The sequence below is a fragment of the Mytilus trossulus genome, chromosome 4 (genome assembly GCF_036588685.1).
Source record: "Mytilus trossulus isolate FHL-02 chromosome 4, PNRI_Mtr1.1.1.hap1, whole genome shotgun sequence".
NCBI classification, from domain to species: Eukaryota; Metazoa; Mollusca; class Bivalvia; order Mytilida; family Mytilidae; genus Mytilus; species Mytilus trossulus.
Window position 1 is genome coordinate 73,978,576 of NC_086376.1, and position 144,179 is coordinate 74,122,754.

Consider the following 144,179-nt stretch of genomic DNA (forward strand, 5'->3'; position numbering starts at 1 on the left):
TTGACTTATGGTGTTCTATAAAAGAAAAGAAAAATTTACATAGATAGACAGTAAGATTGAAAAAAATGGGACAGACATTTGAAAATCGTCCAACTCACTCAATGTATATAAAAAGTAAAAACACAAAAATACTGAACTCCGAGGAAACTTCAAAAAAGAAAAGGCAAAATCAAAAGGCAAAATCAAAAGTCAAAACACATCAAACGAATGGATAACAACTGTCATATTCCTGGCTTGGTCCAGGCATTTTCTAAGGTAGAAAATGGTGGATTGAACCTGGTTTTATAGCTAGCTAAACCTCTCACTTGTATGACAGTCGCATCAAATTCCATTAAATTGTCAACGATGTATGAACAAAACAAACATACTCAAAGAGTAAAACTGTCATAAATAGGGGTACAGCAGTCAACATTGTGTTATCATCTTAATATCACTATAAAACAATAAATGTAACGAACAAGCACAAAAAAGGCATACATCAAATTTAACATTCTCATTTTGCTTTTCTTATACTACTAGATTTATCTATGTAAAGTCTACCCGTAAAGGATAGAAGGTTTTCATTACTGGTGTAAAATTGCGCGTTTGAAATTCGCACAGGTAGAAATAAAAATAATTTTGTGGTATGACGGCAGACATAAATGCAGAGTCACGTAAAGAAGTTATAACAAAAAACAGACTTAACAGTAAAAGTAATAATAATAAATAAAATAACAAGATCCATAAGTAAAAGTTATATCAATAAATGAAATAATTTTGCCGTTCAAAGTATGATGTTTTACATAACCACAGAGTCAATTCAAAAGAATATCTAAAAAAAAATGACTTAACAGTACAAGTAATATTAATAAAGACAAATAAAAGAATACTATAACTCGTTATTAAGATGATAACCAACGTCAATACGCAAAATCTATACTTCAAGACCATCTTGTAGTATTTGTGAAGTTGATACGGAATATTTATCAATAGTTCTGGGTATATCTTCCGATGAACTTTTTTTAGAAAAAGGACGAGACGTTCTTTGACATACCCCTGGTTCATCAACTTTCTGCTTAGACACTGGTGACGTTTTACAAAGTCTGAATAGGATCTGCAAGCTCTTGAATATCGAAAAAGTTGTGAAATATATATTCCATAGGTGAAGTTGGTATATTGCTACTAAGGTGGGGAGAATTTATAACCTCAAAATTAAAATCGTCTCGTTTGTCATATATTCTGGTACAAAGATGACTTTGTAAGTCAAATTCGTCGAGATAAAAGTCTAAAAATGAGGCGGAGGGAGCCGCGTATGTTGTTTCTTTAATTTCTTGTTTTGGGGGGATATATTCATGGAACCAAATCAGAAAAGTTCGGATTGTTTATTAAAAAACATCATCAATAGATCTGAAAGTGACATTACTTAAATAATCTGGTTTCTTTGATCCGAAGCCATGGCTAAAAAAAAGGAAAAGGACCAACAGTTAACGAAACACTAGATAGAACATTAAAGAATAAGCCAGACTCAAAAAAACGTTTCAGAAAATCAAGGATTATTAAAATTAAAAATATGAAAAATCGGATAGCAATTTTCTTTACTTTGATAATTCGAATTTTATTATGTGATCACTAATTTAATTTGTGATATCGAATTCAAATTCCAAACAACGAATTGAAGTTCGCAAACACATATTTCATCCCATGATAAATCTTATTTCTTCTGCAATTTGGAAATTAAATGAACGAGTTATGCGTAAAGGTGTATACATGTGGCAGCCAGCAACGCGTTATTAATATACTAATATTTTTGTATTGATTGTCTAATTTCATTTTATTCTTAGGGTGTTGCAATAGTTTTATCTACCACCCTTCTTGAAATGTTTCCAAAGCAATCCCGTGGTACAATATGATCACTTTTGTCTGTTTTTAACGGTATATGTGATAATCGTTACAGCATTCGGAAACGGATTGCGTAATTACTCATGGAGATACATACAACTAGCAGCTGGTTAATTTCTGTCCAAAGTTTGTTTGGTTGCGGGTAAGGAAATACATACGGCATTGTAAAAAAACGAAAGGATACCAACAAGGAGGTGTGTGTTATGAAAATAAACAGCTGCGCGTTGAGCGCATGATACGCCCATCGGTTTTTCAAAGTAAAATGTTCGATAATTTCTCAATTTTATATAAAGAGACGATAGTACAATTCAAAAATTTTCAATTTCTAAAGTCGATATCTTAATCAATTCATCAATGCAACAGTAGAGATACCTTCCAAAAGTTTACGTGAATTTTAACGTGTACCAAATTCTGGTGATTTATTCATGAACTATTATCATAAGATTCACGTGGAACCAACCAGTTCAAGCAAGTTTCAAGTATATGCTCGTTTGGTGTGAAAATCAGACGAAATTAATGTTAATTTATGTGAGTGAAATGTCCATGTGCAGGACGAAATAAATTATATCAGTAGAAATTCATTTTGCATTACTAGGAAATTTACAAACACGACATGGGAATGAAAATAAAATAATCACTATTCAGATCCCGACAAATATTTTGTTTTCCATATCTCTGAGTAGGAATAACGTTACATTCTGTAATCAATAACGTCACACGTTTTCGGTCCAATTCTAATGGTATCAATCAACTTTGAAGCCATTTATCTCAAAAACAAGGATGGTGACATATGATTTTCTACACGTGTATGGATTCAGCTTTTAATCCTGGATATTATGTTAGTTTTCTGTTGTTCTCCGTATATAAGAACATAGCCATTCATTGGAAAATCTATAAGGGTAAACCGAAAAATAGGCATTTCCCCTATATACCTATGTAAATTTGTGGCCAAAATTGACGTTTTCCTATGAAAATACCAAGAAAACAAGAATGGTAACCCCCATTTTTATTACATATTCTGATGTAACTCGATTCAAAGAACACGTGTGCCAAAAAGTTTGGAAATCGGGAGATGTGCCAATCGGTATCATGTTACCTTAAAACGTTTGTCACTTAAAAAGTTTTAATGAAAGGTTATAAGAGTATATTACATTGACCAATCGCATGCAACGTTCTAGTGATCTACTTCAACTTTGATTTTGATGAGTATGAATTGAAGAGATCCCCACCTATTCACGTAGTCTCTGTTTTAAGAAGATAAGACGGTTGTTGTAACCTGTAATATACTGGCAGTGGTTTTTTTTATGTTGCTTCGAAAATATCGTCGAGGCTGAAAGAAGGTGTTTCGACTGTAAATGGATATCATAGTATGTTTGGTGTGTGTAGATTAGCTTTTGGATATGATTTTTTGTTGACTGAGACATTAAGTTACCCAGCAGTACCCCCAATTTATTGTTGCATTATATCTAAGGAATGGCTGAATTTTTTTTTTCTGTCTATGAAGAATTAGCATAAAAAATGTGGAAAACACTGAATTACCCGTGTAACGTTTTATTTTAAAGTGTGCATCTCATTTTTTATGCAATTTCGAAAGGACAGAGAAAAATATTACAGTACTTTCTTCATAATAATCTAATTCTAAGTTCGAGATTAAGCCGGTGTAAATCATAATTTTTTTTCATGTGTTGACGTCGATCGTTCATAAACTTATACACGTTAGCTGATAGACAAAACACTGTGAGTCAATCAGAAGGTTCGTTACATCAAAAAATAAATTATTCTGAAATAAAATCTGGATTTCTGAGTTTTTATGAATGAAAAGTATTTTAAGGTATTCAAAAAATGCCTCTATAACAGACCTGGTTATTCTCTTCCATGCATTAGATGGTGTTTCACTAATCATTTCTGTAGCAAAGTCAACTTTTACAATAAATAGGAATATTTTAACATTTAATGTAAGAGAAAATATTGTAAAATTGAAAACAATCCGACCAAAGAGCAAAAAACAACCGAAGGCCATCAAAGGAACTACAATATCGAAAAGACCAACAACATCATTCCTGTCCTGCAGGGTAAAAAATACGAACAACCACGAACAACACATGTTCCAGATATCCAGAGTTGGTTCATGTACAAAATTCATTGTGTTAACGCGATTTTCCCTGCTATGGTAAAACTCAATATTATTGCTTGAATATATGCTTTCAACTCAGTTTTGCTGTAAACTCCTGAACATTATCCTACCAATTAGAGGTAATATAATAAAATTTGACATTGAAATAAGTTTTGTGTGTTCACCTTGAAATATAATTTTGTGACTTTGATCAAACTTTTATATTTTCAAAACTTCCTTCTGATCTTATTTATATTGTCACACAGTGATGACTAATGTACCTCATATTGTGACTATTTTACTTATTAAGACTTTTCTTTTCACACATCGTTGTAAATATAAAGGAATTTGATGCGACTGTCATACAAGTAAAAGGTTTAGCGCTATAAAACCAAGTTTTATCAACCATTTTCTACATTTGAAAATTTCTGCAGCAAGTCATGAATATGACAAATGTTTTCCATTCGTTTGATGTGTTGTATCATTTTATTTTGCCATTTGATTAGGGACTTTCCTTTTCGAATTTTCCTCAGAGTTCAGAATTTTCGTGATTTTACTTGTTATATCTTGTAGATCGGCATGCTTTGGTGTTGCATCAACCATGGTAAGAGTTGTTGCGATGCGTGTAATGTAAAATAGGATAATTACAATGGCATACAAATATTCATAGAATGTTGTCAAGTTTTTTTTTATTTCTATCTATAAATGTGTTATCCTTTATTTCTGATCGTTTGCAACAATTTCAACAGTCAAAGGACGATTTGCATTTACACAGTCGAATGTAAGAACTTATATTTTTTATTATCATCACAGTTCATGATGACATGCCTTCGAGTCACGAATAAGATCTTACAATACTTGAAACCATAAACCAGTATGAAGAACCTTGTATAACTTTGCCCCTTTGTTTGATCTGTGTTGTGACACTGGCAATCGTCAAATTTTATAATAACGTATCAAGTGTGCTTTACATGGATCGCTTTGGCGTCATATGAGCAAACAGGTCACCTGGATGGCCTTCTTATAAACTAATTGAGAATATAATCGAACTAGGTGTTTTATTAGTTCCCATTCGTAGCAAGAGTTCTTCGAATGAATTCAACGAATTGCAATGGAGAATGTCATTTTCTCTGACTGAAAATGTACTTATTCATTCTGTCAATCACGTGTACCTCATTTGTTATGCCTTGTTGAAGATTTTTTTAAAAGAATAAATTTTTGTGTTCATACTATATGAAAACGTTGCTATTCTGGATACTTAAGGAAACAGATGGACATCAGAAAATTCAATTCATTGCTTTCTGGTTTGTGTAAAACGTTTACTGTACTGGATATCAATTAACTATATACCAAACTATTTTATACCAGCACACAGTATGATTGACGGTAAATTGTCAAACGAAGCACGCAACGAGTTGATTCGCATGCTTTACGGAGTGCTGTCTGATAGAGGAAGGGTTATTATTTTTTATTCGAATTCTTTAAAAGGATTTTGCGATAAGGTATCGTTTAACCAGGCGAATGGTTATCATGTCTTCGATAAAGCTATTTTCCCTCTTTATACTACTTTACTCCAGCCATACTCTGAACGTATGTTAATCCATATTATTCACAAAATAGGATCGTGCAGTGTTTCTAAAAATGTAAAACGTAAATGCGCCATGCAATTGTTGTGTTGCAATTAGTTGTCGTTGTCTACTGTTAAGTTCTGTGATGGTGATCCACAACGTCGACGAAGTTACAATAAGTGTACATACAAACAACATAAAATAATTTTGTCAAAATTGTTACTCAATACGTACAGTGACGCTGCATGGTGGTTATTGCTTGAAGTATATTTCTATTACAACCGAGAATACTTCAAAATGTTTCCACTCTTATACCTTGTAACAGCTGTATTATCTATTGACAGATTTTGTTTGTCCATATATGAGAAAGCTAATTTTGTACACACACTCAATAGAAAACGACTGTCTGCAAATTGTTCGTTTCTGAAACGATTACGGCAATGGGTAATAAAAGATGTACCATTCATTGATGATAAAAAAAAATTTTTTTAGTAGTACGATGGGCGTATTTCCTCCGTGCTTCTCATCTATCATGTTATATTACTTTTTCTTTTTGGCTCACCACGAACTTGGCAATAATCAACCTGCGGAATTTCAGTTACGAAAGCTTCAACATACTGTGTATCAAACTGATTATGGAAGCCTAGACTTATGCAAATGGGCCTACTATTATCTTCTTAAAGCATTGACTGTGTTCAAAGATGAAGGTGGACTTTACATGACTTGCAAAATTTTCCACAAACTATTGATGGAACAATCACAAGAGTAATATTTCTGGAAGATGTTTGAATAAATAAATGATGCAATAGATCACCATTAGCCTGGGCTGACAACGTATATATGTTCTCTCTAACAGAAGTTCTACTGGAAACTTTGTTATAAACAATGTCAAAATATAGGGTTACTGCATGAACATTGGGGAATATTGTCCCGAGTAGAATTTTAAATTGCACGAATTTGTAAGTGCAATATATGTTTTACGAGGGGCAATATTCCTCAATATTCATGCAATAAATCTTTTATTGTATAGCAATATAATATTTGAAAGTAAAAATTGGTTAAAACTAAGATTTTGTCGTTGATGACGTCATGAATTTTGAAGATTTATTGCACTAGTGCTATATTGGAATTTATTGCACGCTAACTTTTGGTTACGTATTGTCGGAAATATTATATAAGGGGGTAGGACCTTTATCGGAACCCAAAGATCGGGGTGTTTTAAGCTAGGGATTACGGGATTGACCCTTTCGTGATCCGGGAATTCTTTTTTCTACTTGGGGATGTCGGTATTTTGAAGACCGGGATTTTGAGATCCAGACCACTCAAACCCCTTACCCCCCTTATATTGCTATGCAATAATATCTGTGCCTTTTGAAGAAATATTCTATAACGTTTATTCCGTTTGGAACATTTTCTGAAATATTTATTCTAGTGGAAATAGTATTCCAGACCAATGTTTCCATTTGTAACTTATATTATCAAGAAACTTTTATTCCGTGACAGGGCAAAACTGAAAATCTATGGTTAAGATACTAGTTAAGCAATAACGCACAGTTATGGATGACGGAACATCATACACGTCCCTCTTTAATTTTCACCAAACAAGTCAAGTCAGATGGAAACAACACATCCTCACAAAAGAGGGACGAAAGATACCAAAGGGACAGTCAAACTCATAAATCTAAAACAAACTGACAACGTATGTGTTCCAACGATTGAATTTAATAAAGTATATAAAAAAAAAATTGAAAATATTTTTTTAGCACGATATTTGTTATTTATGCTTTATAACTAGTATCTTAAATACAGGAAATTGCAGCCACTTCATCATGTGAGTCGATTTTCCTCGGCATGATGGATGTTACGTTGACTTTGGATTCAATTATTGAATATATTCTCATAATAGTTTTCAAAGGTACCAGGATTTTAGTTCCTTACGCCAAACGCTCGTTTTGTTTACACAAGACTCAACAGTGATGCTCAGATAAAAAAAAAAGATGGACGTCAAACAAAGTCGAAGAGCACTGAGGACCAGAAATTCCAAAAAGTTGTGCCAAATACGAATAAGGTAATCTATTCCTGGGATAAGAACTTCCTTATTTTTGTAAAAATGACCATTTAATTGATATCCATGTCAACATCGAAGTGCTGACTTATCATAAGATTTAAGACTAGATTCTTCCTCTGTTAGTCTGTTAGAGGGCAATGTAATCATTTTTTAGAAACATTTCGTAGATAATATAAAATAAGGAGATGTGATATGATTGTAAATGAGAAAACTATCACACAAAATCTGAAAAATGTTGATTTCAGAAATCCTAGTTGCCGTATGGCCTGCGGCAATGTGCATAACCCATACTGTTTAGTTATTGTGTAACAGTACAACATAACAAAAAACTGTACAGTATATGAGATCTAGTCATCACGAATATAACCACCAACTGTGGCTCGGCTATCATGATCTTTTAAGTGGTCTAAAGCATTTCGTTCAAATTTCAATCAATTTCAAAAAGGGGTTATAGATAAAAAGATGTAATATGAGCATGAGTGTCATTGAGACAATTCTCCTTTCAAGTCACTATGTATAAACAGTAAACAATTCAGGGTCAAAATATGGCTGAGCCTTGGCTTATACTGAACATAAAGCATTAGTCTAGTGTAAAATAATTCAAACAGGAAAACCAAGGATTTAATCTATATAAAATCGAGAAACGAGAAACACTTAAGGACGACTTCAAAAGATCAATGTAGGATTAAAAAAAAGAATGAATTAGTTTGGGGTGTGGGGGTTAATATTGCTGCAGTTTTTGTTTATCCGAAATCGATATAACACGTATCCATATTGGTCATTTATTTTTTCTTAAACTCAGTTTAGAGGAGGGCGGTAAAAAAAACTATGTGAATTGTGTTCATGATCCGTTGTTGAACTTTTGATGTCATCCCATTTGAACCGCACCAGCAAACGTCAACCACCTAACAACAGACTCCTGCTATCTCTGATCCGGAAACCATATTATTTAGAATTTTGTAACAATCAGGTACAATACATATGTTACGGTCATATTGACAACAATGAAAATCGAACATAACATGTCTGAACTATTCGATGAAATCCCATTTTATTTTTGAAAGTGACGAATGGATATAAGTTTCATAAAATTCTGGAGAATTGAACATATGATAGTGCTAACAATGCAATTTTCAACAAAACTATTGTTTCCAAGGGGCATACATCTTTTTTTGAAATAATTGATTGGCACTGATTGGTAAACTTGAAAACGACGAAATCAATTCAGAGGAAATAATGTCAACATTGAAAAGCGAAACAAGGGAGCTGATAGGAAGAATAGTTTTGATGTTCGACTCAATTCCATACCTGGTTCCTTTTACACGAGCAACAGATTATTTACATATATACACATGGAAAAAAGTATTGCAACACCTTGATTTTTGAAAACTTGAAAAATCAGTCTCTTATTTTGAATGGAATATGATAAAATATTTGTAAAACAATATTGAAACGTAGTTAATGATAACATTGGCTTTAAAACGAACAAAACAATTATGAAAAAAAAGGTTTTATCGAACCAAAATTTTTATAACAAAATGAAGTGTTTTTTGTACAAAAAAATGCATTTTACAAGTTTTACTGTAGTCGAACTTTACAATGTCAGACATTTCAAAATTAATCTTTAGATGATTGTTCACATCATGGTTGATCGTTATACGCCAAAGAATTAATACTTTGTGCGCAGCTTTCATTCAAACGGATAACCACATCTTAACGTCTTCTGATTCCTGTCATAAGTCGACTCATTTGTTGCTAAGCTAGCAGCAACCATTATTGACGAAGGGTATTGTTTATTTCATGACCTGTTTGAACTGGGGTGTCCTTTCGTGCACTTTACGCCCAATAGTGACCCATAACTGCTCGATATGGTTCAAATTCGGACTAAGAAAGGGTCAAGGAAAATAAACCGAATTCCATTGGAACAATGGATCTTCCTCCACGACGTTAATTTCCAACTTTGGCGAGCTCTGCACTATATTGGATACGGGCATCTGTGTGTCTGTTGGTAGACAAAGGTCCCCGAAATGATATTATCGCTCGATAAACAGTAGCGATGAGCCGATCTTGAACAGTTCTTGTTTAAGTCTCATGTATGGTCATTATTCTCTTTTTAGGATTGTATTGTTTGCAATGGGTTTCCTTCTGACCAACCTTCATTATGCTTAATTTTCCCTAGCAGATGTTATAGGGGGTCTTCTTGACCTCGCAAGGTCTTTAACATCGTTTCTTGCCAGATTTTTGTTCTCAAAACGACTTATAGTGGAATCGAAATGACCAACAATACGTGCAATTATTACAGCGACATACCTGCTTCCCTCATGCTGGATATCTGCCATCTTGCTGCAGTTATGCGTTGTGGATGACCAATTACAAGGTGTCAATAACATAAATTTATAAACTTGGTTATTTTAAGTGTTGAAAACAATGAGGATTAAAACACCTGTTTTAGTGTTTACGAGTACAGTAGCTGCATGTGCAGATAAGAACTGATAGAGTCGATATTTATTGATTAAACTCAGGTGATATTTAGATAATGTTTAACTTGTTCTATTTCAACAAATTATTTAACAAAAAAATAAAAAGTATTTTTTTTAATTTGAATTTTAATTTGGTGTTGCAATACTTTTTTCCAGGTGTAGATATGTTTAGAAAAATAATCATCTTATATTGTGTGACTCGGACTTCTCATGAACTGAATTTTAATGTGCGTATTGTTATGCGTTTACTTTTCTACATTGGTTAGAGGTATAGGGGGGTGGTTGAGATCTCACAAACATGTTTAACCCCGCCGCATTTTTTGCGCCTGTTCCAAGTCAGGAGCCTCTGGCCTTTCTAGTCTTGTATTATTTTAATTTTAGTTTCTTGTGTACAATTTGGAAATAAGTATGGCGTTCATTATCACTGAACTAGTATATATTTGTTGAGGGGCCAGCTGAAGGACGCCTCCGGGTGCGGGAATTTCTCGCTACATTGAAGACCTGTTGGTGACCTTCTGCTGTTGTTTTTTTATTTGGTCGGGTTGTTGTCTCTTTGACACATTCCCCATTTCCATTCTCAATTTTATTGTATCGGATGAGAGACCTTCGGCGTTCGCCGCAGTTTATTTCGGAAGTCAATTAGACAGAATTCACAATAAATGTAAAAAAAAAAAACAACAACCCAGCTATGTAACCAAAAAAGGGCCTAAATAATAGCCTAATTCATCTTTGTCTCCGGAGGTTGAAATCTTAGTTTCTCTTAATTTCAAAATTTATTTACGGACAATTTTGGAAAAAGAAAACGACAATCAGAGAAACAACAGTTTACAAAACACAGCATAGAAAACTTAAGAATAAGCAACACGAACCCCATCAAAAACTTGGGATGATCTCCGGTACTCCGAAAGGGTAATCAAATATTGCTCCACATTTTGGAACCTTTGTTTTGCTCATGTAGTACAAACCCGGAAACAAGTCTAATTAAGTAGGCCACATTCGTGAAAAGGGAACAGGATTGTAGTTACGAATTACCTTAGCCGTATTTGGCACAAAACACGCGTCTGGCGTACTTTATTATAATTCTGGTAACTTTGATAACTATTCATAACACTGGATCGATGCCACTGCTGGTGGACGTGTCGTCCCCCAGTGTATCACCAGCCAAGTAGTCAACACTTCGGTGTTGACATGAATATCAGTAATGTGGTCATTTTTAGAAAATTCCTGTTTACAAAACTATGAATTTTTGAAAAACTAAGGATTTTCTTATCACAGGCATAGATTACCCCATCTATCCCATCGAACAAGAGATAAAGGATACTACAGATACAGTGAAGTCAGCTTCATATCTTGACTTCCACCTAAAAAATGAAAATGAGCACATGCATACGGGGTATATATCTCCCAATTGATACGATATTCCCGTGCTTGCATTTCCCTTCATGATTTTCTTGTTAGAGGGTTGCTGCTCATAAGGAAGCTATTAAACCATGGTTCCAAATGGTGCAGTTGAAATCATCCCTTCGTAAATTGTACGGACGCCATCACGAGTTGGTTGACCGTTATGGAATAACCGTTCCACAAATGATATCGGATGTGTTCTTTATTGTAAATTTCTAGATGTAAGTCAATTAATGAGGCAGATTTAACTGTATCTGTAGTAATCATGAATTATAAATCATGTCCGTACCGAAGTACTGACTACAGGGCTGATGACAATTGGTTCACCAGCAGAGGTATCGATCATGTTCTGTATCTATAAAAACAACACGAAGCGCCTTCCTGAATAAACTCTTTATCAGAAATGTTCAAAGCCAAATATGATATGTGTAATCAAAGGATGTATAAGAGAAAAGGTTGAAAAGCAATATACATTTTATCAAAAAGGACCTAAAAATATAGAAACATATACAAGGTCAACATTGCCTGATGGAGTGTAGTTCGCATAAAACATCAAAGGTAGACTACGACTTAACAAAAATACGATGACTTGCTATGAGAAACTACCAAAATTTAAGTTCGGATATGGAATGATATCAAAGGTTCAAAATTTCATCAAATGATTTAAGTCAAATGATACTGATTTAAAAAAAATGAATATTGTTTATAAGAGATAGTTTAAATGTCTCCGGATTGATATACTCGAGTTCTCTTAGAATAATTCTTAATAATATTTTTTATGTTTTGAACTTTGTACAGATCTTATGAGCCAAAACTTACCGAATTGGTTGTTACAGTTTGTTCTTATGTTGTAAGAATTTGAATACGCAAATCTAATTGAAGAGATGATAAAACAATAAAGGACAAAAGGTTAGGCAAAGCTTTACGTGTGGAAGATAATTCCTTGATATGAAATGAATTCAAAAATTTGTACACCGCAAATTCAATTCGACTTAACAGACGAAACGGATTTGAACACAAAGAGCCATATATTTGTGATGTTTGTCGTCACGGGCTCATATCTGAAATATGGTAACAGATTTGAGTCTGGACAAAGGCCATAGATTTGGGTGTCATGGCGTCACAAAACTAGATCCGAAGAGGTAGATTTAATTCTTATAATTAAAAATCTAGAATTATTGAAATCGTCGCTCATTTAATTTTTCATGTGCTCCATCACTTTATGTTTATTGTTATCACAGTCAAGGCAAGTATACTTCGGCATTAAACACAAAATATTGATTATTAGTTAACGATTTCTATTAAAAATCACTGAGTTGAATATATTTTTATCGATTATATATTTTGAGTCTGTAAATAATGTTAAAAAAACATTCACAAATGACAAATTTTAGTGTAAAGGCCCCCCCTAAAAACAATAAAAAGATGCTTAGGAATGCAGTCAAAATTTCTCGAAACTTCACTGCAATTCATGTGTGTGCGCTCGTATGAGCAGCGATGGATTTTGGACATTTTTGTTTTACCCTGTTCGTTCACATTGCTCTCCAAATGTTTCGGGTTTTTTTACATCATGGCTTTCCAAATTCGGTTTTGAGCATTCATGATGAAGGTGTATGTGTCACAACAGACCGCATCGAACGCCTGCATTTTATAAAAGTTCATTTCCTTGTATTAGCAATTGCCTACAAGTATTTGTTTATAATAATATATTTAAAGTGTTGTGAGTGTTGCATTTTAGTTTTGTGCTCCTGTTGTGTCGTTGTTCTTCTCTTTTATTTGATGTGTTTCCGTCAGTTTTGGTTTATAACCCGGATTTGTTTGTTTTTTCTAAGTCAATTTGTGAGGTTCGAACAGCGGTATACTAATGTTGCATTATTAAATACGAGGATCATCTTAGAAGGGATTGTTCGTATTTTGTAAAAATCTGATTCAAATGAATTTTTTTTAAACTAACAATTTTAAGATGATTGATGTCTTAATTGACAACATATTTGGTACGTTAGGAGGACGTGTTTTTCAACAACTAATCGATTTTCTAATTGGAACCAACTGTGCTCCTCTTTTTGTCGGCAAAATTTCTTTTTCACATGAGGTAAACTTGAAACAGAACCTTCTAAAAAAAGGGAAAAAAGTTAAAAGTCCTATAACTTAACTTTCTGCTATGTGTATGATGCTTTATAATTCGGTGACTATGTTGAACGCATCTTTCCCATTATACCTTACATAAAGGATACAACAGAGACATAGATTACCTTAGCCGTATTTGGCACAACTTATCTGAAATTTTAGGTCCTCAGGCTCTTCTGTACTTGTACTTTGTTCTGGTTTGGCTTAATAACATTTTTGATTTGAGCGTCACTGATGAGTCTTATGTAGACGAAACGTGCGACTGGCGTATGAAATTATAATCCTGGTAGTTTTGATAATTAAGTCTATCTGATATCTTGACTAAATCTAGAAATTGACATTCAGGACAAACAAGTGCTAAAGTGATTGTCATATTTCAAAAATAGTCAATAAATGATTACAAAAAAATAGCTGTGGGCAATACTGAAACAAGGAAATTTTTCTAATCGGATCTGAGTCATAAGGAGTTATTTTTCGAAGAAGATTATAAGTACTCCCTTTTCTGAGGAGTTGTCATCTATTTGTATTCACTGTCTCATTCTCTGAACTCAGTTAAGTAGTGATCGAAGTTCATGTATACACTTCTATATCAACATTTATTCTGATTGGTGTATGAATTTACAAAGTCCTTATGGTTGAATTATCAACCTAACTACTGAAAAGTTGGACTCTTTTATCACCTAAACGATTTGGATGTAACCAACAGCGTCTTGGTGTATTTTTGAAACATAGTTATACTTTACTACTATGGAAACTAGAAATGAAGAATTAGAAACTGCTTCTTTAGAATTATACCAATATATGTGTAATGCACTGGTCGGATCGGAGAAAATAGTAAGATATAGACGATTGTTTTTTAAATTATTTGACGAAACATGGAATACACAAGATGGCTTTGAATTAATCAGTAGTGGAAGTAAATCGGAAGGTTTAGACCTTCGTGATAGTGATTTTGACTTGATGACTTTACACAAGTTATTCAAGGTCTATGAGAATATAGACAGTTCAGGTTGTTTTGTTATAAACATTGATACAAACAATGCTCAACCAGGATTTGCTCTATTAAAAGTTCCGGAAAACATAAGCAAATGTTGCCCAGATCTGTTTCCTAAGACCGACAATGGGTACCTACTATCAAGTAGAAAAATGAGAGATTTACTCATGGTCAAACCCCGTTTATATAATGGGGCTTTCAGTATTCACGGTCCAAGTGTTTGTCATAATGAAGTAGATTTGGATAGGGTTTACTGTTTACAGTGCAACGCATGGCCGTTTGTAGCCAAAGATTGGCTGCTTAGAAACAAATCAACTGAATGGCCTCCTCAAAAAGTAATGGACAGCATTACCGAACAAGGTGTGTTATTAGTTCCAGTTGGTAGCAAAAGTTCCTCAGATGAAGTGAACGATTTGGAATGGAGAATGTCATTTTCTCTGTCAGAAAAGGTACTTATTCATTCTTTCAATTACGTGCAGCTGATTTGTTATGCCTTATTGAAGATTTATCTAAAAGAAATCATCAATAATAAAAAGACTTTGTCTAAACTTTTGTGTTCATACTATATGAAAACTTTACTATTCTGGATACTGGAGGAAACAGAAGGATCTAAATGGACACCAGAAAATTTAATTCATTGCTTTCTGGCTTGTGTTAAACGTTTATGTTACTGGATAACAATTAACTATATACCAAACTATTTCATACCTTCACACAATATGATTGACGGTAAACTGTCAAACGAAGAACTCAACGAGATGATTCGCATGCTAAACGGAGTGCTGTCTGACAATGGATGGGAAAATATCTTCTATGCAAATTCTTTGGACGGATTTCGCGCTAGATTATCATTTAATCAAGTTAACCGCTATAATTCTTTTGATAAAGCCATATTTCCTCTTTATATGACTTTAGAAATGAAATATTTTGACTTTGAACATAAGTATAAGCATGTTATTCACAGAATAGTATCCAATCTTCCAAAAACTGTGAAAAATATATGCGCGTTGCAATTTTTGTGCTTTAATTACTTTTCGTTGTCTAATATTAAGTTCTGTAATGGTGATCTTAAATGTCGACGATCTAAACATGGTCATAATAAGTGTACGTATATAACATATAGACTAATACTGGCAAAATTGATTATAAATACGTATAGTGACGCTGTATCGGGATGGTTATTGCTTGCAGCATTTTTCTATAACCATCGAGAACACTTCAAAATGTTTCCACTGTTAGACCTTGTGACGGCTCAATTATCCGTTGACAGACTTTATTTATCCCTGTATTTGAAAACTAATTTTATACACACACTTAGCAGGAAACGTCTGTCCGCGAAATGTTCGTTCCTTAAACGATTACGGCAGGAAGTAATGAAGGATGTTCCATACAATATAGATACAACAAACTCATTTCTGGCTCATGAAAATTTAGGAGTTAGTGAAGTTAATGAATTTCTTTCGTGCTACCCATCGGTTATTTTACATTATTTTTCGTTTTTATCTCATTACGAACTGGGAAATAATCATCAAGCGGATCGTCATATGCGGATGCTTCAAAGTACGGTTCAGAACACTGAGTATGGGAACCCGCATTTATCTGTAAATGCTAACACTTATCTTATGAGAGCATTATCTTTCTCTAATGATTTAGCAGGATTTCAGTTGACTTGCAAACGAGTCTTACAAATGATGAAAAAATCAGACGAGTATAAAACATTTCTGGAAGATGTGTTGGCCAATAATGAAAATATAGCACCATTAGCTAGTATAATACATAACCTTGACCGTTAATTTACAGCAATAACCTATCAATTCAAGGTCATATGCGGTTGAACACTTGTTAAAATTTCCTCATCCTACTTTTATCTTCCCCTTTACTTTTCTCATAAAACATCTTCAAAAGTTAGATGGAGAAACGATGAACCATTTCTAAAGGAGTATTTCAACATGTGATATTTTTTTGAGAAGGTCAAACCAAACTTAGCGTCTTACACTTTATTAAATTTTCATATTTTTATCTTATACTTTATTGCCATTGCTGTTAAAACAAGAAATTGTGGATCGACTTTCCCCGTCATGCATGTTTTTTGTTTTACTTTGACTCGAGTATTGAGTAAATAAGCATGAGACGTCAAACTAAATACTATTGCTAGTAGCCTTCTTAGTACTTCAAACGCAAATAGATTTGGAGGAACAATTCGTAGATGATAAAGAAGGGAAATGTGGAACGCGTGTCTGGCGTACTAAATTATAATCCTTGTACCTTTGATAACTATTTGTTCATGAAACAACAAAGTTCAAAATGAGCAAAACTCATATCGCATAGTTCTATATAGGAGCCGTGACAAACGTAAATTGATTCAAACGAGTATACTATTGGCCTGATTCATGTAGTAAACAGTAAACGAAAAACAATTATGAGATTCATCTACAAACGGCAACTTTTGAATTATGTATTTCCGACTAAGCAGTCATATATTACAGAATGTTCATTTTATTCAAAATAAAAAACAAGAAAAGCGACGGCCTAATCTTAATACAAAATCGAAAAAGAAGAAACACTAATAAACTACATATAAAAAGACGACAACAACTAGACATCAGATTCCTACATGATTGATAATTCTGTAAAAAGATATATGCATAGTTTTCATGGGATCAGAAGTATTTCCTTATTTCTTATATCAAATGAGAAAAGATTTCATTGTTAAGTTGTTGCCAACTTCACTTGTTTATCATGATCATTTATTGACAAATTTTAAATTACGAAAAACCACCTTAGCGCTGCATTTAAACATTCTCTGAATCTGGAAATTTGCAATAATTGGTAGCCAAACAAAAATTATCAAATCAAACTACTTATAAAATATAGAAACCGGCTTTTATACGTGGAAGTGCATACTTGACTGCACTTCATCAGGAAACAAAAACGTCTGTACTTTCCCGTAAAAAATTTCCTTGTGTATATCATATGATCTTTTTTTGTCAAACATATTTTTTTTCAAGTGAGATAATTAAGAAATCTACCTTAAACAATTATGTGGTAAAATATCATTACTCATTGTTAAGTCTTAATGAAACTGAAATTAATTATTTGTTATCTATCTAAAACGTTAATAAAAAATAAAAAAACACAAAAAAATGAACTCAAAGGAAAATTCAAAAAGGAAAGTCCAATGGCAATAACAACTATCATATTCCTGACTTGTTGCAGGCATTTTCTCATAAAGAAAATGGTGGATTAAACCTGGTTTTATAGATAGCTTCACTTCTCACTTGTATGGCAGTTGTAACAAATTCAATTACACTGACAACGATGTGTGAACAAAACAAACAGACACAACGGGTAAAGATGTCAAAAATATGGGTACAGCAGTCAACATTGTATAATTGTCTTAATCACTATAAAAAGAAAATAATATGGAACAAAGAAGCACAAAATAGGCATATAGACAAATAAAATTGAGAAAGGAAATGGGGAATGTGCCAAAGCGACAACAACCCAACCATAGAGCAGACAAAAGCCGAATGCCACCAATGGGTCTTCAATGTATACGTAGCGAGAATTACCGCATCCGTAGGTGTCCTTCAGCTGGCCCCTAAAGATATGTACAGTCCCCTAGGGTATCACCAGCCCAATAGCCAGTACTTCGGTACTGGCATGAAAATACGGATTTTGTTACAAAATATTAGACATTATTATAAATTAAGGAATGTATCTCCCTCATGCAAAGCTCTGGTTCCTTTCACGGATTTGGCTATACTATTGGACCTTTTGGATTATAGCTCTTCATCTTTTATATAAGCTTTGGATTTCAAATATTTTGGTCACGAGCATCACTGAAGAGACATGTATTGCGCATCTAGTGCAAGAAATTTGGAACCGTTAATTTTATTACTAGTACATGAACCTCTGCCATAGTCTTATATTTTTTTTCAATATCACATCATTTGCATGGAATAAATGAAAATATTTACAAAACTATAAAGTAACAAAATAAACTTTTAATCTAAATAGTGTTTTATCGCGTAACGTAACGTGACGGTATCCAAATTGCACCTATTTTGACAGTTTTTTTCAACTCCATTTTTTTTATGATAAGGACAAAAAAATCCGTTTTGTGTTTATTTTGTAGGCGTATCCTTTTTCTTATATAGGTACACAACTTTGATTTTAATCCGTATGAATTCATAGAAAAATGGCTCTAATTCGACCTTCAAACTATCCATGATTCCGTAATGAGGAGTATCCAAATTGCATCCAAACTAAGTCTTAGATTCACATCATTAAAAAGTCAAATAATTTTGTTTTATTTTTCAAATATTTAAAACAATTTAAAATTAGTACATGCTCACTATTATTTTTTTTTAAATGAATGCTTATAACTTTTTTTTTCATTTTTAAAAGATGACATTTTGTGATCGTTGCATGGCGGCGTTTTCGTACATTTTTCTTTTCCAGTGAAAGCTCCATCTGTTGATATATGCTGACCTGTGAACGTTTAGTGTATATTTGAATATATATTCACCTATGTTGTGAGACGTGTATAATGTAAAATAATTAAAATACAAATTGTTTAGTCTCAAGAAAACTTTTAAGAATTTCTCAGCTGTTTATGTTGAATAGGTGTAATTTGGGTACCGTGACGTTGTGTGATAGTTTAACTTTCACGAATCCAAGATTTGACAATAAAATATAAAGCATATATACTCTAGCCGTGACGATAAGTGTCGATTAGACACAATTATCTGCTTTCTTTTTGCGTAATTTTGACTGTTTCCATTCGCAGAACATTCAAAGAAAAACAATCCACACAATACTGATTATCATGGATAGTACAAAATGTGTGTTTTGAAAAGTCTCAATGAAACTGTATTCCATTACTTGTTATCTATCTTACTATCTTACTTACTAACTGTCCGGTATGCCATTGGCATGTAGGGCAGCAACAAAGGTTCTCCATTTCTGTCAGTCTTTGGCCATTTTTTCTACTGTTCCCCATGTGTTATTCGTTGTTTTCAGTTCTCCTTCTACATAGCGTCACCATGTGGTTTGGTCTTCCTCGCTTGTGCCTTCCTTCTGGAATCCAATATACTTCAATGCCGTTCTAGCGTAGGATTCTTCTTAAATTTGGTTTGAAAAACTGGTTTTGTGTTTAATAACTTTGTAATCAAGTTTTGGCAAGTAGTATTCTTAAAAGTATAATTGATTTCATTGTCTCAAAACAAATCGAGACAGCATTTTTTATGTGTTGAATAAATCTTAATCATGTTTTTGAGAGTGTATTGTTAAAGAAAATAAATTACTCCTTTCTAATTAAAGTGGGATTCTGTCAACGTTTTATTTTGTGTTGAATAACACTTAATCATGTTTTGTTTAGTGTATTACCTATAACTTTCAAAATGGAGTAAGATTCTGACTACGTTTTTTTTTGTGCGTTGAATGAATTTTATCATGTTTTGGTTTATATTATAGTGTATTGCCAGAGACATATATGTGTATATATGTCTCTGGTATTGCTATATTTTATTATTTAATTGTTTCAGATCAAAGGGACCAAGCTGTTAAAAACAATTATCTTTTGTGTTTTTCATTTAAAATATTTAATATTTTCTCATACCAAGCTATAAATACATTCAGTATTTACATCAAAGCAATTAAAACAAAAATCATGATTTTTCAATTATTCAACTGGAATTTGAATTAAAATTGGGCGCGAACGTGTAGAGTGCGAACGGACCTTGGGTGCGAACGTGCGAGGTGCGAACGTGTAGGGTGCGAAAGTATATTGGGCGCGAACGGACCTGATACCTTCCTAGGTATGTAAATGTTTCTGTGACGGAAAGATCTTTTCCATCTACCAGGATAGAAGTTAGGTTATTTTTTTTTCGTTTGGCTGATTCCAACTTGACTGGCATAAAAATATTCGTCTTCACTTGTAAATGGTGGTGAAAATGGGATAAAAGAGCTTTATGATCAGCAAAATCAAGATCTAATGTTGATGAAATGTTCCATCTTAATCCTATTGGAGTATCTTCTGATGTTTTTTTCTCATTACCCAGTCAATGACCAAATCATCTATCTTTCATTTCATCGGTGACCTATAGTTGTTAGTGTTTGTTTCATTTTGGTGTTTTGTGGATAGTTGTCTCATTGGCAATCATGCCACATCTTCTTTTTTTTATACTATAAAACAAATGTCATTGCCCCGAAAAAAGACAGTCTACCACCAGAAGTATATTAACATGTTGACACTGCTCTCAAAGAGTCAACCAGGAGTAATATATACTTATTATTTATTCAAATACTGCTACTATCCTCAGGGACCTACTTCCAATTAGTAGTAGTATGCATTACAGTAGTCCAAAAAATTATGACGTTTGCCAGAACAGTTTAATGGTATTATTAAAAACAGTAGTAATCACGAAAAAAGTAAATTCACAATTCAGGGAAAAGACTAAATATCAAAATTTATTTTGACAAAATCCAATGTCTATGCTGGAATTCGAACACATGAACTTTAGCATTTAGACCTAGGAATCATATTCCTGGATACAAACATTTGCTGCATATTTAATCACTGTGTCTAGGGCTCATAAAGGGTATATACTATTATATAGAGTATATTATAATGGTTGTGTGGCGTTCTAAGCTAGAATTTATAAAGTGTAATTTTTTATATCTATCTACAACCTCTGGCCATCAGGGTGATCTAACACTAACACCACGTCCATATTCGTAACTACTACGTTCCAGTTTAAACATCTTTTATATGCAAGACTTAAAAATCGATCATGTGTACAAAGTTTCAAGTTGATGTAACTTTAACTTCATCAAAAACTACCTTGACCAAAAACTTTAACCTGAACTTCGCACTATCATTTTCTTTGTTCAATGGACCATGAAATTGGGGTCAAAACTATAATTTTGCATTAAAATTAGAAAGATCATATCATTGGGAACATGTGTACTAAGTTTCAAGTTGATTGGACTTCAACTTCTTCAAAAACTACCTTGACCAAAAACTTTAACCAGAACGGACGCACAGACAGACAAACGGAGCCACAGACCTGAAAACATAATGCCCCTCTACTATTGTAGGTGGGGCATAAAAATAACAAAAATAAAATCTAGCTTAGAACGCCACAGAACCAGCATAATATATTCTATGTAAACAATGCAATTATTGAACCAATTTGTTGACAAAGTAAATTATGATATATATATGATTTATATAGATTAGACCGTTGGTTTTCCCGTTTGAATGGTTTTACACTAGTAATTTTGGGGCCCTTTATAGCTTGTTGATCGGTGTGAGCCAAGGCTCCGTGTTGAAGGCCATACTTTAACCTATAATGGTTTACTTTTTAAATTGTTATTTGGATGGAGAGTTGTCTCATTGGCACTCACACCACATCTTCCTATATCTATGATAAACAATTAAGATTTCTGCCAGAAAAACATTAATTTTCTGTTTAATAAGACTCAGCCTTCAACACAAAGTAGGAGATCTCCAGAAAATTTATAACATTTGAATAAATTAAAAGGCAAGGTTACTACTAACTGGTTTTTTTTTTTCAATCAAGATAGTATGGATAGAATTTAAAAAAAAACATTTGCACGGGGTACATGGGCTAATAAAAATCGTCAAAATCAAAACTATGACAAGACAAATTACAAGTCAGTCCCTAGATTATTACACATAATACTAGAGGGTTGAGGCACATGAAACCCAACAATTGCGGTGTAATTGAATACTGAAGTGTAAAGATTGCTTTCATTTTGCAATAAGAACAAATGATTAGTTGTAATAGAATATTTTGAATTAGAGTAATCTGAGTAATCTTCTTTTATCCATGATTTCATAATTGTAGTTGAACATATAAATTCATACATCATGTCCCAATTGTGAAATTTATCATATTAAAAAGTAAAATCACAAAAATACTGAACTTGAAGAAACAAAAATGTGTCCAAAGTACAAAGATGCCCCAACCGCAATATCATTTTCCATGTTCAATGGACCGTGAAATTGGGTAAATATTCTAATTTGGCATTAAAATTAGAAAGATCATGTCATAAGCAACATATGTACTAAGTTTCAATTTTGATTGGACTTCAGCTTCATCAAAAACTACCTTGACCAAAAACTTTAACCTGAAAATTGCACTTTCATTTTCTATGTTTAGTTGACCTTGAAATTGGGGTCAAAAGTCTAATTTGGTCTTAAAATTAGAAAGATCATATCATAAGCAACAAGTGTACTCAGTTTCAAGTTGATTGGACTTCAGCTTCTTCAAAAACAACATTGACCAAAAACTTTAACCTTGAGCGGGACAGACGGACGAACAAACAAACAAACAGACAGACGAACAGACCAGAAAACATAATGCCCCTCTACTATTGTAGAAAGTGCATAAAAATCAATCATAAAGTCCCTAATCAATTGACAAAACACATCAAACGAATGGACAACAACTGTCATATTCCTCATCAAAGGAATGGACAACTGTCATATTCCTGACTTGGTAAAGGCATTTTCAAATGTAGAAAATGATGGATTGAACCTGGTTTTATAAAAGTTTTCTTCACACCTATTGTTAAATACATAGAAAACAATTTGTAATTTAAATTATCTCACTAAAATTATGAATAAGATACATGACATGCGCCTGGGTATGATCTAATCAATGTTAACATAATAATGCACTATGTTGTTTATGCTCTCAAAGGTAGAGATAAGGCCTGGACATTTAACTATCAAGGCAGTGACAATTCAGGTTAGATAGCATGAAAAATGTAAAAAAAACACATTCACTCGTTTAGGATAAATAGTTTGAGTAACCATGAATAGTAAATTTCTAGTTTTGCTCTGTTAGGTACATGTAGCTAAAAAAATAGTAACTATCATAGGAAAAAGAACATTGTTGTTCATCTCAATTTTATATACATATATATATAAACATACGATCAACATTAATATATCACAAATTAAACAAAATAATATTGCACTTTTTTAAAAACGATGAAAATCTTATTCATCAATTCCATTCATAGATAGTAATCATGATTATATATGTCTGCTGTATAAATACTGCAACTGCAAAGTGGTATTTTGTCGTTCTTTATTTTTGTAGTTGAACATGATCAATGTTCAAAAAGAATGTACTTAAAATGCTTGCCAATTCTCGAATCGATTTCACAAAGAAACTTAGGACTAAGATTGGTCGTAAGTAATGAACAATTCAGTATACTTAAGATTAATCTTAGTCGTAAGTTTTTTTGTGAAATGGACTCCTGTAGACTGATTTAGTCTATAAGTTAACATTTTTTGGAAACATGGAATAGTTACAGTAATATGCAACATTGTAAATAATACAAACATAAGCATGGATCATAACTCCATGATGACTTTGATATCATAAAAAAACAATACATGCTCGTAGTTATCCAATTCTAAAAAGGTATAATTATTATGCAGATGAACCATTTTGTGTTTTGTTCATGACTTCCTCAAGTTTATGTAACAATGTGTCTAGATTAGCTGGTTTAATATGTGGATGGCTTTTTTGGTATAACTGGAACAGCGAGACGTATTCTGTATAGGAATAATCTGGTCCTTTTTCAACAATCAATGACAGCACATCCTATAAAAAGATAAATATAAAAGACTATCATTAAAATTCCAAATATCCTAACTAATTTGGTAATTTTTTTTGTCAACCGTACAAATAGTTTCTGTCAAAATTATGTCAATTTATTTTATTTCAAAGTACTTAGATACTTAGGAAATTTTATGCAGTATTGAGAAAAATCCTGTTCAATTCTTATAAAAAATCTCAAAATCAAGTTAAATTATTGCAATTATAATTATCCCTGTGGCATTTAGCACAGTAATAAAAACATTGCAATAATTTCTGAATTTAGAGAATTATGAAATTAGATAACAACAAGGGAGCCATGATAGCCATCACAGAGGGCCATGCAAAAATGTTGATAAGTAAATTGTAAAAGATTCAAGATTAAAGATTTTATGGACTCAATATGGACCTAAGGGGGTGGTTGACTCCAGTCATGCTCCAGTAATTACCTAAATAATCAACCAACTTTTCCCCAAGGCTCCACCCCTGGACCCGCCTATGCAGGCTTCTGTCCTGTTCTATCATCTACAAACTGTTATTTTTAATCAAATCATACAAAGGATACTCGAGGTACCATCTTGACAGAAAGATAGAAGGAAAGACCAATTCAATTACTTCCAGTATATATCTCTGAAGTTTTTTAAGCAGTATAAAAAGCACTTACATCAGGGTTCATATAAAGAAGCTCGTAATACTGCCTGGCATGATCTAGGTCTGTTTCTCTAGCCATTGTTATGTTGGTCAGGTTCTGTTGTATGGCAAATAAATTTCGACACCTAAAATAATACAATGAATAATAAAAGAAAAACATTTCTCTTGCATTTCAAACATGGAAATACAATTTTAATAATAATAATCACATTAAATTACAGATGCAGACCTTCTGTCTGTTGTTGTCTGTTCTATGGTCGGGTTGTTGTCTCTTTGAAACGTTCCCCATTTCCATTGTCAATTTTATTTTGTTAAGTATTTTTCTTTTTCTTTTTAATCCTGGGAAGGCATTAGCTATGAGTATCTTGACAATGACTTTGTAAAATCTTGGAAATAAAAGTAAAGCTATAGACTTGTTGATTTATTTATCATACTAGAAGCATACGAATAATACTGATACTACAATTGAATATTCCAGAAAAGAGGATCTCAACTAATGTGTGCACGAATAAGCTCTGTTCTGTTAGAGAAAGGAAACTGATGAATGATTAAACTAATTTGTTCTATATATTCACGTCTTTTTTCTTGTTTGTTTGTGATGTAGTATGTGTTAGTTTGTGATGTAGTCTGTGTTAGTTTGTGATGTAGTATGTGTTAGTTTGTGATGTAGTATGTGTTAGTTAGTTGCATGTATGCAATCAACCCCATTAGGGTTTGATATAAATTCATTATTTTCAATACCTTAGAGCAAAATTTGATAATGTTTGTCTGTCATTGGTTGACTGAACTGACTATCATTAAGATTAGTAGAGATGTCCTAATGCACATAGAATAGAAATAATTCCATAAAAATAGAAAAAATACAAGCACTACAAAAAAACGAACACTTCTAAATAAATTGCTTTGCTGAGGGCAGCAGGATACGACCACAGCTGGATATGACCAAAGCTGGATATGACCACAGCTGGATGGGACCAAAGCCGGATACAACAACAGCCGGATACGACCACAGCTGGATATGAACCACAGCTGGATACGGCCAAAGATGGATACGACCATAGCTGGATATGATCACAGCTGGATATGACCACAGCAGGATATGATTACAGCTGGATAGGACCACAGAGGTCCAACCCTGAACAGTGGGGGCAAAAATGGACACATTATTCATGTTTGATACAGGTCTGAATTTGGATTGTAATTAAATATTTGATACACATAATAGATATCTGACCTTGAATAACTGTAGTCAAAGAATATAGAACTGGTAATTATATGATTTGAATTTATATTCCATTTATGCTTTTGTGCAATACACCATGCTGTTGCGAATTGACCCCCCCCCCCTTTCCCCCCTTTTTGTTGCTTTTATGTATGTTATGTTTGAATTACCTCCCTGAACATGCTATTATGTATTGTACTTATTTGGGGCCCCATTATGGCCCTTAAAGGGAAAATTCACGATTTTTTACTTATGGTTTAAATATGTTCATTATGACATAATATATATATTCACAAAGTTTTATCGCTATATGTGCAGTAATAAAGGAGAAATTCAATATTTAATGAAAAAATATTAACTACTTCCTGTAGGTCGTGACGTTTTCTCCTGGTTTTTGCATGCCGGGATTTAAAAAACAATCATTAAAAGTCTTGGTTTTTAATCATATTTTAACGTAATCGTAAGCGCGCCGATGACTTATGCTTTATCTAATAACCATCCGATAATAAGAAGATAAAACGCACATACGTTCAATTGTACATATTCATGAGATAAATTTTCTATGTTAAACGTATACATTCGAATTATTTTTGTAGACAACACAAAAAGTTATTAATTGATTTTTAATTAATGTATTTTCGGACTGATAAGGTGAACAAAGTAAAGTACAATAATCTGTAAAGACAATATGTTGGTGTACTCTTATTGACCTTCTACTATCTCTGCTATGACTTGGTTGATACGATGTGTGTATTCACGGTTCTGAAGCAATACTCGTCGATGGCTTGTTGAAAGGTAAATTGTTATTTGCACTTCGGTATTTAACCACGCCTCTCGGGCACACCTTGCCAGGTGTGACTGTCTATTCGGATCAGTGAATTATAAGACAAGGGGAGCATCCAATACACATATTTAAAATATATATTCAAGTTGGTGACAAATAAACATTGATCGCCGTGGAATTATTTAATTATGTTTGGTGCTATTATTTATTTGAATTCAAATAAGTTAATTTACTAAGAAATACACAATTTTTGGTTAAAGACGGGAAACTTAATTCATATGTCCGATTGAAATGATTAACACCTTTTGTCCTTGATTGATGTCTAATAAAAAGGAGAACTTAGAAATTATAAATAGCTTTACCAAAGTATTTTTATTTGTCTTTATTAGGCAAATAAATGAATGAGAACACTTTGATTTAGACTTTTTAAAAGCCACGTACAAATTAATAACTGGAACTCACTGAAGATAACTCTACCGAAGCGGAATATAATATGAACGAATAAAGAAAAAATACTTTTGTACTTGAGAAGTCTTAAAACATTGACAGCAAATTTAAGGTCTTCTTGGAATAGAATCGAAAAATTACGAATAGATATTCTTTATCAAGTGTGAAAAACGTCAACCAAATTTAATCATAATCGGGGACGTCCTTATTAAAGTAGTCTTCGTCTCACAACGTATAATACTTAAAAACTATTTGACCAAAGATGTTTAAAAACAAAAGACAACGAATTTAATGTCATCTTTCCCTATTTTTGAATGTAATTATAAGTCTGTTCAACTGGCAAGAATACCCATAAAGCGGACAAATATCTGACAAGCAGTTTATTCTTTAAATTTGCTGTCATTGAATATCAAGAAAGAAAATAAATCCCGAAAATGATATGAAACTTTAATACTCAATAGCTTTCCTAGAAAATATTCACATCCCTCGGGGATTATTAGTGTACGTCCAGTTGCATACACAGGTGCTTGAGGACAGGATCCTGTATAAGCCCCATAAAGTCCCTCCCCCCCTTTTTTTTTTTTTTTTTTTTTAATCATTTATCTCAGATTTTTTTTATATATATATCACTTATTTGTACCATATATATACTAATATACCATATTTATACTCTAAATATGCATGTTTACTATCAACGTGAATCTCGACTATAGAGCGATAGTAAACATGCATATTTAGAGTATAAATATGGTATATTAGTATATATATGGTACAAATAAGTGATATATATCGAAAAATCGGAGATAAATGATTAAAAAAAAAAAAAAAAAAAAAAATGCATCTGTTTAGACTATATGGGGCTCATTCAGGATCCTGTCCTCAAGCACCTGTGGTTGCATATGTCGGAACAGTTGTGGTGATGACGAATTTCTTTCTTTATTCGAGAACAATCTAATTGATATATAAATCTGTGATTTTACTATGTTCATAACTTCGATGAACCAAAGCAAGTTATAGATCGACCTGTATTTAAATCAAATTGGTCCTCTTCTTCTTCTTCTTCTTTTGGTATACAATAGTCTATCGAATTGGATGATTACATACTGTTGGTATACGTGGACTAGTCTATTTACAAAACTTTTACCCCAATTTGCACAAAATGTATGTTTCTTTCTTATGTTCAATGTTTACATGTATATATTTTAAATTGCGCTGTAGTTCCGTAACTTTCTATCCGGGCGTATAAACGAATCGTCGACAAGTGCGCACATTTTTTTAATCAACATTTCTGGAATGATCCAACTTTGTCCTTTACTATTGACAACGAGTAAATATTACATTGTCCCAGAGACATATAATACAATTATATGTCTCTGATTTTCCCCAAATTAACCCTTGGAAAAAATACGTATATTTGTATATCTTCAATTTTTTTATTTTTTTTTTTTGGTATCATTTTTTTTTTTATAAATAATATTCTTTACACCAGAAATTTTATTTATAAACAAGCGTATGAGTTAAGTAATGACTAGTATATTATATCACTTTCGGACACGCAAGACAGAGATGTATATTATACATGCACCTGATAGTTCAAAATGGAAAGTTATAAGTTATCGGCCGTGTACACTGATCAATACCTACAGAAGTGAAACGATGCATGAACTTGCAGGCCCGACAGGAAATCGCTTGAATACCTGGTCGTGTCACCTTACACCCCTCACAATACCTTTGGGAGTAATACCTTAAGCCATGCGGGTGATCAGTGGAGCGAAGATCCTAATTTATTTGAATAAAGTATATTACTTTAAAGAATTATGAACGAATTAGATTTTCGAAAACAATTTTCACGGAACTCTTATTTATGATTTGAACTTTGACTTTTTAACTAATTCCAATATTAACAGTTTAAAAATAACCGACTATATGGTTATTAAAAATATAAGAACATTTTCCGAATCAAGTTAGTTAGTCAGATAAAACAACCGTCCGATTGACAAGATATCGACACGTAATTACGACTACATCGGTTACTGTAGTTTTGTTTCTTTATGGTTTATAGACATATCGTGATTTTTATTTGGACAAGATAACAAAATGGTGGAACGCAAAGAACTGATACTCAAAATTTAAAATCGATGGTGATCTCTTATCTAGCGGAATAAAACTTTAATATTTATAAATTTGAGCATTTTTATACAGAATGGACATAATATGAATTTTTGATTTTTTTGCGAAGTTTCCCTTTAATTCTTAAACTGTTGGGACCAGAACTCCCAAAATCAAGCCCAACCTTCCTTTTGTGGTTAATAACCTTGTGTTTAATTTTCATAGATTTCTATTTAATACTTATACTAAAGTTATTGTCCGGAAACCAAATGTCTTCGGACAACGCTGATGACGACAACGACAAAGTGATAAAAGTCATTTCACTATCAATGACAACTTACATTTTCTTTATACCATTCTCATTTATCTTTTTCAAGTACTGTATACTACTCATTAAAATGGAAGAAACTAGAAATCCAAGACTTTCAAATATATATCTGAAATAACAAATAATTTATTATTAGATGAGAATGTTAGTGTCGTTGGTTGCTTTCTGCCATATTTGTTGTTCATTTCTTGTTTACTTTCAATCAGGCTCTTGTTTTTGTTTGTTTGATTATTTCAAATTGTGTCATGCTCTGGCCTTTTATAGTTTCATGTGTATTATAAATATCGATAAAGTTGTGTATATTGTTGAAGCTATCAAGGGACCTCTAGTTGCTCAAATCTACATCATTTTGGTAATAACAAATAGTAAGAAAAAGATTACTTGCATTTTCTACTTTATCTAAACTTAGTCAATGTAAAAACTAATCCAAGAATTTATATATAAAAAGATTTTCAATTTGTGACTTAAATTATGTGATAAATAACCCATGTGTTGTGTTTATTCATGAACTACTGTGCTCTTCTCTCACATTTTGCATATTTATTGATATCTGCATGCTTGTATAAGTTTTCATTCAACCTCATATAATAAACCTGTTGTAAACTTACTTAAACTTTTGTGGTTGTAAGCTCTGAACTAACATTTCTTCCATTGCAGATAAATCTTTATTTAGTTTGAGTACATTTGAATCTGGATCAAGATCATCTATAGGACCAGCATAATTTGACTGAAATAAAAAGAATCAGTTGAATATACAATCTGTTCATTAATCAACGTTTCCTGATTCCCTCAATATTTTTTTTTTCACGCTCGTCCTGAAAACAGAAAAAATACATACATAAAGCGCACCTGAGTATAACACACAGGGACAAAGACAGAGGAAAAAATCTGCAGCTCATTTAACGATTTTAACGGTATTTTCTTTCAAGTTAAATATTTTAAACATTGAGAACTAACTTTGAATAAACCATGTCTGCAATCTAAAATTTTAAAACATTGGATTAGATGCAGTAATGTATGTTCAACCAAACCTGACTTGGCATTTGTCTAGCATTCAGGACATGCATGCAACAACATAGTAGATACATCATGATGTCCATTTTCACTGAACCAGTGCACATTTCTATTTAAGGGCCAGCTGAATCCCATCTCAGGTTATGAGATTTTGTTGCAGTGTTGAAGATCCATTGGTGACATTTGGCTGTTTTCTGCTCTTTGGATGGGTTGCTGTCTTTTTAAATTTGACATATTTCCTATTTCCATTGTGACATGAAATAATTCAGTTGTTTTACCTTTGATGCAAGGAAGTACAAATTAGCCTAAAAATTAACACCCAACGATGAATAAGCCTTTAATACACCAGTGAAAAAATTTGAGCCTCTTGTTTTGTGCATGAGTTATCTCTCATCTATGAATATCTATAATACTAAAATTACGAGGTCCAATTTGTCAGCCGTCATCGGGTAAAAACGACAAATCAAAGAATTCAACTCTATATATAAATTATATAGGACAATGGTGTAGATTAAAAATTGCACCACTCCAGACCCTTTTGTTTTCCACATAATTAATATTGCCGATAATTAACAAGTTCCGGGTCAAATCCGATACTGATACAAATATTATATTCACCTGTTACCTATGAACATATCTGTACTTTCCGCATTTGACAGGCACACCAACAAACAGTGTATTTAGGATTTTGATCTATACATGGGTCATAATCAAAGGGCTGACACTACTAAATTCAATCATTATCAAATTGTTCCCTATTGTAGTTTTATTCAGCAATACTTTCTAAGATAACTTAAACTTATATAGGACAATGCTGTTGATTAAAAAATACTCCATTCCTGGATAGCCAGGACCTTTTGTTTTCCAAATAATTAATATTACTAATAATTGATAAGTTCCAGGTCGACGGGTTCAAACAAAGATTTGAAGGCAGAGAAAACTGAGTATTTTATAATCGACATGACTTTATCAGAGTGTCAATATCAATTATTAAAATAAGGCTTAGGCATATGTATTTAAATTCAGTCACGAACCCGCGATATCACGGGTGTGTACTTGTGTAAACTAAAGTTATTACGTGACAAGAAAACAAAGCATGGAATTTCATCCTTCCCCATCTATGAATATCTTTTGTAAACAGCCCTTTGCAGAGCCATCAATATTTTACAGAAAGAGTCTACTTATGTTGCACATATAATAAATTCTACGACACAAAATAATTTTGTAATGTAAGTATTTTGACAATATGTTACTACAGTAAGGTAGATCCTTTTTCAATGGTATAACCACACAATTGCGAGCCTTTAAAAAATATTAGTATCGTAAATTCGGATATTCACTTCTTCTACAGGCCACAATTGTAAAATATAATTTAGATGCTTGGTATGCTGAGTAAAACATCTATGCAGTTCAAATCTAACGATATGTATTCTATATAGAGGTTTATAATTTCATACCTGTTTTGCCACTGGTAACAGGAAGTAGAAGCAATGAACTCTGACCTCCAAATGTAACAAGAGCAAACAAATTTCAGCTAAATCTTGGAAATCTTTAACCAACATTTTCAGTGACCTGAAATATTTTAAAGTTGCAAACATAAAATGAATTAATGACTAACATTTGAGATGTGAGCAGAACTTATCAGTGATGTCACAATGTCTGAAGAAAAGCCATTAGCTATGTTATAAAGTGTTAAGAGACATTATTAAACAAAATTGTCTAAGGGTGTTGGAAAAGCATGATGAACATTAAGACAATCATAATCAAAGCATACACAAAGTAATATTGAAAGCTACTAACTAAAGCAATTTTGTCATTTATTGAACATTACAAGGTATGCTATGGGTACACTCATTATCATATTGACTATTAGAGGAGAATAATAAAGGGAAGAAAGTAATAAAAATAGAACATTGACTCATCAAACAAAAAGAGTTCAAATCAAATGCTAACAGTACTTATTCAAAAGACTTATTGCCAATTTTTACAGTACTTACTCAAAAGACTTATTGCCAAAGTTTACAGTACTTACTCAAAAGACTTATTGCCAAAGTTTACAGTACTTACTCAAAAGACTTATTGCCAATGTTTACAGTACTTACTCAAAAGACTTATTGCCAAAGTTTACAGTACTTTATACTCAAAAGACTTATTGCCAAAGTTTACAGTACTGTAAATTCAGAAATTATTGCGAGGTTTTTATTATTGCGAATAATGCGACTTGGTTGTAAACGCAATAATTAAAACTCGCATTTTGTAATATTTTAACTGAATTTAACATGACTGTTCTCAAAATCGCAAAAATTAAAATCGCATTCAAGTGTTCAGTGACAAAATCGCAATAATAAATGCACGCAATAATTTCTGAATTTACAGTACTTACTCAAAAGACTAATTGACAATGTTTACAGTACTTAATCAAGTGATTTATAGGTAATGTTAACAGTACTTACTCCAGTGACTTGTCAGACACAGGTGGGTATTCCTGAAAACAGACAAAAAATGGGCTGCAATCTTATAGATGGTGTGTATTCAGATGTTTTTATGTGAACTCATTTTTGCAGATAAAGGGATTTTTTGCATTTACTATAATTAAGTGGATACCTTCTTTCTAGGTTTCAACAAATTCTTTATACTTGTCTAAAGGAAATTTGAACTACAAAAAATGTATTATATTGTTTAAAATCATTAAATGAGAATAATACTTTTTCATCATGAGACAGGAGTATATGATATCATACCATATCATAAAGTCGTGATAAACATATAATAGTAGCAGTTAATATTTTTCTATGTTACTTACCCGGGTGGATAATTCTATTGAATTCATGGAGTTAGGAGATCTGGCTGATAGTAACTCACAAAACTGTCTCAATCTACCAGCAAACCATTCCTGTTCAAAAGAAATTTACACAATAATATTTTTTGGCAGATGTTAATGTGCATCATTGCACTTTCTTCTTGCTCCTAATGTGCATCCTTTGCTGACTATATTGATACAGTTCATATCAGTATCAAATAAAATACTGTTGTTGCATATAATTGATAATTATCCTGTTATTTTCTAAAATAGTAGAAATAGAAGTACTTTTAATTCATTTTCATTTTCTGATCTAGGATGACTATCAATTATTGATTTCCATTGAGTGAACTTTGACATGGCGTTGTCAGTTTGTTTTAGATTTAGGAGTTTGACTGTCCCTTTGGTGTCTTTCGTCCCTCTTTGATTCAACAAAAAGGTTCTATTTTACAATTATGTCATTTTAGATTTTTTTGTATTATTCCATTTTTACTACAACATATTTTTGCAAATACTTTTTGTTTTGTTTTGGAATGTAAAAAGAGTAATATTTAATGCTTATTAAAATATACTGACTGTATTTTACCTTTTATTAATTAATAATTGTTATAACAACACCTATTGTATTTTGTTTGTAGGCATAGGTTGAATATATTTTTATCAAATGTTGGCATAGGTTGAAGACACCTTTTCAAGCAATTTACAAGCAAATGCCAAAGGGCTAAAACTTCTGCAAAAATTAGTTGACCAGATAAGATATAAAAATAGATTGGGCAGAACTCATACATGATTTTCTTTTAGTTTATAGGTCAACATATTGTTTAATCTCATTATAAAATAAGAATATGTGATTGACCAATTTACATGGAATCTTTGGACTCAAATTTCAAAATTTATTTTGTTGAACAAGTATTCTCCTGTTATATAAATATAATCAAAGCACTGTAAGCGCTGTAGGCAGTTAACCAAAAACCAAGGCATAATTATAAAAACTGTGGCAATGAGGCAAATTATTCATATTTTGTCAAAGTTTTTAAAAGCAACACATAAATCAAGTATATTTTTTTCATGGTCATGAGTCTGCAGTGGTACAAGTTTGCAATGATTGCAGTTCTTCCAGTTGATAGTTTATGTTAGTATTGGTAACAACTGTTTGTAGTTCTAATTGACTTTAGTACGAGCTTGTAAAAGAGGGGCGAAAGATACCAAAGGGACAGTCAAACTCATAAATCTAAAACAAACTGACAATGCCATGGCTAAAAATGAAAAAGACAAACAGAAAAACAATAGTACACATGACCCAACATAGAAAACTACAGAATAAACAACACGAACCCTACCAAAAACTAGGGGTGATCTCAGGTGCTCCGGAAGGGTAAGCAGATCCTGCTCCACATGTGGCGCCTCTCGTGTTGCTTATGTGATTACAAATCCGGTAAATATTATAATTCGATAGGTCACATTCATGAAAGGGAAGGGGATTGTAGTTAAGACGTAAGGAACATATCCGATATCATTTGTGAAACGGTTATTCCATAACGGTCAACCAACTCGTGATGGTGTCCGTAAAATTTACGAAGGGATGATTTCAACTTCATCATTTGGAACTCTTGGTTTAATAGCTTCCTTGTGAGCAGTAACTCTCTATCAAGAAAATCATGATAGGAAATGCAAGCACGGGAATATCGTATCAATTGGGAGATATATACACCGTATGCAGGTGCTGCTGGAATCAATGAATAAACTTGCTTCCCTGGAAAGAAATCTAAGTTTGTGTTCAACAGTACACTAAGTTATCAAACAGAGTGGGTAGGGTGACTGGACCCTAAGGACTCTCCCTATATTTTATTTGATCATCAGTTCTCATACATGGATAGATATGGTTAAATTTAAAGGTGGGGTTTCGACTGTTTCCAATTTCTCAATCAGGAGGGGTGGGTGACTGTAAGGACTCCCCCTATATTTCATTTTATTTAGAGGTGGGGATCCCAACTGTTTCCAAGTTCTTAAACAGGAGGGGTATGGTGACCACAGGGACTTCTCCTATATTTCATTTGATTTGTTATATAGTCCCATGCATGAGTATATATGGTTAAGGGGTGAGGATCTAGAATTTTTCCAAGTTCTCAAACAGGAGGGTGTACAGTGACCATAGGGACCCCCTTATAATTTATTTGATTTGTAATATTATCCCATTCATAAATATACATATGGTTTAAGATTGTGGATCTCGACCATTATAAATTCTCAAACAGGAAGGGGTACCGTAGAGTGGCCCCACAAACTCCATCTGTATTTCATTTGAATAGTTATATTGTCCCATACATGAATAAATATGGTTTAGGGTTGAGGATCTCGAATGTTTCCAAGTTCATGAACAGTGACCCTAGGGACCCCCACATTATTCCTTTGATTTGTAATATTGTCCCAAAAATGAATATATATGGTTTAAGATTGGTGATCTCAACTGTTTCCAAATTCTCTTACCGGAAGGGGAAGAATGGCCCCATGAACTCCACCTATATTTCATATGATTTGTTATATTGTCCCAAACATAGATATATATGATTTAGGGGTGGGGATCTCGACCGTTTCCAAGTTCTCAAATAGGAGGGGCAGGGTGATCCCCAGGAACTCCCCTATATTTCATTTGATTATTTATATATTGTCCCATACATGAATAAATATGGTTTAGGGGTGGGGATCTCGACTGTTTCCAAGTTCTAAAACTTGAGGGGATGGGGTGACCATGGGGACTTCCCCTATATTTCATTTGATTTGTTTATATTTAGTTTCATACATGAATGTATATGGTCGAGGAGTGGGGATCTCATCCGTTTCAAAGTTATCAAACAGTAGGAGGTAGAGTGGCCAAATGGACTTCACCTATATATAATAAGATTTGCTTACATTCATGTAATAGCCAGTCAAGGTCGTTAAAAAACTTCCATTTGTTGTATTCATGAATCATATATATATTTGCACTATTTGTGCCTGTTCCAAGTCAGGAGCCTGCAATTCAGTGGTTGTAGTTTGTTTATGTGTTACATATTTGTTTTTAGTTATTTTTTTTAAATAGATAAGGCTATTAGTTTTCTCGTTTGAATTGTTCCACATTGTCTTATCAGGGCCTTTTATAGCTGACTATGTGGTAATGGTATGGGCTTTGCTCATTGTTGAAGACCGATAGTTATTAATGTCTGTGTAATTTTGGTCTCTTGTGGACAGTTGTCTCATTGGCAATCGTACCACATCTTTTTTTATGTATAAGAAACTTCCAGCTATTTTAACTGACCCATCAAAATTGAGAAGAAAAAAATACCCCTTGAAATTGCAGTAATATGTTTAACTTTAAAAGCATCTAACATGCATTACCAACATTTATCACTGAAAAGAAAATTTATACTGTTTAATACCAGGAACATATATATTGTTAGATAAACTGTTCCCAGCTGTCATTAAAATTTGTGTACAAAATATTTTTCTGCTTTTTCTTTCTTTTACATATATATCTTTTGGTTTTCAATTCTAGTGTTCATATTTATTTGCCATGCATAGATGTATTTTGTCACCTGTCTGGATTTTTTTTAAATGATAGCCAAACCCGGGATTACCATTATCCGCTTCCGGAATCGGATCCAATATTGTACTTTTATCGCGGCAGCCATTTTATTTTCAATGTTGTTTCTGACAGATGGAGTGAGATACGATTTTACTCAGATTTACACATTAGTTTGTCGGCGATTTTCTGTATAAATCTAGCGGTTGAACAAATTAAACATCACTGTCATGGATAGTAATGATGAAAATAAGTTGAGATCGTTTATTAGAAAACTTTGGTAAAAATGTTTGGAAAGTTATTTTTTTTTTTTCATTCAAGGTCCGTCGGGCATGTCGGGCGTAGCTAGTAACCAAGTAGAAAGTCCGACTGCTAAAGTGGAAGGTTGCAGACCTCGGACCACCGCTAATTTGAACCCCTGGGGAAATTAAAGATACGAAAACTTCATCTTCTTATTCAAAATTGCTGCCAACAGGTCGAACTTATTTTAGTAGACTACTGACGTATTTGACTACGTATTGATAACAAACAATATTCCTACGACTTTTGCAATTTGGGAAATCTAAACTACTTGTCTTTAGAGATTTTCGGCGATTAAATATTTCATATATTTGTTCTTTAACATCTTAGCCAAAAGCTCAGGGGATAATAAAATACATAAGGATTCCTAATGTGCTCTACTTCCTATGTGCAACTTCAAAACTTTTGGGAAAATCAACGATCTTTTAAGGTTTTTCTGATCATATTTTTTGTAATCCAGAATGAAAAGTATGAAAAAAGTGTCCAAAAAGTTATAAATAACATAGTTTACAGCTAAATAATAACAATGGCACGTATTTCAGCATTTCTTGGGTAGAACACAAATCCAGGGTGCTCGCATAAGGCAGTTTAACTGCATAAAAATCAGCAAACAATAGCACTATTATTTTTTTCAGTTTTCTTTCTTTTTGTTTAACAAATTTTTTATTGCAACTAAAATTGGTAAGCAATGTCTCTAAGCACTACAAGAAGATGATATCGTTCCTTTGTTGTTTTTGTCTTTTCATTTTTTAACTTTCAGATGAGAATTTAAGATGTACTTTTCATAACCTTTGTAATACAAATACATACCAGACTTTCATGAACATTAGCTATGGTCCTCATCTGTGTAACATCAGTAATAATTTCTTGCTGTGGTATAATGGCCTCTGATGACAGATTACTGATCAATATCAAGGCTTCTTTAGAGTTCAGGGTCCTGATTTCCTCCTCGGAACAAAGTTTTTTACTCAAGTCCTGTCTCTCTGACATCTGTAAACTTCTCCAACTGGGTAAAGATCTGGAATTCAAATCCAAGTTAAGAATCAAAAACAATAATTATGTGGAAAATACTGCAATGTGAAGGCACACTATAGAAATGAAATAGATGAAAGAGGATCTCCCTGGGGCACAGTGGTAAGAAAAGCAAACATCAGATAGGGGTGGCGGAAACTTGCCCTTACCCTTTGTGCCATCAGGTAAAGCAAGGAGTAAGTAAGTAAGTAAGTCATACTTCTTGGCAAGCTTTCATTTTACATAATTCCAGTCATAATCTCAATATAAATTTATTGAAGAAAAAATATTTTTCAAGAGGTTAATTGTGCAAGACCTATACCTATCAATTAGTTCATATAAACTTTGACTGCTGTTTCCTTAACTTAGATTTCAACTTAATTAAAGAATAAATGTTGATGAGCACTGGATTAAACAGGCATCACAAGGTATAACATGCTTGCATGAACTCTTGATTTGAACATGTAGTACCTAGGAAAATTTTGATAAAAATTTCAGACATGGTTATTACAAATCCACGACAAATCGCCCCACACCTTATCGCCCCACTTTCTTAAAAATCGCCCCAATCTTGTTTATCAATTCGTCCAACTTATTGCAAATAGGTTGGACAACATGCCCAACTTATGAAAAGGGTTAAAATTTTGCTGAAATAAGGTCTGCCAACTCACCTCACTTATGAAAAAAGATGCAATCCTATTGAATCCCGTACAAAATACTGGCTTCATAAATTTCGTTTTTTTTTTAATTCTGTGTAGATTAGTTTTCATTTAAGTAGGGCTAGTTGGTAGAACTGAAAATTATATATTGAAGTAGATTACAAATAAGTTGAGCATTTGACAGGGAAAAAATTAACAGGATTTAACCCTTTTCACAAGTGAGGTGATTTTTTAAAAAGTGGGGCAATTGGTAAACCAGATTGGATGATTTTTTTAAAAGTGGGTCAAGTTGGTGAAAAAGTGGGGTGATTTGGTGTAGGGCATTGCCAGTGGGGGGATTTGTCCTGCTTCCACCATTACAAGTAAGATAATACACAGTTAACAGGAAGTTTGTTTCTGTAGCATAAGTTTCTTTTCGTGGCTGAGTAGCTAGCCCAGCGCACAACCCCCTTACAAAGAGGGCCAGGGATTTATTCATCAAGGATTCCTTCCTTTAGATGAGTAGCTAGCCAAAGCTTATGACTCCCATCTTGCCATTGGTTTTGTATCGAGTTTTCCTTCTCTTAGATGAATTGCTGTAACAGAGCTATGATCTTCATCTGACCAAGTTGATGCCTTATGTGTTCAAGAACATGAAGTGGATTAAAGAAAAAAAAACAGGAAGTTTATGAGTAAGCAAATGTGAAAATGCAACGTATTGTGTAATATGTTCATATGAAGTTTGATACCTCAGGAAATTCTTATGTGTAGCACTGGGAAAATGTTGACAGATATTCATGAGAGAAACAGACAGACAAGACAATACAAACAGATGTTAAACAGAATACAAGCTTTGAATTTGGGATAATATAATGTTCAATCAAATATCTGACTTAACAGAATACACATACCTTAGAAATCTACTGATATCTTCATCTTTGGCCCATGTAGCACTGATCACTCTCTTTTCATCAGATTCTATTTGTACTATCCCTATGGAGAAAAATAATAACTTACATTAATGCGACACTAATAGTCATAATTTTGTAGCAATTTATTTTTTTCATTTTTTCATATCAGAGAAGATCAAAGTCTTAAACTTCCAAGAAAATATCAGATTTTTTAGTAGTTTCAACATTGTTTTTTAAGTGGTGATGGCAAAATCAAAAGGGATCTTCCTCTTGTTATATGTGACCATATATAAAGTAAGGTTTTAATTCCATATATACCATAGAATTTAATTTTGAATTTTTAAGTAACTAGCAATTTTAATGCATAAATTTCTGTAAAAACAACTTTAGACTCTTAGTCAACCTCAAATTCCTTAGGGTTCTTCCTCTCTTTATGTGTGTTATATCAAAGTAAGGTTGCAACCCTGTATGACATATTTAATTAAGCATCCAGAAATTACAATTTTGCAAAACCTTCAGTCTATTTGAACTAGCTATGACCTTGATCTTTGATACAAGATCTCAAAACTAAAGGGATCTGACTCATCTTTTTATATGACCAAACATCCATGTTAGGTTGCTATCCAAAATAAAGTGGTATAGTTAGCATCCAGACACCATAATCACTAACAGACCAATGTGTAAAATACTTTATACCCCTGCTAATCTATAGTAAGGAGTATAATTAAATTAAAGCATATTGGCTTATACACAGTCAGCCTGGATCTGACAACACACTGAAGCTACACTTGTACAACATTATCTCATATTACTCCAGCAGTAATATGACAAATTAGAATTAAATAAAATAAAGCATTTACCCCTATATGCCGAGTTACAGGTATCTCTATATTCCTTCAGTATATTACATATCATGTTAAGAAACTGGTCCCCATATGTTGGTAAACTCTGCATCAGCTCCTGCAGTTTCCTGATGTTTCTGTCTACAGTAACAGTACTCTGAAATCAACATAACACATGATTTTAAACAACTTTTCATACAACTTTCACTATTTTGATGTACCGGTACATTTATAAATATAATCTTTACTTTTAAAAAAAAGTGCACACACTGAAATGAATTTTCTACATCACTAGTTAGACTAGTAAACAATGTAAGAGCAGAAAAAAAAATTATAAAACATCTGAAACGATTTCTGTAATAATTTTTTGAGGGTAGGCTACTAGGTGGGTTGGAAGTCAACACATTACAATTTAAATGTTATTCTTGGTCTCAGTGTATATTATGCAATTACCAGTACAAAATGTAGTAATCTTGAACAATATTAACAATATTAAAATACTAATACTTTGAATGTTTCAAAAGTCAAAATACTTACAGTTAAAAGTGGTCTTGTCACTCCTAAATCTTTCTGAGTTTTGTGATCAACGACATGTCTCAATGCATCAAAACCTGAGGAAAGTAGATAAATGAAATTAGCCTTCTCCTCCTTTAGCAGTCACATACTTACACACAAAAACACTTAATTTTATATCCTGAAAAATCTAATATCATACATATATATATCTTAATTTATTTTTTTTACAAATAAGGTAGATGGTCCAAGTACACAGTTATTGTTCTTTGATTTTCATTGTCCACAAATATCGTTCCTAGTGTGGACAGTAATGCTAATCTCTGAATACAAAGCCTATATATAATTTGAATTTTGTTGAACATTTGAATTCATGGTTCACACATGTTCCCATGAAAACCACGGAAATGGAACGTGAAATTGAGGTAAAAACTCTTATTTGGCATTTAAATTAGAAAGATCATACCATAGGGAACATGTGTACTAAGTTTTAAGTTGATTGGAATTCAACTTCATCAAAAACCATAAATGAGGCATAAAAAATATAAACAGAAAACAAGGTAGAGTTTGCCCTTTAATTGCTGTGCAAATATTTTTTCTTTCTTGGCTCTATCCAAAATATGTTTAAGATGCCAATATTGTTTGACCTTCTTCTGTTTTTATAATAAAAACATTTTGTTTTTTCAAAAAAACCTACACATCAACAAACAGAACATAAACCATATGTCAACAGTTCATGCAAACAATAAAAATAAATGATAACCACAGGGCCTGATGAGCTACAAGGGTAAAATTAATAGGTCAATAAAACGTAAATTCTACCCAGAATTGTCTTCTATTTGTTTGAGGCTACTTAATTTCCCATTCCCTTAACTTACATCAAGTTATTTAATTGTAGGTTACTTATTTTGTGATGAGATCTGAACTAGGACATAACATCCATTTAAAGGAATTGAAACATACACTGAGTGGAAATGTTTTAAAGGACTAAAATTTCTGTCTCCCCATCCTCTCTAGAACTTACTCAAGAGAGGGAAATTCCCAACAAATACTGTGGATTCATTTATTTTCGTGGGTACCAATTTTCGTGGATTGCGGAAAACTTGCATGTTCGTGGATATTTAAATTCGTTGTTTGAGAAAAGTTTGCATACATTCCTATTTAAATTTTGTATTTCTTTGAACATTTGAATTCGTGGTTCCTCTGTTCCCACGAAATCAACGAAAATTGGTATCCAACGAATATTAATGAATCCACAGTACATTCTAGGACTAAAAAGGTATTGTTATGGCAAGTAAGAATATATATGTAAATATATGGTTAATTCTAAAATTGCTAAACTATTTTAACTATTTATGAGACTTTTAACAATTCATGAGGGGGTTTGGCATGGGGCCCACTGCCTTAATGGTCCAAATATGATACAATGAAACATTTATGAAATTGATAGAAAAGGGCATGCCCCTTAGGGACTAGAAAATTGTATCACAGCAATTAAGTCTTTGTCAAAGCAGAACATAGAGGCTAAAGTGAGCCACTTTGTGTAGTACTTGCTTCTTTAATTCCCAAGATGCATCATTACACAAAGTCAAAGTCAAAATTAGTATCGATCTGGATTGGGATGCCAAACTAACAAGAGTCAACAAATGTATGATGCAACAACATAAGAAACATATACATGCAAATTTGTTAAACATGAACCTATATCTACCAGAGATAATGATCTGAAGGCCTAGGGAATAAAGTTTGCATTTGACATTTCGTGATTTGTTTTTTGTTTCATGATATTTTTAAACGATGTAGAGTATTTAAATATTTAGTTGAAGTTTTGTGGTGACATAAAATAAAGATAATATGTTTCACATATTTTTCTTTGAAAGGAAAACAATTTTCTATTTCAAGTTGAAAGGTGAACTATTTTAAGTTGAAAGGTGAAAATAAATTTCAATTTATAATGTGAAAGCCCTTGAAGATTTGGGGAAAACAAACAGAAATTAAGAAAGGGGATGAAACATTGGTACATTGGTACAAGAGTAAATATTTTTTTTTAAATGAATGCCTTTTTATGTTTCACCAAGAAAATGGTGAAAGCTCAATAAAGGACAGCTATGATGGTTACGGTCATTTCATAATATAGTTTTTTAAGTGCTATCTGTCATTTCATGAAAAAGTAAACATATACATATACTCAAATGATTAGGGGAAAAATATGATTTTATGTTAGATGTGGGCATGAATAAATGGATTTTTGGGGAACCTTTTCTAGTGTTTAAATTTTTGCAGTTATAATGTTTATTATATCAGTAAAAGTTGTATTTTCTTTCTGAAAAAAAAAAAAAACAGTTCAACTAGCTACTGTAAAGATAAAACATCTGCAGTGATTTGGTAGATACAAATTCAAACTGTCAAGCAGCTTTGAACAAAAATCTGAAGTGCATAAGAAAAAAACAAAAGACACATTTAAATAAACTGTGGCGACAAGGATTCTTCCTTCCACCTAGTTGGGACAAACAAATATACATGCACATTTAATGCATTTAGTAATGTCATGTCATATCATCAAAAATTTTCATAAAACAGCTGATGCATAAAAAATATACAACAAGATTCTTCGTTCTCAAACTGTATAGAATTAGGCAATAATGTTAAATAATACATTATTAAGAAAGAGGCAAGATATCTTGCACATTAAAACAAATTAGAAGGGGAGATTACAAGAAAGCATCACAATATCAAAACAACAAAGTCACATGACAACAATACTACAACATGTGACCTGACTTACTTCCATCTTCTTCATCAACTATCAACAAAGTTCAAGGATATTAAGAGTAAGTCATGTGACAACAATACTACAACAAAGTCACATGACAACAATACTACAACATGTGACCTGACTTACTTCCATCTTCTTCATCAACTATCAACAAAGTTCAAGGATATTAAACATTGTATTATTAATCCTTGTTAAAGTGAGTTACAGTGAAATTCCTGTAGTTTTTCAAATCTTAGTAGAAAATTTAAATTTCAATACATTTTTTAATAATACACTAAAAAAATGAAATTTTCATTTTCAAATAAAAATATAATACCATTTTGCTCCCTTTTAACCATGGTGAGTATTAATTTTTCATTTGTAAACTTGACAGTTAAAGTCATATGAAACGAGTGAGTGGTGAAAAATAATGTTTATCTAATTATTGAAACAATGCATGTATATATCATAAACTTAGTCCTCTGTGCACGATTTTATCATTTTTTACACAAATATATGGTATAATCGTCAATTTTTTTTCTCTCTGTCTGTTATGATTTATCAAATATGGCTGCTCATTAAATGCCGTGTTTTAAAGTCGAAGTTTACCAATTGTCACCTTATAGTAAATAAATAACAAAAAACATGGGTATTGAGCACGTGTTTAACATGTACAATCAGATAATTGTTTATTTTTAATGACAGATTCATGCGTATTACGATCACCGGATCTTTACGAGGAGGGTTACGCTCAGGTCACTATGCATATGGAAAATATTTTGATGAATTGCTTCCTGGAAGCAAGCAATTAAAAATAAGTAATCTTAATCTAAATGTGGACAAATTAAAGAAGTTTCATCAGAAAAAAGTATATGTACATAAGTTGTAGAATGAAAAGTATCCATTTAGTTATAAAAAACATATGCATCATTTTTTTTTATTTGAGGTTTCTTATGACTTTAAGAGGAAACATGCAGTCTACAGTTCTAATCAGGTTATTTTGCAAAAAAATGATTTAATTGTCCATTTAAGGCACTCTTTCTTTGTTTCTATATTTTCACAATACAACACATAGGCAAACCAACTGTTTAATGATGATATATAACCTTAACCAATGTGTGGTGATGGGAAACAAAGACAAGGAACACAGAAGCTTTTCAATTATCACTTCACTGTATTTAGATCTTTGTTTGTTCATAATGCAAAATGTGGCAAGGTGGGTTCAAAATTGGCAGCAATGATATAGCTATTAATGAGAGCTGATAGCAGTCTCAAACGCCAACAAACAATCAATCTTAGACTTAGTGTAAACGCCAAATGAAAAATAATTTCATTTTGTTATGTAATTGACATATATGCTAAAACCCTTTAATTTCTGAGGACCTTTTCTATCAAAACAGGTAAAAGAACCTTCAAACTTAATTTGATTGTCAATGATTTGCAAAGAATGGATGAATGACCTTAGTTTGTAAGTGTCACCTTCAGACACAATTACCATTCTTATATCTATAATAGAAATCGGTATTATAGTCTGTTTATTGATGAATCAAGTCTGATATATGTAAGAAGTGCCAAGTACAACATAAATACAATGCCTTTTACCTTTAGTAGCAGCAGCTATGCTTGTGGACACTGTAGCATGAACTTGTCCAAGAAATATATTCTGTATAAACTCAGTTACAAACGACTGTAAACTTGATGTTCTATAAAATAAGAAAAAAATTAAAAAGTTGCACTGCATATTTTCAAAACAAAAAGTGGATGTCTAGCAGATCCAAAAAGGCATGTAGACTTTACAAGTTATCACTGTCAAGGTGCAGATAATTCTGTTTAGTAGTAAGAAATGTGTGACAAAAATATTAAGTTTATTAAACATAATGATACATAAGAATCTGCAAACAAGAAGAATGTGTCTTGTAAGGTAGTGTGGATACCTTACAACTCATTTCTGTCAATCTGCTTACATAATATAGTAATTTTTAGAAAAGTGTGACATAAAATTTTGTTGGTTGAACAGATGTTAAAAAGTTCAAAGTATTGGCAAACAAAATATTGGTGTGTCTGACAGAATCTTATTAAATAGCTAAGCCATGAGTACATGATAAGCCCATCGCTTTTTAAAGTTCCACAACTCCTCAATGTCATATACGAAAATTTAAAAAAAAAACTAGAGAGCAAATTACTCAAAGCACTTTTGAGTTATTGACTGCAGACTGGAAAATCTCCTGTGTTTTACGAATAATTTCCCACAAGTCAGGAAAAAATCTAAAAATTTTATTAAAGAAAGGAAGCTCACTTCAATAGATATAAACAATTCATTTAAGTTTCATGTAAATTGGTTTTAGTGTTTTTTTGTTATTGTCTGACATATTGACGATGAGCAGACAGATGGATATACGGACAACAATCTTGGTTTTAGACTGTTTGAATCCTTTGTTTTTATTTCATGTTCATATTGTACATCACATAACCAGCTACTCCTTATTGTTTCTCTAATCTAACTTACCCATCTTGACAAGCTACTGCATCTTCTACTTCTTTAATGAAGGCCTCTAATGGCATGAATATGGCTGTAAAAGAACAGTTAAAAAAATATTGAATCCTGGAATTTGAGTTTCTTGAAACAATCCATTATCAAGTCATTTGATCCTATACCAACTTCAAGCTGGGGAACATTATTATCTAAGTAATATTGAATAATTGATATTATTTTGGCCCTGGCTGATTTACTAACATCTTAAAAACAATATCAATTGGACTGACCTTTTCTCTTGTGTTACATACAGAGGGACAGGGATAACCCATAATGTCCTTTATAAATATACATGAGGTGCTAAAGGCATCATATAGTAATATTCTGAGAAAGCTTTATTAATTCATGATAAGAAATTTATGAGAGAAGCAGATACAAATGTGCACTAGAGTGTGCAGATATGAGAAATGTGTGTTAAAGTACTACTAGTGTACACATGATTGTTGGAAGACACCATGAAAATGATTTTGAAATTTTTTATACATCAGCTACATTTTTCATTTCCCATTGAACGTATTTAGGGATGTACAATGTATCTACTTATCATCAGACCAGACCAGGGATCAATATTGTCACTCAATAAAACTATGGCTCAATTATACCTAAAATATGAAATTCAAAACAGTCCTTAATAACCAAAGATTGATATTATATTTATTATACCTATAAATAATTATCTTTAAGTGTTAGTTTGATGATTTAAAACTATAGTTTAACTGCCAACAATCTATTAATATATCTATTGCTGATTTAAAATATTTTCTCACTAAATGTTGCCAAAAAAATCATCATAACACCGATTTCAGATCACATTTAAATCCCCAAGAATCATTAGAGGAAAACATGTAATTCAAAACTTTAAAGATGATTGTGATAAGTGTTAAAATATTTTTTAAATCTTTAGATAACCGACAATTAAATTTAACATTATTTCATGAAAATATCCTGTTACAGTGTATAAATCTAAAATTATAAATTATACTAAATTAGATGTGACTCTATCTCAAGTAATTTTTATTAAAAGTGAGCTTGTAACAGAAAATGGAGTTTCAAGCTGTGAAACAATATTACACAAATTTTCCTGGGATTTTTAAAATCATAACTTGCTCAGACAATTCAGTATGGTTATGCAACAATCGAACTAAAATCATAAAACATGTTTCAACATCAGGAAACATTCTTGAAGAGATTTTCACCATACCAGTGTGGTATATCGATGTAGTCATCACCAACACAGGTGATCTGCTGTTCTCAACGGAGGAAAATAACCTTAAAGTTGTACCCTTTGGAACAGAAACACCTATAGAAGCCCCAAATATAGGGGTACCTGTAGGAAGGATAGTGACCATTCATTTAAATGAAGAAAGGCATAAAATCATTCTAGGTGTTTGTATGAAAGAATATAATCAGCAAGGACAAATCGTTGTACTCGATGAAGAAGGGAATCATGAAAGAACATATCCATTTTTCACTGCTCCAAATAGTATTGCTTCTCATAACAATATTATTGCTATCGTAGACAGAGCAGATATTCAAACAAGAGACAGTAGTGGCAGAGTTTTCATCTTAGATCTTGACCAGGATAAAGTGACCAATGTTTATAAAGGTTATGCCGATTCTTTTATGAATGGAAGCCATCCATTTAAACCATATGATGTTGTTTACACAAAAAGGAACACATTCATAGTATCAGATACGTGTATAAACAATCCCATACTACATGTTTTAGACATTCAAGGCAATTATATAACATACTGTAATACAAAGAATGAACTAGGGATTTGTCTGCCACTGTCATTGGCTATTGATAAAGATGGCTTCTTGTTCATTGGATCACAAACATTTAAAGGCAGTTCTCATGCAAATCTCTATGTTGTGGAAATATATTAATCTTCGTTTTTGAAGTAATTGGTAGGGCAGATATATTTTTTAAATGATAACATCAAAAATTAAAAAAAATATATAACCAGATGCTCCGCAAGGCGCAGCTTTATACGACCGCAGAGGTTGAACCCTGAACGGTTGGGGAAAGTATGGACACAACATTCAAGCTGGATTCAGCTCTAAATTTGGATTGTGATTAAATAGTTGACACAGCATAGGTTTCTGACACAGAATGAATGTGGTCTAATGAAATTAGAAAAAAAAATTGCCTTTGAGCAATTCACTATGCTGTTGAATATTAATCCTCTAAAAAAAATGTTTGAAGAAATTTTCTTTTTATTTATGAAATCTGAAATGAGAAAAATTGACCCCCCCCCCACCACTAATTTTGTTTTCACATCCCCCTTTCCCTTATTCTAAAACTGATCTCAATTCAAATTTCTAAGGGAGTTTGCAACAATAACTGCTCATTTATATACATCATAAAATATTAAAATGTAAAAAAAGTGCTTGTTATCACTAAATGGTAAAGATTGTTTTAATTTATTAGTTGGTAGTAAAAGTGAAAATAAAATGTATATTGTATAAAACAATGATTTAAGTTGATTCAACTACTATTCTGGACAAAGAAGGATAACTAAAATTTTCAAAGAATATTGAAAATATCTTCCTATTGCACAAATATCTATTCTGGACAAAGAAAGATAACTCCAATTGAAAATATTGTGCAATTAGATATTTCTTGCTATTGCGCAATACTGTCAATTGAAGATTTCTTGCTATTGAACCATTTTGTGCAATTGAAAATGTCTTGCTATTGCACAATACTGTACAATTGAAAATTTCTTGCTATTGCACAATACTTAATATAATAATTTTGAATCCTGATTTGGACCAACTTGAAAACTGGGCCCATAATCAAAAACTAAGTACATGTTTAGATACAGCATACCAAAGAAGCCCAAGAATTCAATTTTTGTTTAAATCAAACTTAGTTTAATTTTGGACCCTTTGGACCTTAATGAAGACCAATTTGAAAACGGGACCAAATATTAAGAATCTACTAACACAGTTAGATTTGGCATATCAAAGAACCCCAATTATTCAATTTTTGATGAAATCAAACAAAGTTTAATTTTGGACCCCTATCTGGACCAACTTGAAAACTGGGCAAATAATCAAAAATCTAAGTACATTTTTAGATTCAGCATATCAAAGAACCCCAAGGATTCAATTTTTGTTAAAATCCAACTAAGTTTAATTTTGGACCCTTTGGACCTTAATGTAGACCAATTTGAAAACGGGACCAAAAATTAAGAATCTACATACACAGTTGGATTCGGCATATCAAAGAAACCCAATTATTCAATTTTTGATGAAATCAAACAAAGTTTAGTTTTGAACCCTTTGGGCCCCTTTTTCCCAAACTGTTGGGACCAAAACTCCCAAAATCAATCTTGACCTTCCTTTTATGGTCATAAACCTTGTATTTCAATTTCATTGATTTCTATTCACTTATACTTAAGTTATTGTGCAAAAACCAAGAATAATGCTTATTTGGGCCCTTTTTGACATTAATATAACTGCTCATTTAAATACATCATACAATATTAAAATGTAATAAAAAGAACTTGTTATCACTGAATGGTAAAGATTGTTTTAATTCATCAGTTGGTTCTAAAAATGATAATACATTGTATATTGCATAAAACAATGATTAAAGTTGATTCAACTACTTTTTTATACAAAGAAAGATAACTCCAATTGATTTCTACTTACTTAACCTAAAACCAAGAATATGCTTATTTAGGCCCTTTTTTAACCCCTAATTCGCAAACTGTTAGATCCAAAACTCCAAAAAATCAATCCCAACCTTCCTATTGTGGTCATAAACCTTGATTCAAAATTTCATAGATTTCTATTTACTTAAACTTAAGTTATTGTGCAAAAACCAAGAAAATGCTTATTTGGGCCCTTTTTGGCCCCTTATTCCTAAAATGTTGGGATAAAAACTTCCAAAATCAATCCCAACCTTCCTTTTGTGGTCATGAACCTTGTGTTAAAATTTCATAAATTTCTATTCACTTTTACTAAAGTTAGAGTGCGAAAACTAAAAGTATTCGGACGACGACGCAGACGACGCAGACGACGACGCCAACGTGATAGCAATATACGACGAAAAATTTAAATTTTTGCGGTCGTATAAAAATCTATACGTGTACATAATTTTAAAAGACACTTCCCTCATAGTTATCGATTAATAGACATTCACTTAATGTTTTAAATTCTGCAATGATTGAATTTTGTTTTGAGATGTTCCATTATCTCTAAGAAGTATACATTTGACTGTTGACACCTACAGACAGCTAGCCTAATCAAATTAATGTAATTAACAAGTCAGCTTCTAAAGTCTTATCCTAAACATAATTTCAAGAAAGGGCAGACATGTTTTTAAATAATTTAAATAAAAATAAAGTTTGTTTAACCAACATCAATCATATCATATAGTTCTATAAGGTCCCACTGACCAAAGGGGAGAACATATCATATGGTTCAAACCGTTCAGAGGGTGGAATATTCTGGTGGTAGGTCCTCAACCCAGTGGCCAAAGGGGAGAACAAATAAGAAGGTTCTAACCATTGAGTGGGGGAAATTTTCTGGCAGCAGGTCATTATCAGAAAATAGTTAAAATTTATTACACAGAGAATTACATTTCAGAAAATATTGGCTTCTGTTACATAGCCAGCAGTAGAATAAGTGGTATTTTTTACCTTGTATTATGTATATTATGTTTTGTATATTCCTATAAATGAATAAACTATATAAGCATTAAAACATACTAAGAGCTGTGTCACCAATGAATACACCGAAGTCCTTTGTTTCTCTATTAAGATCTAGAGTTATGACTGTTTTAGGCATATATATTATAAGTAAGGGAAGTAAGGGAAATATCTTTTCTCTGACTTCAATTACAAACCCTTAGTATATTTTATTTAAGTATCATAATTTTAAGACTTGACAAACACACAATTATACATTTTGCAAGGTGTATGTGTTCTAACAATTTTTTTTATATAAATAACCACAAAGTCAAACATTATTAACTGACTATTAATGTTGTTTACACTAGGTTAACACATGTCCAGTGATATTTAACTGTGATGTTGTTTAAACTGAGTTTACACAATTCCTTTGACATTTACCTGTGATATTGTTAACACTGAGTTTACACACTTCATGTGACATTTACCTGTGATGCTGTTTACACTGAGTTTACACATTTCCTGTGACATTTATCTGTGATGTTATTTACACTGAGTTTACACATTTACTGTGATGTTGTTTACACTAGGTTTACACATTCCTGTGATATTTACCTGTGATGTTGTTTACACTTGGTTTACAGATTTCCTGTGATATTTACCTGTGATGTTGTTTACACTTGGTTTACACAATTCCTTTGACATTTACTTGTGATATTGTTAACACTGAGTTTACACACTTCATGTGACATTTACCTGTGATGCTGTTTACACTGAGTTTACACATTTCCTGTGACATTTATCTGTGATGTTATTTTCACTGAGTTTACACATTTACTGTGATGTTGTTTACACTAGGTTTACACATTCCTGTGATATTTACCTGTAATGTAGTTTACACTTGGTTCACACATTTTCTGTGAGTAAGTTAACACTTGGTTTACAGATTTCCTGTGGTATTTACCTGTGATGTTGTTTACACTGGGTTTACACCTTCCTGTGACATTTACCTGCGAAGTTGTTTACACTTGGTTTACACATTTTCTAAGATTTAGTTTACACTAGGTTTACACATTTCCTGCGATATTTACCTGTGATTTAGTTTACACAAGGTTCACACATTTCCTGTGATATTTACCTGTGATGTTGTTTACACTTGGTTTACAGATTTCCTGTGATATTTACCTGTAATGAAAGGAACAGATTTCCTTTGATATTTACCTGTGATGTTGTTTACACTTGGTTTACAGACCATCTGATGTTTACCGAGTCCAACTTCTGATAAAAGGTTGACATGAAACAAATTTCCCTGTGATAAAAAAAACCACAATGAGCAGTTTTTAAACAATTGTTTTTCCATCCATATATTGCATACCAAAAGTTTTATCTACCTAACACGTCTATCCTAGTTGTGTTAGTTCTAAAAACATAGAGACTTTTTGAAATTGAGTTACACTGCCTCACTTTACACTTTTCACTGAAAACGTTAACAATCACATATAGAACATTGACATAAAACAGAATAGACAAGTTGAATTACAAGATAAGCATGTTATTGGTGCCTAATGTTTGCTGCTTACATTTTTTATCACTTCAAAAACTGATAGTTTAATATATACCAGTAAATTTGATTTGTTATCTAAAATAAAGTACATTACAATTTGCGAAGAATTTTTTTTATTTTGTTAAAAAATATTGGAAATTGAACACAAACCATGTGAAATATGTTATTTATATTGTACATGTACAATGTTCCCTAGTAAAGGGAAATAAAAGTCTGACCAATACTTACTGTATCAAAAGTCATGTTATCATCTACATAGCTGTTGGTACTCATAGCATGGATAGAAGCATCAAATCTAAACAATGATATCTGTAAACAAAACATCAGAAATACATCATAAGAATTTTGAACAATTAAACACCACTGAAAGTGTAACAGTATAAATTTAATTATAGTTGCTTGCTTAACATCCACTGGCAAAACTACATGCATATTCAGGGTTGTCTAGGCCATGCCAGTTGCTAGTAAAGACACAGATTATACCTCTGTTTAATTTAAACTCTACAGCAAATCAAAAAAGAACAGCAAAAAATTATAAAAAAAGAAGCCTTTGCTTTATAAGATATTTATCATATTTGTCATCCAGAAAAGCTTATCTTTTTTAGTGTATTGATTAATATATGAACTGTCATTCATTTGCAATAATGTACAGATTTAAATCCATAAATTCAACTTTCAAATGATCAATACCAGGCTAAAAGCACAAAATGCATTCTTCATACCTACATTAACATTTGGATTTATTTTTACAATATAATCAAATATATTTAGAGTTAACTTTGAAAGAACAGAAAACTTCTAAAACACAAATATAAATTTTAATTTCAACATTGAGACACTACAAATTGATTATTTTGATAAATTTTAATAAACAATGATTGATAGATTGATTGATGTTTAACACCACTTTAAACACTATTTGAAATTTCATCGCCAGCAGTATTTATTAGTGGAAGTACCTTCAGAAGGAAAACTGTCAAGCGTATTCAATTAACATTAGGGTTAAATGCACCTGCAACATGTGGTCCTCAGACTCAAATAAAAGTCTTTTAGTTAAAACTGGGAATTTAGGTAATAAATTTAGAGTGTCAAAATTCTGTCAAACTGACTTTTTTTTTATTATCACAAATAAAATACTATATAGTACTATTTTACTGTTATAATGTAATCTTTTGAAAAGTTAATGCTCAAGTCATATTGCTGCATATATATTTCTTACTACTTAAACTAAGTTATTTATTTGAGAGCCAGATGCTGACCTAAATGTATGCATAGTTCCATTTTATGGATACATGATCTTTTAAGGGTATTTTTTAAAGTGTCTCTTTTATTCTGGAACATAATCCTTCACTCCTAGTGATAATCTAACATAAAGAACTCTGTATACTGCTGGTTATGTTTATATATGAATAATACGAAAATTAGTGAAGCTTAATGCCAAATATGTTAAACTATTAGATTACTAGTAAGGGAGATAATTTGAAAGCATATTTATAAAATCTATTTAAAATAGACCTTATCACTCTTTCCATGGTGCTACAAACAGAATAATTGTTAAGATTTTCAAGTTATAAATTACTTTATTAAAGACTGACATCTTAAAAGAATATATATATACTGTAAACTGCAATTTTAGAGCAAAATAAAACCAATATAAAGGACACATATGAAACATAATGAGACAATAAAACAGAATATAAGTAATAGAAAAACTCGTCACAACACAAATGATAAAATTCAGAAAATCAAAGACCAATTTTCTGCATACTACTATTATTTGATAACTGTGAATAAACCTGATCAATGTGTTATGCCAAAATGGTATATTTTTGTATAACTCAATACAAACACTTAAGTTACATTAAAGTTTGTAAAATTTTATATGTAAGGTAAATGTTTAGTACTTTGAATTGTTATGCAATCTGTAATTCATACTATATAAATTCATTTTCAAAGAACATGTGAATCTTGAAATACCTAGGTAAATATTGAAACTTGATAAATCCTTTTTTTTTCTACATATCTGCATATACATGAGGATTTTAGTTCTCATTTATACCAGTGTTCATGAGCCATGTACTTGATAGTTTTATGCTTTTTTAAATGTACTCTGCCTGCTATTAAGGTTCAATTATAGGGATCCTCTTGAATCTTAAATCTAAGGCTGTCATACAAGGTGTAACCATTTTACATAACATAAAAATCATCTATTATTACCTTTTTTGATTTGGTTGGCTTTTTCTTACTGAAGTATGAGTTTATGTCTGTACTTGGTTCATCAAAACTTGTGGGAGCTCTTTGTCTGGAAGATGTCTGTACATCTAAATATTCTCTCAGAACTAATTCAAGCTGTAAATAAAAAACAAAAAAATAATATGCAGTTAATATAACTTACTATGGATTCATTTTTATTTGTTGGAGAACAATTTTCATGAGTTTCATGGGTACATGTGAACTACAAATTTAAATGTTCAATGACATACAAATTTCTGTAAAGTTGTATCCAGACTTTGGCAGAACCAGATAATCACATATCCACAAAAATACAAAGTGTCCACAATCTGCAAAGATTGGTACCCATGAAAATAAATGAATCCATAGTAGATGTTCTTTATTAATCCTGCCACAAAATTCAAGCTGTTGTCTGTTTAAAACTTTTTATCAGACAATCTATTGTCCATTAGTCTTAAAGCATAATTGTTTGATTGACAATCATCCACATCTCCTAATTCTAATATAATATTTAACAGAACAGCTTCAACATAATCCAAGGTAAATGGGGACAAAAAATTAAAACACTAATAGACAATTATAATAGCATATTTGAAACAAGATTGTATCCACAGTACACGGATGCCCCACTCACATTATCATTTTCCATGTATAGTGGACCGCAAAATTTGGGTAAAAACTCTTGTTGGCATTAAAATTAGAAAGATCATAACATAGGGATCATGTGTACTAAGTTTCAAGTTGCTTGGACTTCAATTCAACTTCAACTACCTTGACCAAAAACTTTGATCTGAAGGGGGACAGACAGACAGACTGATGCACCCACTAACCAGAAAACATAATGTCCCTCTACTATCGTAGGTTGGGCATAAAAAGACTGAAATCTTATCCATAAAACAAGACGAGAAGATGCTATATTGTCTCTCCATAAGTCATTTCAATAGCAATACTTACAACTGCTTGTATCTTTGACCAAACATCATTCATATCATATAACAATTCATTTCTAACTGGTACACCAGACACCTATGGAAAATAAATGTTTGAGTAAAGTTTTCATCAAGCTCTACAAATCTCATAGGTGTACTGTATCATGAAGTTTATGATTTTTTGGCAATGTATCGTGGCAGGAAATGTCTAACAGCATGATAGATGCTTTCAAAAAAAAAATCAAAGTTATAAAGAAAGAAAAACATGTCCTTTTGCAATTATTGTGAATTCTGTATTAGTAAGATTGTTGACAACAGTCAATTTTATCAAAATCAGGCAAGATGCAAATGGCTTACTAATTCTACAAATGTTTATGTGGCAATGTCCACATAGTGATGAAACAGAATTTTCATATATACACATGATTTCCAAAATGTGTTCAAGTCTGTACACACAAATACAAGTGACATGCAGTTTTTAGACATGCACTTTTATAGATTATCACAATAAAATGTTTTACAAAGTCATGATAAAATGAATATGTTTTTAGGAGAGAAAAAAATGTAAAGAATGAGCCCCTTAATTGTCCCAACAATTAGAAAAGACACAAAATATAATAATTCAACATGCAAAAATATACTGCTCTTTAAAAAACAAAATGAAACAACATAGGCTGAAAAAGCATACATAACTAAACAGTCAGTTAGTCATAGGATCCATATTGCCCAGTGAAAGCAAAATTTGTTGAATACATTTTTTTGTTCAGCTGATAATTGTAAAAAAGGTCAGAAGAAAAATGCTATATTTCTGGTTTATCAATCCACCCCTTTTATTTGACCTTAGCTAAATTTTGTGTTTTTTTGTTTTTGTACTAGTTTTACATACTTCAACATAAACTATACTCCAATTGAAACAAACAAGGCACCAGAAAGACAACACTATTATAAAAAAAAAAAAAATATTTAAAAATACATCACAGGTATGAGTAAATGTAAATATTGATGAAAAACAACTGTATTCAAAAAGGTAGAAAGTAAATAAACAAGAAAACAAAAACAACATATAAGGATACAAAATCATAATACAAACAGCAAGATCCCAATACACACCTCATCGACCGTCTCCTCTGGTGTCGGCTTAAATAGTAAATACCAAAAGTGTCATAACATAACATTCAAGTCAGCCTCAAGAGTGTGAAAATCTACTTTAGAGTCAAAATTCTCATTTATAAAAAAGATTGGCTAAAAATAATCCAGTTCAGCTTGTGACTGTACTGTTTTCTATAAAGATTCATTCTATGTCTGTACAAAACTGCGTTCAAGGATTTATATTTTTGTTAGAATCAAGGTTATAAAATATCAGGTTTTAAACATAGTTGAAAAGACATCATGCCAGAAATCTTACTTATATAAAGTAGAAAGACTAAAAATTCCAAACCAATGCATTGTTTATAAATGTTTTCTTGTTAAGTGAAGAATTATGCTCAATCATTAGTTGAATACTTATTTCAATATTTGGATAATAATAATTAATATAACTGAAGAGTTCTTTTCATTTGATTGGGACAAGATTAATAGATGAAAAAAGATGAAACAGATGAAAATGATTAAGAAAGATTTCACAGTTTTTAGACATGTAGCTTTACTGAGAAAAACAGAAGTTTTTTTCGTGTACCTTTTATTTACAACTTTTTGGAGTGAAGGAATTCTGCTTTATTTTGAGGGGTTTTAACTTTAAACAACATTTTCCAGAGATGTTTAAAACATCTAAGGTCTTTTTTATAAGACTGCCTTTTCAAAAAGAACATATTTTTTTTCCCTAAATTTTTAAGGAAATCTGGAAATTCATTGATTATTATTTTTACTCTTGAAATAAGTTATGCAGAACAAAATGCAAGATATTTGTGAGTTTTTAAATGACTCAAAAAGTGAAAAACTTTATAAATTGAAAAAAAAATAGACAGTAACCTAATTTGTTTACCAGTTTATCATAAGAGTTGGATGAACTTAGAGAAACTTCTTCAAATTAGGAAGGATGAAGAAATCAAATGCATATTTCTGTATTTTTTTTCGATTAAAAAAAAGTGACATTAAAAGCTGCAACAAATATTTGGCCAAAACAAAAAAATAGCTGACAAGTAAGAGAAATCACTGATTTTATCAAATAAAGGAAATAAAGGAATAAATAAAAGTTAGAAAAAAAAATACATACTATAATTCTCTGTAAGTTACGGAGTACAATCTTATGCATTCTGGCAACATTTCTGAATTGATGAAAAACATTTTCTAGAAGTTCCAATAAAAATCTTGGTTGGTTCTGGCTAGATAAAGACTCTCCTTGTTGTGCATAACTGTAAGGATAAGATCATACAGTAAAAGTAAACTCATCATCGATACCAGGACTAAATTTAGTATATACGCCAGACGCGCGTTTTGTCTACAAAAGACTCATCAGTGACACTCGAATCCCAAAAAGTTAAAAAGGCCAAATAAAGTATGAAGTTGCAGGTCATTGAGAACCAAAATTCCTAAAAGTTTTGCCAAATACAGCTAAGGTAATCTATGCCTGAGGTAGAAAAACTTTTTGGCTAGTTACTACCACATTTCTTATTTGTTAGAGTAAAAATGTTGACTATATTAATAATTCCAATTTTTTATGTTTATTGAAGACTTCAAGCACTATTCCATTTCTTTTCAATTTTTCAGTGATAAAATTTCCTTTCTGTTCTCTATAAATTCTTACCACCAACTACTGGAGCTATATAATAAAAAGTTTGATGGTCTAGAATTGTAAATTAATTACAAACCTGTTAATCCAAACACACGGTTAGGCTTCTCTTATATTTTTTTTTATACTAAGCATAATCATTGATTTAAAAGATGGGGTTGGACAGCATCATATGCAAATTAACATGATTAAAAGTAGTCTAAATAAACCCAAAAAATGAATATTCTGATTCATAATTCTTTGTTGGATACCAATTCTAGTGGATTTGTGGTAAATGTAAACCCTGGATTCAAATGTATAATGAATAACAAATTCTCTAAGGCTTCATATGCAGATATTGACAAAAACATGAAATCAAATATCCAAGAAATTGCAAGTTTTCTTAAATCCACAATCAAAATCAATACCAACAAAAAAAGTAAATAAATTCCGCAGTACATATGCATGATAAAGTCTCATTTCATACCTCATTCCAACTTGGGGGAGGCATAAGTAACTTTAGAACATGTACTCATTTCAAATTGCAATTATTTCTCAAATATCTCTTAGAAATTTACCCACCATGTTCTGTTATGTGACAGATATTTTGTTCAACATTGCTCAAAAGTCTTCTATTTAAAAAACTAATGTAACTGACCTGTCTACAACCTGTTGAGATGTTCTGGCTACAATGGCTGATAATTCTGGTTCTATCTTTGACTTTATACCCTGTTATATAAACCATACAAGCACTTATTACCTTTATAACATAAGTCAACACATATTGATTATTCATTTCTAATAATTTTTACCAGCAAATCGAAACTCAAAATCTCCTCTAAACAGTACAACAGTTGTCATTAAAAAAAATGGCCACCACCAAAACTAATATCAAAACCATGTGTAAGAATATGATTTTACATATCTTTTTATCATCAGCAAGGGTACTCTATACACCCCTTTTCAACTAAGATGAGGATGAATGAAAAGAAGGTAAATAAGTAGTGTTGTAATTTGAAAAACTATGTTCATAACATAGCATGTTCCCAAAACATTTGTCTTCATGGAATAACTTTGTGATACTTAAATTATGAGCTATATTGTTTCTCATCTAGGCTAGCAAAACACTATGCTCAATAAAACAATCTCTGAACTATTACTTGTAAAATTTCAATATGACAGAAGTTTCCATACTAAAACTATTTTCTTAAATTCTAGTGTGCTTGACAATTAGGTGTATTTTTATGAGGTATGAGTATTTTAAATGTACTTTATTTAATTTATACTTTCAACCTTTCACTTCTAATGCATGTAATAGATTAACATGTTGAACAGTTGAACACTTTGAAGACAACTTCTATCTGTATCTTGAGAGAAACATTTGATGTATTATTATTGTGACTGGGCAAAAATTGGGTTATAGATCTGCAAACTTTTCTAATTAAAAGGGGATTTCCCCCATGAGATATATTGACTTGACATTTGAATTCCTGTATAAAAACACTGAATACCTCAGAGCAGGTGCTCAGAGGAGTTAATAGAAAGACAATTAAAATATATCATTTAAAGTACTAAAGTGTCAGCTATTGGGCAGGTGAAACTAACCAGTAGTGTACCAGCAGCCGAATAGACCAATAAAAGGAGAAATGGAGAAATATATTTATATATTTTACAAATTTATTCCATCTTAAAAGTCAAACAGTTGAACAGTTAAATAGTTTATAAAGTATCAAGATTTAATAAGTAAAATACGGAAAAATCTGTATTTCTGTGAAATTGAAATTTTATCAATTGAAGAGCAGCTACCTATGCAATGTAAACCATAAACAAATATGATTGACCAAACAACTCAATGCTTCCTAAGTGAGTATAGGTCATGCATGATTTAAAGATCCTATAAATATGTCAAACCATTTTTAACAAGTATCATACAACAGGTATCAAATGGGAGTTACTTGTATTTTTTCTACATTTCAGTGTTAAATTGACTGTAATGCCTTTGATAAATGGGCTAATTACTGACATTAAAATGTGATATACATTTAGTAACTTTACTCATATAAATGCTAGATTTCTTTCGCATATAAATCATGATATTTCACCTGTATGTTTATACATGTATTAGTATTCATCACAAAAATTTTAATTTATAAATATTTTTGTTTTATTAGTTACATGTACTACTGTGTATAAATAGGAAATATAATTTATACAATCTACATAATGTAAAAGGCTATAGAGTGTGAAATGCAGAAGACTCAATATTTCACTTTATATATTTGCTTTAAATAACAGCTACTGTTCTGAAAATATCTACTTAATGTAGTTAATATCTTTATCATTAATAAGCAAAATCTAAGTTAATTTAGAGAGACAGTCAAGAGAGTTTCATTTGATTTTTAAATAGTTGACATTGCTTTAATACTGAGAACTGAAAATTCCTAAATATTGGAATTTTAATTTTTATAAACCAAAGAATGAGAAATCATTAAAAAATAAACTAGATAATTAACAAAATTAATTTCATAAACATTAAAAACACTTCAAAATCTTGCAAAAGATGTGAAATTGCAATGCTCAAAACACACCCCTTAAACCGATTCTTACCAGTGGATCTTTCATTTTCTTATTCCTCTACATTAAAATATACAGTGCATTACTTTATTTACAATGTTAAGATTATTCAAGAAGCAAAAAAATGGACCAAACAATGGGTTATTTAATTTTCTTCCAAGATTCTGTGTACTTGTACATGTACCATATTCATTTCAGAAAAAAATTCCATATATTGATTTGAAAGATCTAAAATTTGTTTAAATTTTTCAACACTATGCATGCTTTATTTAGCCTACCTACCAACCTTTCTCTTTGAATCAAAACATTTTAAAGACAAAAATAATTTTAACAACCCTATCTTTAAACTTATATCAAAAGATTTGTTTGTTTCAAATCATATAACAAAAGGTTGTTTGAAGTTATTGATAAATTAATGTCACCATAGTAAAACAAAAAATTCCAGCAAACTATCCTAAAAGACCTGTAATTGTTTCTCATTTTAGAGAAATCTGGAGTTGGTAAGATCACAGAAATAAGTACCAAATGAAACCACACATTCTGAGGACTTTGAAATACATTTGACACTTCTTTATACATATTTCCATTTAGCTTTTTTTTTTAAATAGCACAAAAAAGTTTATTTTTCAACTTTATTTTTCAAAGTATGTTTTCTCATACCTTTGCAGAATTTGACAGAAAAAAACAATTCCTGAAATCAAAGGAATGACAATGGAATTAGGTGGAAAAGCTGAACAGACAATTTCATGTTATGTATTCATTTTTTAGAGTATTCTTTTTTATATTTTTAATGAATCATTTCAACATTTAACTGTTTCCTTCTCAAGGTAAGTTTGTATACCTCAGCAGAATCTGGAATTTTTCTAAGGACAAACAATGCTTCAACTAAAACTGCAATGAAATGTGCAGGATTCTCCTCTGGGTTACCATTCAAATCTTCTTTTATTTCCTTATTCAAATCCATCATTTCTGGAGGTTTCAGCAATTCTGTAGGCTCTAGAAATATTTCAAACATTAATGTCAAACTTGTCATAGAATAAAATTATATTTTTTTTCAATTTCCATTGTAGTAATTTGAATTAGAGTTACTTCTCTTTGGCTGATATATAAGGGTTTAACATGCCCAAAATCCTTCATAAATCAATCAAATTGTTTAATTCTACTAGTTGAAAAAGATACTTTTCTGAACAATTTCCATTTGTTTAAGCCTTGTAGAATTTACCACTACTATCTAGGGTCATTTTCAGACTTGATTAGTCAAATAAAAACCAAAAACAATTTTCAATTCAGAAAGGGTGACAATCACTGTTGCATGACTTACTGCACTCAAATACTGTGGTGTAAAAAGATCAAAATATGAAAAATAAAGGAGATTTCTTTTGATATAATTGAAACCAGCCATTTGTATCATAATCTGTTCCAACTTTTAGTCCATAGACCAATAATACAACATAATTCTTATGTGTCAATATTTTTCCCCCTTTTACTCACTAGTCAAAATAAAATTTACTACTCTAGGATATCAGACTAGTTGCCAAATAGTGCAAACTAAAATATCATGAATAAAAAATTGCCTCATTCAAGAAAAAAAAACAAGAGTTGCACTACTTACTTGTCTGTTTGCATTCTGGGTCAGATAACTGCTTTGTTAGATTACTTCCTCTTCTGTATGATGAAGAACGTTTTAATGAAACAGACTGATCAGGAACGGCTGCATAAATCTGTTTGTTCAATTCCTCTATCAAAGTCTCATGAAGTTGCTAAAGATAAAGAAAAGTGTAACTATCAAAGGAGAAAGAATATGACCATTTACATGATAAACTAAATTTCCACAATCATCTCAACTTTTTTTATTTTAAATAAGTTCTAATGATACTTCGAAATAAGTACTCAGTTAAACAGAAAATAAAAGGTGATTAATGTGATAAACATCGAATCCTCTAATGAAACTTAAAACAAATTCTAGGATATTCTGATTCCTCGTTCCTTAGAAAAATGTGGCAAAAATTTAATGTCTCTACAGAAAGAGATCAAACAGTATACACTTGAAGGTAGAATAAGTTTACCCTAACAATGAAGTTTGAGTTCTTTAAAGTAATTAATTTATCTTGTTTCTTCAAATTTAAGGTAACATTGTCAATAGCAAAGGATATTTATAAACTTACTTCATTACGAGCAATCAATTCAGCTTTGAGATCTCTGAGGGCATCTATCCCAGCTAACGGTTTCTCTAATTTAGCAACTACAAACATTGATCAATATTTCCGTTAGATGAAACATATCTTGAAATTATAAAAGACATATTTTTCAATATCTAATAAATGGAACAAAAAATATTCTTGATTATGTATTTTATTTCCCTCTGGACAATAAACAACTACATGAACCATCCATCATCATTAAACCAGTTTTTTTATTTCATCCAACTATTGACAATCCTTGTGGTCTCTCAGTGTTTTTATAATTCTGTTCTTGTTTGTCATTTGGAATTCACCATTGAATCATTAAATATAAAGCTAAACCGTCAATGAAGAACTCAGTGGATATGAATGAATGGAAATCAGGTGTATATATCTATGATACAGCAATGCAATAACAAGAATACTCAAAGACATCTAGAGATTAACATACTGTCTAGAATAAAAAAACAAATGTATACATGTATTGCTTGTATGTAATGACAATCTTTAAATCACCCTTTTTTTTATTGATATTTGATAGACACCAACAGTGATCAGTAATAGACACTCAACTCTTTAAGTACAAAAAACAACAAGAAGCAGCTAAAGAAAACCATTGATATTCTGACAAGGTGGTTGAAGAACATGTAAATAGAAATGTAGGAGGTTAAGAACTCTTTTAGTCCTATCAGCTTGATATTTTACATAATATCAGTGTTCTTTCTATTGAGCTTCTTTTATTCTATGTACAAAACATTATATTTACCTGCATTTACTAGTAGGTCTGTAGCGTGCAAGTAATGCTTACTGATGATAAAATTATCTAACTTTACAGGTACCTCTTTTATAAGTTCCCTAAAAGCAAAAAAAAAATACATGTTTAGTGAATTAACATTACAAAGTACCTTACAATCTTGAATTAGCAGATCTTTTCTAAAAAATAAAAACTGTCGAGTGTTAACACAGATATACAGGTGTGTCTCGCCTGTATGTTATTTTGATTGTATTAGTGCAATGCATGAATGTGAAACATGAAAATCTTCAAAACATGGAAGTTCTGTTTTCTTGGTCTCTTACATCAACATTAATAGTGTTTTTATTACCGGAATAGGAAATATTTGCAAGTCACCAAGAATTATTTCTTAATTTTGCTCATAACTGTGATTAGACATTATCCTGATTATTATCAATAAGATAGAATGGTATGGTGGCCAGTTTGTGCCACTTTGAATTTTCCCATTTCATAATCTATATAGAGCGAAAACATGAAATCAAGAAGTAGAAAATGGGGTGAAGTAAAAAAACGTGAAAACAGGTGAAAGAATTTTTTTTATCACTTATTTTTTCAACCTTTCAATTTTTACAGCTGCAGACATGCTATCAGGTGACCCATAGAGGGTAATCACAAAAATGAGAAAACAGAAAGAAAATATATTTAGCGTTTTTTACTTCACCTTTACGACTTCTTTTTTTCGTGTTTTCTCTCTATGGAATATGAAAGGCGAATTGTGAAATGGCCTTAACCAGCCAGCATAAAATGATGCAACTTTTCTTACAGATAAATTCTCAGAAAAGAAACTTACACCTGATCTAATAAAGCTACCATAGCTTTGTGTTCAACTCCTTCTATCCATAATCTTCTTAGTTCATCTCTCTTACAATGTAACAAAGTCTTACAGCTACTTAAATCTTCTCTTATCTTTGTTATTCTCTCCCTTGAATCTACAAAATAATCAAATACAAAACTGCAGAAACAGGTAAAAATAATTATTTAATTATCAGACAACTTATCATTTCTATCAAAACCAACATTTTCCCTTTTACAAATAAATTATTTATACATGATGGTGCACAAACAACAGCAAAAAGTAATTGATTATATCTTCTAAATTCACAAAATTTGAAAAAATAATGCATGTACAAATGTACTACTTTTATAAATTACAATAAAATAATGCATGTACAAATGTACTACTTTTATAAATTACAATAAAATAATGCATGTACAAATGTACTACTTTTATAAATTACTAGGTCAATTGGGCAAACAGTAAGGTGCAGTTGCCAGTCTTTTTCTTTTTTTGAATATTTGCCTGACAATTAATTATGGAACACAGAATGTTTCTAAAAAGCCTCTAACATCAGTTTTCTTTATGAAACATTTAAATTATTGCAGTATTTGTCAAAAGTATTTTCAGATGTTTCAGTTACTGGCCTGCTTCAGTTTCTCTGTCATCTGATGTCTTAAGTGCCCATGGTGATATATGATTCTGAAAGGCTACAAATGTTTCAGCTACTATAAAATTGAGAAAGGAAATGAGGAATGTGTCAAAGCAACAACAACCCGACCATATAGCCTGCTTCTGTTTCTGTGTTATCTATTATAAAGCATCCATGGCGTAATGTTTCAAAATTGTATCAGTAATTTAAATTAAAAATGTGTTCCCTTCTAAAGACTTAATGGTAACGAATGAAGAATTCATCATATTTCACAGGTACTACCTGTCATACTTTTAACAAGCTATTTATGGTTAAAGATAACATGGTTCTCTTCATTCATTATGTAACAAATGTATCCAAAAGCATACTTACCATTTATGCATTTGCTCATCCTACTAAAATCTTGTGTAACTTTGGTAAGATCTTCATAGTGTGCTGAAAAAGTGACAAAAGTTGTGAGAACTATACAATTTAATTTAATAGTTTTCTTTTATTCTATATAAAATCTACAATTTGTTAATTCTCCTTGATGCTAGGTACAAATATAACCCAAGACTGGAATTCTTAAGTAAAGTTATTATATGAAACAAAGTTCATCAGATTATAAGTTACTAGTTTATAAATTAAATATCCATACCTGTAACTAATTCTCCTAATTTCTTATCACTCTGTTTGTAAGCTTTGTCAATTCTTGCCTTTTCTTTTTCTCTTTGTTCAAAATCAGCACTGAAAAAAAAGACCTGACATGTGAAAAATATAGATTGATATACATGATTATATCACACTCTTAAATTCATTAAATCTAACACAAATTGTTTGATCATGTATTTTATAAGTATTTTTAACATATCAATGCATAATAATTCATAAACTTCTGCTAGAGATATAAATCTACTTGCATCTCATTATTTAAACAGAGTGTGTGGGCCAGATGCAAAAAGTTGCATTTAAATGTAGTTATATTATCTAAACAAAATGACTCTGAGAATGGTGCTTTGTGCTAGGTTTTGTCTTTTTGTAAGGTGTGTTCGTTGTTAGCAACTAAGCATTGATCTTATGAAACAAACCACTTACAACTGATTTTTACAGTTTCTTGTTGGGTTGTAACAATACAGTCAGAGATTTAAGGCATCACTAACATGGTCCAAATTCTTTTCATGTATGTTAATGTCATATATCAAGAGCCTGTAATCCAGTGATTGTTTAAGAAATATTTCCTACATGTCATACTCTATGCTCATTTTAACATGGATAGGCATTATATTTGTCCATATTTTACACTGAGATTTAGCAAGGTGTAAAATATGGTCAAATATAATGCCTACCAATGTTCATGGTGATAAAAGGAGCATAGAGCATGACATGTAGGAACTATTTCGATTCTAATAGGACAAATACAGTGTTTTTACATGTATTTATCGAAACGCATAAAAAAAATGTAAAAAATGTTAGGCTGTTCTCGTTTCCTCCCTTGTGGAGTCTGTACATTACATGTTCATATTCAATAAATTTGAAAAATAAATTATAAGAAATAACTGTAATATTGTGTCAGTCTATTCGAAAAAACATAAAAAATGTGGTGCACACTGTTAATAACCTGCTATGCGTGTTATTTAGTGTGCACCACATTTTAATCACAAATTTCTTACATTTAAGTGTTTTGTTATTTTTGGAAAATAATACCATGAAAGCATTTTTGGAATAATTCTGTGTATTAGAATTGTTCAAACATATCATAAGAACATAAAGAATGAGTTCATAAAACTACAATCCAAGTCATCTGTTAATGATCATTTAGCACCCAATGGTATTTTTCTGTTATACGTATAAAATTTACAGTACTTACCTGTGAGAGAGTGTTCTTACAATTCTCATCAAAAACTCAGACTGAAAAAAATAATAATAAATGAATTTAATCATTGGTCATGTTGGTGCTAAGAATTGATAGTGAAATTCATAAATCATTGACATGAAAACATTAAAACATAAAGTTTACAATTACCATATATATATATTATTAAGAAAATGAATAAAAAATTACAATAAAACCTTTTCATTGTTCATGTTCTTGTTACACACAGGTTGATCACCAAACTACTATATATATTGTTGGGAAAATGCAAAGATGCATGCAAACTTTTTTTTAAGTTATAAATAAAAACTACTGAAATGAGAAATATTGTTTAATTTGCTGAATTTCTTCCATACAAAGTTATCAGTTATTTACCATTTCGGCTTTTGAATCATAGAGTATATTTCATCAATACTGTTTCTTAAAAAAATATTCCTTCAAAATACACACAACTTTTTTATGTGCAAATTGACACTTATCCTGAATCATATAACTACTTCATTGAACTTGACTTTTATAATAACTTATCATTATTTGATTATTGGGCTGAATCCAATTTGGGACAGTAGTGACCTTTTAGTTATACCATGGAAGTGTTATATTGACAGGAACTACTACAAATAGACTTCACCTTTTATCTGCAAGGCTGCAAGCAATATACATGTAATGACGTATTATTAATTCTTTTGAAGCATGACACGTTATTTCCACACCAGCATGTGGCGCCCTACAATATTATCATTCTTGGTTGTTTTTGTGAACAAAGAAATCAAAATTTGTGTGACACATTCTAAGGAAACAGCAATCAGCAAACCTGGCAATATTCTGTTACCCTATATTTTCTTATGTGTGTTGATTGATTTTTTACGCGACATAATTATTAATTCTAGAAAGAAAAATAACATTGACGATGAAATTTGTACCATTTCTATTGAATAAATAAACCATGTTTGTTGATTTATTATTTTGGTAGAAACTGTGCTATCTAAATAAATGTATCACAAGCTGTGATAAATTACTGTTGGCATACATTTCATTCACATGTAAGACGATTATAAAATAGTTGTTCTGATTTATGAAATAAATAAAAGATATTTTAAATTAAAAGTAAGATCATTAGTTCATTTATTCTCATATTTAGAACTGAAAATTTCCACCATCTACTTTTTATATGCATCAGACATTTTGTTGGAATTTGAAAAAAATGGGTGCTTATAGACTTAGGGGACTACTATGTGAGGTGCAAATTTGTAGGGTGCCAAAGTGTATTGGGTGCGAACAGAACTAATACCACATTGTACATGTACCTGATGCCAGCACTGACATGTTTCCACTATCCAGGCATCCAGGTTCACCTTCCTGAGACCCTGCACCTACCTCTGAAAACCAATAACATTGGGGAAGCACTTGACTCATGTCATATGAAACTACAAAGTCAGAGTAGGTCTTAAAACGTTTATAAGTTGCTAAAGTATGTCTGTAGTCAGAATATTTTGAGTTGTAAACACTAAAACAGCTAATAATTTTTCAAAAGGTTATGGAAAACTGCAAGAACCATTATAAAAAAAGTAATAACATACCGTTTCCCTTCCTTTGGAAGACGGAGACGTTGTTATTCTTTCTGTTTCGTCCATGGTTTATAAATTATTCAAACACATAAGATGATAAGAAGAATAAGGGGATTTTAGAGAAAATAAAAAATATAAATGGGATGTAAACTTCCGATTACAATTTCTCTCCTCTAACATGAAGAGGTAAACGGACCGTCTGCATGAGTGCGTTCGAAAATGTGATTAGATTTACAAAAGTAGGCCCGAGACCACAATTAATTCTTCTATCATTTCTTTATAACGTTTTGTCGCATTAAAAAAAATTTAATTGTTCTTTTTGTCTAATTTTTTGTGTGAGTAATGTACAGTTCAAGTCCCAAAACATATGCAATTTTCAGAAAAATTGCTTGTTTACATCATACAAATTTGGCCAATACACATCCATACCCCTATAGGCAAGTCAAGAGATGTTCCGAAAAGTGTAAATATAACCTTTTTGCACCTGGCCTAATCACTCTTTCCTTATTAAAATCAGTTAAAATAAAACATCCAAAAGTTTATTTCAGCTCTCTTCTTTTATTCCCACCCCAGAAAAGCTAAGAAATGAATGAGAAAGGGAAAGAAAAAAAAAATAAAGAAAAAATACACTATAATTAAAGGGAACTAAAGCGGGGTCATTAATTGTGGTCTTGGGCCAGTAATCGATTTCTAAAAAAATGAAAATTGTTACAAATATTGAGCGGCATAAGGCTGGTTAGCATTGTAGTATTGTTAATTATTAACAGTCCTTTGCACAATTATCGTAGCTAACTTTTGTTTGTTTGAGTAAAAGAAAATGTGATCATTATATATTCTGTACTGCATCCCGATGGATTGAGTTTGAATGTTTAAAATGAGGGGGGATAGGACCTTTATCGGAACTCCGGGATCGAGTGTTTTTAAGCTCGGGATTTCGGGATTGACCCTTTCGGGATCCGGGAATTTTTTTTTTTAATTTCGGGACGTCGGGAATTACTTTTTTTTAGGTTCGGGACCTCCATGACCTCGGGATTTCGTGTTTTTAAGCCCGGGATTTCGGGATCAGGACCCCTCCTATCCACCTCGTTAATGCATTCAATTTATATATTTTCAACTTTAACAACTATCTTAAATTTATAACACAGATGTATCGATCGTTTGTTTGCCGGGTTTGAAAATACTCGAAAGGAGCAGGTAGGGAAGTTTCGGTTGCTTATTTTTTTTTTATTTACTGCTCTGTGTGTATCCTTCAAGTTGATATTCATCTGATCAAGGATTTGTATAGTATGATCCTTGATCTGATAAAGAAGAAAATTACTTAAGGATATACTTATGTGAATTTTACCTGACATTTGCATTGGTTTTATTTGGGTCTCAAATGGAAAGAAAAAAAATCTGCTCAAATTTTGGAATTGACCTTTACTGAGTTATTAAAGCCATTTACAAGTATGAATAGAAAACTGGGTATTATGGGGCAAAATATTTTACCTTGTATCGTGGCTTTTGTTGGGGGAAAAACAAGCAGTCCGAACATCTGACCAAATTATCAAAACCTCACCTAAGTACATCCTTATACTATCTATCGGATTTGTAGTAACAGGAGCAACACGACAGGTGCCACTTGTGGAGTAGATAATATATACTTACCCTTCCGGAGCTTCGGATATCACCCCCAGTTTTTGGAAGCGTTCGTCTTGCCTTGTTTACTATTATTTATTAGTTTGTCTTTGTCTTTTTTATTCATGGAGTTGTCAAGTTTATTTTCGATTCATGAGTTTGACTGTCCCTCTGGTATCTTTCGCCCCTCTTAAGCAACGTGACCAAAATTCAGATATCATATCTGTCATCATTTTTGGCTTCATACTTTGTTTCAATGTTTCGTATCTATTAGTCATCCCCGTTTTCTGTTTGATTGACGGGCACGAAGAACGACAGGGATTGATAGTTTGATGGTCTATTTTTTTAAGATTATCTAGAAACTTTTTTGCTCACCTGGCCCACAGGTTCATGTAAGCTTATACAATCACTTGCCGTCCGTCGCCTGTAAGTGTTGTCATCGTAAACTATTTCTAGAGTCTTCTCCTATAAAACAACAAAATTTAACTGAATGTTCCTTAGGGTATCTAGTTTATAAATTGTATCCGAAGTTTTGGTCCATTGACAATCATGACCTCCATGTCTAAAAATAGAACATAGTGCTCCAATGCAGTTTTTGTCTTTTATCTAAAAACTAAAGCTGTCAGCGAAAAACTGACAAGGAGTTGAATTGATGAATAATTCAAGATCTATCTGCTATGAAATTTCAGACCAATTTGACCACCCATTGTAGGGTAACTGTCCGAAATTGTTAATTATTATGAAATAATATTGTAAGTGTAAATGACAAACATTTTTTTAACTAATTAGGAACTACAAATAAGTGAAATGATTAAAATTGACTCCTTGAATAGTTATACTTCAAAACTTTAACTCAATGTTCTATATGGTATTTTATAAATTGTATCCGAGAATCATCCGAAGTTTTGATCCATCAACGGGCGTATGACATTTGCGCCGATTTTCAATGAAATTTTTCATTCTTTCATTTGCGCCGATTTCATTTTTTCATTTGCGCCGATTTTATATTTTTTTCTAATTGGATTTACAGGTAAGTTACAGGAAAGTTCATACTTTTACATTGGCGGAGCAGAGAGTATAAAGTCAAATCAAGTGACATTGCAATTGGTAAATTGCTATCCCAATGTTTCGGGTTACCATTCCTTTCCCTAAATGAAACCGATGACTGCTTCACGTTTGACGCTCCGCTCCTTCTATTGACAAATGTCATACATTCTTAGACAACGTACAAGTACACATTCGACATAAAGGTCAACAAATTTGTGATGGCGTCCATAAAATTAACAAAGGGATGAATTCAACTTCACCATTTGGAACTCTTGGTTTAATAGCTTCCTGGTGAGAAAATGCGATCTCTAGAAATGCCCCACCAGCACGTATGCCAGACAAAGAAAAAGAGGTGGCCTTCGTTATCGACAATTACGCCAAATATAGAAAAGACGAAATCATAAGAAAGGAATATATTAGATGTGTTCCCTATACATACTCGGAACGAACAGATTTATGATTCGAATGTATTCCGTTTTCATGGATTTGAATGCTGTACACATATTTTTAATTCGTCATTTTAGTATAAACAAAGTGCTTTTATCTTAGGTTTTTACTTCTTGATTTTAAGCAGGAGACAACAGAGTCAGTTATATACATGTTATGATTGACAAAGTGTATCATAACATATGTACAACTGGCTAACGGAATAGGAAAACGAGGTTACATGTAATGGACGTATGAAAGATAGCTCTTACCAAATCTTGTGATATTATAGGATTATATTGATCATTGGATTATTAAAGTGCCAAAAACTATTGCAAAATGTTCAAGTGTCCAATCTAGATGTTGAATACTAGAGAACCAGGACGAAAAGCTCGGCGTACTTCGTCAGATACAGAAGTGGAACAGACCCTACCAATAGCAAAACGATCCAACAAAATGTCTAGCTCAGAACAGTTAGCCCACCCGTCTAATGCAAAGGGACCCGGACAAGACAATCCCGCTAGTACAAGGTCAGTAAATGACATTTATGATTTATTGACGAAAGTTAGTAATAACCAAGAATCCCTTAGACAATCCATGGAGCAGCGAATCACGAATTTAGAAGTTAGTTTTAAGACCGAAATATCAAGTAAAATGAAATCGTTGAAAGACGAAATTAACATAGAGTTTGCTAAGTTTGATAATGAAATACAAAGTCTTAAACACAAAATAGATACTCTGGAGAAAGGTGAAAGCAATACACAAGTGTCACAGAACATTACTCTCTCTAAACTAGTGTTTAAAAATGTACCAAATACCGACACGGGTGATAGTGAAGATTCCCTCAAGGCATATATTAACGGTATTATTACCTATCTTGAACTGGATTTTAATGTGACAACCGTACAATGCGTAGGATCGAACGCCAATCAACAGAACAAAACGGTACTTGTTAACTTTGATAATGAAACTCAACGTGTAAACGTTCTAAAGAAAAAAAGAAAACTTAAAGACAATCCTATGTACAGTCATGTCTACGTCGAATCTGACAAAACCAGACATGAACGCATGCAAGAAGCTAACATTCGCAAAATTATAAAAACTATTCCTAGTCTAGAAATTCGTGGTGGTAGGGTAATTAAAAAATAGGAAAATTGCCAGTCTTCAAAGTCGAATTTAGAAATTGCAAGTTGGAACTGTAAAGGGTGGTATCTATCAGAAAATACGAAGAATAGTAGAATTTTAAGGGAACAAATTCTTAGCTCATTAAACTTTGACATAATTGGAATATGTGAAACTCACCTGCAATCAAATCAATCTATCGATATATTTGGATACGAATGGTTTGGGAACAATAGGAAAAATATACTTGTAAATTCTTGGCGAGGCTCTGGTGGTGTGGGATTTTTAGTATCGAAAAGTATCCTTGAGAACTTCACATGTAGCGTTTTGAATGATAATTACGAAGACATTCTATGGATATCTCTTAAGTGTAAAAATGACATAAATTTCGTTATTAACATATGTGTGTGTTATTTGCAACCGGAACGCTCTAGTAGAGGCAATATTGCACAGGAGTATTATGATGTTCTGTTGTCGCAAATATATTTATACAGTGGTTGTTCTAATTTATTTGTATGTGGCGATTTTAATGGGAGAATTGGAAATTTACAAGATTTTGATGATAAAATTGATTTCATTCCTGAAAAGTCAAGTATTGACGACGTCCGAAACGCATTTGGAAATTATTTTTTGGATTTTATCAAAGATGCAAAACTATGTGTATTAAACGGACGATCAGAAAAGGACTCCGACAACTATACGTATGTTTCTAAGACGGGAAAGTCAGTGGTTGATTATATTGCGGTTCCATATGCTGACTTGAACAAGTATTCAAAGTTTAAAGTTAAATTAATTTCAGACATTCTTTTACTATTTGACATAACTCCGGCCGCAAAAGCAACTATTCCAGATCACTCTATTCTTTCATGTAGTCTTTCAATTAGTGATTATACAAGCAATTACAGTGAAAACGGTAATGACAGTAATGTATGTTCCAAAAGACGCAAGTATAATGTATGTAATGTTCCGAACGATATTTTCGCAAATCAACGATGCACGAGAGCTATTCTAAGTGTTATTGAACAAATGGAAAATTGTCTAAATGTTAAAAACGAAATCGATAAATTATACGGAAACTTTGTATCTGTACTTCATAGTGAAATGGATAATCATTTACCCTTTAAAGATGTCGGAGGAAATGTTACAAAAAAACGGAGAAAACAAATTCAAAAACCATATTGGAATACTGAGTTAAGAGAACTACTTACTGAGGTTAACCGATCCGAAAAGGATTATCTAAAATATAAAGGGTGTAAACGGACACAGGATTTTCTCAGGAGCAATTTTATCGAAAAAAGAAAACAATTTGACAAACGATTACGGCAGTGTGAACGCACTCATCAGGCATCGATCCGTGACAAAATAAAGAATTTAAATGATTCAAATCCGAAGGAATTTTGGAGAGAAATCGATAAGCTAGGGCCGCAAAAACATAGACCAGATATTGACAGTGTCCGTATGGAGGATGGAAGCTTCTCCACAGACCAAGAAACAATCCTCAAAAGATGGAAAAGCGAATATTCCAAACTATTTAAATTAGACAATACACTGGTAAACGATACATTCATTGACAATTTAAGCGAACTAAGGCCGTGTTCACACCAAACGCAGTGTAGAGTAAACATTTTTACAATTAGTTTAGTGTAGTGTACACTGGTTTCACATTACATTTGTTCACATCTATACACCTTGTTTAGCTACCTGTACATAAGATTTGTTCCCACTTGTAAACTATATGTCATTTACATGTACATTACGTAAAACTGTATTCAAAATTTTTGGACAATTTTTCTAGCGGTAAGGGAACAACCATTTGACTTCAAAAGGGATGGGGGTGGGGTGGGAATGGAAATATTCCGTTCCCGAATTTGATAAAAAAAAAAAAAAAAGTCATACAGATGATAAAAAAAATATTATGAATCAAGAGTTTCCCCGTACATCGTGGTGTTAAATATTGAAAAAAATGTATTTGATCACCAGCATAGAAAAAAAGGAATAAAAACGTACGCGCGAACAAAACATCTGATTCAGATAAAGACAAAAATAACCCTCCCCCTTTTTAAAGTTAGGTGGTTGCTACTTTATGAAAGCCATTTTTATAATTTACAGTAGTTTGAATATACTAGAGATGTCTCGATTACGCATTAAAAAACGTTAGATGCAACAGCGTGCTTACAGCCGAAAAAAGGATTGAGATATTAGGGATCACTACATTTTTATCTTTTCTGTTTGTTTCAAATGGTATTTCTTCTCAAAGGAGTATTTAGTAAAAGAATAGTGTAACGTTTTTTTTTAATTTTAAGTGTTATCTTACAAATCTGAGATACTAGACAAACATATCATTTACCCAAAACTTCTTTTAGTCATGCGTTTATGCGTGAATCGTTGTTTGAGTAAAGACCAGTGGCGAATATTTCTGTGTACGTCAAGTCGATTCGGGAAGACCTTTTCAAATGAATTAGGCAGCATCTATTTACTTCATTTTTTTAGGGGAGGGGAGCGGGGGGAGGGGTAGAGGGGCGTGTGCTATTGATTTTTTTTCAGGACAAATTTTGGTGACAAGTCGAAATCAATTTTAGCATTATATATAGTAGCAGCTGAGGGTGAAACAAATTTTTTTTCAGGGCCAAAAACTGGTTACCAAAACAAAATCCATAGCTCACCACCCCACCCCTTGCCTTTATGTTTTATACTCAACTATAATAGCCCCCCCCCCCCGAAAATCAATTGGTTGCTGCCTAATGGGTTCGGCAATGATACACTGCTTTGAGTCTTGTTTAACAACAAAAAATCTGTATAATTTAGACAACAATTTCTGTGCGGAACTATACCAATAATCATCAAAATAAATCAATTTTACTCAAAAAATAGTTTCCTCCTTAAATATATACACGGAAAAACTTGTGTCCTAAATACCTAGTTTTGTGTACACTTAACCTACACAAGGCCTACATTGTCTATCGACTGTGTGTAGATAAAACATGATTTAAACTACATGTAAACATTGAGTTTTATCAATGGGAACGCAATTGTGTTTAGTTCACGTGTGAGTTACACTAACACAACACCGAATTTAGGTCAATGTGAACACGGCCTAACTGAACAATTGGAGCGCGAATTCAATAGCGTAACCGATGAAGATGATGAGATTTTAGCGGCCGAACTTTTTAATGAAAATATTTCAATTGAAGAAACTGAAGAAGCAATGAGACTTGTGAAACTAGGTAAAGCAGTAGGTGTTGACAACTTACCAAACGAAATTCTGTGTAACAAAATTTTGACTGTCCCGTTACAAAAGTTATTTGATATGTGCTTTACTCATGGTATAGTTCCTTCACCTTGGTGCCAAAGTATCATTCATCCTATATTAAAAGACGGAAAAGACTATCGTGATCCACATGGATATCGTGGTATAAGCTTAATGTCAACTGTTGCCAAAATGTTTAGCTCTATTCTTAATCGCAGACTTACCTCTTATTTTGAGCGGAATAACACTCTCTGTAACGAACAGAATGGATTCAGAAAAATGAGATCCTGTTTAGACCACATTTATACACTGTGTACCATTTTAAGAAACATAAAGCTAATGAAACTTGATACACACATATGTTTTATAGACTTTAGCAAGGCTTTCGATTCTGTTAACCATACTTACCTCTGGCATAAACTTGTTAAAGCGGGCGTTTATGGAAATATGCTGAGAACGATCCAAAGCATGTATACAAACCTTCAAAGCTGTGTTAGACTTAACGGTACTCTTACAGATTGGTTTTCGGTCGAATCTGGTGTTCGGCAAGGAGATAATTTAGCTCCCACATTGTTCGCACTCTTCATCAACGACTTAACTACAGACATTAATGCTTTGAATTGTGGAATCCGTCTAGAGACTAACTTTGAAATCAGTACATTACTATATGCTGACGATATTGTGCTTATGTCGGATACAGAAAATGGACTGCAAAAACAATTAACAGCACTGGATAACTGGTCTGTGAAATGGAGCTTGAAAGTGAACTGTGATAAAACGAAAGTTATGCACATTAGACAAAAGTCATCTCCGTGCTCAGACAGAGTATTTAAGATGGGGAACACAACTATCGAATACACACCAAGATATCGATACCTAGGACTTACAATATCTGAAACTCTAGAATACAACGAGTGCGTGAACGAACTCATCACAGCTAGTAGTAGAGCACTTGGTGCCTTATCATCAAAATATTTTCTGGTGAATGGTTTTGATTACGAAACATACACAAAATTATTTACAAGTACAGTTGTTCCAATCATGGACTATGCATCAGGGGTCTGGGGTTACAAGCCTTACGATAATATTGAAAGACTCCAATACAGAGCAATCAGGACATTTATGGGAGTTGGAAAATGTAGTCCGATTCCGGCTATTTGTGGTGATATGGGTTGGACCCCTGCATATATCCGTCGCCAGTGTAACATGATAAGACTTTGGCATAGAATAACAAGTATGCACGTAGGTCGAATTCCAAATCGTATTTTCCAATGGGATTCAACTTTATCAGAAAAATATAAGAAAACATGGTACAACGATCTAAAATCAGTGATGGAAAAATGTGAACTTTTGGAACTATTTAACAATAATTACACAAATGGACTAAATGTAAAATTTATTGCCAACTACTCAGAACTTTTGCTCCGTCAAAAACATCACGATAAATGGAAACTGGATATTGTGAACATGCCAAAATTACGAACTTTTAGATGTCTTGAAACAAACTTTGAAAAACAGCAATACATTACCACTAATATGACACGACAACATAGATCGACTTTAGCCAGAATGCGTTGTGGGACTTTTCCGTTGGAATTAGAACTTGGGCGTTATCGTGGTATCCCGTCAAATAGACGTTTTTGTAAAGTTTGCAATGACAATGTATCCGTTGAGGACGAAAAACATTTTTTAGTTAAATGTCCTTTATATTTGTGTGAAAGAAACAATGCCTTCGCTGACTTTCAGCAACGTAACAACATAGACTTTTCCGTTCTTTCTGATGACGAAATACTCATTAAATTGCAAACTACAGACTGTAAACTAGTGTCAAACTATATATTCAAAATTTCAAAAATCAGAACTCAGTTACTTTCTCATTGTGATATTTAAATAATCTTGTTTTAAAATGTTCTTGAAGTATTAATTTCATATCTTCTATATTAGCGCAAATTATAGATATTAATTGACAGTGCTTCGTAAGCCTTTGAAGGCTGGCTGATTGACGTTGTATAAATGTATGTAAAATAATTGTTATATCAGGTTGCACTATAAATAAAATTATATATATATATAGAAAAGACGAAATCATAAGAAAGGAATATATTAGATGTGTTCCCTATACATACTCGGAACGAACAGATTTATGATTCGAATGTATTCCGTTTTCATGGATTTGAATGCTGTACACATATTTTTAATTCGTCATTTTAGTATAAACAAAGTGCTTTTATCTTAGGTTTTTACTTCTTGATTTTAAGCAGGAGACAACAGAGTCAGTTATATACATGTTATGATTGACAAAGTGTATCATAACATATGTACAACTGGCTAACGGAATAGGTCTTTAATGATAAATGAAAATAACATGATTGGGATGGAGAGTTGTCTCATTGGCACTCATACCACACCTTCTTATATCATTTTCAGCTGTAATTTACCTGTTATTTACCTGTGAAAAAATTGGCGCAAATGAAAAAAGAAATCGGCGCAAATGAAAGAAAAAATTGGCGCAAATGAAATGCAGATCGGCGCAAATGCAAAACGCCGCCATCAACAAACCGTGATGGCCGCCATGGCTGCAAATATCTCTAATGCCAGAAACTGAAATTTCAGGTGAACGATTTCATGCAGGCTCATATGCACCTCTTGTTGTTTTCCCATATCCGTTTTTGTATAGTAAAACACCAATAATTTTAATAGCAGTTTTTTTCATGATAAATCAAAAAACTCATTTTTTAACATATTTTTCAATAGTTTGTAATCTAGGATTCAAACGTGGCATTCCATGGACAATTGTTCTTTTAAAAATGCCCTACAAATGTTCGCTCATGCTTCAAAAACTCTTTACTTGAATACTAGTAATATTATTTTTTTTAAAGATCGCATTTTAGGATTATATTTAACTTAATGTGATAAGATATCAAACGTGTGACCTTGTAGAATTTAACCTGTAAAGCAAAGGATAGTAAGCAGGTTAGTCATGATAGTGGTTTGTCGTATCAACATTCTTTTCGTACGTTGCTTTATCTATTTTTTTAATATTTATGTTAGGTTTTCAGCTATATTTTTTTTGCTGTAAAGTACTATTTCTTAAAAACGAAGAACTTCCGGTTCTATCAGAACCATTCTGTTATCTTATCACATTTATATTTATGTATTAAAGCTAATGGTGTGGTGTTGTTCTTAGGTCAATAGTGAAGAAATTAAATGAAATCCATTCACGCTATCAGGAAATGTATTCAACTGACGTTAATTCCTCGTAATCATATTCAGTCAATACAAAAAGGACATTCATCAAATTTTGTCAACATGGAAAAGATAAACAATAACCTGGGAAACGATACGCATAGAGTGATTACGAGAAGTTACAGCAAAAAGTTAAACGAGAATAAAGAAGAAGTCAAGTCCAAATCTGAAACGCCTTTAATTATTGGTCATGACAAAGATGACAAGGAATTCTATATCCGAATGAATACAGGTGCGTTCATTTTTATCTCGGTTGAAACTGAACTACAAGTACAGGATTAGTATATATTTGTTTAGGGGCCAGCTGAAGGACGCCTCCGGGTGCGGGAATTTATTGCTACATTGAAGACCTGTTGGTGACCTTCTGCTGTTGTTTTTTATTTGGTCGGGTTGTTGTCTCTTTGACACATTCCCCATTTCCATTCTCAATTTTATATAACAACTCCTTTCAGGAGTTATTGCCCTTGAATGAAGATTTTTACCCATTATTTTGAGATTTGGCTATTATCTGAAAAAGTATAATAGATAGATGAAAATTAAAATTATGAAATAATTATAAGCGAGACACGATCTACAAATATGTATAGACCAAAATCTCTACTCCTTATTTAAGTTATTGCTCTTTAATGACAATTTTTATCATTATTTTTTTTGGCATTTTTTGCCTAATATTTTTAAAACTATAAATGATTATTGACAGCCATGGGCAGGAAAAAATGGAGAGAAACTGCAGTCGCCCTTGGGAAGAAGTGGCCAGCAAGACAATGATATCTACGGATAGGTCAAATTTTGGGAAAATGCTTAACTGTTGATCGGAGGAATTGTCCTTAAATGATTTTTTTACCCTTTTCTATGTTTTGAACAAAAAATAAATAAGAAAAAGACTAGCTGTTTGTAAAAAGAAGAAAAAATATCAGCAAAACAAGGTCATGCAATTTAAAAAAAAAAAAAACTTTGTATGTACCTAGTTTCGGTCTGTGCATCCTTTCGTTTGTTCGTTCGTCTGTCTGTCCATCTGTCCTGCTTCAGCTTAAAGTTTTTGGTTCAATTTTTGGTTCGAGGTAGATTTAGATGAAGCTGAAGACCAATCTATTTGAAACTTAGTAAACATTTTCCTTATCATGCTTATGATATGATCCTTTCAATTCTAGGAACGGAATGCTTTCCAATAGACTTTCAGAAGTGAACACAAGCCGCACAAACTGAAGCCATTATTTTTTTTTTTTTATGTATTTTAGATGAAAAAAATAAAAGCAACAAGAAAGCAATATTGACATATGAATGGGAGCGCCCGAAATTTGCCGATCTTCAGCATACCTTTGTACCGGAAGAATTTAGAGGTCATGGTGTAGCAAAAGTATTAGCCGAGGTATTTTAGATTGTTAATGTGGGAATGAAATATAGAAATACAAAGAGGGTGATTATGGTCACATGGACTCATTGCCGCTGAGTACCAGAAACAAAGTAGTCAACACGGTCAATGATTCACGCGTCTCAATTTGAAATTCTCGTCGGTGTACATGTGTTATAGATCTTTTTTGTTGAATTATTCTGAAATGTTATTTTTACTAGACGAAATATTCAGCATCATTTATTTTTGATGAAAGTAAAGATTAAAGCACGAACAGGACGAAGTTGGTCCGAGATTACTCTGACGTCCAACGGCTGTTTTGCCAGACAAGCTGGGGGCCGTTGGACGTCAGAGTAATCTCGGAATAGACGAAGTACACAAAACAGTGTAAAAATTGTGTCAATTTATTAGTAGGGTCTAATCTGTAATTCTATTTTATGGAATTTTCTTCATACACATTACCGGATGTTATTTTTCAACTAAAAAAGAAAGATTGGTATGAATATTGAACAACAATTAATATTATAACGTGATTAGTGTAAAAGTAAAATTGAGAATGGAAATAGGGAATGTGTCAAAGAGACAACAACCCGATCATAGAACAGACAACAGCAGAAGGTCGCCTATAGGTCTTAAATGCCGAGAGAAACCCCCGCACCCGGAGGCGTCCTCTAGCTGGCCCTTTAACAAATATTAGGTATGGAAAAAATCTGTCCACCATGACTATTTATTTTAAAAAATGCATCATGGCAGTTTACGAATGCTTAGGATATTGTGTTTATAGTGGGAAATAGGAAGCTTGTGTTTTAAACAAAATCTTCAAAGTATCAAGAATTTGATTTTATTGACAAAAATTAAAAGAATATTTAATAATTCTTACAACATACAAATTGAAATATCAACTTTAAAAAGGTTTATTTGTTTATTTTGCAGACTGCTTTTGATTACTTTGTGTCGGAAGGAGCCACGATGAGACTATCATGTTCATATCTACAGAAGTACGCCTTAGACAATAAAAATCCAAGACATATGAGTAATATATCCTGGGACTAACCTGTAGCCTTGTTGCATAGTATACACAGACCATCGATATGATCAGTTAAATTCTGCGAATGTTGCCTTATCTTTTATTGGATTCACTGTTTTTTTAATCTTCATTTTATTTGTTATCAGTTTATTTGATCAGATTCTTTGGATTAATTTTGTTTTGATTGTCATGTAGAAGTGAAGTATCGACAAAATTAAACTCAAACATTGTTTACTCTATCTTATAGCTTTGTTGTTGCCTGCTTTATTGTCGAGCCTTCGACTTTAGTCGAAAAAGCGAGACTAAGCGATCCTACTTTCCGTCGGCGTCGTCGTCGGCGGCGTCCACAAATATTCACTCTGTGGTTAAAGTTTTTGAAATTTTAATAACTTTCTTAAACTATACTGGATTTCTACCAAACTTGGACAGAAGCTTGTTTATGATCATAAGATAGTATCAAGAAGTAAATTTTGTAAAAATAAAATTCCATTTTTTCTGTATTTTACTTATAAATGGACTTAGTTTTTTCTGCGGGGAAACATTATATTCACTCTGTGGTTAAAGTTTTTAGAATTTTAATAACTTTCATAAACTATCCTTGGTTTGAACCAAATTTTGACAGAAGCTTGTTTATGATCATAAGATAGTATCCAAAAATAAAATTTTTTTTTAAATAAATCCATTTTTTCCGTATTTTACTTTTAAATGGACTTAGTTTTTCTGCGGGGAAACATTACATTCACTCTGTGGTTAAAGTTTTTAAAATTTTAATTACTTTCTTAAACTATCCTGGGTTTGTACCAAACTTGGACAGAAGCTTATTTATGACCATAAGATAGTATCCAGAAGTAAATATTGTAAAAAGATAACACCATTTTTTCTGTATTTTACTTTTAAATGGACTTAGATTTTCTTCCAGTAAACATTACATACAGTCGGCAGTTTAAGTTTTCAAAACATTAATTAGATTCATTAACTATCCTAGATTTTTACCAAACTTGGACAGAAGCTTCTTACAATCAAAAGATAGTATCAAGAGGAATTTTTTTATTGATTTTTTTCCTCATTTTTTGTTGAGCCTGCGATTTACAGCAAAAGTAGGCGAGACACTGGGTTCCGCGGAACCCTTACAAATTTTTATATACCACATACTGAATACCACTAAGCTGATCTTGATGGACAACATGATATTCACATAAACAAACATCACACTAAGATATTATAAGAATTTACACATATTAGAATTAAAAAGCATAGGTTTTGCAATCATGACAAAGGTTAGTAAAACAACTGAAATAAACACGATAATAGACTGAGTTGGTAAACAAATGAGAGAAAATACCAAGAAGGCAATACAAACAGATTGAACAACACCATAGTCAAAAGACGAAGACATAAAGAACCTTAATTTTGGAAATAATTACGACTGATCATTACGAATCCTTTCAAAAATCTCGAGAAAGCTTACATTGGTGCACCTGGATGAAAAAGTCGTCTAAAGACATTTGGTTTCCGGACAGTAACTTCAGTATAAGTAAATAGAAATCTATGACATTTATACACAAGGTTTGAAACCACGAAATGTAGGTTGGGATTGATTTTGGGGTCATGGTCCCAATAGGGCCAAAATAAGCGTTGTTCTAGTTTCCAGACAATAACTGATGGAACAGTGTCTGAATATCTCTGTAAATTGTACCACAAGTTTCAATATCTCAAAGGGATGGTTTAGGATTGGTTTTGGGGAAGTCCTACACTTTGAACGCAATGACGTTGACAGTGGCTATTTTCGGCAAAATAGCAAAATTTTCCGGCTATTAATCAAAACTGGCAAAATAGCCTATTTCTACAGAACTGGCTAAATAGCCGGCACCAGCAATATAGTGATTTTTTTAAATTAGTAGGTTCATTGTAAAGAGTAAAATTAAATATTTATACGTTTGAAAATGTGCACTGTCAACATAAAAGAATAAAATAATTACTGATGTACCAGTAGTTAAATAAGTTTACAGCTAAAGTTACATCATATGAGAAACATATAATCGTAAAAAACATTTATCAGTTAAAGTATTAATACCTATTAACAGAGACATATATAATACAATATCATATTATATGTCTCTGCTATTAAGAATGTATAACACTGCAGAAAAAGAAAACAAAATCAAGCCGAGCATCCATTTGTTGTTTAACTGTGTATTTTAAAGAAAAATAAAAGTAAAAAAACTCGTTGCATGCCATCATAAATTTGATAAAACATCATACAATATACAACTATCTATTATCACATAGCTTTAAAGGACTTTAAAATAAAGAACATTGAAATTAAAGTTTCTTTTGAAATAATACCGGCTAGTCATTTAAATTGCATATGTGTATTTATAATAGTTTTTAACTTGGTTTCCTTTTACCTAGTGGCAGCAAAATAACATATTTTCTCAGATTTTTCATCAACAGTCATAAATTCACTATATTGCTGATGCCGGTCAAATAACCATTTCTATAGAAATTAATAGGCTATTTTGACGACTTGAATTGAGATATTTTAATCAGAGCCGCTAAAATAGCCACTGCCTTTAAAGTTTTATGGTGAAACAGAGAATTTTGATGCTGGTGAATTCACCGAGAAGGCTCAGCCTCACTCATGATACATTGCAACTTCCATTTTATCCGCTCCTATGATGAACAATTATGTCACATAATTAATTCTATACTACAATCCATAAAAGCGCATGGTAAATGAACGAAAACACAAAAAAAAGTATTAATAAGATTTTATCGTGCACAAAAACTCCAAACATGAAGAAGAAAAAATAAGCACATTCTTCTCTAAAGAAGAGGATCCAGACATTTTTCATGGGTCGTTATCAATATGAATTGTCAAAAAGTTTCAAATGGTTTTACTGATTGAGGTCACGAAAGTAGTCCCTACGCAAATAGTGTCGTATGACTTACAAAATATTTTTCAATTTTTTTTTATCAGATTTTTGCAAGCTAAATTATCAACTATAACATCAAACTTAGTGTATAGTGTAACAAGTGCTTCAGTTGACCTGTCCACTGAATCTAACCCATTGGTGTTTGTAAAAACATTTCAGTCAGCACAATATTTTAACTTTTTCATTTCATATGTATATGCAGAGACATATATATGTCTCTTCTATATGCAACCCGACTTTAAATAAAGGGGCGTATTGCTTTCCCGCTAATTTTTCAAAGTCCCAATACTACGTTTCCGCAAATTTGAAATATACGTTTCCGCAATTTGTATTTATTACTTTTCCGCAAATTTACCTGGTAAATTAAAAACATTTGAATGTACATGTATGATAAATTATTTATTTTTTCTTTCTAATAAAGAAAATGTTCTGATCTCAGTATAGCTACAATTTACTAGATATAACTACTGACTCGGGTATGGATGAGTTAAACTTCATTGAGAAATCTTTGGTTTGGCTTACTTGCCAACTGACATGATTTAAGACTGCTTTGTTAAATTAATTGCCGATGCTCAATCTGACGATAAATGCATGAGGTCTGCCGATTATATATTGGAATTTTATATAAATGGCAATTGAGATTTCCACCAACCATTGGGCATCACCCCTGACCCCGAGGAAAAGAGAACAACGAATGGTGTCGAGTCTTTTCGTGCCTACCTGAACGAGCAGTTTTACGCTAGCCATCCTACCATATTTGTCTTTGTCGATGTGTTATTGAAACTGAAGACAACATCTTACATAAAGATGAGAACTCTAACTGTAAAAGCACCCGTTCGGAAATATGAAAAGGTGAAGATGGCCTTCCTTCCTGAACAAAATACAAAAGTTGGCTACAAATATTCTGCCAGAACTGACTTATGACCTCATATCAAGAACTTTTTGAACATACGTTTTCATACATTTTAATGATGTATTTTACTTACATGTTATAATGACCTTTAACTTAATACATATTTATTTTTTATTATAGCTTTGCTTTCGATCAATAGGTATTCCTTAATTATTTGCGGAAAAGTAATAATTTATTTTTTCCGGAATAGTTACTTTTTTTCCGGAAAAGAAAGATATTTTTTGCGGAAACGTAAACTTTTTTTTCCGGAAACGTCATCTTTTTTTCGCGGAAAAGTAATGCCAATTTGCGGAAACGTAAAACGCCGAAATAAAGATTACTTTACTTTATAATGCCCATTCGGTTTATTTTTATATCATATTGTTTTGTGGTTTTCAGATTTATTAATGTTTCGTTTACCTCCCTTTAATCATTTCCGGTTTTATTTTTGCCGGCAACGAAATTTGCACGTTTTGAAAATGTCACAGAAACCACAGCAGCAGGTAATGACTGTTTTATGAATTTACACGACAAAAACTAAATGAGACATAAATCAGTATGCAGGCTGAATTTCGTACAAAAAACAGTGTTGGTAACAATCATTTTTTACTCATTAGACTTCTTCTTTTCTTTTCTTCGTATAAGCTTCCTCTGTTAGGAACACCCCTCTTTTGAGGGTAATATGGTTAAAAGTCTAACTATATACACACTCCAAGAATATGTACACTTGCTATAAAATCTAAATAAAAAGTTTTTAAAATTGAGTGCTAATTGTCAACAGCCATTAGTGGCATTACACACTTATCAGTTAGCCTCGAGTTATGCATCTTGTAGCACATATCTCTTGTGAGCATTTCTAGTTCCTCTATATTGAGCTTACTTTCACTAAATATATATGAGAAGTTTGTACAGTCAATTATAAGGACTGTAATTTTATGTCTATCAAAGAATGTGTCTTTCCACTTCTTTTCTCCAATAAATTTCGTTACATAGGTTTTAATTGGGTTGAAAGTTTCTTTCCTTGTTTCACTTAATGCTGAGCAGGTAGTAAGCATATGAGTAAGGTCTTCTGGTTCTTGATTGCACATTTGACAAGTTGGAGCAATTTCATATCTGCTGAATTTGTGCCGATCAGCTTGTAGGGTGAACGTTCGTGTCATCATCCTACTTTTGATTATAAAATTGAGAATGGAAATGGGGAATGTGTCAAAGAGACAACAACCCGACCAAATAAAAAACAACAGCAGAAGGTCACCAACAGGTCTTCAATGTAGCGAGAAATTCCCGCACCCAGAGGTGTTCTTCAGCTGGCCCCTAAACAAATACATGTATATACTAGTTCAGTGATAATGAACGCCATACTAATTTCCAAATTGTACACAAGAAACTAATATAAAAATAATACAAGACTAACAAAGGCCAGAGGCTCCTGACTTGGGACAGGCGCAAAAATGCGGCGGGGTTACACATGTTTGTCAGATCTCAACCCTCCCCCTATACCTCTAACCAATGTAGAAAAATAAACGCATAACAATACGCACATTAAAATTCAGTTCAAGAGAAGTCCGAAACTGATGTCAGAAGATGTAACCAAAGAAAATAAACAAAATGACAATAATACATAAATAACAACAGACTACTAGCAGTTAACTGACGTGCCAGCTCCAGACTTCAATTAAACTGACTGAAAGATTATGATTTCATCATATGAACATCAGGCACAATCCTTCCCGTTAGGGGTTTAGTATCATACCATCATAACATATATGAGAAGCACATAACCCGTGTCATGCCAACAACTGTTTTTAGAATAAATGTCTAGTTCCGACGCAAAGACCTTATCAGTGACTCAATATTAACGCCAAAATATGCAATCTTTAATGACTTGACAACAGTATTGTAATTATATCCCTTCTTAATCAGTCTATTTAAAGGTTTTGTAAGTTTCTGAGGTGAATACTGACACCTTTGTACACCTTTATACCTTTTCGAACATCAAGAATTGTAGGCTGCAATGTGGTGTAGGAGATATGCAGCTTTCCATTTTTAATTTGATTTATAGCTAAATATTTGAGTGATGTCTTTTGAATTGTATCAATTTGAAGAACATTAGACATTAAAATTTTAAGATAATTTTTTTTCATTCTGTTTTTAGCTTTCAGATAGAGATAGAGACAGAGAAAAGAAAAAGAAAGAAACTATTCTTGACTTATCTAAGTACTTAGATAAACCCATCAGAGTCAAATTTAGTGGAGGTAGAGAAGGTAAAATTGTAAACTATTTTAGTATTATACTATTTATTACATAAAATGTTACAAATGCAGATTGTGAAAAGTGAAAACAACACTTAGAGTTGGGCGCCCATATTCGCCGGTGACACAATTTCGCCATTTTATGATTTGATGGTGTAAAAACTCCAAAGGATGGCTGAAATGGAAGACATATACTGGTAAATGTTATTATATAACAAATCTGATTATTTTTTTAAACTGAGACAAAATTGCGGCACCTACTGAAAAGGACCGAAAAACGGACAACGATTTTCGGCCAATTTCCTGGAAAAAACACGAATTCAAAGAAGTTTTTCTTAGTAATTCTTTGACTGAATGCCCAAAATTTCAGTTCTTAACACCTTTGAAATGTCTGCTATTCATCTAGAATGAAATTGATTTAATCATTGTTGTTTAAAGCTGCGGTTATTTGGTTTTAAATAGATGTGTAAAAACGGTGAATATGTGTCCCCCATTAACAAAATATCAGGAAATTTCAAACACCCTTTAACCTAACTTTTCAGATGATTATATTCAAACAAACACGTTTTCAAGCTTAAAAATATTTTGCATTTGAAGTTATCTTCATATAGAAATATCAGTATACTTCAAAACATTTAGACTTGAACATAAACTGTAGAAAACATGAAAAGATGTGGCGAAATGAGCACCCCACTCTAATACTTTCTACATTTTTTAATTGTTGAAAATGAGGATATGTGGTATGGTTGCCAAATAGACTACTGTCTATAAAAATCAAAAGGACAAATATGTGAACAATTACTGGTCTACAAATCAATTATCAAATCAAATATGTTTGTTTTGGGATTATTTTCCTAATCAAAGGGCCCTTGCAGGCATATCAATTACGAACAAATTAATCATAACAGACAAAAATAAATATGTCATGTTTAGAAATAATATGAAATTAAACTTTTTAATATGATTCATATAACATGTATAAAAACAAACAAAAAACAGTTTATAAGACATCATCAGTCGGCAAAAGAAAGATAACTCTTCACAAAAAACTACCATTAAAACCTGTATTAATTTTTACTTGCATTATTTCTCACTTCTAAATTTAAAGTTGAATAAGTTTTTAATAAAATTATCATCATCATTTGTCATAATCCATATAAATAAGTTTTGCAAATCAAGCATTCTTAGTTTGGGATATTTACCATTTTTACATACAAATTGTACTAACCATTAAATGTATCAAATCCATTATCACAGTAGCTTTAAAGGCCATAGGATTTATAATGTAAATTAATTCAAAGCAGAAAACCAAAGCCCTGATTTGTACTGTACATGAAAAACATGTCGAGACCAACAGCAACCAGCACCAAAGTTCTATAAATGACGTGAATCACACTTTCAATGTATGCAATTAAAGTCTGTACATGTACCAGCTTGTCATATCAGCGAGAACTTTAGCAATTTTATATATACATGATATAGATATACATTAATCCTTTATCATTTTTTTTTGCAGCAAGTGGAGTATTAAAAGGTTATGATCCACTGCTAAATTTGGTATTAGATGGTTGTACAGAGTATTTGAGAGGTAAAGATATTGTTATTGTCAATACAAACAAACAAATGCCAAAATTAATTATAGATTATTACATGGCATTTTCCATATGGCCCTGGTATCAGCCCTAGACTCCCATATCAAGCCAGAGGGCTGATACCATGGACCATATGAAAACTGACATGTAATAATCTATTTATCACATATTTTTAAACAAGAGAAAACAAATAGCTAACACCAAATTATGTTTGATATTTCTTCAAAAATCAAAAATATATTTAAGGAAAAAAAATTCAAAATGTATCACTGTCATGACTGTGAGTTAAAAAAAGTTTGTATCACAGTAGCTATAGCTAAACAACGTTTTGTAAAAAGATTCAGAAATAATTAACAATAAATATATTAATTCTAAGAATTGCAAATATTAAACAACTTTAAAGTGTTACATTCAAATGTTAAAAAATGCTTAAGAAGAATCTTATAATGCTACTCATTCCAGTGTGGCTTCATATATTTTCTAAATTCTTTATGACGTCAAAATTTTACGAACACTTATTGTGATTTTCACTGTTGATTTCTACTTTTTTCTTCTACAGCAGATTCGTAACTTTCTCAATTACTTTTCATTGTGGTCAACTTATTTACAAATAGTCTTTGATTGACATGTCACCAGAAGTTAAACTCAGGGGCTTGATATGGATTTCGAGGGCTGATAACCAACTTTGACTTCCGGCTTTTATTGGCCATGCAAAAACGTACTATCAGTACAAAATATGTGATAATTCATGTTATAAAACTTATACTACATAATACTTATTATCACAAAACACAGGTCATTTGACATTGGGTGGTGTTACTTTTACAATGAGTACATTGACACATGTATATTCACAACCAGGGGCATCTGTGGCCCATAGACACATTCTCCATACATTTTATTTATAAATTTTTGCAACGTATTATTATTTGTTATTAACATGTATGCTTGATGTAAACACTTTTTGAGAAAAACAAATGTTAAAAGCTTAATTTTTTACAGGGACGTAAGTTTCTAAATCATACTAATTGAGATATTATAGATAGAAGATAAATCACACTTATTGAGATATTATAGTTACAAGAATTTAAAATAGAATATGAAAGACAAAAATACATTGAGATATTACAAAAGACAACTTACAAGTAAAAGTAACTAAAGTTCTAATTTTTGAAAAGAAAAAAGCTAAAGATAACTCCTTGTATATATTTCATAATTGAAAGGATAATATAAAATTATAAAGGGGGAGGTCTTCTGTCCTAGACCATTAAATAAAACCAATATCTTCATTTTTACTAAGCATTTGAATGGATAACTCAACTTTCAAACCCTTTCTCTGTTATAGATCCTGATGATCCATACAAACTTACAGAAGACACCAGGCAGCTAGGTTTAGTGGTATGTCGAGGTACATCTGTAGTCTTAATCTGTCCAGCAGACGGCATGGAAGCCATTGCAAATCCTTTCATTCAGCAAGATGGATGAACTATTTAGGAAATTTTAAGCAGATATAATGAACAAAAAGCAGTGCTTAGTTTGTGACCTTGAGAACGTACATATAGTGCAATGTAAACTCACTCAGACTGATGATCTGATACATAGTTTTTGTAAATTGTTTGTTATTGTACAGTTAGTACTGTAATTGTTATGGATGAAGAAAAAAAAGCAAAACAGACAGAAAATAAAAGTGACAAAATTGTTTAGAAAGTAAATTAAATTCTGCATTTTTATTTAAAAGGGTATGCAGTTATCCATTCTTGACCTTTTTGTTATACAATGTACATGTATCTTCATTTTCTATTTTTAGTAGAATTATTTCCCCTTTTGTAACTGAAATGAAAATTTGTTTTACATTTTCTTTTTATACTAACTATTCAATTTCAACACAAACATATGATTTCAGCTTTCACATCAACCTTTACATCATTGAAATACATAATGTTCTACTATTCTTAATATAAGGTGGAGGATACTAAAATAGGGGAGATAACTTTGGATTTTTTTAATAGATATTGTAAAACATTGCTTATACATGTTATAGGTTTTAAAGAAACAATCACAAAACCTAAGACATGAAAATTCCGGTATTTATGAAATTGATAGAGACTCATATTTTTTTTCATTTCATACGCATATATGTCATATATGTTTCATTTTCATATTTGATGTTTTTACATGGATGTTGAATAAACTGTTAAAAGATAACAGGATTGTTTTATCATTTTAATTTATATTATATAACACAGTACAGCTTAACAGTTATATTTCCTTATGATTTACAGTTACTTCAATTTTTTGTTTGATAAGTGTAAAGAGACATTTCACTTGTATTTTAATCTAGAAGCCATCTAATTAACCATCTAGGTGACCCCTGAAGATGGTCATAACCCAATGTTAACATACATGAAGATATTATATAAAAACACATAGTTTAGAGGGTAATAGAGCAGATTGTCACCATTAGAAAACATTGTAAACTTGAAATTTTAGTTTATTTGACAATAAAACCAAACTGGCTGCTTTAAGCAAATCCTTATTTCTCTATTTCATTTAAATTAATGATTGGACCCAAAGAAATCATTTTTTTACAACTTGTAGCTAAAGCCCATTTAATACATGTTTCTACAACCAAATGATATCTTAAGCATAGATGCTTAAAATTGACCTAGATGAATTATGTGAAAAATGTCTCTTACAGTCTCATGATATATTTTTGCAGGTCTTGCAAACAATTGTAAGTTTAATGAACAATATTTTCTTGAAAAAGAATAAGTTTGGTTTTCTTTTGACATTAACTTTATGTATGAATTAAGAATTTGAACTCCAGCTTCAAGACTTTGGAAGAAAACACAGGAATTTTATAATGTTACAATAGGTGAAAAAGTGAAAGTCTAATAACTCCAGAAAAAAATAGCTGTATCAAATAAACTCATCATAGATACCAGGACTAAATTTTGTATATAAGCCAGACATGCGTTTCGTCTTCAATGTGATGGTATAATGAGATAAACTATGTTACTAGTAATGAAAAAAACAATCCCTCTGGTTTAAATTTTTAGGACACATGATACATGATTTTTATATAAAATACTTCATTCTTTTACAAAAAATTACCAGTTATTTTATATTTTAATATTTTATGCGCCCTGGAAGGCATCTGGTTACATATCCTTGTTTCCGGTACTACATTCCAGGTATTAGCTATTAGCCATACTCTCTCGCTTAATATTAAGATCGGGAACCAGTCTACTGGTTACATGATACAATAAGCAAAGAAAAATTAACTGGTATGAATTATTAGGTAAAAAAATTGGTATATAGATATATAAAGATGTGGTATGAGTGCCAATGAAACAACTCTCCATCCAAGATATAAAGATGTGGAATGAGTGCCAGTGAAACAACTCTCCATCAAAGTTACAGTTTATAAAAGTAAACTATTATAGGTCAAAGTACAGTCTTCAACAAAGAGCCTTGGCTCACATCAAAAAGCAAGCTATAAAGGGCCCCAAAAATAACTAGTGTATAACCATTCGAAAGGGAAAACAAACTCAAATCTTTATAAAAAACAAGAAACACATCAACAAATGACAACAACTGAACATCAGACAGGGTTTTAAAGGTTTTAATGGTACCAAACCTTCACCCTTTTCTGAAACAATAGTGTTACATCACAACATGGATAGATGCACTCTAATAAACAACATTGAAATGGCTTAACTCAATAAAAACAAGTGAACATACACTGAACAAATAAATTTGATCTATGATACAATGTAAAATACAAAATCAGTAGGTCAAATGAACTTGCTGACAAACAATCCAACCATGTAACAAAGCTTTCCAGAAAATGTTCCTAGTGGAATGAGCCCCAAGAGAAAGTAGTTTTATATAAACTTCAAACACCACTTCTTTAAAAAATAAATGTCAATAACTAAAAAAGGGAACAAGAAGAGCATCTGTTGGATCAAGCAGTTTAGCCTTGCTTGAATGACACTTAATGTGTCTTAACGTAGAGCTTGACCATGGGTTTTTTTTTCGGGTTTCTTGTTGCTCAAACTTAAGTTTTAAGCTCACCTGGTCCAATGGGTCAAGTGAGTTTTTCTCATCACTTGGCCTCCGTATTACATTGTCGACTGACTATAACTTTTACAAAATAAATCTCCTATGAAACCACAGGACAATACAACTTAATTTGGCTACAATCATCATTGGGATATCTAGTTTGAAAAATATGTCTCGATGACTCTGCCTGCAAACAAACATGGAAGACATGGATAAAATAGAACGTGGAGGTAAAATGCAGTTTTTGGCTTATATCTCTGAAACTAAATCATTTAGCATGTGTAGGTCAAATCCGACTTGGTTAATTATGTTCGTCAGGTCTATCATCTAGTTGGCCTGAAACTTTCAGACGAATAAGACAACCTGTTGTTGGGTTTCAGTGTCCCTGAATTAGGAAATGTTGCCGTTAATCATACCAGTCAACTGACCCGTTTTCTGCGGGTGTGACCCGAGATTTTCACAATTCTGAGGGATCACCCGGGACACCCGCCGGGTCCTTCAAATCACCCGGGAATTCCGAAAATGACCCGATTTCACCCGTATTTCTTAGCCTTGCGATTGATTTCATAAGTAATATTCTTTTGAAATACCGGCAAATTCGTAATTCTTCCATGAACAGGAAGTTCATCTAGCTATGTAAACTGTCAATTTAAGTGACCCATTAAGTGCATGGCTTTACTTGACAGCTTTGGTGTCAAACACACTGTTAATTAACACCAATTACCTTAGCTTTAGGTCGTAAATAAACTGCTCTACATTTGTTTACAAATAGAGTTAGAGTTACTTCCCCTAATTTGTCACCATTCAAAATTATTACTTATATTTACGTTTTATGGGTGAAAAAGATAAAATGATAAAAAATTTAGAATTCAAATACATTTTGAAAAATAACTTTTCATTATTTTAATACTTTTATACAATTTAAAAAAAAAAGTTGAAAATTATTTTTTACATTTATACTGCCTTTAACTGTATTACTATATTTTATCTTAGTCTAATTTCCTACTTTGTTCAGAGTTGCTGTGTGAGCCAATAGTCTCAATCATTTTAAAATACAATTGAAAAAAAATTCTAGTATCTGATAATTACAAAAAGTAAAGAACATAAAACTGTACTACACAAATTTATTAAAATCTTTAAAAGTGCAATGAAATAATAATTAATTAGAATAAAATGACTTAACCAAGTGAACATGCATTGATGTTTTGGTATTTTCCATATACATAATAAGAAAATGTACCATTAATACTGAAATTCAGCTCGAAAAAGTTTGTACGCGTTATGACCTGAGATTTGATTCTTCAATGCAGGTCATGACCTGCATTTTCATCGTCACAGGTTGACAGGTATGGTTAATGGTTCTCTTGCATATTATTATAGATAAATTTACACTGAATTAGTAATCAATTAAAATCAACTAATAAAGCAGTATAATCTATATTGTAAATCGGTCTTATAAGGAGTTATTGCCCTTTTTATTCATTTTTTTACAATTTTTCGTAAATTTGGGTAAAAATTTCCAAAAATCTTCTCCAATTGATATACAGGGTCTCATAGAATTAATTTTTAGTAGCCACAACTTCCAATTTTGATTGAAAAATGTATCTGACGACCCTGCCATCCAACTAACATGGCTAAAATATACCTATGATAGAAGTTTAAAGGGGGGGGGGGTAATTATCTTATGGTAAAAGTAAGTAAATGTAATGTCCAAAAAGACGCAAGCCAGGGCCGACCTTTTGAAGTAAGACAGCGCTAAACCACAATTTAAGTCGGACGATTACTAACCTCATTGATGTGGTATGTCCTAGTAACATTATCTTAACGATGTCGTATACGTTCGTCAACTGAATCTACGAATCGGGAATGGTCCGGAGAGGTCACAAAACCAATTGGGTGCGTCCCGTAACATTCGGGGAAACTCAGCCGATTCGTCAAATATATCTGCGGATCGGGAATGGTCCGGAGAGGCCATAAAACCAATTAGGTGCGTCCCGTAACATTCGGAAAAACTCAGCCGATTTTGTCTAGCCTTCTTCTTCTTCTTCTTCTTTCGTTAAGGAGTTGACCTCATATTTGAGTGATTTACTAACTCCGCTCGGTAAAACAGGAGGCTTCTCCATTGATTAAAAGTGAATATTAACAAATTTTTTAAAACTATATACACTGTACAATTTGGCAAGCCGATGTCTAGTTAAGCTGCATCTGGGTCCAGCCAGGGCACACTGGCTAATCTGGCCCTGAACTCCTCGAGTGTTGGTGCAGCTGCTACTGTGTCTGGCAGAAGGTTCCAGTCTCTTATAGAGCGTGGGAAGAAGGAGTTGTTGTATACTTCCTTAGTAGCTCTTAGCTGTCTTAGTCTGTGGCCACCCCTTGTTCTGTTGTCCCCAGTCGTGTAGTAGATAGATGGTTGTATCTCCACTAGTTGGTTCTATATCTTGTAGCATAGTACGAGTCGCTGTTTAATTCGTCTATACTTTAGGGGATCCCACTGGAGTTGGTCTAATAGTCCAGTGACGCATCCTGGGGAAGTGTCTGTGTACTGGTTGTAGACAAATCGTGCTGCTTTATGCTGTACCCGGTCGATGTCTTTGATCAAGGTGGTTTGATGGGGGTCCCACACTGTGGCAGCGTACTCAATCGATGGTCTGATGAGTGCACACTAGGCTGTGTTTTTAACAGATGGTTTGCATCGGCCCAGGTTTCTGCGGAGAAAACCGAGGGTCCTGTTTGCTTTTCCTGTGGTGTTATTAATGTGCTTATTCCACTGTAGGTCTTGACTAATGGTAACTCCAAGGTACTTTCCGCTATCAACAACTTCTAGTTGGTGTCCGTGCAAGGTGTATGTTGTTTGCAGGGTGTTGCGCTTGTTAGATATCCTCATGACTGTGCACTTTTCTGGATGGAAACACATCTGCCACTTGTGTTCCCACTCTTCCAGAGCAGTGAGTTCTCTCTGTAGAATTGCAGCATCATCAGGATTTCTATTTTTTCTGTACACCAAGCTATCGTCCGCAAACAACCTTACATCTGAAGATGTACAATCTGGCATGTCGTTGATATATGTCAGGAACAGTAGAGGACCTAAGACTGTCCCTTGTGGAACTCCTGATATTACATCTAAAGGAGATGATGTATGTCCTTCTAGTACAACTGACTGGGTTTGTCTGCTTAGAAAGTCCTTTATCCAGTTCAATGTTGATCCTTTCACCCCGTAGTATGCCAGTTTTAAAAGCAAGCGTTCGTGTGGTACCTTGTCGAAGGCTTTTGAAAAATCCAGTAATATGATGTCAGTCTGGTGCCCCTGGTCCATGTTTTTGGCAATCTGGTTTAGTGTTACAACTAACTGGGTCTCACAGGAACGTCGACTTCTGAATCCATGTTGTTCGTCGCATAGAATGTTGTGTCGATCAAAGTGATCCATGACTGTGCTATGTTTAATGTGTTCTAGCAGTTTGCATGCTATGGATGTCAATGACACAGGCCTGTAACAAGCCTGTTTACAATCATGACTATGTCGTGACAGATTCTGATGTATCGGATTAAAATCGTAACAATGTTCTGTCCTCTGGAACGTGCATGATCTGGAGAATTATGTCAATGTCTGGGTTCTGTCGGATCACATTTAGTAGAATCGAGACGCGGTTCGGTCGTTTTGTACCATGCGAAAGATACAAATCTGATTTGATAATCGGAGAAAATCGATTTGTTTTCGTAGTTTAATAAATGTTTTCACAAATTTTTAATTAAAGGTTGAATTTTCAACCACGATTCCAAGGATCTCGATCAGACCGTTAAATTGACAAATTCTAGTTGGGAATGATCCTGCCAAGAACGGCTGTAAAAAATCGTGAATGTGTTACCCCAGCTAAAGGCCAGCCAAGGTCGTTAAAACCCTTTATAAGTAAGTCCATTTTCAGAATTATTCAGGTACTTGCTATAAACCATTACCATATCGTCTGTTCCAGCAAACTATGTTGGGTGAATGTCCCCTGTTTTTAAGGGTGTTTCCAGAGACCCTTTTAAAGGCATTTCAAGCATTATAAAGCCCCGGGTGAAATAAATTTTGAAGAGGAGAGGTATTCAAATGGTGTTCGTTTGGAAAACTTTCATGACAGCATCATTTAGCATTTTTTGTTATTTATCTTGATTGCCATTTAGATTTAAATATACTGTTTCAACATATATCAAGCAAGCAAAGAAAGATCAACAAATAAGTCAACATGAGCAAAATCGTCAATTGACATGTTATTGGAGTTATTGTCCCCTAAATCATTTTCTGCAATTAATTGAAAATATTTTGCTTTTAATTTAACTTGTTTACTATGCATTTGGTTCCCGTAGGAATTCCACTAAGCTGTTGTTTAACACGACATCTAAAATGGAAAATTAAAGTTTTCATTATAACAAATTAATTGATGTCAGTGGAAATAATAGTTGTCGATTTATTTAAATATTTACACATGGAAAATTAAATCAGTGACTAATATGTTAGGTTTTTTTTAGTACATCAAGCTTTTTTCGTCTCATATGGATTCATTTTGATAAGGTTTTACAAAAACATACCATTTATTGATAGAAATACCAGAGAACATATGTTCCCTGATGAAGACATTCGATCTGTATTTAAGCAATTTAATTAAAATATAGATGTCTGATTTCGTTATCCTCATCTGAGCTCACAAGTACGAGCACGCAAGTTAAGATATGTATATGATTTTTTTTTATCAGAATGGTATTTACGGACCATATTATACCATGCCATTACTTAAAGAGTCGAATACTATTACCTGTCTCGATTAATTATTTGAAGCTCTTACAGAAGTTATACGTTATTATTTTTTTTTTTCGTTTGCAATATTGACTTTCAGAAATAAAACAAACGCACATTACTGATATATCAATTTATCGAATTTCTTATGTACATAATTAGTTTCATTTTTCCGTATTTTATATATTAAACACGTTTAATTAAAATTAAATAGCTTAAGAAAACAAAAATAACAATGCTACGTTGTGAGACTGGATCAATCACTATTGGTGCAACATTCTATTGTATCCGGGGTGGAACGCTGAAAAATGGAAAAATCGATCTCATATCGTGAAAACTCATTTGAAAATATTGTGGTATTTTTCATTTTAAACAAAACACGACAATACAATTTGTACAAATTGGTTAAAAATATTGATCCTTTTGGGGGAAATATATAAAATTATTTACTTGTCTGATAGGGGACTGGGAAGATGTGTTACTGCTGACGTGACGCTATGCCTTCTCCTGGGAAAAGCAGTCCCGCCAAAACCGGATCCCGTCCAAATTCACATCGATTGACTCCTGCAAGTAGAGCAAGTTTTGCCCGGTATGTTATTTTTATTATTTTTGATAATCTCATGTTAACATTAAATGAGGAAAATAAACTGGACTCCGCTTGTATAACGCTACACTGAAACAAAGTGTAGTAGTCAGCCGAGAACCAGCTTATGTGGGAAAAGGCACAGGCACTTGTCTCAGAAAAAATCCTATATACATGTACCTTAATATAACAATGTATATATGAAAAACAATTTCTGAGACAAATACCTGTGGGGAAATGGGGAGGGTAAAACCGACTTACAGAATTGGTAAAATATTAAAAATTCAGTTCTTTATCAAGATTTTCTTTTTAATTCTTACATTCAAATATTTTTTTCTGTTAAAGTTTGCTAGTTGGTTGAAAATGGAAAGAACATAACTGCAAGGGTTATTGAGTTTAAATCAGAATAATTGCTTTTGAATTTCTCAATGATATGCTTAGAGAGAAAAAGAAACGAGGAAGATATTATATTACCTAGATTTAAAATGTATAATAAACAGAAAAAAACGTTTCTCTTTCAAAACCTTTTACTCCCCGCAACCCCGCCCCCCCCCCCCCCCCAATCTCTTTTTATCTTCTGTATTGCTTTTTAAGACACGTCAGTCTAAATGAAGTCTGATTGATCTCCAGCTAATCCCCCTGTTTTAAAACAAACTGAAATATGGTCCTCATTAAATTCGATCCAAAAATAGTTCCTTTATATTCGGATATTCAAAAAGTCGTTATAAATTCCATTGAGTCTGAAACTAATCTAAATCAGATTGATTTATTTATATTCGGATATTCTTAGATACAATTCTTTTTGGGCAGAAATTAACAAAAATTGTTTTAACTTTCTTTTTTACTTTAAAACACTGATATAGATTTACGTTGTACACAAAATATAATAAAATAGTTTATGTCCCAGCTTTAAGACAAAAAAAAATTGAAGGAATGAGAAACATTTCTTTTTCCTATTTTGAAACTACGATGTTTGCACGAAGTTTATCTTTGTCGTAATTTCAAGGCAGATGGCAGACTCGGGGGTGGGGGCGAACAGGTCGTTAACCCTTGGATTTGACAAAGTATCGTGTTTTAGCTTCAAAACGTCAATATTGTCTTTAGTCTCGCTACACTCGGGGATTTTTTTTTAATTTGATAGAATAACGCCCCTTTCAAAATCCAAGAACCGCCCCTAAAGGTAAAAATAGATTTGAACTGTGCAGTTATCTGAGGTAGTTAATGCACACCTTAGCTGTGCATTATCCAGATTATACCACAGTAAGAACAAAGAGATTTTACTCTTGCCATGTGTTAAAATTTAGTTAATAAACGCTTTTTATGTCATTTCTATAACATTAACTATTTTGATATCTAAAACGGACAGGAAACATTTAAATAGTGCTTTAGTTTTGATGGGACATCTGAACGGGTTTAATGGTAGGGAATCATTTCCGGATTGTTCTATTTTTTAAGATTTCATTACTGTATTGTCAATTATGTTTTTTTCTAATAATCATCCGCCATTGTCAGGAAACCACTTTTATTTCCAAATTATCAAAACTATAAAATCATTTTTATTTTTGTCAACACATAAACTTAATCATGATTAAATAAGTTTGTGACGTAAGAAACATGAATATCAAATTACCAAGGGTGAAAAAACTCACAAGGTGAACCAAACAAGACAACATTACAAAATCAAAGTACTGAAGTACTGAACATCGGATGACTGCATAGTCTTGTGAACGGTCACACGCAATCACATCTCTATACCTTAAAGTGAGGTTAATGTACAAATATATTTTTTTCTCAGACAAGATCGTGCTTTGAAGAATTGACAGGGAATTCAACCTCATCGTTATAACTGGTATATTGACGTGATACAAATTAGTATACTCTGATTTGTTGTTATATATTGTTTTAATATTTACGGTTTAATATTTGTATATTACAGTTACATGTATACATAATTTTCATCCATTTGTATTACTTTCTATTCTACTACATTAATAATAGTGCAGTGCAAGTGCATGGTGGACACTCTACTGTGATAATTCAATTTTTCTAATAGATTGGATTTGAGTAGGCATTCATATTTTCCCACCAAACTTTCAATCTCCCATGAAGAGTTATCGGTCCTTTAGAGAGAGTGATGACCGATAACTCTGCATCGGAGATTGCAAACGTCCTTGACATATTCTTTCGCATGCGGTAAATACACTTTTTCTGAACGTGTGCATAGATATTAAAGATTTAAAAACCTTTCCATATTATTAATTTTTGTTCTAAAATAAATTTTTTAGGAGTATCCATAAAAAAAATGAATATATAACAAGCGATAAGGAATTTTATTTTGCACTCGATAATGTCTGCGTCTTCTTCATGTTTATAGATCGGTTACTTTCCCAAAACGAAAGTTATGTAATGGAAATCTAGGCGACAGTAATACACCGGAATGCCCTCATGGTCAACCGATGTAAAAAGAAAAAAAGGAATGAACCATGACAGTGGAAAATAAAACATATTCAACAAAAATCCACATTGTTGACATGAAATATTTCATCATAACGGGACCTAAAATAAGTTTTCTTTTGATCGGTCAGGATCATAGCATTGCAGAAATAGCACGAAAATGAAGAAAACACAACTTTGGGCAGATATTGATTTTCACAGGATACAACGATAAAATATCTATGCAATAGAAAAACGTCACCTATGATAGCTAGCAGACTTCCAAGTTCAAGTTTAAATTCTTTGTTGTAAACTCTCAGATACATTATCTTGAAGACCTATTGGTGGCTATCTGCTTTTTTCCGCTCTTTGGTCAGGTTATTGTTTGTTCGACACATTTCCCATTTCATTTTATATTTTTCATATGTATAGTGTTACTAGAGGTATTCAATACATACATGTATATTCAAATAGAAATATCAGCTACAATATAAAAATGTGTATGTGAATTAATTATTGACAGATATTTTATCTAAACAGTACAGCTTATTTGCATTATTTTTGTAAATTCCTATAAAAAAAAAAGGTTAAGCTTTATTGTTACATAATGAGAATAGTCCATACATGTTATATACAGATGGATAGCGTGTATAACAAACATATGTTCGTGTATAACAAACATATGTTGGAATGTACTGTATTCTATGTAACGACTTAGTTTCTTATTTCTTTCATTAGTATATATCTGTATATATTCATTAAAAACCAATAAAGGTCTATGCTTTTTATTGAAGAATATTTAATGTGGATGTTTTCTTAACATATTTTAATTGAGTACTTAAATCTCTAAATCCGGTTATCTTAACTGTTTATTAAAACACGTTTTCAGTTTAGTTGAATTATAAACAGTAGCATACAAAGGATATTTCTATAAGTAAATTAAATAAATAGATAAAACTGCTATATCTGCCTGGAGACATCCGAAGAAATGGCCGGGATGTTAAGGTAAGAATTTATACGATTTTCCATACCAGCGGTGGACCCAGGAGGGGGACAATCAATGCATTTGAATTGGGACCTATAGTTGGAACCCCCCTTTTGTTCTGGTTTTGGACCCCCCTTTTTAAAATGTAAGGATCCGCCCCTGCATGCCAGCCATTGGGAATTTTTTTCTCAGAAATGTGAACAACATCCTCAAGTTATGTGATATACATTTGTCTTTACGTTTAGACCTTTATAAAACTGTCTATCAATAGCTCTTGCATTCTTTTTTAATTGCAAAACGATTGATTTCTTTCAATTTTTAAAATTTTATTTTCTTCATTTCCAAGATTTATATTGGAAATAAAATCAATTCTATTGTATGTTGTTAATGTAACGAGAATTTATATGTATGAATGTTTCTGATCAATATAATATAACTAAAAGAAATTAATAGACCAAGGTTGTTCATAAATTATTGCTATTGGTGACGAATGATTTCAATGAAACAAATAATATGTAAAGAACTAACATTTTTTTCAAGGATATTTGATAATTAAAATTTCTCCTTAGCGTCTACAGAAAAATTAAAAATGTAATGATTTTCAGAAGCATATTAATTCATCCTACTGTTTATTTCATAATAGATGATTTGAGATTCTATTTTAAAAGTATATAGTCAAAATGTACCCCGGCATATGATTCCGAAAGAAGCGACAAATATTCTCCTGTTTGATATAATGAGCATTAAACACTTTGACACAGCTATTTAGTGCAACAGAAACAGTACAACCGAGTTAACTTTTAGATGTCAACCAACGGTCTTCAACAATTAACTTCTTTCAAAATACAAACCGGTCCATATCAGTTGTGTTAGTCTCCATTGGAGTGCCGATAAGTTATCGCAAAAAAAAATCCACGTATACCGTCATCCAACAATATTGGCTATTTCTTTGCATTTCAAACTAGAGAAATATTGAGAGAAAAAAACTATGACTAGAAATAGTTGTGTCAAAGTTTTTTTTAAAAAGATCATTTTATCAAACAGGAGAATATTTGTTGTTATATGATTATAAGTTTGTATTGTAAAAGCAGTAGCACATTGAGAAAAATGTTAACGAAGTTTTTCCAATACTTCAATGGATTTAAAACACTGACTGTAGAAATAGTTTACAAGTCTATGAAAACAAGTTTGCCAAAAATTGACCAATATAGTCATTAAACAGTTAAAAGAACAATATTCTGCAGAACAAAAGTATAAGTAATTCAAAATTTATTGAAAGTAGCAATCTTGATAATATTTCTAATGTAATTAATTTCAATACAGGACAAAACTGTTCGTTATAAATTAAAAAGTTTTTATTCATTGTTTATGTATGTTAATCTACGATCCATTCATAGAAGTTACAGCTTCAATCACAGGATCTGCTATCCGACTTTAATATTTTGGCAAATCGATACTATCGATATATGCACTCTGGAAAACAACGATATTGTTAACTGCTTTGTCAGCTGGCGTTTACGCAACGCTTTCAGAGAATTTTCATATTGTTTTCCGGTTGCCACTAGATCTTCGACAGGCTCCCCATGGTTTTTTTTATATTTGTCTAAATATTGTGTTTCTGTCATTTCTATTAAAATGTTGCAAAATTGGTATGACGGTAAATTCACAAAACAAATATCTCCTTGGATTAAAAGCAGAAATTATGAAAATTATGAACAATGAATTATTGCAAAAATAAAGATTGCATCTTAGGCGATGAATAAGTTGATCAAAATATTTCCCTATATTTCAAAGTACGCCGTAAGGTCTCGTTTTGATGTCTCCGACAAAACATGATTATTCATGACCAATATATTAAGAAGTTTTTAATTTACTTCTTAACCCTGTTGTTATTGTACCTTTACTATATATCCACCCAGCATTAAATTGAATTTTGTACTGTTGATTAGTTACATTAATTCTGAGTACAAGTCACGTGGTACAAGTATTGTTGGGATTTAAACGTACTTACTGACGTTGATTCATGTAAAATGTCAACAGATGGAAAATATAAGTTTCCTCACAAAATTTCTGTTCTTTTCTTAAATTTGATTTGAAGAAAATGATATTATTTACACTTGTCATACATTCTATATATGAAAATTAAAAAGAGATGCAGTATTGAGTTATATGATCATGTGTATGCATATAGACAAGTACTGTTAAAATGAATAAGATGTGCATTTGAAAAGAATTATATATGTATCTGATTATAGGATGTAGCTATAAAGAGGTGTGTGTCGGCTCAAAATTCCAATTTGATCGCCAGGTGATGCATTATAAAAATTGAGTCGTATAAATGAGGTCATAAATAGGAAAATGCTTCACCCAACGTAAGGCATTTGAAATTACTAATTTGTGCATGTTTTATGGTTGTGTTTGTTTATGCACCTGACATGCATTTTGCCTTTCTTTTTTTTACCCCTTTTCAAGTCTGTTTGATCCTAACGTTTCAACTTATTGATATATATATCTTAATTTAAACAATCAAGACTGTGCATCATGGCAATAAAATTGAGAATGTAAACGGGGAATGTGTCAAAGAGACAACAACCTGACCAAAGAGCAGAAAACTTCCGCAGGACACCAACGGGTCTTCAAAACAGCAAGGAAATCCCTCACCTAAACAAAAATGTGTTCTAGTTCAGTGATATAGGATGTTATACTAAACTCAGAATGAAAGTATACCAAGAACATTTTGGGCGCACGAAATCCATATTGTGTTAATTTTCATTTACTAGTAGCACAGGATCGATAGTGAAATGTAAGTACCCATGGGATCAGCAGTTAAATGTTTTTAAAAGTACTTCGGTACTGACGAAAGGTACCGAAATGACAAATATAAAACAGTTCAATAAGAGATAACTAGCGGCCAGATTTAAATGTACATAACAATTAACGAAAAAGAAATATTTTTTTACTTGTTTAGTTTTATAAATATTTTTATTTGAGCGTCACTGATGAGTCTTATGTATAGACGAAACGCGCGTCTGGCGTACTAAATTATAATCCTGGTACCTCTGATAACTATTAACACCACTGGGTCGATGCCACTACTGGTGGACGTTTCGTCCCCGAGGGTATCACCAGCCCAGTAGTCAACACTTCGGTGTTGACATGAATACAATAATGTGGTCATTTTTATAAATTTCCTCTTTACAAAGCTTTGAATTTTTCTAAAAACTAAGGATTTTCTTATCCCAGGCATATATTACCTTAGCCGTATTTGGCACAACTTTTTGGAATTTTTTATCCTCAATGCTCTTCAACTTTGTTCTTGTTTGGTTTTATAAATATTTTGATTTGAGTGTCACTGAGTGATGAGTCTTTATGTATAGACGAAACGCGCGTCTGGCGTACTAAATTATAATCCTGGTACCTTTGATAACTATTACATATAGTAACAAAAGACAACCTTTTATTATTTAAATTACATATTCCTTACTAAGGACAAGCACACTAAAGAATGTTACAGGGTTAAACCGGCATGCTTATTTTTCATTATTGCTATATATACATAATATACTTAGGTCTTTGTTTTTTTGTTTTGTTTCAATTATTTTATATTCTGACAACGTCTGAAGGCCGTTATTTGCTTACATCTATACGTCGTCCCTTTTGGATAGTTGTGACACTGGCAGCTAAATGACATCTTCTTATTTTCACATTTCAATCACTGTTAATAAAGTCATACAATGCAAACTGCACGAAACGTTGCAATTGGATAATAAAATTGAGAATGGAAATGATAGATTTTAAATGCTGACATTGTTATTTTTCAATTCAGGTGTTATATAAATTCAATTTACCCAAACTTGAACTGTTTTTCTCTTTATATATTGTTTTCGCTGCGTGCTATAGTAAATCACTGTTTTCATTGTATTACAGTTTTAAATTAAGTTGATTTAATCTTTTCAAACAAATGTTTTAAAAATATTGATGTTGCTTAATTCATCAAGAGTCAAATTTACTGATTTGTGAAAATGTTATTAAATTGTTTTTAGTTTGACCAAATTAACAAATAATCTGGTCAGTGTTTCATTGACCCTTCCGGACGTATTATTCATTAATTATTACTTCTGTCAAACTAGATTTCATAGACCGAATATGATTTACTATATCAATATTAAAACTTACATAAAAATCAAAACTCCACCGCACAGACGCATTAAAAGTTAGGAGAGAAGATTTTTTATTTTCAAAAGACAACAAACATTATTATTGGAAGGCAATTGTCTAGTGGACTTTTATTGCTGAGCAAGAATGTATACGTTATGATTTTTTTCTTTCAAAAGACCGACATCATCAAATCGTAGTAGCCTAAAGAAAAAATCTATGAATTTCAATAAATTCCAACAAATCTCTAGTGAGATTCATTTCTTTCCTAATGATCCGTGTGGAATATCACTTGAAGGCATATATCTATAATTAATGTGAACTTAAATTTTAAACAATATAATATTGTCAAGAAAAAGTGTTAAAAGTGTATCGAAGGAACATTATTGGATGTGAGCAAGTTCTAATTATATAATATTACAAAAGATTCTGGATACAGTGAGCAAGTTCTAATTATATAATATTACAAAAGATTCTGGATACAGTAATTCAGTTCATGCACTTAAAAGTGTAATTCTTTTATTAAACATTCATAAATTGAAATACGTATAATTTGAATGAGCTCAACAATATTTCTAGTTAAAATCTAAAATTGTTCATTTCATAACCGTCGTGAGCAGCTAAGAAACTGAAGTACATATAGCTAATATTAACAAGATGGATTTTAAACATTTTTGTTGAGACGATTATTTGTAATTGATGATTTCAATTTTTAATATTTAAATATCATATGTAAAAGATTTTATATACATATATATCAGTACAAAAAAGGTGCCTAGAAAATCAACCTAATGATGTTCGAGTAGATCTAATATATACATTTATATAGTGCCTGTTCTAGCTTGTGATACCACAGTGACAAAAATAACAGCCGAAATAAGAAATAACGGACAAAACGCAAATACTTCTCTTTTATGTCGGTCTATCCTGATTTAACAGCTGTCAATTCTGATTTGACATGAGAAGATTATAATTGACAGACAAGAGATAGATAATAATAGACAGTGTTCTATTTCAAAAATAGCATAGTGAAAATTAAATTAAATCTTCCGTTTAGTAACAGAATACACTAGAATCGTTCGGTCATGAAGGGAATGGTAAACTCCAAAACGTCCTTTCAGAGGTAAGATTTACTTTTCTTAAAATAATTTGGTTCATGAAATATAAACTATTTGATCGTGTTTTTCCTAGTTATTGAAATTGTAAATCGGTCAAAGCTTGTATCAATATTTTTTTTAACATGGCGTTAAAAAAGTGTAGCTTTTCATTTTCACTGAGGACAAGAGCTCGGCTACAGTTTGATGACATCCATTCTTTTCTAATAGTTTGGTCCATAACTGCTACTTTACCAGCTTGTGTAATGTGTATTACGTAAAGTATATGTTAAGTGAGAAAAAATTGCAATCTATATGCGTTAAAGATGTATATAGTTCTAAAAAGTTGGAAAGTTTGGATATCTCAGGTGTTGTGCTTAGAGCATTGGAATGCGCAAAAGGGAAATAAATTGTCATGTTTGGCGAAACGTTTATCTTCAAGTCCTGTTTCTAATTGTATAAATAACAAAATATCCGGCAGTTGCCCTCTTTTATAAGTTGTCTAAGTTTTGTTTAAACAAGAGTGCACACGCTGAAATGTCTCGCCTTCTTTACTTATCATTGATATTATGTTGATAGAGCTTGATATAAAGCTTTACTACAACTGTCAAATAAAATCAACATTAACCAAAGAAAACGAAACATTGATCAATGAACCATGAAAATGAGGTCAAGGTCAGATGAACCATGCCAGGCAGACATGTACAGCTAACAATTCTTCAATACAACAAATATAGTTGACTTATTGCTTATAAATTAAGAAAAACAGACCAAAACACAAACACTTAACACTTAGCAATGGACCGTGAAAATGAGGTCAAAGGTCAAATGAAACCTGCGTAACAGACATATAGATCATAGAATATGTCCATACACCAAATATAGTTAACTAATGCATAAAGAATTAGAAAATAAGACCAAAACTCAAAAACTTAACTTTGACCACTGAACCATGAAAATGAGGTCAAGGTCAGATGACACCTGTCAGCTAGATATGTACACCTTACAATAATTCCATACACCAAATATAGTAGACCTATTGCATATAGTATAAGAAAAACAGACCAAAACACAAAAACTTAACTATAACCACTGAACCATGAAAATGAGGTCAAGGTCAGATGACACCTGCCAGTTGGACATGTACACCTTACAGTCCTTCCATACACCGAATATACTAGTCCTATTGCTTATAGTATTTTGAGATATGGACTTGACCACAAAAACTTAACCTTGTTCACTGATCCATGAAATGAGGTCGAGGTCAAATGAAAACTGTCTGACGGGCATGAGGACCTTGCAAGGTACGCACATACCAAATATAGTTGTCCAATTACTTATTATAAGAGAGAATTTAACATTACAAAAAATCTTAACTTGTTTTCAAGTAGTCACTGAACCATGAAAATGAGGTCAAGGGTATTGGACATGTGACTGACGGAAAGTTCATAACATGAGGCATCTATATACAAAGTATGAAGTATCCAGGTCTTCTACCTTCTAAAATATAAAGCTTTTAAGAAGTTAGCTAACGCCGCTGCCGCCGCTGGATCACTATCCCTTTGTCGAGCTTTCTGCAACAAAAGTTGCAGGCTCGACAAAAACAATATCATAAGTTCTAGAAATAAATCATGGTTTCCATAGATCAACAGGCATTATAAATTACATGTAAGCGATAGATTCTGAAAAAAAATATTAGGCTCACAAGGTGAAGCATCAAACACATCACTATGCGATCATATGTACCATACGTATATCCAATCATGCATAAATACACGTAGGTCTATAAATATATCAAGACTATCAAAATAATGGAAATTCAATAATGATTTGCTGTTATCATTGATTGTTATATTTGCTTTCATTTAATCTGTCTATTTATATTGCAATAGCTTGTAAATAAATATTTACTGTAAAATGGCAAATTATATTTTTTTTTTATAAAAATGTTATGTTTGTTTCATAACACACTTTTATCACTGAAAAAATTATTATAGAGGCATTACATAATAATGTTTGCTTCAACATCCATACCTCGAAATAGAGTAAAGATGGTGTGGATTAGGAATTCCGAAACCTATGAGCAGCAAGATTCTGAATGAAATATTTCCAATGAATTGTTGTAAGGGAACTACAATTTAACGTTAAGGGGGAAAAAGTGGGGTATAAGGTTTTTTTTCTTCTAAAAGAAATTTGATCCCCAAGTTGATGAAAACATAAGCAAATGACAAAAAATATTCTGAATGCAGATTTCCTGTATACCTTATAGATCTAGTGTTAGATTTCGAAAAAAAAAATATTTTGATTGTAAGCGTCGAAAAAGTAAATAGATTTGTTAAAAAAATTATGACTGTCCCACCTTTTTTGGAGTTAAACGGTTGCTCCCTTATATAAGAAGTTGGGCGTTTAATACCAGTATTGTAGACAGAATTCAAAAAGGAAAACATACTGATGTCCGACAGACTTAGTCACTACATATAATGTAGAAGTCAGCACTTCGTTGTTGGCATGAATATATATATGGTCATTTTCATAAATGTTTGCAAAAGTATTAATTATTCGAAATACTAAGGGTTTTATTATCCCAGTCAGAGATTTCATTAGCCATATTTGGCACAACTGAACTTTAAAATTTTGGGTCATCAATGCTTTTCAACTTTGTTCTTGTTTGGCTTTCAAAATATTTTTATCCGAGCGTCACTCATTTATAGTCTTATGTAGACGAAACGCGCGTCTTGTGTATTAAATTATAAGCCTGGTACTTTTTATGACTATTTACACTACTGGCCATGGGTCGATGCCACTGCTGGTGGACGTTTCGTCCCCGATGGTATCACCAGCCCAGTTGTTAGCACTTCGGTGTTGGCATGAATATTAATCAATTATATATGGTCATTTTTATAAATTTTCTGTTTGCAAAAGTATGAATTAGTCGAAATACAAAGGATTTTCTTATCTGAGGCATAGCTAGATTACCTTTATAATAAAATGTTGGGTCATCGGACGATGCTCTTCAAAAAGAGCTTTATAATGGCATATATAGACATTTACACACATTTTACATGCCTATGGCCCATAAGGTATCGCCCCCTGGTGTCAGCTGCCTTTAGGAAACCATAATGCTTTCCTATTTGCTGCTGACACAGGATGAGTCATGGACATGTTTAATTTCTACTTTCTTTTTGGCTAATTATTATATATTTAATTGATCCAACTTTTTGTGTACTATACATATGTGGATATCTATTTTTCTTTTTTTCTTTTTGGGCTACTTGTTTGTTATCTATATCAACCACACTTGCAATAAAATGCATTAGTATTAAAAAAAAAACATACTATAGATTCTTTATCTACGTATTCTTTAAGAACTTAAATAGTTCTCGTTTAACTTTTCTTTTTTTTTTATCTCATTGTTTGTATTGTATTATGAAAAAAATTATTGATGTTGTAATGTTTATGCCCTTTGGGGCCCATAATTGGAAAATAAAATATCTTATCTTATCTATCTTATATATACCTATTATAGATTAGATAAATTGTATCGTTGAAATCATATAGTCTCAACCAGTCGCTGTTGTCAGAATAATATATAAATATATAAATATAACCTTCGCAGGTCATGCTCATTCGCTCATGCTCGTGACAATTTGGAATGTGATGACGTCGCAAAGTCTTTGTGACGTCATTTCAACGTCAAGAAGTCTAGAAAAATGGAAAAAGTCATGAAGACCGCTTTACGTACAGCAGTTTTAGATAGGTATGCTAAATAGTTGATTTAGTAATGTGTTTATTTCCTCGACTGATGCATGGCGAATTCAGACGTGGGTTCATGTGTGTTGAACTGTTCGGCATTTTTTTTTTTTTATCTTTGATTACGGACACTGGGGATTTCCCTCTTTTCGTAAGCCCTGGATCCGCCCCTTATGATCCCTTATGAGTTATGTCTAGTTATCGTGGTCTTTTTCCTAAAATGATGACAGATTCTATGAACTGTTCGGGTATAGATCTTCAAGTCCTCTTATTTTTAACAAAATATGATAAACGCACATAACAGTTCCAGTTACACCCATGTATTTCTAACTTATGTATAGAGGGATAAAGATCATAAACTACTGATTCCTATATTGTATAACACATTAGCCTTTCAAGACGTCCTCATTATAAATTTGTACTAGCTCGATATGTCACATATATATAGGCAGTGATATTGTTGGCTTTTTTCTAAACTACCTCTACCCTTTTTTATTGGGAAAATATGCGTCATTTTCATCAAATTGGGAAATTTAAAATAAACCACGAATTTGACTGAAACTTCAATTTACAGACCCATTTTCAAGAGTTAAACCCTGCTTTAAAATAAGACCCTATTTTGTCAGTGATGATACATGAAAAGACCCTCAAATGTGCACATATAGTCATTTTAGGCATGAAAAATGTTTAAATGAGTGTTTTTCAGTTTGTTTCATGCACAATTACTACTGAGACTGCACTGTTTGGGAAAAAAGTTGTCTTTTTGGGAATAATTTTAAGCCATTTTTTTTCTCAAATTGGGATTCTTCTCCAGGGGGAAAAGCCTGTATTCTCCACCAATTTAAGACAAACAATATCACTGATAGGCTATAACTTTGAAAACAAGAACAAAATTAAATTAAACTGGGAAATAAGGAGAAGTTTCTACCTTTATATTCTCCATCAAACATGTATTGAACAGCCTTTGTGATGATTCACATGAGAAAAAATAAAACAAAATACAAACTTATAAGGAAGTGTAGAATGGAATACAATACGTTTTGTATAATACAATAAGCATCTATTTCGAAAAAGGTTAACAAAATATCAATGATTTTGTAGTGTGTGCATGTTCATAATCTTTGAAACACTACTTTTGTTTGAATTTAAGTCATTTCAACAATCCACGTGTCAGAATGTGCATTAAAAGATCAATGCGTGGCGTTAAAAGGGTGTCAGATTAAAAGGATTAGGTTAAGTCAAGTCTATCAACAAAAGATCATACAAGCTTCGGAAATATGTAAAGGCCTGATACACTCCATGTAACGAGCGATCTTTTGTCGATAACCCTCAGTCCAGTAATCGCTTCTGACTTAAGTAAAATAATTTGAATGCATATATATCTTCAGTGAATGCATATGTATGTAAAATTTTAAATACGAAGTAATGTCGACAAGCAGAGCAACGTTTAACAGGTTAGTTAATATAGATTAATGTATTGAAAATCTATAGCTTTGGTGTTTTAAGATGTAAGTGTCCACGTGTATTAAAACATGCAGTTGCATATGGTTGATTGGTTGTTGTTTGCTAAACGTACAGTGGCAAATATTGCATATATATTCCTATTAAGGAAGAGACTGACAATTTAACAATAAATGGAAAAGGTAGTTCCTTTAATAGGGGTCAATTTGGATGAAAAGAGGGAGTTTTGATTCAATGTACAAATTTTGATTGGGCATGCGGGGTTGCTGCGAATTTAAACATGCACACAGCAAAACAGACGTCTCGTATATGCTTTCATATTGTGCTTTTTTTAAATGTTTGTTTATGTTGAGATTGTAACACTGCTGTAACCATATTTTGACTCAATATTTGACCGATTATATAGATATAGAAAGATGTGGTGTGAGTGCCAATGAGACAACTCTCCATCCAAATAACAATTTAAAAAGTAAACCATTATAGGTTAAAGTACGGCCTTCAACACGGAGCCTTGGCTCACACCGAACAACAAGCTATAAAGGGCCCCAAAATTACTAGTGTAAAACCATTCAAACGGGAAAACCAACGGTCTAATCTATATAAACAAAACGAGAAACGAGAAACACGTATATATTACATAAACAAACGACAACTACTGTACATCAGATTCCTGACTTAGGACAGGTGCAAACATTTGCAGCGGGATTAAACGTTTTAATGGATCCAAACCTTCTCCCTTTTTCCTGAAACAATAGCATAACATCACAACATAGAAAAACATACGATAAAATATCAATTGGCAGACTTAACTCAATCAAAAAACGTATTATTATGCCTATTTTGTTTACGAATCGTTGTTAAAAAACGGAATTTGACGTGACTATCATACAAGTGAGAGGTTTAGCGCTATTAAACCAGGTTCAATCCACCATTTTCTACATTTGAAAATGTCTGTACCAAGTCAGGAATATGACAATTGTCCATTCGTTTGAAATGTTATTTCATGTTTATCATTTGATTAGGGACTTTCCGTTTTAAATTTTCTTCGGAATTTAGTATTTTTGTGATTTATTTTTCAAAACAGACGCAACTCTTTGTCAAAAGGTTTCACTGCTGATTGGGAGAAGTCTAAGGGATGACCCATTTTTCAATTCTTTATAACTTTTATTTATTTTTTAATTTTTGATAAATTATTTCATATCTATGTCGGATGAAAACTACAATATGACACAAAGATAAAACCGGATGGTAAAGAGTTATTTTCGTGCAATATGGTTGCATTTTATTTTTAAGTGTTTTTTTTTTTTGTTGTTGGTAAGAGCTCGTTATACACCTTGAACATATCCCCTTTTACAACCCTTTAAATCTTTACTTCAAAATTCATGCAAATTTTATATCTATTTTTAGTTTGCAACTTTTTAAGAATATGTCCGTACAGTCTTTCTAAAAAGTTTACTTTCTTTAAAAAGATTTAATCAATGATAACATTCGAGGCAAAAAGAGAAGGATAATGAATAAATCTCCATCCACCTGCCTTCATCTTACAGAAATAGTTAATCAACAAATCTATATGTATTTCATGGAAACGCTTTCGATATCTTCATTGCCTTAATTAAGCATGAGTAAAGAAAATTTTCCTGCATGTAATGGTGCATAGATATGAAACTATAATATTCTAACTTTTATTTAATTAACGCATATAAGTTACACATAATTTCATTTGCTATATTAGCTACATTAATTTTTATTTAAATTTACAAAGCAAAATCCGTGAAATTGATATGAAATCCTTCTGGGCTATCGCCATCTACATTATAAACCTATTTACTTAAGAAATAACAGCGAATAATCGATGAGAACGATAGGGAATAAAGTTTGTGACAGATCATACGTGATTCATTAATTCACAAATCCCGTTAAAAACAAACTTTAAATGTTGACATTGACTTCATTTTTTCTAAAAACAATTTGGATAATCTGAAGTCATGGAAGAATCTCAGGCTAGTCAGTCAGCATGGAAACGAAGCATGATTACTCGGTAAGTCTTAAAATACTGTATAAAAAAACGATAAATTATTAAAAAAAAAAAAAAAAAAAAAAAGTAATAAAAAATCTGGCAATCCTTCATATATAGGAAGATGGAGTTTTGCATAGTATCATAATTTAGTATATGAACTTGAAACTATATAGGTTATGATGGGAATTCGCCTGTTCGTGAACTTTAATATTTCATTAAAATTCATTTTTTGGGGGGAGGGGGAGGTTATTTTTGCTATCTTTTCCGTCAATTTGTCTCCTCTACACGTACGAGCATAAAATCAATTGTTGTAGGTATTTACAACTACTCGTTGGAATAACTTGACGGCTTTATAATATAAAATTGAAACAACGTCAAATCATAAATGTTTCACTTTTTGTAAGTTTCATTCTGGAAAAGTGACATGGCAAAATGATTAAAACGATCAAAAAAGTGGTATACGAGAGGAAAATTAAAAAAGAAATCGGACTATTTTCTAATTGGGAGGTCAACAGCATTCCATTGCAACAACAGAAAAGAAGTGCCATTTCCTTCGGATTTCAAACTCCGTTTTTGTTTTCGCAACGAATGACTCTGTTTTTGTTTTTTCAAAGAATTGAGACGAATTTGTGTTTTTCGGACTTATATGACATTAGACATTAGACATTATTTTATTATACCAATCATGGGCCCTTGTTGAGCAAGATACAAAAAACTGTGTCTATGGTAAATCGTCAGTCGACTCGTATATAAATTTGACGGTAGAGTATGTAAATTTGACGGTAGAGTATGTAAATTTGACTGTAGCGGTTTGTGTGTTTTGTTGCATGAGAGATGAGACTTGAATGATATAATTTGAGTTGCATGCACTATTATAAATGGGATGTGGATGGGGATTTACAGAATAGAGAACAATAAGCATAAAATTTAAAGAATTATGATGAAAAAGAAAAATGGAACAAAAAACCAAATAATAGATAGATAGTTAAAACATAAAGAATGAAAAATAATTGGAGAATAATGGAGTATAAGTATATAGAATAGAGAAAAATGGCATAGCAATAATAGAAAACAGAAACGAAGAACCAGCATCTAAACCCTCACTTATAATCTGTTCATTTGTTACAGGATATAAGAATTGTGTGCGACAAATATATGCTATATAAAACTGGTCTACATAGGAAAGTTATTGCTTACTTCAATGTTATTTAAAAGTAATTAAATGAAAATAAAATTTTATGATCTTAAAATCGTTTAATCAACCGACACATTGTATTATTTTCTTCCACTGTCATTCCGTTAATTGAAAAAAATAGTTTATGGCCTAATTTAAACTATGACGGGATATTTATTGTTTTGTAAAAGATCTTGAAACGCACACTTTTATTCTATTTATACTATTTATAAGAATACCGGTATTTGATATACTAAAATTTTATAATCAATTGTCTTGCCAGTCTTGAAAATACAAAAGACGTAAATTTAAAGTACCGTTCTAAAAAAAACTTTAATCGTTTGAAGTACAGTTCTGTAATGCGATCTCGTTTAGGTCAACTTTTCACTTTTTAAAGCACGTATAATTAATAGGTACTTTATATCCTATAAACAAAACATAGCTATGGTGTTTACACAGGGAACCTAGAATTTTATATACCTCTACAAAATTCCATGACACGCCACGGGAGTATGTATAAATTATATCCGTATCATGCACTAACAGTAAATTAATAAACTAAGAAAAGGCCACAATATGTTTGACTTGTCTTTTTAATTTAATGTGCATGTCCCATTTAGTATGCCCCATTTAAAGGCGTTATGTTTTCTGGTCTGTCAGTCCGTTCGTTCGTCTGTCCCGCTTTTTGGTCGAGGTAGTTTTTGATGAAGTTGAAGGTCAATCAACTTAAAACTTTGTACACATGTTCCTTATGATATGATCTTTCTAACTGTAATGCTAAATAAGGGTTTTTATGCCATTTTCATGGTTCAATAAACATAGAAAATGATAGTGTGGATGGGGGATCCCTGTACTATGGACACATTCTTGTTTTTGTTGATATGGCATCTGGTCGATTTTTTTACCACCAAGGTTGAAGAGTCACTAAAATGTCGGACTGCATTTTCGTGTTGAAAACGATGACAGAACAATCGTGCCAAGTACGTATCTAATGGACTATATATATATATAGATAGTAAGTTAGCTCCTGATTTCGAGGACCACAACGTTACATTATCAAAATATTCGTTTGTTAAAATCACCATCTGCAATGTAAACATTTAAATTGTTATAATTTTTTTTACGGTTTACCGTCTGTATTTATTTTACTGAGTAGTCTTTAAAAAACCTTGCAAGTTCATTTATAGATATTTTTCTCTGGCATCTCACTGCATGAATCGCTATAAGAGGGGGAACCGGGGGCAATAGGGCATAGGGTTGTAACTTACTATGCCTCGAAGTCACGGTTAACGACACCTCAGTCGACTTTGGCAAGAACAGCCAGCAAATGCAAAAATTCTGATAACCGACAGTTAACACAGTGAGGTGTAAACAGTTAAAAACTTAAATTTATCCCAGATAACAGGTAACAGCACATTGAAAAAAGGCCAAAACAGGTTAACATAAAAAGGAATTGTCGGACCCCTCCCCCCCCCCCCCCCATTTTTCCTTATAACCATCATTCATTCAATCATATAAAAAAGCAATTGATATTAAAAATGATCCAACAGAGGAGTAAGGCTTCTTTTCCTTTTACAGCATACACATACCAGATAAGATTATATTTGTTATCTAGTAGAAATTATTATTATATTTGAAAAAACTAAAAATTTGTTTTTCCCGCCAAAATTAACTTTTTTGGACGGGGAAAAGTTGTCATTAGAAACGGAAGTTGTTAGCGCAATGATATCAACCGCGTATTACTTATATGTATAAATTGTTAAAGAAAATAATTAATATAATGAAACGACAAATTGATATGTGATGAACTAGAAATTTTCATATTATATTGATATCGAATTTTAAATTGATTTAAACATATACATTCAGCAGGAACTTTATTATACGGAGGTAGTTCCGATAATGCACTTCGGTCAAGGCAGCTGAAAACGAATGTTAGTTCAAGCTTGAAAAGCTGGTTAGACTCTGATTAGATCTACATTATATGATAAGCAGTATTTGTTTATTCAGTCAAATACAATGTAAATAGTATCACCACATTACACTGTTGCGTGTATCCTAAACTTTCAACTTGCACTTTCACACTTTTCTCAAATAAACAATCACCATATCAGTCACAACATGCACACAACTAAGATGATTGTCCTGAACTCTATGGATGGAACCTGTTAAATTCCCAACCTCAATCTTAAGACCTTAAGGCAGTGCTCTAAGCCATTGAGCCAAATATCTTGAAACTACACCAATCAAATTATATATATATCTCCAGGTCTACGCTACAACGCTCAGTCTATCCCCCTTTTCTTTTTTAAGGGTTGCATGCCATGCATCCAGGCAGCTCACAGGTTCACTACTGTACAAATGGCAACATTTTACATACATTCATGTGTACCAGCACTAGGCAGTGAAAGATCAGAGCAAAATGATGGTTCAGATAGTAATTTTAAAATGGCTACAAAATATACAATTAGTAGTGACGTTACGTAAAAAGTAAATGTCAGGGGCGTAGCTAGAAAGAAACAATGTGCAAGCAATTCCCGACGAGCGGAGCGAGGCGAAAAATTTTTGGGACTCTTTCATGCAGAAAAATGGTTTTTTTCAGTTTTCGGTTATGGGACAGTTGAAAGAGGAGCTACATGTAGATAGGACTTATAAACAATTTATGAATGTAAACCTATTAATAAAGCTTCTGAATAGAGTAAATCATGGTTAATTGAAAACATAAACTACACATTTTTCTGATGCAGAATTTACTCAAAATTGTCCAAAATCTGCTCTTCGGGTCTAGACACAAAAGTCTTCTCTATTATTTTGTCAATATTTACACTGAAATCCCGATGAATATGCAGTAATGCTAGCGATGAAAACCAGTAGTTGTGCATTGTTGATCGTACATTTGATTTCAACAGACGGTACACTGATAGATCTCCACGTCTCATGTCTCAGACAATGTTGAGATTTGTTAGTTTGTTATATTTCCTACAACACGAAGAAGCAGATACTGCACAAAGAAGCGATTTCTGATAATACCAGACGCGACTACACTCTCCAGTTCCATTATCATAATTATGGTCTATTAACGCAAAATATAATGAGACTTTCCAATACTGTTTTGGCGTGTTTGCAGGGTGGTTGGCTCTGGTAGTTTGTCGAACACATCGCCGTGTCATATTTTCAACGACATCGAAGGGATCCCGATTGGTACATCTCATTCCAAACAGATAAACTGTACTCTGTAAAATGTGCTCCGAAATTACATGTCTTAGACTGAGTATAACAAATTCAAATCTTGTAAAAGATACAAGTTACTGTCCGATTTTGTTATGATCTCCAATAGAACTTCTATTTTGAAACCAAATGCCGCTATTCAATTACATTTCATCAATCAAAAAAGTGACAACATATGTGTTTCCTTTAAACACTATGAAATTTAGTCCTGGCATCTATGATGAGTTTATTTAATTTATAAATGTTTATTTTGCAATTTTATTTTTCATGCCAAATCGATGTGCACGCACTTGCGTGTTGGCGTATAGGGAGCTACGCGCCTGAATGTCCTGATGGTTTTGTGAAGGAAGTTTCCAGAATAATTGCAGATACATCATTTCTACTTACATGACTTAACTTTGAATTAAAAAGTGACTATAAATGTAAATTAAGATGTGTAAAATAAAGTTTGTTTACATGCATTAATTTAAGTATCACAGTCTCTGTAATGTTCATTAATACTTTTGTAATAAAGATAAGATATAGATGTTCACTCTCTCAATTTGTATAAATCATAATAGTCTCTATAATTTGCATCGGTCTCCTTTTTGTTGGTTTATCATCTGGTCCTTCTGCTTTATGTTTCCTGACTTTTGTCTCTGTTTTCCAAAGTTCTCTTTATCCGCCCCCTTCCACTCCTGTCTTGTGGGGGGTGGCATTATTTTGTATGTCCACTGCCCCCTTCTGCACATGTCTTGTGGGGGGGGGGGGGCATTTTCTTCATCTTTTTATTTCTGTTTTCTGGATACCCTTTGAGTTACTTCTTGCATTGTCTGTCTCTTTCATTTATCTCCTCATATAAGTTTGAGTGATATCTTCTAGATGAATCTCCTGTTTAGCTGTTTTAGTGTTTTACTCTTTATACTTTGTTATTTGCTCTGTTTTGTTGATGGGTTTCCTAAATACTTTAACTTCTTTAATTGCTATTTTGCGTCCTGGTGTGACTTTTTTTTTATGCTCTACGGTTAGATATTTATATTATGTGTGACATTGAAGTAGAATTTATTCAGTAGACCATAATTACTATTTTATGTTTTAACAGTGTAGCAAACAAGATCAAGATGGGCAAGAAGCTAGAAAAAGGGCTGAAAGAAAAAAATGCTTCAGCTGTCAGTCAGGATGAAGAAAACCCCAATAAAACTCCAGGTTTGTAAACTGCCTTTTCATGTGATGCCTATCTCCGTGGATACAGGATTCTTTTGCAGTGTTGATGGCCTTCCCAAATCATTACTTTTAGTCCTTAATGAATTGCATTTTACGAATAAAACCCAACTATTGTTAACTGGAATTCATCAACCGACTTTCAGAAAATACACCCCAAGTTATTTGATCAAAAATATAAATATATAGCGTAGTGTCAGATTTTATTAGAAAAATGTTTTCTATTAATATTAAGTCATGTAAGTTGATAAAAGTTTCTTTTCTCTTTCTCTTTAATCTGAGTTTCTGACTGAGATTGGAAATAATTGGTACATTGATATGAGAATAAGAAGTTGTCGTAATAGTTTCTATTCCAATTTGAAAAAAAATACATGAGAAAAAGAAAATATTTTAAACAAAATTCCATAAACATGTATCTGATTCAGTGTATAATCTATCTTTGTCATTCATCCTATACAGTAGAAAAAAAATATACAATTAGTTTAACTTAAAGAGTCGGAGTAGGTTAGTTTTACAGGTAACCACTGAAATTAAATCAATGATGTTTGGTAAACAGTTTTATAAATCTATTAGGATTTTTAGGTGAGTTCACGATCCATTGGTACCTTTCAATTGTTTTCTACTCTTTGGTCGGGTTGTTGTCTCTTTGACAAATTCCACATTTCCATTCTCAATTTTAGCATTGGCGCATCCAATTTTCATTTAGATAATTTCACATCATCTTCTCAGTCATGCTCTATTGAATAGGAAAGTTACTTATAGTTTAAGTGTTTCCTTTTGAATTTCATCCTTTGCTAATCAAAATTTGACACAAGTCTGACAACAGTTTATTTTTACTATATAGTTATATTTGTTGAAAGTATTAAGTTCAGGTTTAGATTAAGCTGAGTTCTTTAAACCTGTAGAATTGAACCATTTTTAAAAAGTTTTACACTTCAAAAATCAACCAACACTAACACTATATCTGTGGACCCAATATATATTTATGTGTACATTTGTGTATTTTCCAAATCTATCCATACACTATATTGGACCTGATATATATATATATGTGTAAATTTGTGAATTTCCATATATCTATCCATTACATGCAAACACTCTCAAAATATGGCAATATTTTAAAGTTAAGTCCTACAAAAATAGAGTGATTCAGACTACTCTGAAAGGAAGCAGTTTGCACAGCCTGTATATAGGTTTGATTGTTAATTGGTGAATGTTTTATTTATAAGTAGCTTTGAAAGACTAGCTACATGTATGTTGTCCAATACTGTACAAGGTTTTTGTGGAACCAAACACATTCAATTATGAATTTGATTCGTTACTGGAAGATGAAGAAAAATTCAATTTCCCAGTTGTCAGAATATCTACATTTTCGTTAACATCATGATCATTGCCTTAAAAGATCTGTTTTTCATTTCTCAATTTATGCATTTTTATTACAGTTAAAGAAGTAGTTTGGGCTAAAATAGATATAAATAGTATGAAATTTGATTTAGTTACAAAAGTTTTTGTTCTTCATGTTTTTTTCATGATTGTATTGTTGAGCATGAATTGTAATTAATACAGAAGTTCAAATTTTGTATTTTGATTAATAGTACCGCACCTTCCAACTTTAGATATGAAGTTTACGAAAGAATTATACCTGAAAACTCAAAATGTACATTTTTGAACTTCTGAAATATGATAGTTTGTTGATTCAGTATTTAAGATGACAAATCATTGATTTTAGCGATAGTCACAGAGACTTTAAAAATCTTAATAAAATTTGAATTGAAAATTTAAAACAACCAACATAGATACAGCCCTTAGAGATTTTCATAAGTCTCTATAGGGTCCTTTTATAGAATAATACTTATTACAAAAACTGTTCTCTTTCTTCTTTTGAATGGGCTGCTAATGCGGCGTAAAGCAACCAACAATCAATCAATCAATCAATCTTTTGAATGGACAACATGTACAATGACTATTTCAAGAAAGGTAACTCTATCTGAAATATTCATATATTCAGTAATATAACCTTTATCGTGTTTACATTATTTAGATATTATAGTTGCCGCACAATTGTAAAAAAATGTATCTTTGAGCATATTTATCATTATCATTGAAGACTAGTTGTAACTGCAGTGCAAAAACTGCTTGATGTGTTTTAAATCGGCTTATTCAAATTTCATATAGAATAAAGCAGATATCTTGTTTTGAATGTTTGATGTTTACAAATGTACTTGCAGACTTACATTTAATGAAATAAAATTTTATGAAATTATGATTCATTTCAATTTGTCCTTAATAATTTGTAGAGCCTTACAGCTGCACAGGGAATTTTCAGGCAGATTTTACAGAATTATGCCGGCGTAACAGTATGACATATATCCCACCTATAATTCCTAGAGCTCGTCCTCCAACCGTAATGGGCCATACAGAAAGTGGAAAACCAGATAAAGGCAAGGGAAAAGCTCCACAGGCTCCTGTTGAGCCTGATCCTGATCCGGAGCAAGATTTGGATGGTGGTGTGTAGTTTGTTGTGAATTAAAATCAATACTTTAAAATGTTATCAATCATGAAGTATCAGTTCTTGTAGTTGTTATGGGACATTTCAATCTTGAAATTTATTCAAAATAGTCTTTGGTCGGGTAATTGCAGTCTTCACGATGAACTGCAAAATCTACAGGCGCGAGTCTAAATTTTTGAAAAATTTTAGTTAGATTCTGTTGGCCTGTAGATATGACTTTTACAGGCCTAAGAGCAAGGCTGGGCTGCCACTCAGCGTGAAGACTGGATTGTCTGTTTGACACATTTCCCATTTACTTTTTCAATTTTATTAATACAAGCTGCTTAATTTAGATGAAAAAGATCCATGATTGAAAGCACTTTTACAGTATACACTAATAATACAAAAAATATTATGAAAAAACAACATTTTAAAACTTATCATTTTAAAGAGTACCCTTGTTGTCGACAATAACAAGATTCGTAAATTAATTTATGTCCAAATATTATGCAGTTATCCTTTACACTGCATACATGTACTTCTTTTTTTTATGGTTAGAATGAGGTTTGATTATTTTTACCTAGTATTTTTTTCTAAAATTGGGAATTTCAATTTTGTGAAGGGTTAAAAAATAAAATGGAAGTTAGTTGCATTGTAGATTTTAGATAGCAAAGTATCTTTTTTTTAATGATCAACATCACATAATTATTTTTTTCATTACCAACAAACAGAAATTCGAATTTTTAACAAAGTTTTTGTAAATAATGCAAAAATAATGTGAAATGGTGATAGTTGTAGAATAGTTTCACTAATTGGGCAAAATTTGAACATGTCATGTGTAATTTCACTAATATGGAAACTTTGGACATGTCATGTAGTTGCATTGCTTATAGATAGATTGACTAACTATATTAACATCACATTTTTTTATTAAAAAGTATCTAGTAATACGGCTCTTCACGGTTAGTTCGGCCATGTTGGATAGGGGCAGATTTTTTAGAAAGAGGTGGAAATAGTATGAAAGTATGGGAAATCCTATGTGTGTTTCCAAGCAACTGCTCTGTTTCAATAACGTTTTCCTGTATTTTTGTCCCCTATCCAATATGGCCGAACTAACCGTGAAGAGCCCTATTAAAATATATATATAATGTATTAAAGTATAGTTAACATGCATGTGCCATATTTCAGACTTTTTTTTATGAATATTTATGTATGTATTTTGAAAAAAATATTGCACAGCATCTGAATATTCAGCCTATTATAGAATAATGATATATGCAACAATTATACTTCCTGAGAATCTTTTTAATAAATATTTCAAATTCCTCTAACAGAACTATACATTTATTGAATGTATGTTACTGTAAAACCATAGACCTATAAGTAATAACTCTACAGAATTTAGATGAAAAAGGATATTCAGTATATATGCTCTGAACATTTCTGTTCAAAGGATATACAATTTATATTTGGACACTGTATTCCTTTTCAGTATATGTAGATATCAATCAGTCTTGATATGTGATTGAAAATTGTTATAAAACAATAACAATTGTAACTTCACTTGCCCTTCTTTCGTAATTCACTTAATCTTTGATTTGGACACCAACAACATTTGCAGTGACCCATTTTATTATAACAGAAATGTTAAAAGGTTATGAGTCTTATATTTGAGTAAAAATGTTACAAAGCATTTTGAAAGATGCTAGAATTAGTCTTGAATTTAAAATTCATTTTGTATTTAGAATTTAAAATTCATTATGTATTTAGAATTTATGATTCATTATGTTTTTAGAATTTAAAATTCATCATGTATTTAGAATCAAAATTTCATTTGTATTGAGAATTAAAAGGTTTTTAGAATGTTAGGATTTATTATTTAACAGAAGGAATAGAAGCACCACCAAAGACATTTACAATGAAAGACAAATTTGAATACTTCAGACCTAGTGTACAAGTAGAGATGGAAAACTTTGATAAACCAGACACAGTGACTGAAATATATATTAGAGGTACATTATTGGTATAAATTATAGGAATTGTAGCATGTTTGTAAGGAGCATTATGTTTTTTTTTTATTCCGGTTTATCTATCCATTGCTTGCCTGTACAGTCCCCCATAATGGCATCAGATTGGGTTTGGGTTTAAGGTAGTTTTATGTGAAGTTTAAGTCACATAAATTAGAAGGCAAGCTAATATAAATGTCCTTAACAATTTGAACTTTCTAATTTTTGAATGCCAAATTAGTGTTTGGACCCAGATTTAGTTATTCCCTGAACATAAAAAAGTGATAGTTTGAAATCAATATTATTGATTTTTTAGGTTGGAAAATAGTTGAACCCATAATGGAGATATTTAAACAGTGCTGGCCTAAGATGGCAAAATTACATACAATCAAGTAAGTCTCATCTTTTTTATTATAGTAATTGAATTAATCATGGAGGTTACTTGGGGCAATATGCGAATTTCAATTTACGGTAATGTTATTGTTTTCCTCTAGCACAGTACGTATCATAAACTTAATTATGCATGATGGCACATTTTGAAGTTGAGACATTTTCACATATGTTGCTAAATAATTTGGGTAATATGTTTGATTAATTTTTCTGTAAATAAGCATACTGAGAAAATCCTTTCATAATACAGCTCTGGTGTTCAAAATTTAAAATGCTACATAGAAAAAAAGATGTATGGAAATGATGTATAACTTTTTTTTTGTTTTTTCAGTTTGTGGAATTGTGGCTTGTCAGGGGAAGTAATTACAATTCTTGCATCAACAATTACCGAGATCCCAGAAATGAGGTAACATTCATTGAAAATTCAATTTTTCTATTCACATCAAACCTGATAACAGCATATTTACTTATAACATCAATTTCTTAAATAATATAAATGTGAGGAAAGGATAAAAGATTTTCTGCTTGGGCTATAATATAGATTTCAGTGAATCAACAACTCACATAGGGTAGCTTGTAGAGATTGTAGACTTCAATTAAGTAGCATAAAGATATCACTGTAAAGTACAGAAACACGCATCAATCTGAGAGAAAGAACAGCTCAGTAGTCTAAAATTTATTTACACTACAAACAAAAAGCAACTCATATGAACATTATTTAAGCCATTCAACTGCAGGTTTCTAGTTATAATTTGTTGGAAAATTGTACAAAGTAGAAATATAAATGAAATTATTTTGTTTCTTACAGAAACCTTGTTTTAGATGGTAATACTGTTGTAGAAGAAAATTGGCATGAATTAATGGGAGAAGAAAGCCCGTAAGTTTTACTTTTTTTGTACTATTAAGCATGCAACACAGTTTATCATAAATATTGAAATTGATGTCATATATTTGAAAATGTGTTATTGTAAGCATTTAAATGTCCCTAAGTGGTGTACATATTTCACTTGCAACCATTTAGTTATACAGATAACAATACTCTACACCAATACATTAAGTAATAAAATTAAAGGTATCAATTTTCTTGCACCAGATGCGCATTTCGACAATGTCTCTTCAGTGATGCTTGTGGCCAAAATATTTGAAATCCAAAGCTTATATAAAAGTAAGTTTCATTCGGATCATTTGTAAAAGTATTGAAAAACAGATCTGCAAACTGTTATTTGACTACTGAATTTATGGAAATTTTGCTGTTAATTGGTTGCTGCTATGCAGTATCTAGTACTTGGACCAGGAGTTTAATATTTTAATTTCATTGTACCATTTCAGTATACAGAATTTGTCACTGCGTCACTGTGGGATTACAGATAAAGGAGCAGAACAGATTGGTCAAGCTTTAGGTAGTACAAAGAGATGTAATACCAAGCTTATATCTCTAAACCTGTCAGGGAATAGAATTACAGATGTCGGTGCTGAACATATAGCTTTAGTAAGTTTAATATGGTTAACCCTTTCCTCCATGGACATTTTTTTTACACACTTGATTCGCATAGGATTTTTTCATTAAAAAAATAATCATCAGGTTTAAAGTATCAATGCATTGGGAAAAACAAATATTTCATCAATGAAATTCCAGTCAAGATATTCTCATGAATTACCTTTTCATATTGGATACAAATTTTGCTAAGTCTGATGCATTCATTTCGAGGTCAAAGCGTTTCAACTGAGGTACTACACAGGCGTCAAAAGGCGTCATTATGGAGTAAAGGGGGTGGCGTCAAAAGGCGTCATTATGAAGGAAAGGGTTAAAGGGTTTAATATTAACAGTTAAGTTAGGATTATTAAATAAGAAGATGTGGTATGAATACAAATTGGACAACTAACTATAAGAGTCAACAGGACATAGATAAAACACTGTACAGCCTTCAACATTGAAAAAAATTATGCCCTATTATAAGCTAATAATCAATTCAAAAGAAAAGTAAACAACAAATGCCTGATTCATTATTAATGAGGTTCTGTTTGCATTAGAATTCACTTTACAGTCGACAATTTACTGATAAGTATATAGAAGACCTGTTGGTGACCTTCTGTTATTGTCTGTTCTATGGTCTGGTTGTCTCTTTGACACATTCCCCATTTCCATTCTCAATTTTATAGTGGCAAAATAAAACAAAAAACACAATTCTTATGGAAATGGGAAATTTGTCAGAGACAACAACTCGACCGGAGAGCAGATAACAGATGTCTCTTAATTAATTTATGTATTCAAAAATATAATTCATGTTTTTAGGAAAAGGCTGTATGATAGAATTACTTTTTGAAAATTTCAAATCACAGGATTGATAAGTAATGATGTTCTTGTTTTTTTTTAGGGTTTACGTATGAACAGAAATCTAATGTCTCTATCATTAGCATCTAATTTCATTGGAGATAAAGGTGCTTCAAAAATTGCAGAGGTAAATATTTACACATCTACCATTTTCTTCTAGATGAATATCTTGCTAGTTAATGAGTGTGTCACAACGATAGTATTTATTTGTTTTGTCTACATGTGTTTATGCCACTGTCTTACTGAATTATGTCAACATTTCTTAGGAAAGTACATGTGTATTCTAGAATACTGTAAAAGCAGAAAAATTTGGGGAGTTTTTATTATTATTGAGAAAAATTCTGGCAGAATAGGTTTCGCCGAAATATAAACTAGCATTTTGAAATTTTGAAATAATTAGCTGTATGCATAATTTTTCTGAAATTTTAATAATACTTCTCAAATTTTGATTCAGTAGTTGATATTATTGACCACTATGATGGTGTTTTTTTATGAAATAATATCTTTGTTAATCTCATTAATTTTTAAAACAGGAAAGTCTAGTAGTAATTAAAGATGAAAATTTATTCTTCTGTAGATATAAATAAAGATTTTGAATTTTGTTTATTTACAGATTTTATCACGATTCCCTCTAACACATGAAGAAGTGGTAGAAAGAAGAAAACACTTTTCAGAAAAAGATTTCCCAGAAAGGAATAAATCTGTAAGTGATTTTAAACTTGAGTTTACATTTATGCCGTTAGTCATTAGAACCTGTGTCTCTCATTTTTATTGTAGCATGCAGCTCTCACACGTGACACATATGTACCTCTTGTTGTGATGCTTTGTCTTGTATCATTGTCTTGGTCACACTTGGTTAATCCTAGTGTTCATAAAAAATGGTTTCGACATAATTCAACTAAACTTGCAGCATTTTCTTCTAGAGGACTTGAAGATGTCAACCTGTTATTTAAATTAATTTATTTTTTAGGTGTTCACAGAGTACATTTTATATTTTATTTATACAAATTTTATTTTGTACTTTTATCATTTCTGAAACAAAACACTTGAGGCTCTGTTTTTCTGCTTTATCATTTAAACTACTGTAAATTCAGAAATTGTTGCGATGTTTTTATTATTGGGAAAAATGCAACAGGGTTATAATCGCAATAATTAAGACTCCCATTTTGAATTTGTTTGTATAATTAAACAGGATTTTTCATTATCACAAAAATTAAAATCGCATTAGAGTCTAAAATGTCAAAATCGCAATAATAAATGCACGCAATAATTTCTGAATTTACAGTAATTTATACAAATGTTACTCAAAATCTTTCATACAGCCACCAGGTAGTAGGAGAGATGGGTCCAAAGATAGACCAGCAAGTGTTAGAAGTCAGTCGCATATGGATAAAGATAAGAAAGGAAGCAAAGCATCAGCTAAGAAAAAGGTAAATGTATAACAAACGTACTGAACTCCCAAGGTAAATGTATAGCAAACATACTGAACTCCAAGGTAAATGTATAACAAACGTACTGAACTCCAAGGTAAATGTATAACAAACATACTGAACTCCAAGGTAAATGTATAACAAACGTACTGAACTCCAAGGTAAATGTATAACAAACGTACTGAACTCCAAGGTAAATGTATAACAAACATACTGAACTACAAGGTAAATGTATAACAAACATACTGAACTACAAGGTAAATGTATAACAAACATACTGAACTACAAGGTAAATGTATAACAAACGTACTGAACTCCAAGGTAAATGTATAACAAACGTACTGAACTCCAAGGTAAATGTATAACAAACATACTGAACTCCAAGGTAAATGTATAACAAACGTACTGAACTCCAAGGTAAATGTATAACAAACATACTGAACTACAAGGTAAATGTATAGCAAACGTACTGAACTCCAAGGTAAATGTATAACAAACGTACTGAACTCCAAATGTATAGCAAACGTACTGAACTCCAAGGTAAATGTATAACAAACGTACTGAACTCCAAGGTAAATGTATAACAAACGTACTGAACTCCAAGGTAAATGTATAGCAAACATACTGAACTCCAAGGTAAATGTATAACAAACGTACTGAACTCCAAGGTAAATGTATAGCAAACGTACTGAACTCCAAGGTAAATGTATAACAAACGTACTGAACTCCAAGGTAAATGTATAGCAAACATACTGAACTCCAAGGTAAATTAAAAGAAAGGGAAGTATATAAATCTAACAGTGTTATTAATCATTGAAAAAAAGTTAAAAACAACTGCCTTATTCCTGATCTGGTAGAAGTTTAATCGTCAAAATAAGGTTTGAAATTAATAGATAATCAGTTTTATTTTTTTTAAAAGGTTTGAAATTACAAAAAGAAAAAAGCTAATGTAGTTTAAACATATTTTATTGTTCCAAGAAAGAGACAAATGGATTAGACACAAGTTTTTCAACTTAGTAATGTCTTCTCCAAAAAAAGCCAATGTGTGTATCAATACAAATTTAGAAAGTTTAATTCATCTAAAATCAATCATTGGAGTTATGATGTGGACGAAATGCTACCAACAAAACAATAATGCATCTTTTTGTTCAATTTCTTGTAAGTTTATAGTAAATTGTATTTAAACAGCTTATTTGCAATTGAAAACGAAATTAAAACTGTTATTATAATAATAAAATAAAATATTTGCTAGGATCCGAAGGGTAAAGATGCTAAAGAGGAAGAGAAACATGACAAAACCAAAAAGAAAGAAAAGGAAGACAAGACACTAACAAAGAAAGGTAGGTTATCATGACAACAAAAGTCAGGTTTATGTTGACTTTATGAATATGCAGTTAAAATAGTGAAACTGAATTTTATTAAATCACATTGTCTTTAGTTTGCGTGTGTGGCACTTTAATAGAGCAGGAAAAAATTAGCTCACAATTTATGAATTGTTTTTGTGTGTATTTTTGACACTTAAATGAAATTTTTGATGTGTATGATTTGATTTTTTAATACTAAATAGTTACTGTATCTTTCTCTTCAGAATCACGAGGAACAAAAGGTTAATCTCAACAACTATATATATCTTTGCTATATACAGAATGAAATACCAAAAGCTTTCTTTCAGCCTATTTTTGTAGATGCCAGATGAAATACTGTGTGCATTATTTTCTAGTCTGTGATTTTTTTTCTGTATTTTTTTTGTTACTGTAGAGTCAAATTTTCCTTCTAGATTTCAGAATTCCTTTTTGCTCTGTGCTGATAGAATATAATTTTAAAAGAAAGAAAATAGTTTCATGTTTTTCTTGTTAGTATGTTTTAACTAAATAGCTTTTAAATTTATTATAAATGTGTACAAAAGGATTTTTTTTATAATAACTCTTGAATATGTTATTTTCTAAAAGGGATTACTTCTCCATAATTATCACAAGTTCATTTTGATGATTATTGTAAAAACAAAAAAAAGTATTCTTTATTTCTAAAAATGATGAAACAATTCTGGGAAATAATAAGATTAGTAATTTGAATACCACAAATTCAATGTATCTTTTTCTAACAGTTCAACTGATAACTTTGTTGAATATGTTTGATTATATCACCGAAAAATAAAACTAGAAATGCTGCAATGTCTATGAGCAAACATTCAAATACTGTAAAACCAACTTATTTTCATGAATAGAAAAATAACACTATTATAAATTGTCACGAAAAGGTAAAACTTGAATCTTTTCGTCTTAAACTACATCATATACATTTAAAAATTGCTTAACTAAATAGCCACGAAGTGGACAAGAAAGGGTAAAACGGGAAATAAGTTGGTTTACAGTGCTTGATAGGAGTCTTTTCCTTTTTATCAGAGACCTTTTTAACATTTTGATTGTCAATAAAAAAAAGATACATTTTAATATAAAAACAAAAAAAAGTATTTTCATACTCTCAATAACTTTGTAATCACAGACTAGTCAATCAATACTTGGGGTTACAAATTTCAACAGTTACTAAACATGTCCTCAATACTTTTGCAACAGTGGCAGATTCAGAGAAGTCGATCACTACGAATGCTGTGTAAATCACATTTTCTAAGACATACATGCAAATGCCCTATGCAGGCACCTGATAACTTCTCTAGGATATGCCACTCAGTATTAAATTGAAGAAAAAAGAATCATGAAAAGGGCATTCAAGAACAAGGTCAAGATGAAATAACACAATATTTTTGAAATATTGAACAGAAATCAGATTTATTTTGCTGTGTTGAAATTTGTAACTCTGGTATTTTCCTCCTGCTTAGAATAATAAAAACTTCATTTCTTTTTAATACTTGCAATTATATTCAGTTATTTATAACCAGAAAATATTTCAGAATTATATATGTATAGAAAGCACAATGTTGAAACTGGTTTCTTATTGTTGTTATTTTACTATACAATATCAACACAAAAAGAACCAGTAAAAGCACATTTTGATTATGGTTGCTATTTTCATACAACCTAATCTTTATTGGATCATCAATTTTCTATGTTTAAAACATGTTAATTTCTCTTTTCTGTTGTCAACAATATTATAACTATCTTTCATATCTCAGAAGTCAATACTAATTAGGTTTCTGATCAATTGTATTTCTTATGCTAGAAAACTTTGATTACATTTGAAAAATGAAGGAAATAAAAGCCAACATTAGTATGGCATTCATTATCATTGAACTAGTATATATTTGTTTATGGGTCAGCTGAAAGACGCCTCCGGGTGCGGGAATTTCTCGCTACATTGAAGACCTGTTGGTGACCTTCTGCTGTTGTTTTTTCTATGGTCGGGTTGTTGTCTCTTTTACACATTCCCCATTTCCATTCTCAATTTTATCATATACATTTATAAACAGTTCCTTTAGCTGTTAAATATTAATATTTGAACTCTTCCTTACAAGTTACAAAACATCCAAAAGTATTAAAGTAAGAATATTTTATTTCAGATATTTTCATTTGCGTAATTTATAATCATTATTAAAGGCTTCTTTAAAAGTTTGGTTGCCCAATATTATTTGCCTACCCCTAGTCTTTTTATATAATTTTACTGTCCTTTGAAAAAAAAAATGTCAAAATACATTATTGTGCATATTATAATGAAATTTCATCTATATGTTTTGGTCTTAGATTTAGAAATGTAGAATACATAGTTCTAGATCTGATGATATGTGAAATTAAATAAACATGTCACAAACACAGTCTATTTGAATACTTTGCAAATTCAATGCTTGTAATTTATCAAATTTGTTATGAAGTAATCTTTTTATTTATAGTTCAAATACAAATTCTAGGATACCTGTTGAGATCAAGATTTCTCACATACTTTTTGACACTGTTAAAATGACCTGAAACTCACCTGAAAAATTTTGATCTCAGCACTCAACAGTTTGTTCTTTAGCACAATATACTATTGTAAATAAAGTTGTCTATTCCCAATTGTAATTACTGTATCTAAAGTAATATTGGTCAGAAAGGTAAGGAGCATCCAATTAAATCATTTAAATCATCAATTTGTCAATAAACATGATTTCATAAATTTTATAAAGGCGATAAAAGTGGAACTGTCGGAGGTCGCAGTTCAGGAGGTGAGTTGTGCATGGTTAGGGGAGATAACTTGGTAGAACTTATAATTGAATGGTCATTCTTCAAACTATTTGAAACTGAGATTTTTGTCAAAGATCCCTTGTTCATCAAGCATAAAAGATTTATAGATCGGTATAAATTTGGGTATTCGATGTATAACTGTATAAGATAACTTAACAATTTTAAGAACGGAATTTATTAGCTAAAAGGATAATTATTATCTATTTGAAGTTTATGCTAACTTTTGTCAAACGAAAGGACCAGATTTCAGAAGTATTTTGTAGTTTGAAGAATGATTCAGTCTGAAATGATACCAATGTATGCAGCTTTACTTCTATTCTAGCTAACAGTACAATGTACGTACATCTGAAGGAAATGCATGGTCTATAATTGATACTTTCACATCTTATCTTTTGTTTTTTCATGGTATCATAGTCCCTTAGTCCTGTTTCTAGGGAAATCACTAATTTTCACTACCAAATATTTTTGATTTGGGTATTGAATGAAACTGATAATATTTTGTAAGTTTCATCAATAGATTTAATAAACTTGATGAAAAGGAAAGTCCTGTCCACTGGTCCATAAGATTAATTAAACTTCTGTGCAATTCAAATATTATAGAAACAAATGAATTCTATGCTGAGGCATGGCAATGCACTAAAAATTCAAAACATTGATGTTTGGTTTGTTTGTTTGTTTTTTGGGGGGGATTTATTTCATCCAACAAGCATAGTTTAGTTTTGTTATTTGTTTTATATGTGTCTGATAGGTCAGATATAACTCAACGCCCATTTTCTCAGCATGACTTAATAATATTGTACTGTCTGTCTTATATGAAAATCAAGGTTTAAAAAAAGTCAAAGAAAGCATTTGTTTTCCATTTTGAAATCACCTTTTGGGATATAATCTTGTCTATATACTCCTCTATTAATATGACTGATAGATAATGAAAGAAATAATAGTAATTCAAATTCTAAACCCTGAATAGTATCACTGAACTCAGCAATGCATGTCATTTTCAATCCCTCAATGATATAAATTGCATGTTTTATTAAGATACCAATGTAGTGTTGTTATACTGATAATGAAATAGCATGTTGTCTTTCTTTTCTCATTCTTTCATAATTTTCTCATCACTTTACTTTTGCATGTGAGGTATATGGTATCTTGTATCTCTACAATACAGAAATATAGTTTAAGTTTGTGTATTATATATAGTATTTGAAAGATTAATTGTGTAATTTTCATATGGTTTTTTTTCAGCCACTGCAATTTAAATGAATATCATTTACTTTAAATTTTAAGTTTGCATTCAGTTTTTATTACTGTGATAAACATTCTGTGAGAATGTTGTCAATGTCGTTCAAGGGTAAACTTTCAAACTGACTGTCAGTGTAACTGTTATATCATAGATTGGCAACAAAATATCACATGTGTTTTGCTACCATGTTTTTTTTCCCTCAGACATTTTACAGCATACTTTTCCATAGAGAACATTTGACTGTTCATTCAAATGTAATGGTTAAAATCATTAAACACAATTTATGAAGACAAAAAAGTTTAAGCTGTTCCTCCTAAAACACAAACAAAACCAGATGCAAAACTTACCCTATTTAAAGTTAGAGAGTGAAATTGTTGAAAATCTTTTAATCTTGATAATTTCAGTGTTTATCTGCAGCTGTTCATGAACATCATGATTTTTTGTAATGTGTAACATTATGTTTATTTTAGACCTTAAATAACTTTATAAACTTCATAAACATTTTCTGTATTTTACAAATTGATATAAAGACTTTTAATAAATGTATTATTTTTTATTTTCATTCTTGAACCATTCTCCTATTTGACCCACAGCACAGTTCACAAAATTCTGTTGATTTGCTGTGTTAAGATTTAAATTTTGTTTTTTCACTACAGCTTCACTGCTATTTATGGCAGCCATCAGCGGTTCCACTGGTAATAGTTATCTCCCTTGCACATCTAAGTCTCTTTTGGATCTTACCGAAGATGCTCTGAGATTTCAATTTAACTTATAATAATAAGTTATTTGCAAAGTCATTTTCATTGTTGCATTGATGGCTTAATATTTGGTTAATTGCAATACAGGAAAATTTGAGTTATAAAGATTGATATATGTCACATGTGATGTGTGTGATACATTTATTTTGATATATTTACATGGTATGTTAAGAATTGAGAACATTTACTGTAACAGTTTAAGTTTCCAATGATTATATATAAAAAGAACATTTTAAGCCTCAAACTGTACTAAAAAAAAAAATTATGAATACCTCATAAAAAAATATATTCAGCATTATGAAGGTGGCTTTGTACTATGGAAAGATAATAAATTCATTTAACATTTATATATATTTTCCATGAATTATTTCACAATTATTTTTACATTCTTTCACAACAGCAGCATTGCGATTTGTGTCAACACTCAGTGGTAAATTGTCTCCCCTTCCTGTTCACAGTTACCCCCCTTTACCCTTTAATGATCACTTTATTTATTATTTGGTTCTAATGTGTCTGGGAAATAAAAATCTGGAGAAAATAATGAAATTATAACGAAACACTTTTTCAAAAAGATTTACATACTATTATTTCCTTTTCACACTTTTGTAGAATTATTTCCTTTTCACACTTTTGTAGAATCAAATTATGAATATAACAAACAAATTTTTAAAAATACTTTGTCGATCTTGCCTTGTTTTTTCTTCTTATTATTTTTAGTTGTCAATGTAAATAGACCATTGCTCATGAGTAAGATTAAATTTATATTAAATTTCACAAGTTTTGTAAATCACAGAATATTAGACAATAAACTGTAGGTTGGGTTAATAGAATAATATTATTGGAAGGGAAATTGCTTGTATGCGAAAAATGTTAGGTGTCTTTACTTAAAGAAAATTGATTTATTAAAAATTGGAACCAACTAGTAAAAAGTGGTCAGTGTCATTTTTCCTGTAACATCATAATAAAGCTTAAAACCTATGTTCATTTTTGTTGGTAATCATGGTAAGGCATGACCGATGTTGTTTCCAGAACAGAGCTTTTTTTTTACAGGAATTGAAAGAAAATCTAAATGGGAACTCATTTATCTGTTAACTGAAATCTATTTCATCTTACCATTAGTTCAAATATGACTTGACATAAGACATAAAAAGAATTTAATTTAATTGCCAGTTTGTTTTATCTGCAATGGAATTTAAAAAAAAGCAATAAATGGTAAACAAAATGTTATATATATAGTTCATACTAAAGTCAAAGTTACAATATAAATGAGTCTTTCCCATTTGGATTTATGGAGCTTTAATCTTGGAGTTAACAGCTTTTACAGAAATAGGATTGAAGTATACATATATAGTGTATTCATCAATTAGTATTTCAGTCTTTATTGCAGAAGCTTAAGAGCAAATAATATTATTCTCCTACAAAAGGAGGACTTAAAATAAATATGCAAAGGAATGGAAATAAAATTAAAAAAAAAATAATCTTACAATCTTTTCTTAGTAGAAAGAATCATTGGAAATTACATTAAACTAATAAAAATACACAGCCACAAAATAGCACAATAGTGTTTAAAGTTGTGTTAAACATCCGTTCAATCAATCAATCATTTAAATTTAGAAATTTATAATCTATATTACCATTGGTTGTCTTTTTGTAATAAAGAATTTGTAGGATTTTTCAGGTGAAAAAGAAGTATTTATAAAAGTTATGTTGTTTTTGTCAGTGTTAGGTAGTACATATATACCTACATATAGATGTCTATATAATCATAAGTTTCAGAATTTTTGTCATAGAATTTTGAATCTGTTTACAACTATAACCAATACATTTTAGGAAGAATTTTAAAGATAAATGTTTTTGTGATTTTAATATGATGGAAGTTGACAAACTCTCCAGAATGTCAGTTTCCATCAATCAAAATGATGAGTTAATAACAAAGACATATAGCTTTTATATTAGAATTCAAAATAAATATTGACAGTGTAATTCACTTATGTTTTTCAGACTTTTTTAAAGAATAGTTAATGTTAATTTTATAAAAGTTAGACAAGTTAGTTCCATATTACAAAGAATAAAGTACTGATTTTAATTGTTGTAGGACATGATATCTTGGCATTAAATTAAAAGTTAATCTTCAGTCTAAGCTGAAACAGTTTAGAATTACACATCCTTTTTGAGTACAATTATTTAGAATATGTCGTCTTATGCTAACAGGATTTCAAAAGAATCTGTTCTAATCATTTAAAAAATTTATATAATATTTTTTTTTTATTGTGTTTATCTTATTTGTTAATATATATGTTATTCTAAAATTGAAATATTTGAAAATGAAATAATTGGTAATGATTTATTTTTAGCTTCAATAGCAGCCGATACTAAAGGTACTAAGGGTAAAGGTAAAGGTAAAGACAAGACCAAACAAGCTGCACAGGAAGTAGAGGTATGTTGAGGCGGGAGGGACCTGGAATTTCTAAATAATGATAAAATAAGTCTCTAAATCTTGTGGTTCAACTTGCTGACAATGGTACTTTTGATTAATGCTCAGGTACTGTTCTTAGCCTTTATGCAAGCCGGGACATCATCAGTGTCCAATGGGTTAATTCTCAATTAATTTGTATGCCCTACCTTTGATAGTAGAGGGGCATTATGTTTTCTGGTTAGTGCATCCGTCAGTCTGTTCCGCTTCAGGTTAAAGTTTTTGGTCAAGGTAGTTTTTGATAAAGCTGAAGTCCAATCAACTTGAAACTTAGTACAAATGTTGCTTATGATATGATCTTTCTAATTTTAAAACCAAATTAGACTTCTGACCCCAATCTCAAGGTCCACTGAACATAGAAAATGAAAGTGCGAGTTTCAGGTTAAAGTTTTTGGTCAAGGTAGTTTTTGATGAAGTTGAAGTCCAATCAACTTTAAACTTAGTACAAATGTTCCCTATGGTATGATATTTTAAATTTTAATGCCAAATTACTTTTTTAAAGAATTTTACGGTCCATTGAACATGGAAATTGATAGTGCAATTAGGCCATACCTGTACTTTGGACACATTCTTGTTTTATATATGATATTAAGTTATTACCATGACTATTAACCAAACATCTTTATCATTTGAAGGACTTGAGTGGTGGAGAAGTGGTCAATCCTTTGACTGATGTGGCAGACTTTATTGATGGTCAGTTATGGGTGTCAGGAAACAGAGTCCTTATCAACTTAAATTTATCTCGTAAGTAAAAGATAAATAATTTATGAATTTCAATACATTTACCCTTGTTTTGTCTAATGACAAGATCTCAAAATGGAACTATTTTGGAATTAAGGCAGTTTTTCACTAAATGTGAGAAGTAAGAGGCCTTAATGCAATAATGTCTGACAAAAATATAAAAACCAATATCTGAATGATCATGTAAAGATTTTTATGTGCTACATTTTTAACAATATTTGATATCAAGGGTTCAAAATATGACCTTGAATATATTTTTTTATATAAACCTTGACCATATTTTAAATTTTATATTATTGATCATTTTATAACAGGTAATAAAATAGCTGAGTCAGGAATGAATAATTTATTAAAAGCGATGCAATACCAGACCACCATACTAATGGACAATAAGAGTGGAGGAACAGGGCTAATGAGAATAGCATTATTAGTAAGTCTAACTATTTTCACAGGAAAATGGGAGTAGGACAGTGTATCACAAATTTTAATTTAATTTATGTATGAGGAATTTGAATATATACTACTGGTCAGACAGATGTCTGAATTCATCATCTAGCATGGTCCTCATCAATTCACATATTTTCATTTTTTTTTGGGGGGGGGCATTAAGTGTAACCCTTGACCATCAGTCCGATTTTCATTATCACACTCTGACTTGAGTTTTACTCATTCAATTCTTAAGAAATGTCTAGAATGCACAGACACTTATTGTTATAGATTTATGCCCCTTTATAACTTGAAAATTGCAAAGCTTGAGCAGGGATATTTGTGTTGTCAGACACATTCTTCTTTTATTGTAAAAGATATGAGAATGGGTTAAAATGAATGATTAGAATTATTTTCAACATTTTTCTGCAAACTTCAAATAAATTTATATTTAATTGAAAGAGACCCAGAAAAAAAAATGTTTATTATTTTTGCAATTTTGAGATATTTTCTCAATGTATAACCATAAAAAATTATTCAACTAAGAAGTATTGTTGATTATACACAAACATATTCATTTGCTTTCGTTTTTGTTCATTAATTCGATATTATTTTTATTGCAGAAAAATAAGATATCTCAAGAACATGAAGTAATGAGAAAGTTAAATGATATCATGTTACACAAAGATCCTTATTATAAACAACCACCTCAGACTCCTGATGGACAGTCCACAACATAAACAGTTGCCATACCTACTAGAGATCAAGTGTCCCAACATATGGAGGAATATTATGTACAGCAGTGTGATATAAAACTTGTCTACTGTTTAAGAGGAATTGTACAAATACATCTTATAATGAACTTGAACATGCTTTTGTTTTAAACTTGTACAATATTTTTCCATATTTATATTTATTTAGCCATGAACACTGCTGAGAGTTACTTGTTCATCCGTCCAAATTTTTTACATGTAAAATACGAATATTACAAACATTTTTTGTGTATTGAATAGTTATAATACTCCATTTCAAATCTTTATCAATATTTAATTTTTCAAAATGTTTGTTACTAAAGAAAATTAAAAAACATAGATAATGAGGTAATTTCCTAATCTTTGTATCTGATTTTGAGAAATCTAAATATGATTTATTTTGTAATTTTTTATCAAGATGAAATTTGTGTTAATTAAAAAAAAATCAGTTTCAGGGATTTTTGTTAAACTTGAAAAGAACCAAAAAATAGTGTCATCATTTTTGATAATTTAAGTTAATTATGTAGATGTTTTTTTAAAACATTGTTAAAAAATGGGATTGGTCAATGATTCCATCCTCTATTTTTTTCTAGAAATAAAATATACATGTACATGTATAAGAAATTTTTAATATTTGAAATGAATGTTCAAAAAAGATTTTGTAAAGTACAAGTTACTGTACTGCTAACTGTGATATGTTTTAAACTATTTTATATTGTATTTATTTTTTATGAAAATTATACTTTCTTTTTAAATATGTTGATGAATGTAATAAAATTAAATTCATGTGGAGTATGTAATTTTTTTGTATTGCCATGACAGAATTAAAAAGCGAGACATAGGTATGCTGTTTCCGGTGGTGGCGGTGACTGCGTCAACAATGTATTAGTTTGTGATTAGGTCTTATTTATGGTGAACCACAAGTGGTAGGTCAATCATATTTGGTATGCAGTTGTATAAGTATTGCCACATCTCATTTCCATGGAGACTATTTGGGTCGATGCCACTGCTGGTGGACGTTTTGTCCCCAAGGGTATCACCAGCCCAGTAGTCAACACTTTGGTGTAGACATGAATATCAATAATGTGGTCATTTTTATAAATTTCATGTTTACAAAACTTTGAATTTTTTGAAAACTAAGGATTGTCTTATGCCTGGCCTAGATTACCTTAGCCGCATTTGGCACAACTTTTTGGAATTTTGAATCCTCAATGCTCTTCAACTTTGCACTTATTTGGCTTTACAAATTTTTTGATATGGGCGTCACTGATGAGTCTTATGTAGACAAAACGCGCTTCTGGCGTACTAAATTACAATCCTGGTACCTTTGATAACTATTTGGCCCTGCCCCCTCAGTCATTGTCTATTGACTTAGAAACTTTTGCTTATTTTATATGTATTAGTTTGTGATTAGGTCAGAATATTTGGAACCACAAGTGGTAGGTCAATGAAATTTGGTATGCAGTTGTATAAGCATTGGCATATCTCATTCCCATGGAAATAATTTGGCTCCGCCCCCTTAGTCATGGTTATTTTACATGTATTAGTTTGTGATTAGGTCAGTGTATTGGGTACCGGAAGTAGAAGGTCAATGATATTTGGTATACAGTTGTATAAGTATTGGTATATCTCATTTCCTAGGAGATAATTTAGCTTGGCCCCCTTAGTCATGGTTTATTGACTTCGTATTTTTTTCTTATTTTTGTCGAGCCTGCAACTTTTGTTGCAGAAAGCTCGACATAGGGATAGTGATCCGGCGGCGGTGTTAGCTCACTTCTTAAAAGGTTTATATTTTAGAAGGTGAAAGACCTGGATGCGTCATACTTTGTATATAGATGCCTGATGTTATAAAGTTTCCTTCAGTCACATGTCCAATGTCCTTGATCTCATTTTCATGGTTCAGTGACCACTTGGAAAAAAGTTCAGAATTTTTGTAATGTTGAATTCTCTCTTATTATAAGTACATGTAATAGGATAACTATTTGGTATGTGCATACCTTGCAAGGTCCTCAACCCCGTCAGACAGTTTTCACTTGACCTCGACCTCATTTCATGGATCAGTGAACAAGGTTAAGTTTTGGTGGTCAACTCCATATCTCAGATACTATAAGTAATAGGGCTAGTATATTTGGTGTATGGGAGGACTGTAAGGTGAATATGTCCAGCTGAAAAGTGTCACCTGACCTTGACCTCATTTTCATGGTTCAGTGGTTATAGTTAAGTTTTTGTGTTTTGGTCTGTTTTTCTCATACTTTATGCAATAGGTCTACTATATATTTGTTGTATGGAATGCTTGTAAGGTGTACATGTCTAGTGGGCAGATGTCATCTGACCTTGACCTCATTTTCATGGTTCAGTGATCAAAGTAAATTTTTGGTCTTTTTATCTTATATTATATGCCAAAGGTCAACTATATTTGGTGTACTAAAATATATTATGATCAAAATGTTAGTCCCGCAGGATTTATTTGACCATGACCTCAATTTCACGGTTCATTGCACAGTGTTAAGTTTTTGTGTTTAAGTCTATTTTTCTAAAACTTGTCAACTATATTTGTTGTATGGAAGCATTGTTAGCTATACATGTCTGCCTGGCATGGTTCATCTGACCTTGACCTCATTTTCATGGTTCATTGGTCTTTGTTTAGCTATCTTGGTTAATGTTAAGTTTATGTGACAGTAATAATAAAGGTTTATACTTAGGACTATCAACATAATATCAATGATTAGTAAAGAAGGCGAGACACTTCAGTGTGTGCACTTTTGTTGATACATGTATAAGTTTGTGATTAGGTCAGTTTATAGGGAACCACTATTGGTAGGTCAATGATATTTGGTATGCAGTTGTATAAGCATTGGCATATCTCATTTCCATGGAGATAATTTGGATCCGCATCCTTAGTCATGGTCTATTGACTTTGAATTTTTTTCTTAGTTATCATGTATTAGTTTGTGATTAGGTCAGTGTAAGTGGAACCATTAGTGGTATGCCAATGTTTATTGGAGATTGTTTAGCCATGTTTCATTGACTTGGAATATTTTCACAACTTATGTAAGATGTTAAAGTATTGCTATTTTGATTTCAACATTTTCATTATAAAAATTACAAAAGATGAGACATATCTCTGATAACAGTTTATATCCCCTAGTTTTAGAGACCTAGGGATTACTATCTGGTGACAGAAGCTTTAATAACTATTTGCATAAAGCTTTATATATTAGATGATACAAGACCTAGTTGGATTATACCTTGTATGCAGATACATTGTACCTTATATTAGGTTAAGAAGGTTCTGGATTTCATATGTTCATTGTCCTTGACCTCATTTTCATGGTTCACTATAGCCTTTTTTGTTGATTTTTTGGTCATGAAATTCTTATTTATTAGTGATAAATAAAGGCAACAGTTGTAAATAGGTGTTCAAAAGTTATAAATGGATTGAGAGAATAAAAACTTAAACCAAGAGAAACACATCAACTATATGAGGATAATAAAGGAACAGGAACACTGAAGTGCAACACAAACAAATGCCAACACACATAGAAACAAACTATTTGATAACAACTGCCATATTCCTGACTTGATAGAGGACATTTAAGAAAAAGAAATGGTGGGTTGAACCTTGTCGTATGGCTTGCCAAACCTCCTGCTTACACGACATCACCAATACAAACAGACTTAAATACAGTTATTTTTGTTATTAATTTTTTAACATAGATTACTCTCTTGGTTATATATGCTGGCGTTTATTGTTTACAAACAGTTCTAACCTTAATAAAAAAAAAATGAAAATCGTAAAGTACATGTAACTAAAATCGAGCGCACCCTAGGAGATGAACTTAATTTGCTCCTTATGTATGAGGGGCCTGCTTAGGTGTAGGGGGCACGATTCACAAGTTGATTTTTGTGTCAATCACGATTCACAGAAAATGAAAGATCAAGCGTCCGAATTGCCAAAATCAGAGTACAAGGGGAAACGCTGTGGATTTTCTATAAAATTTCCATATTACTCCTATATACCTAAATATAACACAAGGGTGTAATATTAAATTATATAGATTTTTTTTTATGGGACAAGTGCCAGTAAAAAGTAAAAACACAAAAATACTGAACTCCGAGGAAAATTCAAAAAGGAAAA

General features: G+C 31.7%; 5 protein-coding genes across 26 annotated transcripts; 4 read left to right on the plus strand and 1 right to left on the minus strand.

Annotated features, from left to right (window-relative positions):
• Positions 1 to 14,382: 14,382 nt before the first annotated feature.
• On the plus strand, positions 14,383 to 16,422 carry LOC134716806 (uncharacterized). The gene has a single exon (XM_063579814.1). The coding sequence runs from the start codon at positions 14,383 to 14,385 to the stop codon at positions 16,420 to 16,422; it is 2,040 nt and encodes a 679-aa protein (XP_063435884.1).
• Positions 16,423 to 23,592: 7,170 nt separating this feature from the next.
• On the minus strand, positions 23,593 to 69,349 carry LOC134715947 (exocyst complex component 4-like). 7 transcript variants are annotated; one of them, XM_063578518.1, is made up of 32 exons: positions 69,175 to 69,349; positions 67,589 to 67,629; positions 66,380 to 66,468; positions 66,115 to 66,177; positions 65,106 to 65,244; positions 64,289 to 64,377; positions 63,508 to 63,584; positions 62,955 to 63,102; positions 62,184 to 62,338; positions 61,376 to 61,402; positions 59,427 to 59,497; positions 58,274 to 58,412; positions 57,172 to 57,198; positions 56,087 to 56,158; positions 55,118 to 55,249; positions 54,416 to 54,436; positions 53,129 to 53,209; positions 52,558 to 52,645; positions 46,664 to 46,727; positions 45,760 to 45,860; positions 43,114 to 43,134; positions 41,427 to 41,500; positions 40,908 to 41,046; positions 40,048 to 40,129; positions 38,298 to 38,505; positions 33,632 to 33,721; positions 33,282 to 33,313; positions 32,286 to 32,400; positions 30,423 to 30,541; positions 29,828 to 29,923; positions 24,938 to 25,049; positions 23,593 to 24,279 (listed from the first exon to the last, which is right to left on the minus strand). In XM_063578518.1, the coding sequence occupies exons 1-32, from the start codon at positions 69,226 to 69,228 to the stop codon at positions 24,106 to 24,108; spliced, it is 2,940 nt and encodes a 979-aa protein (XP_063434588.1). In that variant the 5' UTR covers positions 69,229 to 69,349; the 3' UTR covers positions 23,593 to 24,105. The 7 variants fall into 7 exon arrangements, with proteins under 7 accessions (XP_063434588.1, XP_063434589.1, XP_063434594.1 ...); XM_063578519.1 differs by lacking the exon at positions 43,114 to 43,134 and adding an exon at positions 44,305 to 44,322; XM_063578524.1 differs by lacking the exon at positions 57,172 to 57,198 and having other exon boundaries at positions 23,594 to 24,279.
• A 10,352-nt stretch (positions 69,350 to 79,701) lies between these two features.
• LOC134715949 (protein NATD1-like) lies at positions 79,702 to 82,489 on the plus strand. Its single transcript, XM_063578526.1, has 3 exons — positions 79,702 to 80,099; positions 81,106 to 81,236; positions 82,152 to 82,489. Exons 1-3 carry the CDS (start codon positions 79,829 to 79,831, stop codon positions 82,269 to 82,271), a joined length of 522 nt encoding a protein of 173 aa, XP_063434596.1. The 5' UTR covers positions 79,702 to 79,828; the 3' UTR covers positions 82,272 to 82,489.
• A 4,004-nt stretch (positions 82,490 to 86,493) lies between these two features.
• LOC134715950 (U6 snRNA-associated Sm-like protein LSm7) lies at positions 86,494 to 92,122 on the plus strand. The gene is made up of 4 exons (XM_063578527.1): positions 86,494 to 86,576; positions 88,229 to 88,337; positions 89,842 to 89,913; positions 91,263 to 92,122. Exons 1-4 carry the CDS (start codon positions 86,553 to 86,555, stop codon positions 91,400 to 91,402), a joined length of 345 nt encoding a protein of 114 aa, XP_063434597.1. The 5' UTR covers positions 86,494 to 86,552; the 3' UTR covers positions 91,403 to 92,122.
• A 7,097-nt stretch (positions 92,123 to 99,219) lies between these two features.
• LOC134715951 (leucine-rich repeat-containing protein 71-like) lies at positions 99,220 to 140,833 on the plus strand. 16 transcript variants are annotated; one of them, XM_063578528.1, is made up of 19 exons: positions 99,220 to 99,342; positions 120,715 to 120,818; positions 123,131 to 123,340; positions 125,208 to 125,333; positions 125,644 to 125,719; positions 126,049 to 126,123; positions 126,526 to 126,594; positions 127,047 to 127,206; positions 128,093 to 128,176; positions 128,663 to 128,752; positions 129,372 to 129,479; positions 130,732 to 130,819; positions 131,068 to 131,085; positions 133,594 to 133,632; positions 135,548 to 135,586; positions 138,004 to 138,086; positions 138,758 to 138,866; positions 139,178 to 139,293; positions 139,913 to 140,833. In XM_063578528.1, exons 1-19 carry the CDS (start codon positions 99,251 to 99,253, stop codon positions 140,027 to 140,029), a joined length of 1,803 nt encoding a protein of 600 aa, XP_063434598.1. In that variant the 5' UTR covers positions 99,220 to 99,250; the 3' UTR covers positions 140,030 to 140,833. The 16 variants fall into 16 exon arrangements, with proteins under 16 accessions (XP_063434598.1, XP_063434607.1, XP_063434601.1 ...); XM_063578537.1 differs by having other exon boundaries at positions 123,131 to 123,274; XM_063578538.1 differs by lacking the exon at positions 99,220 to 99,342 and adding an exon at positions 102,743 to 102,774.
• The last annotated feature ends 3,346 nt before the right edge of the window (positions 140,834 to 144,179 follow it).

What these genes read in the sequence shown, in the direction of transcription:
- LOC134715947 (XM_063578518.1), bottom strand. Translation starts at nt 69,228, where the DNA reads ATGGACGAAACAGAAAGAATAACAACGTCTCCGTCTTCCAAAGGAAGG. An exon ending in CCCAGAATGCAAACAGACAA is followed by an intron (nt 62,339 to 62,954) that starts GTAAGTAGTGCA and finishes AAATATTTCTAG; the next exon opens with AGCCTACAGAATTGCTGAAA. An exon ending in TTACAACCACAAAAGTTTAA is followed by an intron (nt 29,924 to 30,422) that starts GTAAGTTTACAA and finishes TTGTTATTTCAG; the next exon opens with ATATATATTTGAAAGTCTTG.
- LOC134715949 (XM_063578526.1), top strand. Translation starts at nt 79,829, where the DNA reads ATGAAATCCATTCACGCTATCAGGAAATGTATTCAACTGACGTTAATT. An exon ending in CTATATCCGAATGAATACAG is followed by an intron (nt 80,100 to 81,105) that starts GTGCGTTCATTT and finishes TATGTATTTTAG; the next exon opens with ATGAAAAAAATAAAAGCAAC. An exon ending in TAGCAAAAGTATTAGCCGAG is followed by an intron (nt 81,237 to 82,151) that starts GTATTTTAGATT and finishes TTTATTTTGCAG; the next exon opens with ACTGCTTTTGATTACTTTGT.
- LOC134715950 (XM_063578527.1), top strand. Translation starts at nt 86,553, where the DNA reads ATGTCACAGAAACCACAGCAGCAG. An exon ending in CACAGAAACCACAGCAGCAG is followed by an intron (nt 86,577 to 88,228) that starts GTAATGACTGTT and finishes TTCTGTTTTTAG; the next exon opens with CTTTCAGATAGAGATAGAGA. An exon ending in TTGTACAGAGTATTTGAGAG is followed by an intron (nt 89,914 to 91,262) that starts GTAAAGATATTG and finishes TCTCTGTTATAG; the next exon opens with ATCCTGATGATCCATACAAA.
- LOC134716806 (XM_063579814.1), top strand. Translation starts at nt 14,383, where the DNA reads ATGGAAACTAGAAATGAAGAATTAGAAACTGCTTCTTTAGAATTATAC.
- LOC134715951 (XM_063578528.1), top strand. Translation starts at nt 99,251, where the DNA reads ATGCCTTCTCCTGGGAAAAGCAGTCCCGCCAAAACCGGATCCCGTCCA. An exon ending in GCAAAATTACATACAATCAA is followed by an intron (nt 125,720 to 126,048) that starts GTAAGTCTCATC and finishes TTGTTTTTTCAG; the next exon opens with TTTGTGGAATTGTGGCTTGT. An exon ending in AGCCATCAGCGGTTCCACTG is followed by an intron (nt 135,587 to 138,003) that starts GTAATAGTTATC and finishes ATTTATTTTTAG; the next exon opens with CTTCAATAGCAGCCGATACT.